The sequence below is a fragment of the Orcinus orca genome, chromosome 5, assembly GCF_937001465.1.
Source record: "Orcinus orca chromosome 5, mOrcOrc1.1, whole genome shotgun sequence".
NCBI classification, from domain to species: Eukaryota; Metazoa; Chordata; class Mammalia; order Artiodactyla; family Delphinidae; genus Orcinus; species Orcinus orca.
The window spans coordinates 109,945,199-110,089,377 of NC_064563.1; the positions used below are offsets into that span (position 1 = coordinate 109,945,199).

The following is a 144,179-nucleotide window of genomic DNA, read 5'->3' on the forward strand; positions in this document are numbered from 1 at the left end:
TTATGTTTTGAGCCTGACTTCCTGGTGGGCTTTTGTTTCCTGTAAGGAAGTTATTCTCTTCCTTATTCTTATTTTCCTTAGAGTAACTTTGTATGGGATTTGACACTGATATTTTCCTGTTACTCACATGCATGTGATTTTAGTTTTCCTGAATTCTAAGACAGGAGGTTGGATTAGATAGTTTTTCTAACTTCACATAAATTTTGGGTACTGTTAAAAAAAATGATACCTTATTTTATGAGATTTCCTGGCTGTGTTCCCAAGCCCACTTCCAAATAGATCTTCTCTCATTCCTTCATATCTGTTATTCCTATCCTGCTCCAGTTATTACTGCTCTAAGCAGTTTCTGCTTAGAGTGTGGCCCTCTCTTAGAAGAGAGTCTTGACTGGTCAGTTTTAAGAGTTCACAGGGTATAGAATATCTAGGCAGCTTCAGCACTTTCCACTAACTGCATATATACACACATTAATGGAGTGAGCAAAACTCCTCCCAGTTTCAGCGGCCAGCTTCTAACTGGTTTTCCATGCCTTCCATGCATACATGTTGTTATTCTGTGGGTCCCTGTTCTCACTTCCATCAGTCACCCCACTGCTTCTCTCTCACCAGAGGAATATAACACACAGTTGCTGTGTATTGCCGGTTTAATTCTATCTACTTACAATTAGAGTTTGGGGAAATACCTTGTCATCTAGGTTTGCTGTAAATTTTGAACATGTGTGCTTAATCTTGTTATCTAGTCACTGTTAATATTTGGAGATTTGGCAAGACCCCAAAAATATGCTTTCACCATTTACTATTTTCCAAAAAATTCTGAAGACAATTTCAAAGAGTTTTCTGAATACCATTTGAGAAAGGGTAACATAATAATGGCCATCTTTGAAAGGAGATCACTAACATATGTCTGGTATATTAAAACCAAGCTTAATATTTTATAGCTATGTCTCACATTATATATATTTCTAATGAAAAATGATGAAAAGTAGTGTGGAGCTCAATGTCATTTTAAATTGTAGCTTTTGGAAAAAAAACTGCTTTCCCTTTATATAATCCTATTTTTATCAGAAAAACTCAATAAGATGAATAACTTAATTTGCAGTGTTCCCTTTTAATGTCAGCTTTATATTGAATGTAATGCAAAAAGCACACATATATCTGTAGACTAGACAAATATATAACAGCTTCTTATGCACAGGAAATAATATACTTTGAGAAGGACTAAGGCCATTAGAATATAAAATTGAATGAGTTTCTATGTTATCTTAAGGAATAAGGTGAATTTTTTCTCACTGAATAATTCTCTAGCAAAACTAGGAAATTGCTCTGTAACCAAGATATGTCCTTTGATCCACGAGGCTCCACAGATATAATTTCCTCCATGTTTCTAGATTCACTTTGATAAATTTTTCTGAAACCCCAGATTATTCTGGAAGAGGTAGTGTAATTATATTATTAGTTATCAATTCATTACCAGTCAAACTCCAGAACAAATACTGTTTTCCTCTTTATATGTTAGGGTAATGGCTGCTGGTCAAATTTCCTCTACATTTCTAGCAGTTACTAAAAATCTATGCATGGATATTTACTTTTTGTGATAACATTGAGTAAAGACAAAAACTAGTTAGTGCTTTCTAGGAATATAACTTAATGTGTCTTTAGAGAAGATCCCATTTCTTATAATGAAGCATAATTTGTCATAGATTTTATAGATATAAGATATCAGTTAGAGTTGTTGTAACATCCACCTCTCATCGCTCAAAAGGTAAGGCATGATATTACCTACTCTGAATTGAATATTGAAGTTCCATTTATACTGGACCAAATTAGAGCAATGTAGACAACCTGAACTTTTATTTCTTAGAGTTCTAGCTCTAAATCATATGCACAAAAAAAAGTTCTCTTGTGTTTATATACAGAAACATATATACATGTACATATATATACATATATATGCTAGTATGTATTAGTATGTACATATGAATTATTATGCATTATATATAATTAATTATTATTATGTATTAGTATGTGTGTGTATATATGTGAGAGCTGCCATATATATACACATATATATATACATATATATATATATATATATATATATATGCAAGAGCTGCCATACCAACACAAAATACCACAAACTGGGAAGCTTAAACAACAGAATTAATTTTCTCACAGCTCTGGAGGCTATCAAGGTGCCATTGGGATTAGTTTGCGGGGAGGCATATCTTCCTGGCTTATAGATGGCTGTCTCTTGCTGTCTCCTCAAATGGCCTTTATTCAGTACACACATGGAGAGAGAGAGATTTTTGATGTCTCTTCCTCTTTTTATAAGGACATCAGCCCTATCAGATTAGGGCCACAACTTTATGACCTCATTTAACTCAGTTACTTCCCTAAAGACTCTATCTCCAAATATGTCATATTGAGGGTTAGGGGAGACATGATTCAGTCCATTATATATATAAATACTCAAATATACATATAAGCATGTGAACAAATCATACAGACACAGACAGTCAGGAGCACACTATATATAGATGAGCATTGTTAAAAGTTTAGTTGTAGATAACTTTTTGGAAATGTGGTAGTTAAATTCCCTGTCCTCTTAAATTCCCTGTCCTCTTTTCTTAAATCTAAAGTCTATTTAAACCATAGTTTAGCTATATTTTATATTTACAACAAGAACTATGGGTTGCTATTGCAACACTAGAAATTAACTAATACTAATGTAAAACCCTAAACTGAATTCTTAATGGTGGTTTAATACTTTTTTTTTTTCTTTGCAATTGTGAATTTTGATGCTGGAAACATAGGTAAAAGGGGATAAACAAAGAATTTTACAGAATCTTAGGATAGAGGTGGTGAACACATTTTCCATTATATTAGCAAATGCTAATATAATTTTCTGGGTTGTCTGACAATACTTTAAAAGACATAGTTTCTTTATTTGGATAGAGGTTGCTCCTGAGCGCCTCATGCTTAGATTTGAGTTTGATAGTGTTCCTAGGTCACAAGCATAAGGGGGCAGGGAGGGGGAGAAAGAGGAAGAGAGAGAGATTGAGATTGATTTGGGGGTGATTTTTGTATATTTCTATTCCCCTACCAGCTCCAGCAGGAGCAGTCACAGTGGCACTGCCCTCAGAATTCCTGAGGTGGAATCTCTTAAAGCTCTGAGTCATCCCGATAAGACTCTCCAAAAATATTCACAGTCACATCCACAGAATCTGCCTAATTGGTTATCAGGATTAATGCCATCAAGCCCTTTATCTCTTTGGTTTGGTCACCACAGGAAACTTGATATTCCCGATATCCCATATTTAACACACACAATGATGCTGACTAGCGTTATTTTAAATTCAAAACCTCCTCTCAATTCCTTATTCTCAACTAATGTGCTTTCTGTTTTACATCACTGATGAAAAGAAGCAATAGCACAAGTTTGCTTTTTTATATCTCTGATAAAACAGCAATTGGAAGAGAAATTCTACGTGTGCTCCACCAAGCTACTAACCTACACACTCTGCCTTCCCTCCTTGTATAATAAGGTCTGTTCTCCCATCTAAGGCAACTTCTTCACTTGCAGGGGATCACGTTCACTCTTCACTCAAGGAAATCAGTTCTGAAGTTGTTTCTTCCCAAATAGCATCAATTGTTTCTTCTATTGTCTCAGTCCCATCAACAGACAAACATGCTGTAGTCCAGTTTTTTAAAAAAGTTGCTCTGACTTCTCACTTAAGCAATCATCTCCATCTCATTTCTCAGCTCTACTTATATAGCAAAATTCCACAACAATGTTTTCTATACTCATTGTTTCCAGTTCCTGACTTCCCATTCTCTCAGGAATCCATTTAGTTCACCATTATTCTACTGCAATGGCTCTCTCATGAATGATATTAGGAAAATTATTTAACCTCTCTGAGCTTCAGTTTCTTCATCTGTAAATTTGAAATTTTATTTTCTGTTTAGAAGGGTTGTGGGAGGATTCAATAAGAATGTCATATTTGCATTCTACTGTCTGAGAACATAGCCAGTGAAAAGTCCATTTATAAACCCAAGAAGAAGGCCACCTTACAAAGACTGAGGCAGAACTGGGACATTGTCTCTTAGAAACCACTGAGACTGCGGATGGGGCTGTGGAGAGAACACAGGTACTGATTAGCTACAGTCTGGTCATTTTACTGAGAACTTTCAGGTGGAAGAAGACTCCCTTATACATTTGCTTACTAAACTCAGGAAGTAATGACAGCGTATTTGATCTTCATGGCACTTGTTACAATTTCAAAATCCTATGCAATAAAGATGTCTTCTCCCACATCTAATAGGTTAAAATATATGCTGGAGCTTGTACTACTGGCTCATGAGCTGTTAAATATTCCAAAATTTTGTAAGCCAGTTGTTACTCTGCTGGTAGCGTGAAAATGACCATGGAGGAAGTATTTATAACACAGAAACTGGCAAACACTATGAATCAGGGCATTAATTAGTAACTGATTTACCAACCAACACTGCATATTATAATATGATAGTCATATGATTCCCTGTGTTACTTAATTATATTCAATTTGACTTTTAATTTTTATTTATTTATGGCTGTGTTGGGTCTTCGTTTCTGTGCGAGGGCTTTCTCTAGTTGTGGCAAGCAGGGGCCACTCTTCATCGGGGTGTGCGGGCCTCTCACTATTGCGGTCCCTCTTGTTGCGGGGCACAGGCTCCAGACGCACAGGTTCAGTAGTTGTGGCTCACGGGTCTAGTTTCTCCGTGGCATGTGGGATCTTCCCAGATCAGGGCTCGAACCCGTGTCCCCTGCATTAGCAGGCAGATTCTCAACCACTGCGCCACCAGGGAAGCCCTTCAATTTGACTTTTATTCTATCTCATAAATTTTTCACATTTAAACAATTTCAACAATTGTGAAGAGATTTACAAATCAAATAGGAACTACTTGAGGAGAATCTAAAACCTAGGGTACACTGAAAGCCTTAGAATTACTCTAGTTTCCATCTCACTAAACTAAATAATAGTACAGTCCAGCTGAATTTCTTACTTCCCCTTCATGTGAGAAGGTCTCATTTTAAGATCATAATATCCCTAAAAGAGCTCTTAAGCTTCTCAGACTGAGTTTGATGGTCTCAAAAAAAGATTGTTGAGCATGCATATGAAAATGAGTCCTATTATTAGATGAAACAAAATATAGCTATGTGACAAATACAATTTCCTATAACATTTCTTCAAAGGAAGCTACTTATGTCATTATGAAACACTCTTCCCCAATAATTTATTCTAGTTTATTCTCTATAAATATTATGGTTTCCAGTTACAAATGTAGTTAAAATATCCAGAGCATCCTGCTATCTGATTTCCATCACACTAAAGCTATGTTTGACTAATGACTACTTGTATAACTTCTTGTTTTACAATATTCTTCCTAATCCTAAATCACTCTCAAAGCCAGTAATAGGTTCTGATGTGTCATGTCACTCAGAATAAAGCTCCTCATGTATTTTTGATACCACTCAGACTAGGGCAAGGTAACTCTCAACATAAAATTTTTGCTGTGAACTTTCCAGGGGAAGAACTTTTGTAAGGATGTTTTTAAAAATCTTTTTTAACCCATGCTGAATTTTGCTGAGTAACAACTCCCTAAGCCCCGACAGCATCACCCTTCTAAAATGGTTGCCTGATACAATCTCACATAAACCATCTCTTAGTTCTTTGAATTCTGAGCCTTTGTTAGTTTTCAACTCTTTTAATTTGAGGTGATATTTACATTTAATCAGAATATCTGTCTCTATTTTCCACGTATTTACATTGAGATTGTGCAATGTACCAATAAACATTGATGCTGTGCCTTAACACTAAGTTTAAAAACTCCTGAAGGGACCATATATTTTTAGTATTTTAATTTTTTTATTTGCTCAGTGTCTAATATGATCAGCACCCCCAGAAGGCATGCAGTGTGTGTTGAAAGATCCTTACTTGTTTGTCAGATTTGCATAACAGGTATAATAAATCTAGAAGATATTATATGTAACTAGAAGAATCATCAATTTAGTTATAAAATGGAATATTGCAATATGGCTTTTTATATTTAAGGACCATAATGCTTTCAAAGGAGTCAATGATTTTATGATGATGAGACATTTTAAATATTTTGGATAAAACTGACATTTCCAGACCCACCACACTGGTCAAATTGCTCAAATTATCTTGTTATTCTGGTCTTATAATTACAGCTTTATTTGGTGAGAAGAATTGTAGTGGTGTACTGAGTTTCAAGAACTTGGACCAGGGTTCAGTAACAGACAATATGAGGAATTTCAGAAAGTCTGAACAGTGAAATTAAGTTTATCAATACATAAGACTAAGGTCCAGACTTATAGGAAGGTTGAATTAGGGAGATCTGACAACAGGTGCTGGAGTTTGGTAAAACGTTTCTAATTTCTTGAAAGATAGAATTATGTGCCAAATGGGCTATCAGTCCAGAAGAAATCACACTCAAAAAGAGAATCAAACCAGGGTTTATTCAGCAGAGACAATACCAGATTTAGGCACTGAGAACCAGGCTACACAATTAATGAAAAGGCTGACATGACTAGCTTTCTTCCTAGAATGCTCGTAGAGTCTAGGGCTGAGGAGCAGTCTACAGATTGGTATTAAATAATATCATGTGGAAAAGAGGAGACAAAATCCAGAAAGAACATTGGGGTTTTATTACATGATTGGCAAATATGATTATCCTACAGAAAAAGTTGTTTGTAAGGCAGAATATAAACAGATTTCTGGGATCTGTATACAATATGTTCCTCAAACTTGTGTCAAAACTTGTCTTTTTCTATCTCCGTTTTATCCATCCCTAAATCCCACAATTCATTTAGAAGACAGAGACAGAATCACTGAATAAAACAATATCAGCAAGCTGGTCATAAATGCGTTTTAGTCCAGAAAGCATTTGAAATGTTTAGCATACCTATGTACATAACTATTAAAATAGCGTTTCTGATCAAAACATTTGCTTTCAGATATGTACAGATTTAGTAAACTTGCTTTAGGCTTCTTGAGAAACTGCAAAATTTATAGGTAACTCTAAATGTTAAGCAGTGCACTAGAAAGTTATTTGCATTAATATACTGAAGCATAAATGTTTCTCTAGTTAAACATTCATAAGGAAGTGTTGGTAAAGCCTCAACTGACTGACTTCTATATATTTTCTTAAAATATACACTTCATTTGCTCAACTAAAATTTAACTAGAAGATTCTACACAGAAGTGAAGAAATAGGTCTTATTCAGAAATTGTGAAGGGCAAGTGTTTATAATCATTAGATTTTGTTGAGCAGAAATAACTGATATAGGAAAAGGAGGGACTTCCCTGGCCGTCTAGCGGTCGGGGAACTAGGATCCTGCATGCTGCGCAGCATGGCCACAAAAAAAAAAAAAAAAAAAAAAAAAAAAAAAGGAAAAGGAACCTAAATGTGCCCCTTTTAATTCATTCACTTTAGAAAACATAAAACATATGTACTAAAGTGTGTAAATTAGTTACATTGCACATCAACATAAGGATGATCTGTGAAATTATAGAATTAATTAGAATAATGTTAATTCCATGTATAAGCATAAGAGTTTTACTTAAAAAGACATATTTTAAAAAGATCATATAGTTCACCAAAGTAACATATCAGTGTATTTTTCTTTATTTCATATAAAAAAATATTTTCCAGAACAGAAAAAATAGGTTTAATATTATTTTCATATGGAACATTTTACTAATCTTTCATCAAACTTCAATATATGTTTATACAATATATAAAACCTTCCACTAATTTTAGTCAATTTAAATTTCAAAACAAATATAAAAATCAACCAGGTAGTGCTGATGGTACACCCCGGTGGTGCAGTGGTTAAGAATCCGCCTGCCAGTGCAGGGAACAGAGGTTCAAGCCCTGGTCTGGGAAGATCCCACATGCCGCGGAGCAGCTAAGTCCATGCGCCAAAACTACAGAGCCTGTGCTCTAGAGCCCACAAGCCACAACTACTGAGCCCATGTGCCACACCTACTGAAGCCCGTGCACCTACAGCTTGTGCTCTGCAACAAGAGAAGCCACCACAATAAGAAGCCCGCACACCGCAATGAAGAGTAGCCCCCACTCGCCGCAACTAGAGAAAGCCCGCATGCAGCAACGAAGACCCAACGCAGCCAAAAATAAAAATTAATTAATTAATTAAAAAAAATCAACCAGGTAAAGTATAAAATGGGGCTAATTATCCAAATAACACTTATCCATTTCCAACAGATTCTCTTTCACGTGGTTATTATTTTCTGAAATGTGTTCTGTAATTTCCATTGAATCATCCTCCTTAGATTTTCTTAGGTTAGACACTGCCTGAATTATGCAAACAAATGAAACTATGATTTTATTTCTATTATTTACTCAGTAATTTAAAAAAAGAAACTTCCTGAAAATTTTTGAAGGAATAATTTCAAATTTTTTATAATTTTTATTGGTGTATGGTTGATTTACAATGTTGTGTTAGTTTCAGTTGTACAGCAAAGTGAATCAATTCTACATATACATATATCCATTCTCTTTTATATTATTTTCCTATGTACATCATTATAGAATATTGAGTAGTGCTATACAGTACCACTGTGCTATTACAGTAGGTCCTTATTAGTTATCTGTTTTATGTATGGGAGTGTGTATATATCAATCCCAACCTCCAGATTTATTCCCTGCCTTTCCTCCCTGGTAACCATAAGTTTGTTTTCTACATCTGTGACTTGAGCTGGAAGAAAGAGTGGTGGAAATCACTGCCATAAAACAGAATAAAGAAATAAGAATGGGGGCTTCCCTGGTGGCACAGTGGTTGAGAATCCGCCTGCCAATGCAGGGGACACGGGTTCGAGCCCTGGTCTGGGAGGATCCCACATGCCGCGGAGCAACTGGGCCCGTGAGCCATAACTACTGAGCCTGCGCGTCTGGAGCCTGTGCTCCACAGCAAGAGAGGCCACGACAGTGAGAGGCCCACGCACCGCGATGAAGAGTGGCCCCCGCTTGCCACAACTAGAGAAAGCCCGCACACAGAAACGAAGAGCCAACACAGCCAAAAATAAATAAATAAATTTATGAAGAAAAAAGAAATAAGAATGAAAAGAAATGAGTACAGTCTCAGAGACCTCTGGGACAACATTAAACACACCAACTTTCACATTATAGGGGTCCCAGAAAAAGAAGAGAAAAGAAAAGGGCCTGAGAAAATATCTGAAGAGATTATAGCTGTAAACTTCCTTAAAATGGAGAAGGAAACAGTCACCCAAGTCCAGGAAGCACAGAAAGTCCCATACAGTATAAACTCAAGGAGGAACATGCTGAGACACATATTAATCAAACTGACAGAAATTAAATACAAAGAAAAAACATTAAAAGCAACAAGGGAAAAGCAACAAATAACGTGCAAGGGAATCTCCATAAGATTATCAATTTTTAAAACTGAAAATAATAACAACAACATACACAAACAGGACAATTACAAATGTTCATCTAACAATCTTACAAACATCTTTATTTTAAAAATGAAAGAACAATGCCATACTGTTACAAAAATTGAGTGTAATGCATCCAAGGACATGATGTTTAGAATAATAACTGCCAACCTAACTACCATATATGGTGAAGAAAATAATCAAAATTCAATAGTTAACATATTAAAAATAAATATTTAAATTTATGGATTAGGATTATTAAATACATAGTTAATTATCAATAATATAAACTAATTGATATTAACTAGTTGAATATAAACTAATCGAAAACAATATGGAGAAATGACCAATAGGGAAAGGTTTGCACATATAATCAGGAATTAAAATATTTTTATATTAAAGATATTAATTAGTGTGCATAGCTGCCACACTTTAATATGATTTACATGTAGTCATTTGAATCAAGCATTTACCAGCAAGATTTTTACCAAATTCTGAGCCTGGATACATCTCTATCCTTTTGAAATCAGGGCAATGCTTAGGGGACCTTATTAAAGAGAATAAAATTGCAAAAATAATTAGCATGCCTGTGTTCATTTTATAAACCGAAATGCCAGGAAGTGTCCTTTAGCTACAGGCTCCAAAACTTTAAATGCAAAGTAAAATATTTCTAGGTGCAGAGGAAGGATTTTGTAGTAAGTGTGGATTGAGGAAAGGACAAAACTGATAGCTGTTGAAAAGAAATAGGAGAAACTCAATAAACATTTTATGCAGAAATGAGATGAGCTGCTCATGAGATGTGATTACTCTTGACATTCATATCCTTCTTGTCCTGCTTCAGCATGGTTTATAATATACAGTAACCTACACACATGTCAGAGCTTTCCTGGACTGTTCTACAGCATGGTCCTAAGACTATTTTTCCAGCAGTACCCCAAGTATTACCGTACTTCAATGACCAAGACCAATACTGACCATGAAAATTAGCAAGTAAGATGTGATGCACCATTACCACTGTTATTGACAGGGAATTAATAACACTAGTGCCACTGAAAAGGGTTGAGGAGTTTGTCCTTATACCCAGCCAATTCCAAGGGTTAGGTAAGGACAACACAAATGAACTCATTATGAAATGGAAAGTACTTACAAAGGCTACTTAAGCTTTCTAAGTGTCATTCATGTTGTGTATATTTTTACAGTGTCTGTTTCTTTTCTCTCAGTCATTTCCCTGCCTTTAAGAAGACTTGTTTTATTTTCATTATGTGTATGAAATCTTTCTTTGTTATCTTTCATCCCAGACTACCTCTGTTTGCAATTCGGAAACTCAGTTTGTGATGTTTTCCTTCTTCATAAGAGAAATTTAATATCAAACATGAGCTACTGTACATCAACTTAAATTTCAGACTGATTATTTTAGTTGGGCAGTTGACCTGACATATTTTGCAATGACATGTTATGATTTATTTAATTGTTAATGATATTAAGAACAAGAGATATCTGTCAATTAATGTTTTTAAAGCTAAACAAGGCAAAGAGGAAGATGCTAGTATTGTCATGGAAACTAGTAAAGTATAGCAAGGGAAGTGTTTCAAATTCTGTGAAACCAAAACTAAGATATACCATAATTAGAGGGAATAATCAAACTACTTTTAGGAATAAAGCACAAAAACTATTGATAGGAAAAAAGTAAAATTTAAGGGGTAAAAATACAAGGAACCAAACTATTAGATATGAGGCTAAAAAATAAGTTGAACACAAACTATTAATGAAATTTTGATCTATAGAAAAGTCCAATTTATACTGAAAAAGGAAACATGTATAGATTGCCAAGAATAAAATATTTTGAAAATTAAATGATTCCACATCTTTGAATATTAAATACTGTAATAATGTTACCATATGAGGATGCAATTTACTTCTCTTGATAATCAGTGGCAAAGCTTTTTAAGGGATCTGAGGCATGAAAATTGAAATTGAAATTTTAAACATAACCCTAAATAAATTGGGTAGTTTGTATTAATGACATTTAGAAAATAATGTTATTTGTCTAAATATTTCCACTCATTTTGAAAAATATTACAAGTGTATGGACAAATTATCTAAATTACTATCTAAAATACAATATAGAAAAATTATAAAGTGTTCTTTTTATTTGTTTGTTTTCCTCCTTATTCAAGCTAATGTTCCCAGGAAACCTTAAAATCTACTTATCTAGATGTTTAAAACCATCTTCTTACCTTGTTTTACATATTTAACATTCCATTTTTATACAATGCAATAATTTAATTATCTTACTATGTAATATACACTTCGAATATTTCCTTTAGTCTATGGAGAAAACTATAGAGTTGGAATAAATAGGATAGACTACTATGTTGTTCCAAAGAATTCAAAACGAGATGTTTTGAATAATCTGTTAACTTTCCACACTAAAGCCGTAAGAATAATCCTAAAGAAAAGCTACAGCTACAAAACAAAGATAAATCAAAAACAAGAACCTAAAGTGTTCAATTCTCTCATCCATTTTACATTCATTCTGATTGTGTAAAATTAAAATTCAATTTGTAAGAGATAAACTTTGATCAATTAAGGGAAAATTTTCAACCAAATTATTTAACAAGTACTTATTCAGGCAGTCAGTATCTAATAATGATTTGTTGGCTAATCCTCCCTGTTATTCATACTTTCTAAGCCATGATGAAATCAAATCTCTTCTCTCTCTCCCTCTCCCCCCCCACCTCCCTCTCTCTTTTCTTGCTAGAAAGACACTATAAAGATCATATATGCTACCTAATTTAGTGTTCATTTAGAGAAACTAAAGATCCAAGATGTTAAATAGCCTCCCCAAAAGTCATACAACTCACTCTCGGATGAATTACATCTAGAACTCAGGGATCTAGACTCCTCTCTGGTGCTAAGTTGCCCTTAATTCCTAAGTATACAGCAATTTCCCAGTAATTTTTAAGTTATGAGCAGATGTCAGATGAGCAATGAACTCTGAAAGCTGTATAAACGTGAATAAAGTTTAGAGTGATAATCAAACAAAACTTACAACAAAGTGTATTTAGCACATGCTTAATGGATACACAATCCGTATCCTGCCACAAGGTAATTGGGGTATAAATAGTAAGCAAAGATCATAAATGAGCACAATTAGTCTTTTAAATGGGCAATTGTATTGTTTTATCTCTTTAATTTTTTATGTTCTAGGTCATTAGTTATCCCTGATTCTAGTTTACCATTAGCTGTGTTTGGTCAAACTCTGCCTGGAAACATTTCATGAAGCACAAAGGCACACACCTTCAAAATAGCACTTTGAAGGTGTCCTATAGATAAGTCACCCTGGGGGTGGGAAAGGCCTCTGGAAATCCAGGATTGTAAACCAAGTCTTATGAGGGAATTAGAGCAGTTTCCAGCAGTAAAATATTTTCATCAAAAAAGTAGTACAAAAAGTTCCAAACTTGAAAAGTTGCTTGTTGCTTCAAATAACAGAGCTATACCAACTGGGACTGCTGAGCTCAAGGTTAAAGTGAAAGTACAATGATAAGCAGGGCAGGAACAAGGAATTGAACTTGAAAAATGCTGGAGCACAAAGAGGCAGCTAAGGGAGAGGGAGGTTGAACCAGTGTGAATCACACTTGCCTGGCTCGCTGGGTCTTTAGGGGTTGGAGATCAGTGCCGAAATGCGTACTCTGCCTGTCTCACTCTTTGATAGCCTTAAGGTTAAAACTTCAGGAAAACAGCAGTTGACAAGTTAGAGGAAGACCACTGCCTAAAACTTGCTTCCCATTACGCTTGCTAATTTTTACATGAGGCAAGGCAATGTTACTATATTAGAAGAAACATCATTTCTTGCAGTTTGTTTACTGCCACTGAACTAACTTGCCTGCTTTTTAGCAAGTGTCCCTGGTTTAAGGAAAAGTTCATCTTAAATAAACAGGGAGCAGCAAAATAAACTATCATAGTACAATTGATGCATAACCCTTAGGGCTTTCATTGAGAGGAAAGATTATTTTAGGCGATTTTGACTTTGATAATCAGAAATGTCAGAAAAAGGTGAAGAAAGATATTGAAGATTAAAGATGAGCGTTTTAGCAAGATTATTTTAATTTATCAAAATCTTTATGACAATGCTTTTGTAATTGTAACCAATAAATGAGTTATAAAATCATTTTGAGGATACACAACCAGCATTTAAATAATAACTAGAAGAGAACAAAAATATAATAGAAACTATAATAGTGCATGATTTATTGTAAGCATAAGTATCATTTGATGAAATTTTTGTCTCTGTATTGTTTTATGTGTGTGTGTGTGTGCATGTGTGTGTGTTCTGGCTCTCTATGCTACCGATGTGTTTATTATTTGAGTCAAAGAAAACCCAGCAAAACTCTACCCCCCTCAAAAACAAAACAAAACATTGAAAATCACTACCCCTTCTCCAAGGTGCAAACTGAAAAGGATGAATGCCCTTGACTGTACAAATAATCCTATAGGAGGTAAAGTCACAGTAACCCACCAAATCTTTACTTCTCAAAACCACCTTATTTTCCCTATGTAAAAGTCCTCCTCTCTGAACCTAATTTTATTTTCTCTCACATACACAAACATCACATACAGAGTCACAGCTCACACAAAGAATATCCTACAGAATATTACACTGACAAATGCTAATTAGCTTAAAATTTTTAACAGTTTGCTTTCTTTTTTCTCAAAATTATTTAAAATTGGTACATCTTTTCTTCACAGTTTTTCAGAAGGAACCTGTAAAATGATACAAACTGCCTTCCGCTCACTTTTTCTATTTTGAATTACTACAGCTACATCAAACTCACACACACTTATACACTTACCAACAACAGAAATAACAGGAAATCTTCAGAAAATCATTATTATCAACAGGCTCCAGACCATCCCCCTACCTATTTTCTATTCATAGATAAATGGGCAGAATAACAGCATTCCATCTGGTTTATCCCACTGGGTTTCAAATATGCCATCTGGCCCATTCTCCATAATTATATTCATCTCTTCCAACTACCTAACAAGAATGCAAAAGAAATCCTGAATTTATCTGATTTCATGAGAAGTATTTATTGAACAATTATTCATTAAGGTTAAGTTTTTATGCAATCTTTTTTCCTGACTCAGTGTTATTTTAGGATGTTCTCACCTCTGTATCAATTTATTTCATGAAATGAGAGTTACCACTGTTTAACACACATCACATGGAAGACTGGGCTGGCTCCCATCTCTGTGTGATAAACATATGACCAGTACTATGGCCATTAGAGATTGGAAAGTCCTATGTGAGTTTGAGGAGAAAGAAATGGTACAAATATTCACACATATGCAGCTATAAGTCTGTATTTTACAATACAAAATTATCCTATAATAGCATTCAAAACTAGAATTTTTCTAAGATTTCAATATAAAATTTCCAATATGCAATGAACTGTGGCTTTTACAAAGTATAAGCTATTCAGTTTTGTTACTGTTTTGGGTTTTTTTAAATTCTTTTACTGTTCCAGCTTAATGAGGAAAAGCAATGGTGAAATTTAATAGGTCTTTTGCTAGAAGAGTTTTCTATCTAAATTACTTATGGAGCAGCAAATATGCTATGCGAGGGAAGTGTACAATGTTAAAACTCAGAGAGCGTAGCTCTGAGAGGCTTAAGTGACTGTGTGACTCAAGATTGGTGTAAGTAATAATATGGGTTAAGGGTAAGGTGCAGGTAGCAAAGGGGGCAGTATGTTTGTTTTCTTTCTAGGTACTTCAGTACATTAACCTTTCTGAATGACTGATAAGAACAATAGACTAAATGTAGATATCAGATTACTCAACCATTTCATGCCATGAGCTAAGGATTCATTTATTTAATTATTTGTTTTATGGTGGCAAAATATACATAAAATGAAATTTACCATTTTAACTATTTTTAAGTGTACAGTTCTGTGGCATTAAGTACGATCACGTTGTTGAGCCACCTTCACCACCATCCATCTCCACAAAGTCACAAACTGAAACTCTGTACTCGTTAAACAATAACCTCACACTCCCTCCCAGGTCCTGGCAACCACCAACTACTTTCTGTATCCATAAATCTGAGTGCTCTAGATACCTTGTATACAAGTATAATCGTACAGTATTTGTCCTTTTGCGACTGGCTTATTTCATGTAGTATATTGTCTTTGAGGTCTACCCATGTCGTAGCATGTATCAGAATTTCCTTCCTTTTTAAGGATGAATACTATTCCATTGGGTTGCTTCCACATTTTGGCTGTTGTAAATAATGATCCTATGAATGTGGAGGTGCAAATATCTGTTTAAGTCCCTGCTTTCAATTGTTTGAGGTATATATAATATCCAGAAGTAGAATTGCTAGATCGTATGGTAATTCTATTCCTAACTGAATTAAATAACAGTGAGAAGTCTGACTCCCAACATATACATTTACTAGCTTATTTATTCAATTCTAATATCCACGTATAGTGGTTTCAGAACAGTTGACCAGTACCTTCATGGGAAACAAATTTATCAACAGAGTACAGTGCATCTATAAAGTTCCTTTTGCTTTTAATCTTGTACACTCTGTTCATTTCCAAAGATGCTGAGGTTAACATCTTTATGTTCCTTCAGAGAGGTTGTACACATCTGCAATAGACTTAGGTAGATCCTTTTATTACATTCTGGATTTTGTCCTGGGGTCTGCAGCCTTCAAAAATATTTTTGTTTTAATTCGTATACTTTAAGGTTTCACTTTTGTACTGCAAAGTTCTATATATTTGGATAAATGCATAATGTTATGTATCCAACATTACCATATTGTACAGAATGGATTCTCTGCCCTAAAATATCCCTTATACTTTATCTCCTCAACATCCCCCTCTCTCCCTGAGCTACTGGCAACCAATCATCTGTGTACCATTTCTATAGTTTTGCCGTTTTAGAATGTCGCATGAGTAGTATATACTGTATGTAGGCTGTTCAGGTTGGTAGACTAGTTTGTTTCACTTAGCAATATGCATTTAAGATTAATCTAGGTCTTGGCATGGTTTGATAGCTCATCCATTTTTATCATTAAATAAAATGATACTCACAGTTTGTTTTTCTATTTACCTGTTCAAGGGCATCTTGGTTGCTTTCAGTTTAGGGCAATTATGAATAAAGCTTCCATAACATTTGCATGAATGTTTTCATGTGAACATACGCTTTCCAATCATTTGGGTACAAATCTATGAACACAATAGCAGGATCATATGGTAAAACTATGTTTATCTTTGTAAGAAACTGCCAGACTGTCTTCCAGTGTGGCTGTACCATTTTATATTCCCACAGCAATGAATGAGAGTTCCTGTTGAGGTTTGGTTTTTAACCAGCCATTTTGCAAAGGGATAACTGGATGAACTAACAAAACTCTATCACTCATTTAAACAATCTGTTAAATATCCTCAGTGATTTCTTGTATGACACAAAGTTTAGTAATGCTGAAGTAACAAAGGCGAGAGTTTCACAGTCAGGGCGACCTTGTTAACTCACAATATTGCTTTCCACTAAAATTTAGGGCTAATCTCTCTTGACTTTCACTACTTCTCTGTATTTCACTGACTTCCTAGTACCTTCCACATGGACTTTTCTGAAATAACTTTCATACCACAGTGGCACTGATTCTCCAAGCAGTCAAAAATCCATATGTAACTTATAGTCAGCCCTCTGTATAAGCAGTTCCTCTGTATCCATGCTTCTGCATCCGTGAGTTCAACCAACTTAGAGGATGTTGTAGTACTGTAGTATTTACTATAGAAAAAAAATCCACATATAAGTGGACCCACTCAGTTCAAACCCATGTTGAAAGATCAACTGTATTTTAGTAACAAACCTAACTCTACACCGTTAATTCTTGCTAAATGCTTTGTCCTCCTACTTAGCAGAGTAGATTGAAGAAATGTAACGGTTATTTTATAAAGAAATACATATGTGTGTGTGTGTATATATATATATATATATATATATATATATATAAAATGTATTAAGTAATGCCACCAGTCTAGGCTGCATCTAATAGAAACACTTGGGATTCTTCTTCTCATGCATGTTTCTTCACAACCAGAGAGAAGCTGACCTCCAATGTACCCAGAAACTGCATGACACTTACCACCTCTCTATTTACTAACTGACTAAGACACTGTCCCTACTGTACCTACACATACATTCACAAACTTACACTCTCATATTTTCCTTGAAATCATTCTTGGTGTTTCTGAGTAGTTTGGGATTGGCACAAATGAATTAAGAACAATCCATGATTGTTCAGAATCATTTCTTCTGTTTCTCCTCCATTCCTAATAGAGGCTTGAGAAGCCAGGATAGGGATGAAAAAGGAGCCTAGATCTCCTATCCCCCAGCTTCCCTACCCTTCCCCTCCACTCTCTGAGAGCCATGCCTCTACAATATTTTCAACTATTTTTCCTTCCTTCCCTGTACTCCCATTCCTGGCAAAGCTATCTCCAGAATTTAAAGTCTCTACCAAAAATTGTGAGCTAGTTATAACTGACTTGGGATTAATACATTTGTAAAAAAAAGTACTCATTTATGTCTTATCTAATGAAATTTATTGAGCACTTAAGATGTGCCAGAAAAAATATGGTAGCACATTTTACCTCAAAATAACTTCAATATCATCATCATCATCATTATTATCATCATTATCATCTCATCATCACTCCACAAACATTTATTAAAATCCAACTATTGTAGGAATTAGAATACAATGCTAAGAAAAGCACCTCTGGTCCCACACTTGCAATCTGGTGGAATAATAGTAAAGATTTGCACAGTAGATTACAATTTAAAAATACATTCAGTTATACCATGTATTTAGCTTTCTTTTGACTTCCTATCTCATAATTTATCTGGTTTTGTTAACTTAGCTGCTTGAACAATAGTATATATCATTTAACCAGGTGTGAACATAGATGTACCACTTTCAGGGAGGGGATGGATAGGGAGGTTATTTCAGTTTTAAGCATGCTACATTTGCTATGGAGCATTTAGTTATAAATATCCAGTGTGTAGACAGTTTACCTTAGTAGACTGGAACTCAGGAATGAGAGGTGGGCTAAAGATTGGGGATTCACGAGATATACTATTGGCAGATGAGGCCATGGATGAAACCACCCAGGAAGAAAGGTAAATGCGATGAGAACAGGAGAAAGGATTCTAATGTCTTACATCTAAGGTTAGGTTGGTCAGAGAAGCTTGCCTGGGAGACTTATAGGGCCAGTGGAAGATGGGTGAGAAACTAGGAGATTCTGCATAGTAAGAGAGCTTCCAAAAAGAGAGCGTAGTCAAACATGATTAAGATACAAGACTGAAATTTTCAAAGCAGATTCTGCAAATAGGATATGAATGATGAGGAAACCTACATTTGACAAGTAGGTTTAGAGAGCTGAAATGGATATTTTGTGTTTCAAGAGTGAATGTGGTTAAGGAAGTGAAGACAGCCAGGGTAGATGGAGACTGTATGATTAAGGATATTAAGAGCTTTTATTGTTGTTTTATTTTTTGTATTCACACTTCTAAAATCAAATCTTCTCTGTGTTCTCTTGTTTTATCTAATCTCCTCCCCTCCCCTCCTTTCTCCTTCCCGTTATACCAACTCTCCCCACCCTGCCAGTCTCTCTTAACCTCTTTCAAATTCTGTCTTTGGTGCCCTGAGACTACTCACCTACTTTTTCTGACATTGGAATAAGAACTTGGCTGAGAGGAAAAAAGGTTGAAATCATAAAATCCCTTATACAAGTTAGATTTTACTTCTGTAGTGCTGGCTTCAACATGCAGAGGGTGTTAAGGGGGGTTTGCTTCGCCTTGCTGAGCCTCCAATTGTCAGCTGACACTGCAGTTTGGTAAATGTCACTGCTCTCTGGGGTCTTGAATGCCAGGATGCAGATGGTCCATTGGACTCTCTCTAAAGCGATTAAAGAAAGAAAAATCTGATTCTTCATGAGGCACTTTTCTAAAGACATTGACCAAGTGGAAAATTCTTCACCAAAGTATTTATAGAATAAACTTCCCAGTGCTGAATTTTGACATATTGGAACAACTTAGAGAAAATTTTACTTTTATTTTTACCCTAGGGAAACACCATTCCAAAACTCTTTCCTCTTTCTTTACAACACTACTTGGAATGTATTCTGGAACATGAGTAAAGTGACTATTTCACCCTTCTCTGCATATTTGTTGTAGTTGCCTGAATCTCTCCTTACTTAATGATTTCTCCATATATGAAACTAAACTCACACAACAGTGCCTAACACAGAAGATGCACTCATTAAGTATTAGGTACTTTTGGTGAGAGGCAGAGCTTCTCTTTTACTTGAAACTGAAAATGCCCTGTGATTACATTTTAATCTCCCTTTGCATTTAGTATAAGACACATACCTCGATTTCTTACATCAGAAACACCCTCTGTCATTTCTGAATTGAAATATACAGAGAGAAGAATGTTAAAGAAACAGGAACAGCAGAGAATGAATTCTGATGGTCCATGGTGGCTGTGGAGCAGACACATACTGATTTCTGGGGGGACAGTAGCCATGTTTCCAGGAGAAGCCTGTAACCATGGAAGCCTCTTCTTGTAGTATGTAGTGCTAGAGGCTTGTTCCCATTCTGTGGCATGATTTTGGGTAAGGTCCTGACTGCAGCCCAGCATCCTTTTTCACACTCTTTTTCTGTACCTGCTTCTCAAGACTCCTGGTATTCTGTGATCTACTCATTCTAGTTTTAAAAATTTATTTTTTGCTTAAATAATAATCAAAGTCAGATTTTGTCGCCTAAAACTAAGAAGCCTGATAGATACGATTGCCATATACATCAGAAGCAGCCACCAAGGATCTTACATTTAACTCTGACTATATATTATTAATGCCTCAAAAATCTCAAGTATGGCAAATCTATGTGAAAATATTTATTCTTCAGATCTGGTAATGAAGTGAGATACTAAGGGTTCGTTACTTAAGGCATGAATCTGGTGAGTGAGGTCATGGCAGGTCAGATTCTGATTGCTGTCTATGGAGACTACTTTCCTAGTTTGACATATAAAAGCCTAAGCTCCACAAGCTATTTTTCTGACTGATTTCTAACAATATTCCCTCAAAAAACAGAATCGATTTTTTAAAATCTACTCAATGATGTCCCAAATAATGGTTTCTGTCACCAAACTCTTCAAGACCTTTTTGTATGGTGACCTTCTAACTTCACCAGTTTAGTGACTTTTGTGACTCAGATTCCTCTCAGGATCCTCAGATCCTCAGGATCCTCTCAGATCCTCAGATGGATCATGGTTCCACCTCAGTCCCTTTGCCCTCCAAGTAGAACTTTTCTAGCTAATTTGGGTGCTCCCCTGAAAATGTCTGCCAGTTTCCTCTTGTTTAGGCCACAAATCTGAGCTGCTTCATAATTCTTTAAGAGGAAAGGTTTGTTTCAGGGTTTGGCTCAAAATAAATCTTTGTGTTGAGATGATTATATAGAACATATGTCTCAATATACCAACATACACTCAGGATCAGAAGAATTTTCTCTTGATGGATTTATAATATGGGATAAAATACAAAAGTGTTCTGGAATCCTGTAATTTAAAAGTTTGTCTTGATACTTTGCTAGTATCTTTGAATACATAAAGTGCATATACCTCTGCATGGTGGACAGAAAGTTCCTCTGCACTTTATATGCAAATAAAATGTACTTATTTCCTTGAACTGGAAGTAATCTTAGCAGATAAATGACCCCGATATATGCTTGTTACCATAGAGAGTAATTATTTGAGCTAGGTTAATAGATAAACAGTTTCTTCAGATAATTGACTTGTTTAATAACATGTAGATACATTTGAAAAATGTATCTTTTAGTGTCCAGCTGAAATAACAAAGGATATCACACCGTACCGATGTTGTTTAATTGGCAAGATGGACATTGAATAAAATCCAGTATTATTTGGATAAAACCAATATAGGTATGACATATTGCCTAGAAGTTTGACCCTTAGAGTTGGCAGGTAATCAAACTTATTTTTCTTTTCAGGAAAATCTTGTCCTATTCATGGATGGTCTTTCCATTTGAGTCTTAGCAACTTTCATAAGGGGAAGTGAAGTCCATGTTTAGCTTAGCTGATTATTGAATTATATGCCTCCATTCTTTTCCAGTATAACACAGATCTGCTTTCATGTAGTGTCAAAGAGCATAAATTCAATTCACTGCTATGTAGTACTTATCAAAACTGGGCTGAAATGGATAACATCTGTGGAATATTGAATGAATGATATTTAAACACTCTGCTCATTTATCAATCAACTTACATTAGTGATTTCAGAAAAAATTAAGCTCTGGAATACTCTGTTCTAACAAGGCCTTGAGCAAACAGTCACTGTGTAATAGAGATGAAGGTGGGATGGTCTTAGTTGGAGTGTAAGTAGACAGCCTTCATCCCAGCCACCAAGAACCTGGATTTCCCTAGATCTAGAGAGCAGTGTTTGGGAAACCTCACTCTGACTGTGTTAATCTGGTTTGATGTATTAAGACATTCCCCCAAAGGATGTGCACCAAGGCCATTCTGTTCAAATCCCCACCACCGGATTTACCTCATTGAATTGAATGTGTTGTTAGGCCATGGATGTGACATAGGCTATGGATGGTGTAAGAAAGAAACGGTCCTTTGAAACTCATCATAGCATCTATTACAATTACAATGTTGACATATTTGCCATACAACTCCTCTTTACTCACAGGAAAACTTTATTTCACATATCACAGCTAGGAATAATTATACTCATGTGAAGTCAGTTTGTGTTCATCTTTGGAACACCGGGACACATGTAATGTGTTCCTAATATTCATTGGTTACTTATAAGCTGACAGACAAATTTGTGGCTAAAATCTAGCAAGTGTACAGTGACCTCTGGCCGTATTTTGTGTGTTAGTCTTTGATTTTGTGTGCTCTGGTTGTGTTTTTGTATGTTTACTTGGGGGTTGGTTTTAGACTTTGAGTTTATCTTTAACCTGTTTTGTTTCTCAACCAAAAAAAAAAAAAAAAAAGAATCTGATTACAGTATTTGTATTTTTGAGTGCTGCCTGAAATTCATGTTTGAGGGTCTTTGTTTTTGAACAAAAAGGATATAAATTTGTTAGAATAATTTAAAAATGTATTGTATCTTTTTTCTCATTCATACGAAGTCTTGGGTGTGTACATTTAATATGACACCTTCTGAAGCTTTCTTTCTCTCTTCTCAATACTTGTCTTCCGTAAATCCACTTAGTCCTAATCTGTTTTTTCACACACACTATAAATAAGGTACTAACAAGTTTTCAAATATTTTATGTGCTCATAAACAATTAATTGTGAACAGTCCTTTTACTTCAAAAATAATTTAGGTAGAAACATTTGTCTTCTACTTTTAATTCAAAGACCTCCTAGGTTCCCAGTTTGGTACAAAAACTCTAAATTCAAAATGCTTCCAAAATCTTAACAACTGGACAGAGTAATTGGATAATAGAGGCAGCCACTAGTGCCCTTGTACTTCATTAGCAGAAAACTAAATAGCAGAGCTTTTAAGAAATGTTTTTAGAAGCTAAGTGAATATACCAAAGAGAGCTATTATGTGCAGAGATTTCAGACATGTAAATTGAGTTGAACTTTGTTTGCATCCATCAACCTGTCCTCAATGAGGCTAACCAGGAATTTTGTAAAGCTTTGTTACAGTAAATGATATATCTAAAATAATGATAGTCTCCAAAGTATGGTCTATTAGAGGTAGCAACCTTAACATTGGGGAGAACAGAAATTTAACTTTGTCGTTTCCAACCATACTTCAGAGTAATAGGGGTGTTTCAGTGACATCAATTGACTGACCAAATTAATAGTTAGTCCTCAGGTGTCCTTAAATAGTTAAATAATTTTATTAAGAAAGACTCTTCTTACAGCATCTGGCTCAACATAACTACCTGACTTAAAAGAAATATTTCCCAATGTTAAAAGATTATCTACTTAATTGTCAGAGAGTCTAGCAGATCCCTAGGGATAATTAGACAGAATCACACTATGGAAACTGGGAGGCACATCAAGCATATAATTTCTAACACGTTTTAAGCAGTGGCTCTCCACTTTTGCCCTGTAATTATTTCTCACACAATATGATCCATCCCAGGGCAGAATTTCTGGATATAAACATAAATTTCAGTGGGAACGACTAATGAAGGAGCAATGATCAGTGCTATCCAGCACAAGGACATGCATAAATCATAATCTCAAAATGCAAAAAACAGAATGAACTACTCTATTAATCAACAGTTACAGTCCTCAATACATTAGTATCTTCCAAACTAATGACATCAAGTAGACTTTCATTCTAGCTAAAACTTTCTAACCCACAAAAGCAATATGAATATGTTTATTATTTCCAAATTTCCTAATACATTTTCTAATTAACTATAATTTGGGGCAACATATTAATAGCATTTCTATCAAAGCCAGTATTTTAATCAAATCAAATATTCCAAAAATGTTTTATACATTAATTTTTTTTATAAATTAGTCTAATGTTTTATATATAATAATTGTGTTCATCTCTAATTTACTTAAAATTCTGCCACAGGACAAAATCTGTAGACAGATTTTTACAAACTTGAGATCCAACATAATATTTGGAAACCAACCAGACAATGATTGATAAAAAAGAAAATTAATATTTTTTTCTGTTCCACCTAGAGCCAAGACCAAGACAGGAAATTAAACACCTTATTGCTTTCTAGTTTTTTTCTAGGTTTACTCACTGTGGAGTCAAAGAATCCTCTGTGTGTGTGTGTGTGTTGAGAGTAAGGAGAGGTTCTAACCTGACCTTTCATTCTCCCTTAGACCCAGGATTTTGTCATAGTTCCCATATATGTGCACACCCTGCTAATGCCATATTATAAAGCCCTAGGGTTTGGCAGATGCCATCTAGGTAAATGTTATTCAATATCCCTTCATCCTTCGGAACTCTATTTGTCTCCTCCATTTGTTTTCCTAACTTTCCCTCCAGCTCATTCATTTAAAACAAAAACAGGTCTTATCTTCATGTATTATTTAATATATTTGGTGTTTTGAACTGGGAGAACTGTGCTCTACATCTTACTAATGTAATTCCAAAAACTTCCTTTTAATTATATTTTCTAAACTGCAGCAATTTTTATTATGCTTTAACCTGTTCCCTCTACGGAAGCCTGGATGAGGTGAAGCAGAAGTTACATCTACTTGTCCTTACTGGTTAGACATGTCTGGAGTTATTCTATTTCTCAAAGAAGAGGTTGAGCTAAATAATGTAGGGAATTTTTAAAGTGGTCTTTTATTTTATTGCTGGGTCTAGCTCTTCCAATCAGAATGCAGAATAAACTCTAAGACTAATTACAGGCTTTGTCTGAATTGTGACGATCTGGCCCAGCTTTTGTTGATAGGTATCCAACCACCAGATCTAGTAGCTAGTAGCTTTGTGAAGGGAAACAAGGAAACACAAAACAAACTCAAATGATTAGATTTTTTGTGAAGTTTTTCCCCAAAAGATGTGGCCACTTTGACAAAACAAAGACACGTGGTGTATAGTTCATTTGGATATTTACAGCACAATAAAGGAAGAAATTTCCATATATATTATTGAAATGTAATGAACTAGTCAGAGTCAGTGAGGGAATATTATTTTGGAAATATGGCATATATAAACACACTTCAATAATATTTTACAAGTTTGTCCAAAATAATTGCAGAGCAAAATAGTGGACCAATTGAGGAATAGAAATATGAAAACAAACTCACTCTTCATGCCTTTTTGAAACTAATCTTATCACATGAAGCATGTTTTGCTAAGCCTCTCTATTTGATTTAATAATGAAAAAAAGAAGAGTAAATTATCCACTTCCATTTAATTGAATGACGAAACATTTGCAAAACTGTTGTTGGACCTGGTTGACATGAGGAAGAATTGTTTCCCTAAATATACTTGGCCTTCTCTCAGCCCTTTTAACCTCCCTGTTCCTAGATGAATATTGAATGGTTCTAGCTATAAATTTACAAAGAATAACCTGGGCAAGAATAACATGGGCAGCTTTCTCCTCTTCTTCTTGAAAGAATTCCTAGACATCACAAGTTTGGGTTCACAATTCTGCTCCATTCCTTCTCTTCAATTTTATCTTGGCACCGCTTGTTACCTTTCTGAAACCTGATAGGTTAAATTCTAGGATTTATCTAACAAGCCAACCTGTCTCTCAAATCAATTTATGTTTTTCAATCTAACTTCTATCAGAAATAAAGATTATATTTTGGCTTCCATCTTTAACTTTTGTTTTATTTCTTTAAAATTGCTATTTATAAGAGGTCACCCCAGAGATCCCAATAAAACCATATACATTTTCTATGGTTTCTTATTGAATTATATGTGCTCGATTGCTCCTTCTATATAAATTAAGACATAATTAATATCAAATCCATCTCTACCAGAGTCATAGGAGATGTAAGTGTAAAAGCAATTAGAAGACCTACTTAAGAGAAAATTGTTGGAAACTGTGAAATCTGGTATGTTTTATCAAGCCATATAAATTGATCACCAGGCTGATGCTGACTGAAAGTTTGTATTTTAAAGCATTCAAAATGTCAAATATGCCTAAATATATTCAGTTTCCCTCACGATTATTATATCACATCATTTCTGTAACAGTCTTTCTTTATTTAGAGATTACAAACCACAGGCTCAGACACAATCTTAGGGAGTACCTAATGAACTTGCCTTATGTTCCTATAGAAACCAAAGACTGGAGAAATTGAATTATTTCTTCAAAATCACACAGCTAACCAGAAACAATTCAATTCAGTTTTAGGAAAAAGATCAAACTCTTCAGATATTTAAGTACTTACCCAAAGAGGCATTTACTATTATTTAAATAATATAAAGGCTTACATTTGTTGAACAATTAATATATGCTGAACACTGTTCTTAGCATTTTACATACATTGTCTCATTTCATATCACAAATATATAGGATATACATATTATTATACTCATGTTCTAGATGATGAAAGTGAGACTTAGAAAGGTAACTTGCCCCCTCCTTGTATGGTGAGTAAATGCGGCAGCTGGGATGTGAAACCAGGCCTGACAAATATGAAGTTAACACTTTACTCTGAAGCTAACCTGTCTCTTAAAGTATAAATGATTACCAATTTTCATCTTAGTTCTACATTTTTTCAGTTTCCAACTTCTTCATCTTATCATTATGGGTAAGTTTTCATTTAAGTTTGTGTTACAAACAAAATAATGCTAAAAGTAAACAATGTTCAAACACAGATATTCAGCAGTTTTCTTTTACTTGTAATATATAAATATGTTCCCAGAATCTCACACATAGAAAGGAGAACTTAATGTCAATAACCAAATTAAAATTTTAATTATCATAGCTTGGCATCATGGCTTCTGTGCATTTTCACAAAATGCTTGACCTATTTTGGAAATCTGTGAAGACAGGTATACATTTATTTATACAAACAAAAGTACATACAAAAAATAATAATAATTAAAATAATAATAATTACTACTTAAGGTACTTGTTACTGCCTAGGCATTTAATAAATATAAACTTGTAGTATAAAGTTTACTTTATACATTTAAGTACTAAGAGATAGATAATATTATTTATTCACCTCATACCCAGTTTACAGGTAAGAAAGCTGGGGGAAGGTAAGTAAACTTTAAGTTATCCAAGTTTACCCAGGTAAATAGTGGATTTAGATCTGAGTAGCCCAGCCACAGAGTCCATGATTCTAACCATTATTTGTTACTGCCTCAGTAGTTTTGGGTCTTACTATACTTAAATTAAAACAATGGGATCTTTTGAAATGCCTAGTTCAACCAATTAAGCTCTATTGCTTAAAAGTTATAGCAGCAAAAGACAAACCCAATGCAAAGTTCATTAGTTGTTAGACCTTATTTATTATGTATAGATCACAGCTATAGAAAATACTATAAATACAGCATTGGATTTTTTCTAGAGCAGCACTGTCCAATAGAACTTTCTGCAATGATGAAAATTTTGATATCTGAGTTGTCCAATACAGTAGTCACTTGTGACTACTGAGCACTTAGGATGTGGCTAGTATGACTGGGGAACCGATTTTTTAATTTTATTTAATTTTAATAATTTAAATTTAAATAAAAGAGCCCCATGTGGCTAGTAGCTACCATATTGAACAGCTCAGCACTAGAGAATGTCCTAAAATAATGGCTTTCAGTTCTTTATGACTGTGACTAGAGTAAGAAATATATTTTACATCATAATGTCGTATACCATAATTGTGTGATTGTTTCTGTATGCCTATAGCCAAAATGAAATTTTTACAAAATAACACTTACTAACCCACTTTCAGTCTGATATTAGCTTTTCAATTCTATAGTTTAGTGAAAATCGTGACTCACAAATTGATTTTATGGTATATGAACAGTTTGAAATCCATTTCACAACACTTCAGCAAAGAATTTGTAGGTATAAAGGTGTCGTTTTCACTCTCATTTTCTAGAGAGCTGAAAGCCACTCCCAAGCGCCAACACAAGTTGCACTGAACATTTTACTCTTGTACATCTTTTACTGGGGCTAAAAGAAAATAAGAGTGCCTTGAGTCTTGAAAATAGAGAATCTCAGTGGTAGGTTTATTTTCTGTTTTCAGTGGATCTGGTACTGATGATTATAAAGGGTGTTCAGGAATGTTTGAAGATAGAGAACCTCCCCTTTTCAGGCCAAAAGTCTAAGAAGTGTGCTCAGGGATACGTGAATCTGCAAAGCAGCACAGTGGATCTCAGGAGGAAGGCTGAGGAACTGATCAAAGCTAGAAGGAAATCTAGGAAGGGAGACCGAGGCGAGGAACAAAAGCAAAGTCTTCCCTTTCCTGAGTACAAGAGTCTGCTGCATGTCTCAGAATCCACTTACACACACCCTCCTTAGTGACTGAATATTCTCATCCTCAAAATAACAAAGGGACATATTAAAACTCTCAGTCACCTTTAGCATATGGCAAATCTAATGTTTATTGATGATGTCTGTTAATAAAAGTTCTTACTTAAACAGTATATAAAAGTACTGACAAGTAGAATGTCAGGCTGTCCTGTGTTATCTCTTGTATCTGCATGAAGGCTATGGATCTCCCCTTTCAACCTATGAATTTGGTCTAGGCTTTTTAATAGTACTATTATAATAATTCAGCTTAATTGATTGAAAACAAAAACATACACAGTAAGTTATTGAAACAATTGTATAATCTTTTACCTTTGTGACAAGGAGTTTAAATTTTTGTTTTTCCTGTCCTTTGTGACAAGGAGTTTAAATTTTTGCTTTTCCTGTTCCACTTATATGTGTTAAAATTAGACTTACTATTAGATGTGTATGAAGTCTTATCAGTGTGATCTGAAGTTGGAAAACTGAAAGTCAAACCAACTTTATAATATTTTTCAAAATCAGTGTTAATGCTTTTTCCTTTTTCCTTTCTGAATTGTTCTTTAGGTTATCAAAACACTATCTCCTCTGTTTATTTATCTTCTCAACTCCACTGAAAAGTTATCTATTTTTCTAAAGCCTTATCTTAAATTTGTTCTAAATGCATTGCCTGACCCTGCATTCCAATTTCTAAGCAGTTTGTGGGAAGTTTTTGTAAATTTATTTTACAGTATTCAATATTAGAGATTAGCAAATTTATGTCAAGTGGGTGGATGTCTATACCAGAAAAATACAGATGAAAGTGTGTTGTCTCATCCTCCATTAACCTCCATTCTTTTTTTTCACAAATATATTGTAGTTTTAAAAATATTCATAGGATTTTTCTCAGATTAAAATTTACCACAGGCTTATATAAAACAATGCAAAGAGAATATAGAAGAAAAAGAGGATAAAAATGAATTTGGGTGTTATTCTGTACATTTCTCCCTGTTTTCAATTTTAGTATATGTGCTATGAAGTAAGCATCACATAATGGTTTATAAAGTTTATGATCTTCAAATCAAAGCCAAAGTACCTTTAATGTTAATTTTCTGTGGTGTCATGTGTTTGTAACAAATACACTAAAGATTATGTTTTATTTGTTCATTGTGATGGTTTCTTACAATGGTTTTCTTCTAAGAGGAGGAGAAAGTATAGGAATAATTATATTTGGTTGGATACTTTGCTATCTCTTACAAAATCTATTTTTATTTCACTTATTGTGTACAGTTCATAAAAATGTGCTCAAGTGATATAGAGTATTATATTTATGTGTGTATGTGTATGTATAGGTATATGTGTGTGTATATATATGTGTGTGTGTGATCAATGTTAAAATAGGAAACTAGGGAATATAATCTTTCCAGCAAATAAAGATATGATTCTTTCTGTGTTCTATAGAAACCCTGCCTAAAATTTCCAAAGATTCACAAGGTATGCCATTTTGCTAGGCTATAATTATTAAAAAGGTAATTTTTTATACTTAGCCAAACTTTGTTTGGCTATAACTTCCACAAGGTAATACTAATTATACTGTAACAAAATAATAGCTGGTCTTCAGAGTGATATATTTTCAACTATAGGTTCCAATCATTAAAAGAGTTTTATTGATTTTTCTGTTAAGAGCATAATAAATTTTATAAATGACATACATTATACTATAAAGTATCTTTAATAAAGTAACAATCATTCATAATCTTACAATCCAGAGGAAAAAACTATTAATATTTTTATATAGGGTATCAGCATTTTAATGAATATATACATAGCCACATCTTAGATAAAATTGTTTTGAACCTACATATAATTTTATGCCTATTTGTTCAGTTATGCAATAATATCTTATCATATATGTGTCTGTGTATATATATATAAAATCTAAGTTTTATTGGATGCATGATATTCTATCACTGGAGGATAATATAATTATTTAATCAAATTTTTACTAATGGACATACACATCATTTGCTGCATTTACTTTTCTAAATAATGCTGAAATGAAAGTTATTTTGTGTACAAATTTATGTCCTTGAGGACATCATTCTATTTGTAGTATTTAAGAATTTTATAGTCTTTTCTTAAAATTAATTTCTATAAATTAATTTGCTGGGTCAAGTTACTTTGTATATTTTTAACAACATTGATACATATTACCCTTTATATAGTGTCTGGCTCCTGAGAATGGAGAAATGGATATTTGAAACCAACACCCACTGTGACCAACCAGAAAACCTGAACAAAGGGCCTTCCCTTTGATATCACTGGAGACTAACAAAGTAGTGTTTCTCATACATTTTAAATGAAATAACACCAAATTCACAACAAATTCAAATTTTCCTTAAATCCAATCCCTAGCTCATTTTACTAAGCCAGAATTTTCTTGATACTAAAATTTGAGAATGATATCACAAGAAAAGGAATATCAAGCCAATCTCACTCTTAAAAGTAAATGCAAAACTGCAAATTATCAAATAAATTGAATTAGAAATACATTCAAAGTTAATATATCCAGAAATATAGAATTGTTTTTAATGTTTGAAAATTGTGATTATCTCCACATATGGAAAAAACATTTTTTAAACAATTCAATATCAATTTATTATCAAAAATCCTAGCACACTACAACTGAGAGATTTTATTAACCAGTTAAAGGGAATCTACAGGAGGGGACCTTCAAGATGGCGGAGGAGTAAGATGTGGACATCACCTTCCTCCCCACAAATACATCAAAAAAACTCTACATGTGGAACAACTCTTACAGAACACCTACAGAATGCTGGCAGAAGACATCAGTTTTCCCTAAAGGCAAGAAAATCCCCACGTACCTGGGTAAGACAAAAGAAAAAACAGAGACAAAAGAATAGGAACAGGACCTGCACCTCTGGGAGGGAGCTGTGAAGGAGGAAAAGTTTCCACACACTAGGAAGCCCCTTCACTGGTAGAGACAGGTGGTGGGCAGGGGGTAAACTTTGGAGCCATGGAGGAGAGCACAGCTATAGGGGTGAGGACAGAAAACTGGAGAGATTCCCACACAGAGGAATGGTGCCGACCAGCACTCAACAGCCTGAGAGGTTTGTCTGCTCATCTGCCGAGGCAGGTGGAGGCTGGGAGCTGAGGCTTGGGCTTCAGATCCCAGGGAGAGGACTGGGGTTGGCTGCATAAGCATAGCCTGAAGGGGTCTGGTGCACAACAGGTAGCTGGGAGGGAGTCCGGGAAAAAGTCTGGACCTGCCTAAGAGGCAAGAGACTATTATTTTGGGGTGCGTGAGGAGAACGGATTCCTTCCCTGTCTGCCCACAGAAGGCAGAGCACCACCTAAACGAGCTCCAGAGACAGGTGTGAGCTGCGGCTATCATTTTGGACCTCAGAGACAGGCATAAAATGCTAATGCTGCTGCTGCAGCCACCAATAGTCCTGTGTGCAGGCACAGGTCACTATCCACACCTCCCCTCCCAGGAGCCTGTGCACCCTGCCATTGACCAGGTCCCATGATCCAGGGCCAACCTCCCCAGGAGAACGCACAGCGTGCCTCAGGCTGTTGCAATGTCATGCTGGCCTCTGCCACCACAGGCTCACCCCACATCTGTACCCCTCCCTCTCCCCAGCATGAGTGAGCCAGACCACTCTAATCAGCTGCTCCTTTAACCCCATCCTGTCTGGGTGGGAACAGATGCCTGAGGGCAACCTACACACAGAGGTGGGGCTGAAACCAAAACTGAACCCCAGGAGCCATGTGAACAAAGAAGAGAAAGGGAAATATCTCCCAGCAGCCTCAGGAGCAGTGGATTAAATCCCCACAAACAACTTGATGTACCCTGGATCTGTGGAATACCTGAATAGACAATGAATCCTCCAAAAAATGAGGCAGTGGAATTGGGAGCAACTGTAGACTTGGGGTCTGCTGTCTGTGACTGATTTGTTTCTGATTTTTATGTTTTTCTTAGTACAATTTTTAGTGCTTGTTATCATTGGTGGACTTATTTATTGGTTTGGTTGCTGTTTGTTTTATTATTAATATTTTTTCAATTTTTAAAAATATTTTTTAATATTTTATTTTAATAAATTATTTTTCTTCCTTTTTTCTCCCTTTTCTTCTGAGACATGTGGCCAACAGGGTCATGGTGCTCTGGCCTGTTGTCAGACCTCAGCCTCTGAGGTGGGAGAGCCAAGTTCAGGACATTGCACCACCAGAGACCTGGCCCCATGTAATATCAATTGGGGAGAGCTCTCCCAGAGATCTCCTTCTCAGTGCTAAGGCCCAACTCCACCAAATGGCCAGCAAGTTACCGTGCTGGATGCCCTATGCCAATCAACTAGCAAGAAAAGAACACAACCACACCCATTAGCAGAGAAGCTGCTTAAAATCATACCAAGTTAAGAGACACCCCAAAACACACCACTGGATGCAGCCCTGCCCACCAGAAAGACAAGATCCAGCCCCACCCACCAGAACACAGGCACCAGTCCCCTCCACCAGGAATCATACACAAGCCACTGAACAAAACTCACCCACTGGGAGCAGACACAAAAAACAACAGGAACTATGAGCCTGCAGCCTCTGAAAAGGAGACCCCAAACACAGTAAGTTAAAAAAAAGCGAGAAGACAGAGAAATATGCAGCAGATGAAGGAGCAAGGTAAAAACCCACCAGACCAAACAAATGAAGAGGAAATAGGCAGTCTACCTGAAAAAGAATTCAGAGAAATGATAGTAAATATGATCCAAAATCTTGGACATAGAATGTAGAAAATACAAGAAACATTTAACAAGGACATAGAAGAACTAAAGAGCAAACAAACAATGATGAACAACACAATAAATGAAATTTAAAATTCTTTAGAATGAAACAATAGCAGAATAACAGAGGCAGAAAAACGGATAAGTGACCTGGAAAATAAAAGAGAGGAAATAACTATGAAAGAGGGGAATAAAGGAAAAAGAATGAAAAGAATTGAGGACAGTCTCAGAGTCCTCTGGGACAACATTAAATGCACCAACATTTGAATTATAGGAGTCCAAGAAGAAGAGAAAAAGAAAGAGACTGAATAAATATTTGAAGAGATTATAGTTGAAAACTTCCCTAATATAGGAAAGGAAATAATCAATCAAGTTGAGGAAGCACAGAGAGTCCCATACAGAATAAATCCAAGGAGAAACATGCCAAGACACATATTAATCAAACTACCAAAAAGTAAATGCAGAGAAAAAATATTAAAAGCAGAAAGAGAAAAGCAACAAATAAGATACAAGGGAATCCCTATAACGTTAACAGCTGACCTTTCAACATAAACTCTGCAAGCCAGAAGGGAATGGCAGGACATATTTAAAGTGATGAAAGGGAAAAACCTACAAACAAGATTACTCTACCCAGGAAGGATCTCATTCAGGTTCGACTGAGAAATTAAAATCTTTACAGACAAGCAAAACTTAAGAGAATTCAGCACCACCAAACCAGCTTTACAACAAATGCTAAAGGCACTTCTCTAGGCAGGAAACACAAGGGAAGGAAAAGACCTACAAAAGTAAACCCAAAACAATTAAGAAAATGGTAATAGGAACATACATATTGATAATTACCTTAAATGTGAATGGATTAAATGCTCCAACACAAAGACACAGATTGGCTGAATGGATACAAAAAGAAGACCTATATCGATGCTGTCTACAAGAGACCCACTTCAGACCTAGGGATACATACAGACTGAAAGAGAGGGGAAAGAAAATGTTATTCCATGAAAATGGAAATCAAAAGAAAGCTGGAGTAGCAATTCTCATATCAGAAAAAATAGACTATAAAATAAAGACTATTACAAGAGACAAAGAAGGACACTGCATAATGATCGAAGGATCAATTGAAGAAAAAGATATAACAACTGTAAATATTTATGCACCCAACATAGGAGCACCTCAATACGTAAGGTAAATGATAACAGCCATAAAAGGAGAAATTGACAGTAACACAATCATAGTATGGAACTTTAACACCCCACTTTCACCAATGGACAGATCAACCAAAATGAAAATAAATAAGGAAACATAAGCTTCAAATAACACTTTAAATAAGATGGACTTAACTGATATTTATAGGACATTCCACCCAAAAACAACAGAATATACTTTCTTCTTCAGTGCTCATGGAACATTCTCAAGGATAGATCATATCTTGGGTCACAAATCAAGCCTTGGTAAATTTAAGAAAATTGAAGTCATATCAAGTTTCTTTTCTGACCACAATGCAATGAGTCTAGATATAAATTACAGGGAGAAAACCTGTAAAAAAAAATACAAACACATGGAAGCTAAACAATACACTACTAATTAACAAAGAGATTACTGAAGAAATCAAAGAGGAAATCAAAAAATGCCTAGAAACAAATAACAATGAAAACACAATGGCTCAAAACCTATGGGATGCAGCAAAAGCAGTTCTAAGAGGGAAGTTTATAGCTATATAATCCTACTTCAAGAAACAAGAAACATCTCAAATAAACAACCTAATTTTACACCTACAGCAATTAGAGAAAGAAGAAAAACAACAACAAAAGAAAAACAAAGTTAGCAGAAGGAAAGAAATCATAATGATCAGATCAGAAATAAATGAAAAAGAAATGAAGGGAACAGTAGCAAAGATCAATAAAACTAAGAGCTGGTTCTTTGAGAAGATAAACAAAATTGATAAACCTTTAGCCAGGCTCATCAAGAAAAAAAGGGAGGAGACTCAAATCAACAGAATGAGAAATGAAAAATAAGTAACAACTGACCCTGCAGAAATACAAAAGATCATGAGAGATTACTACAAGCAGCTCTATACCAAAAAAAATGGACAACCTGGAAGAAATAGACAAATTCGTAGAAAAGCATAACCATCTGAGACTAACCAGGAAGAAATAGATAATATAAACAGACCACTCACAAGCACTGAAATTGAAACTGTGATTTAAAATCTTCCGAAAAACAAAAGCTCAGGATTAGATGGCTTCAGAGGCAAATTCTATAAAACTTTTAGAGAAGAGCTAACACCTATCCTTCTCAAAACCTTCCAAAATGTAGCAGAAGGAGGAACACTCCCAAACTCATTCTACAATGCTACCATCACCCTGATAGCAAAACCAGACAAAGATATCAAAAAAGAAAAAGAAAACAACAGGTCAATATCACTGATGAACATAGATGCAAAAATCCTCAACAAAATACTAGCAAAGAGAATCCAACAGCACACTAAAAGGATCACACCATGATCAAGTGAGGTTTATCCCAGGACTGCAAGGATTCCTCAAGATATGTAAATCAATCAATATGATACACCATATTAACAAATTGAATGGTGAAAACCATATGTTAATCTCAATAGATGCAAAAAAAGCTTTCAACAAAATTCAACACCCATTTATGATAAAAACTCTCCAGAAACTATGCATTGAGAGAACCTACCTCACCATAATAAAGGCTATATATGACAAACCCACAACCAACATCATTCTCAATGGTGAAAACCAGAAACTGTTTCCTCTAAGATCAGGAACAAGACAAGATTGTCCACTCTCATCACTATTATTCAACATGGTTTTGGAAGTTTTAGCCACAGATATCAGAGAAGAAAAAGAAATGAAAGGAATCCAAATCGGAAAAGAAGAAATAAAGCTGTCACTGTTTGCAGATGACCTGACACTGTACATAGAGAGTCCTAAAGATGCTACCAGAAAACTACTAGAACTAATCAATGAATTTGGTAAAGTAGCAGGATACAAAATAAATGCACAGAAATCTCTTGTATTCCTATACACTAATGATGAAAAATCTGAAAGAGAAATTAAGGAAACACTCCCATTTACCACTGCAACAAAAAGAATAAAATACCTAGGAATAAACCTACCTAAGGATACAAAAGACCTGTATGCAGAAAACTATAAGGCACTGAGGAGACAAATTAAAAATGATACAAAAAGATGGAGATATACCATGTTCTTGGATTGGAAGAATCAACATTGTGAAAATGACTATACTACCCAAAGCAATATACAGATTCAGTGCAATCCCTATCAAACTACCATTGTCATTTTTCACAGAATTAGAACAAAAAAATTCACAATTTGTATGGAAACTCAAAAGACCCCGAATAGCCAAAGCAATCTGGAGAAACAAAAATGGATCTGGAGGAATCAAGCTCCCTGGCTTCAGAGTATACTACAAAGCAGAAAAACAAAAATACAGATCAATGGAACAGGATAGAAAGCCCAGAGATAAACCCACGCACATATGGTCACCTTATCTTTGATAAAGGAGGTAAGAATATACATTGGAGAAAAGACAGCCTCTTCAATAAGTGGTGCTGGGAAAACTGAACAGCTACATGTAAAAGAATGAAATTAGAACACTCCCTAACACCATACACAAAAATAAACTCAAAATGGATTAAAGACCTAAATGTAAGGCCAGTCAGTGTAAAACTCTTAGAGGATAACATAGGCAGAACATTCTATGACATAAATCACAGCAAGATCCTTTTTGACCCATCTCCTAGAGAAATGGAAATAAAAACAAAACTAAACAAATGTGACCTAATGAAACTTAAAAACTTTTTCACAGCAAAGGAAACCATAAATAAGACAAAAAGGCAACCCTCATAATGGGAGAAAATATTTGCAAATGAAGCAACTGACAAAGGATTAATCTCCAAAATATACCAGCAGCTCATGCAGCTCAGTATCAAAAAAATCAAACAACCCAATCCAAAAATGGGCAGAAGACCTAAATAGACATTTCTCCAAAGAAGATATACAGACTGCCAACAAACACATGAAAGGATGCTCAATATCACTAATCATTAGAGAAATGCAAATCAAAATTACCATGAAGTATCACCTTACACCAGTCAGAATGGCCACCATCAAAAAATCTACAAACAAAAAATGCTGGAGAGGGTGTGGAGAAAAAGGAACCCTCTTGCACTGTTGGTGGGAATGTAAACTGATACAACCAATATGGAGAGCAATATGAGGTTCCTTAAAACACTAAAAATAGAGCTACCATATTACCCAGCAATCTCACTCCTGGGCACATACCCTGAGAAAACCATAATTCAAAAATATACATGTACCACAATATTCATTGTAGCACTATTTACAATAGCCAGGACATGGAAGCAACCTAAGTGTCCATAGACAGATGAATGGATAAAGAATGTGGCACATATATACAATGGAATATTACTCAGCCATACAAAGAAACGAAACTGAGTTATTTGTAGTGAGGTGGATGGACCTAGAGTCTGTCATACAGAGTGAAGTAAGTCAGAAAGAGAAAAACAAATACCATATGCTAACACATATATATGGAATCTAAAAAACAAAAAAAGTCATGAAGAACCTAAGGGCAAGATGGGAATAAAGACACAGACTTACTAGAGAATGGACTTGAGGATATGGGCAGGGGGAAGGGTAAGCTGGGACAAAGTGAGAGAGTGGCATGTACATATATACACTACCAAATGTAAAATAGATTGCTAGTGGGAAGCAGCTCCATAGGACAGGAAGATCAGTTTGGTGCTTTGTGACCACCTAGAGGGGTGAGATATGGAGGGTGGGTGGGAGATGCAAGAGGGAGGGGATATGGGGATATATGTATACATATAGCTAATTCACTTTGCTATACAGCAGAAACTAACACAACATTGTAAAGCAATTATACTCCAACAAAGATGTTTAAAAAAAAAGTAAAGGGAATCTACAAAACAACAAAAGCAAATATAAAATTTAAGGAAGAAATTTTAAAAGGCATTGGTCTCTAATCTAACAAGATAAATATTTAAATTACTACAACTTCTACTCAGCACTACAAAGGCAATACTTGGTAGTGAAATGTCAAGAAAAAGAAACAGACTTTCAAAAGATTGAAAAAGTAGAATTACAACTTAAAATGCTTAGAAAAATTCATTATATTTATAAAATTTCATACCCTCGGACCAGTTTTTAATTAGGTTGTTTGTTTTTTAATATTGAGTTGTGTGAGTTTTTTTTGTATATTTTTGCTATTAACTGCTTATCACGTATACCACTTGCAAATATCTTCTCCCATTCAGTAGGCAGCATTTTCGTTTTGTTCATAGTCTCTTTTTCTGTGCAAAGTTTGATGTAGTCCCATTCGCTAATTTTTGCTTTTGTTTTCATTGCCTGAGGAGACATATCCAAAAAAAATATTGCTAAATTGATGTCAGAGTGTACTGCCTATGTTTTCTTCTATGAGTTTTATAGTTTCAGGTTTTATATTAAGTCTTTAATCCATTTTGAGTTTATTTTTGTATATAGTGTGAAAGAGTAGTCCAACTTGAATCTTTTGCATGTAGCTGTCTACATTTCCCATTGCTATTTATTGAAGAGGCTGTCTTTTCCCTATTGTAATATTCTGGTCTCCTTTGTCATAGATTAATTTACCATCTAGGTATGGGTTCATTTCTGGGCTCTCTGTTCTGTTGTATTGATATGTGTCTGCTTTTCGTCCAGTACCATACTGTCTTCTACAGTACCATACTGTAGCTTTGTAGTATACTTTGAAATCAGGGAGTGTGATTCCTTCATCTTTGTTCTTTCTTAAGATCATTTTGGCTAATCAGGGTCTTTTGTGTTTTCATACATACCTTAAAATTATTTGTTCTCGTTATGTGAGTGATGACATTGGTATTTTGTCATCAGTTGCATTGAATCTGTAGTTTGCCTTAGGTAGGATGGCCATTTTAACAATATTAATTCTTGTAATCTGTGAGCACAGTATATCTTTCCATTTGTTACTCTTGTCTTCAATTCATTTCATCAGTTCTTATAGTTTTAAGAGTACAACTGTTTTACCACCTGAGATTAATTGCTAAGTATTTTATTCCTTTTGATGTGATGGTAAATAGGACTGTTTTCTTAATATCTCTTTTTGATAATTCACTGATAGTTCATTGCTCGAATATAAAAACACAACAGATTTGTGTCTATTAATTTTGTATCCTACAAATGAATAGAGTTCATCATTAGTAGGTTTTTGGTGGTATCTTTAGGATTTTCTATGTCTGCAAACAGTGACAGTTTTACTTCTTCCTTTCCAATTTGGATTCCCATTATTTATTTTTCTTGTCTGATTCCTGTGGCTAGTACTTTCAATACAATGTTGAATAAAAGTGATGAGAGTGAACTTCCTTATCTTGTTTCTGATCTTAAAGGAAGTGCTTTCATCTTTTCACCATTGAATATCATGTTAGCTGTGGGCTTGTCATATATGGCAGTTATTATGTTGTGGTATGTTTCCTCTATGCCCACTTCACTGAGAGCTTTTATCATAAATCAATGTTAAATTTTGTCATAAGATTTTTCTGCATCAATTGAAATGATTGTATGATTTTATTCTTCAAAATTTTAATGTGGTATATCACATTAATTGATTTGGGAATATTGAACCATCCTTGCATCCCTGTGATAAATTCCATTTGTTCATGATGTATGTCTTTTTAATGTATTATTGAATTTGGTTTGAAATTTTTAATCAAAATTTTATCAATATTCATCTATTAATAATAGATAATATTAATATAAATAATATTCAATTAATAATATAAATTGATAATATAGATATTATCAATATCTAAGTTCATCAGTGATATTGGTCTATAATTTTCTTTTTTCTTCTGATATCTTTGTCTGATTTTGGTATCAAGGTCATGGTGGCCTCATGGAATGAGTTTGGAAGCATCCCTTTCTCTGCAATATTTTAGAATAGTTTGTGAAGGATGGGTATTAATTCTTCTTTAAATGTTTGATAGAATTCACCTCTGAAGTGCAAAACCATCTGGCCCTGGACTTTTGTTGGGAGTTTGTTTGTTTGCTTGTTTGTTTGTTTAATTACTGATTCAATTTCATTACTGGTAAGTGGTGTGTTCATATTTTCTGTTTCTTCCAGATTCAGTGTAAAATTGGGAGATTGTACATTTCTTGGAGTTTGTTCATTTCTTCCAGGTTTCCCATTTTATTAGCATATAATTGCAGCAAATTCTTATGATCCTTTGTATTTATGTAGTGTCAGCTGTAACTTCTTTTTCATTTCTGATTTTATTTTGGCCCTCTCTCTTTTCTTCTTGATGAGTCTGGCTATAGGTTTATGGATTTTGTTTATCTATTCAAAGAACTAACTCTTAGTTTTATTGATCTTTTCTGTTGTTTTTCTGGTCTCTATTTCATTCATTTATGCTCTGGTCTTTATTATTTCTTCCCTTCTACTAACTTTATGGTTTGTTTGTTCATCCTTTTCTGGTTCCTTTAGGTGTGAAGTTAGGTTGTTTATTTGAGATTTTTGTTTGTTTTCTGAAGTAGGCTTGTTTTACTATAAACTTCCCTCTTAGAACTGCTTTTTTTTTTTTTTTGAGTCCCATAGATTTTGGATTTTTTTTTTGAATTTGTCTCCAGTAATTTTGTTTTCCTCTTTCATTTCTTCAGTGACCTTTAGTACCTCTTTTTTCTCAAATGCGTCCTGATTGGACGATAAATTGTATGGTCACTCTAATCATAGATTTTTATTTCCACTGCTTTAAATAAAAGTTAGCCTCTTGCAAGCAGACCTCCCTTTTGCAGTTTCCCCTCTGTAAATGTGAATCTTAATGTATTTGTTGATGTTACTATGACATATCACTATTAAAAAAATGTTTTCAGATATTTGTTTATATTTTCCAAGCAATACTAAAATAATAATGAATATTAGATTAGCCTGATATTTATAATAAGGAAACTGATACTCAGACTTAAAAATCTCACATGATGAGCCATGGATACACTCGGCTGCCTCAGCCATAATGCCACTGGAAAATTTATTCTATTATCATAGATTTTATATTAGTATTAATAAAGTGTACATATAAATTACTTCCTTTCAGGAGCTAGATCACACTTTTGAGAACTTTTTCATAACAATGACCCTGTCTAATTTGTAGATATTGTCGTTCTTTTTTGTATTGTTGCTCTGACTTCTTGTGGTGTCACAAGGAAATTCTGTCATTTGCCCCAAGTATTTTAAGAGCACAGGTTTAGTTGTCTTTATAGTTATTATTATTATTTTGTCAGCTCATTTCAGGCTAGAGAACTCCAAGGCTTTATTATTTTTTACAGATCTTTGTTTTTTGAAATGTATTAGCTTTGAGTTATATTTTCTCTTCCCATTTTTTCCCATTAAAAAATAATACTTTTTAATCTAAAATTGCATAATGAGTTGAAAATTAGAACTTCGTCTTGGATGTTACTTGTATGCCTACCCCAAACTATAAATTGTCACTGTGTCTGTGTGATTGACTTTCAAGCTAAATAAACTCAGTGAGATTTGTTCTGTTATCATTATTCAGTCTCTTATTGAAATTGTAGTCTATTCATTCTTGCCTAAAGTGACTTTAGATCTTGCTGATTCTTCCATAATCTTCCAAAAATACAATTAAAATTATTATTTATGAATGGTCATTATTTATTGAAAAGTCCTATGTATTTTGTAATTTCTATCTGTGAGTTTGACTGTGAAAATGTAAATAAGTGCAGCAATTCCTAATCCATTCTGCTTTGAATAAAATGCATCAATGTCAATTTTTTAGGTACAGGAACATAATAAAATGAAGTATTTTTATATGAACAAAGTCTGCATTTCTTTACCAGTGTTATAGGAGAAATTAAAGAGGTTTCAAAAGTCATTTATTATTTGACTTTCAGGTTACTGCTAGTCTTATTTTTTTCAAGTATTTATAATCCTCCTCTTCTAGTTAGTTAAATAATGCATTTTTGCTAATATATGAAAAAATAAACAATTGAAGCTTAAAATGTCTCCCACATTGCATCACTTACATTTTATTCTTCAGTATATTACAAAATATGAGCAAACCATTGTTCACTTATCAATTATGAAAGTGAAAATTTGCTTTATTATTATATGATGAAACCAAAATTTCTTCAGATGAATATTTCCTTTCTTTAAATTCTTACAAAGAATGTGAAACATAAACTAACCTGTGTCACAAAGGATTCTGCTACTTAAATATTTTATTAAAGGGATTCTTTCTACTATATAAACAACAATTTGCTTTCTTGTTTCTAATGAGTTTCACCTTGATATAAATGTGAACCCCCAAATCTATTTCCTTCCTGATTCTGCCTTCTGGAAGATCTTATTCAGGCATAAGTCTTCATAACTCTGTGCTTGGGTCATTTCTGTGGAAATATAAAGTAAAATGAGATAGTTAACCAATTTAAGGTACTCTATAACTTGTGCAATGTGTGCAATATTTACAGAGATGAAGAGAGTTAAAGAAAAGCTATTGGTTTCAAATGGTCTTCAGGGAGAAGAAATAGCAATGACATACTTGGCCTTGAGTGTGATTCTGAAAGTTTTATGATAATGTGCTGTCTACCAACTTGCCACACATGTCAGTTAATCAACTAGAAGAATAAAGGTGCCAGGGTAGACAGTTCCCATCAAGATGAATTCTTATATGCAGCGACCCACTAGCATCATATTTCATATTTTGAAGCTTCCCTTATTATCATTTCATCTTTTATTTAATATTTGAACTCTATGGTTTCTGCCATGCCCTTGTTTTTACTACACATATTAATAAAAATTCATGCAGCATCACATTTTAAAAAGTATCTTGTCATAAAGAAAATCAAGAAAATATTGTGACTTCTCTGAACTCTGGGCAAGAAAGGAATTTTAAGCATAAGTCTAAAAAGAAAAAAGGATTGAATGATAAATAAGAGAAGTCAGTTTTAGGCAAAATATTAATTTTTATTATGCAAAAAGTTATAATCAAAGCTTGAAAGTCCAACAAAAAATGCTAACACATATAAACATATAATCTGCCATAAATGACAAAAAATTAGTAATTAATAAGATGTAAAGAAAAATAATTCAAGACTGTCATTTGGCTTCTCAAATTAACAGAGATTCAAATACAGTTAGAGGTCTGGAATGAAGATGGAAGAGAGAGAGACAGAGAGATATAGATATATTCTGGGTTGGAGAGGTGCAGAGAAAAGATTCAGATTACTCGCCCACATTTAGAAATTTATCAGGAAGTATTCAGCATCAGGAAGGAAGTATTCAGTGATGTACACAGATATTAATCTTCATTATAGCCTTGCTTTTAAAAGCAAACTAAATATTAAAAAAAATAAAGGTCCAAGAAACAAATTATTTTGCATATACCTGGAGAAATATTTCATTTAACCTTTTTTTCCTGTGCCTAATATTCTAGGAATTGTGCTCATTATATATTATTAATGAAATAAAAAGCAACTTTTACTTTCTCTATCTCTGTATATGCTATATGATCCTAATGGTTAATTTGGTTAATTCCTGCAAAATAAAATTATTAATGCTTTTTACATTATTTATATATTTCTATATTTTCTAGTCTCCAGAATTTATGTATTACTTTCCTAATGAGAAAGGATTTTAAAGTAATACTATAACTTTATTGACATACCATTAACTGATTATTTTCTTTAGCTACTATGTGAATTTATCCTTTCTATAACTACGTGTACTTTTTAAGAAAGGAATTATTTGTCTCTGGAAAGGTATTTTGTGTGAAAGTCCATAAAGATTATCTCATTATTAAGTAATTTGGAAATACTCTCTTATAATTCATAAGCTAATATGCAGGAAATTTATTGAGACTTAACTGGACTGTATCAGGTTTATAAAACTGTTGGCTCATCTAGAGAATATGGAGACCAATTAAAATTTTGGATATCTGTTTTTTTAATTCAGTCAAATAAACACTTCTGTTCACCCTACCAAATAGTTAAAGGATAATTTGAATATTTATTTCATTCAAATATAATTATTTATTTATAATTTATTTCATTCAGTTTTCAGATTCATCCCTGTAAGCTATATGCAGCCCCTAAGCAAGACTAATTCTATGTAGTCAGACCCTAGCCATCCTGCCAGCTAGCTGACCAAGATGCTTGAGCAGGCCCAGCTTAAATCAACAGAGGATGTCCTGGATCAATAGAGTTGCCCAGATAACTTGTAGACTCATGAGAAATAATAAAGGATTTTTTTTGTTTTAAGCTATTAAAGTTTTAAGTGAGTTTTTATAGAGCAGTAGCTATCTGATAGCTGTATTAAATAAAGCACATGTTTCTAAATTCTTTAAATTATCATATTTAATTATCTTTCTGATTTTAATTCACTACAGTTATAAGATTTCCTACAAACTTTTGAGAATCTGTTCTCAGATCCAGCCTTTAATAAGCTATTTTAAATATCTTAGTATTAGGTTCTGAGAGTATGATTTGGACCTATATAACACAGTCATTTTTAGTTATAATAACTATATAATCACAAATATAGGAAAAGTAAAAATAAAGAATATTTGCCTTTGAGGAATGTAATAAACTATAGGCAATATTTCATTATTCAGAAAAGAGTCAAATAAGGTTTAACCCTGGATTTGTCCATCTCCCTACTAATGTCAACTGGTTATTGGCTAGGTGAGTGTAGGAAAAGCACAGACATTATCTTTCATTTCCCCTTTCCTTCCCTACCCTTAGTGCCTACTCTCACTCTTCCCAGATCAACAGGGTCTTTCAACAAACTCTGAGTCCCCAGTTAATGATTTCAATCTAGGAGATGAATATGTTCCATGTCTTAACTATGATTTTACTCATTTTTCTGACCCTGAAAAACTAGGCTGACATTATAAATATAACAAGTAGAATATTTGGAGAATAAAAGTTTTCTTTTGTTGAGAATAACAACTACAATGAAAAAGCTTAATTTTGTATCCTCAGCACTTTATCCATTGATATTTTAGAACATCCTAATACTATGTTATCTACTTAATCATTAGATAGAAGCCTATTGACTTTATTCATTAAGTGAAAGAAGATGGCCCCAAATTAACTAGTGAATAAGTTCACAAATATTAAAAATTATCAATATATCGAGAAATGCTTCTAATGAACATATGTGGGAACTTCTTATTTCCCAAGGCTGCCTTCTGAAAATGTGAATGTAGAAGCAGTAAACTTTAGAAAGGAGATGAGGTAGACTACTGCACTAGACAGCAGTGAGACCTATATTGGGTGAGGTACCTGTATTTTTCAGCATGATGATTGCCTACCATAGCATTCAACTCTTGCAGTCTGTCATGTGGCTGATATGGTGAGTATTAGAGCAGTTTATCTGGGTCAGAGTGTTTACTGAAACTCATTAAAATGTAAATATATTACTTGAGAAAGGTAACACTGTAAGTCACAGAATGTATTAATAATTTAACATGTATTATATTATTCTAAAGTTCTAATAATTGATCTGTTGACAAAGAACTTAGAAGATACATTCACTTGTATTTTTAATAATAGGCTTCTCAAACTAAAGATTATTTGAACTCAATTCTTGATCTCCACCATCTGTATAGTCCCCCCACCTGTTATTGACTGAATGTGCCCCCTATCATCATATACTGAAGACTTTATTCCCAATGTGATTGTATTAGGAAGTGAGAGCTCAGGAGGTAATTAGGTTTAGATGAGGTCATGAGGGTGGATCCCCCCACCCCACCCCCATGATGGAATTAGTGCCCTTATAAGAAGAAGAAGAAGAGACACCAAATCATCCTCTTTCTACCATGTGAGGACAGAGCCCTCACAGCTATGAGTATACAGAAGGAAGATTCTGTTGGAATTCAGGCAAAGGACACCCACTAGAACCAACCCATGCTGGTACCCTGATCTCAGACTTTCAGCCTCTAGAACCCTGAGAAAATACATTTCTGTTGTTTAAGCCATCCAATCTGTACCATTTCATTATAGCAGTCTGAGCTGATTAGACACCACCCACTCAACCAGCTTCTCAATCTGAGAACCTGAGAATCAACTTTTGTTCATTTATGGTCTCCATATCTCATATCTAAACCAGCAGCAAGTTCTTTGGACTATTTTATTATGTTTTCCTGATGAAAATCTTCCAATGGCTGGTCCTGCAATAATAATGCAATCTAAACTACTCATTTTAACCCATATTTACCTCTCCAACACTTCCCTTACCACTCTCCTCTTGATTTACACACTTCAGTCACATTAACCTTTCTGTTACATGCATCACAAAGTCCATTCCCAACTAAGACTCCGTATACCCTCTTGCTTTGCCTGGAAGCCTCTTCTTTAATACCTTCTTGTGGCTATCTCATCTTGTCATTCATTTCTCAGTGTATGGTCCTGCTGCCCAAAGAGCCCTTTTCTGACCATGCTTGCTAAAGTAGCTCCCAATACCACACTTGTCATATTCTATTTCCTTCTGGGAATTTATCACTGTTTGAGTGATTATTACTTTTTTGTTTCTTTGCATGTCTTATTTCTGTCTCACTTTATAAAGTAAATCCAATAAGATATGAATGTTATTTATCTTATGACTTGCTATATCCTCAATGTGTACAACAACACCTAAATATATCAAAAATGACTCAGGAAGGTACTTTAAGCAGCATGTTAAGGTATGTTAATACATTTAATTATATAACACAATCTAAAGAAATTTTGTTTACCAAATATATATATGATATGCAGTACAAAATCATAATTCCAGTCAAATGTTTGAATCAGAAAAGAAACTTTTAAATAAAGCATAACAAGATTGTAGCAGGATTTGCCCTTAAAATATATTTATAACTTGTTCAGTCTCTTTGGTATTTTCTGAACAGAAGCAAAGTAGTAATATTTATAAAATATACCATAAAATAATTTTTCAGTTTGCTATATTTTTCAGTAAAACATGTTTACTAATATAACTGTGACAAATTTAAAAATAGAGGAAATTATATTCATTAATAACTCCTCCTCCCACACACACAGATTAGGAAAATACAATTACCATTCAATATCAGTTAAGTTATCCAATCATGCATTCCTTTCATAAGCATATATAAGTTAATGACTATGTATGAGGGTAAGATTGGCTTTCATATTAGAAAGCAAAGATATTTGTAAATGATACAGTCCTGTCCTCAAGGAAATTCATTTAGGTAAAGAGACAGACATGAAAATAAATGGCTAAAATGTAATGGAGTTATACAGTCAAAAATAGACATGTACCTAGGATAACATGGAATCATAGTGGAGGAGTTTTGCAATAGTTGAAACACTGTGGAGAGAGGGAGGAGGTGGTTCTGAGCTGAATCTTAAAAGGTGACTAGATGTTAGGAAGACAAAGGAAGAGGGAGTGAGTCTATGTAGGGGGCTATGTGAGAGGCAAAAAATAAAAGTATAAGAGATGAAAAAAAAGCAGGTAGGACTCATTAGATAGTGCTTTGTCTTCTCACTTCTTTGTTTATCGATCTTCCATTTATTCCCTAAACAAATATTTGAGTAGCTTGTATTAGGTGCCATGCATGTACCATGCAGGACACTTCATAGTAAAGGTTTGAAATTTGTACTATAAGTGAGAACAATAGATTTTATGATGGCTTATATTTTAGGATACATTACTCTGGCATTTCAGTGGAGAGATAAGTTGAAGGGTTTAGGACTGCAGACAGGAAGGCTGTTGTAATAATCCATGCAAAAGTTGATAATAGTCTACATTAGGGCAGTGGTAATAGAGTAGAGAGAATGAGACAGATTGAAGAAATATTTAAGAGAATACATTAGCAGATTTTACAAGTGAGAGAGAGAATTGTCAGCCACATGAAGTGAGCAAGGAGAGTTGATTAACCTTTGTCTTTTATCAGTTCCTTAATAGCTTGAAAGGCAAAGGTTTTGGCATGATCTGTCTAGTCTAGGTGCTCCAGCTAAACTCTCTTAACAAGGAGAAAAGAAGTCGTACCTTTTCCTTCTTTCCATGTTGCCCTTGCACTGGTGTCAGAGCCTTACAGGCTTCTCTCCCTGAAGGAAGAAGTCTGTAAGACACTGCAGGTCAGAGGAGAGACAAGAACTCCCACTCCAATCCTGTCATTGTTCTTTAGTCTGTTCCTCTCTTAGTAGATATACCATGAAACTAAATGAGAAAAGAAGAGATATCTGAGTATTTTGCATGTGCACAGCTTGGATTTCTACATACTGCCCTTACTAAATAAGAACCAGGAAGGGGCTATTTAATTGACCCTCTGCCCTTGCGTTGAATTCCAACTAAAGATTTCAGTACAGCCTAGGCTTTTCATTTACAATCACCAAGACAGAAAACAGTATAATCATTGTTTTACAGTATGATTTTTAATTACCAGCCTATTTTTAATATTTATGTAAGCAAACTTGCTTTCTTTATAAAGATGGATACAAATTTCCAAAACACTGAACTTAAAAAAAAACTAGTTCAATTCTTAAACAGAAAATTTCAATAAAATTTTTCTAATAAAAAGTATCTCACCAGACTATTATAAAAATTGGATTAATTTCTGATTAATGAATTATTCTAATTTATCTATAAGTCCAGATAAGATTGTATTTGCAAGTTAAAAAATATCTTGTCTCCTTTATTTATAAATATACTACTACTCATATATAAAAATATATTTCAATTCTTAATGAATATTTATTTCTAACTATAATTTAAAGAAATGAACAGGTAAAAAATGTAAAATAGATAGCTAGTGGGAAGCAGCTGCATAGCACAGGGAGAGCAGCTCAGTGCTTTGTGACCACCTAGAGGGGTGGGATAGGGAGGGTGGGAGGGAGATGCAAGAGGGAGGGGATATGGGGATATATGTATACGTATAGCTGATTCACTTTGTTACACAGCAAAAACTAATACAACATTGTAAAACAATTATACTCCAATAAAGATGTTAAAAAAAGAAAAAGAAATAGACAGGTAGAAAAATGTAAGTTGTGCACAGTGGGTAAATTATGTATTTTTTCTCTTCTACTCTAATAACATTGAGTGTTACTCATTATTTCGTTTTCATTTAACAACATTCTGGAAAAACTCTTACTTAATCTAATTTAAGTATTTCCTTTCTAAAGGACATTACATTATGCAGTTAGACAATCTTGAGTGTGTCTTTAATAAAAATCTGTGGAGATCTTAAATAATTCCAAAGGTTTTCTGTTGGCTAAAATGAAACTGGAAAACTTTAATATTTGTATATTATACCAAAATCTATGTTTGATATTCCCATCAATTATAAATTAAAATATTTTATTCTTAAAGTGCATTTAATCACATGATTGAGAGTACAACTTAGGCATTGAAACAACAGAGTGATTGCAATAACTTTTGGTACTTTTTTAACTAGTATATTAAAATTAATTACATTTATTTTATCCTTAAAATGATAAGAAATTGACTAGAATAGCTAGTACAAAAGTGAACTAAAATAGTAATGGCAAAGATTGAGTGAACTCTAGGTCATAAGTGGGCTGCAGGCTCTTTCATTATACTTAAAAATTAAGCAGCATTAAGAATTTTTAGACTACAGTCCAGCAGGATTTAAAATATAGAAATATGTCATTTTACTTTAGATGCCTCCAGATAGATAGGTAGATAAGTATAGATATAAACCTTTATATCTATATATAGGTATAGATATCCTATCTGTACAGTTTGAGTTTTAATTGATATTTAGTATGCAGAAGTGGATAGGCATCTATGCTTATATGATGCCTCAATTTTTCAACAACATTCAGTCAACTTGTGTACTTTGCTTTGTGTAAAGGTCATATTTGGGTGCCTGACCTCCTCCGTAGCATGGAGTAGGAAGCTTGGGAATAACAGACCTGCCTGCTTTTACATATACCCACCACCACCAGCAGCCTGACAGAAGGTCTGAAATTCCCTGAATGTCTGAAATTATGTAGGATATTATGTGACTATATTAACTGTGATGGATAATGCAAAAAGTTAAGAGTTTTGTAAAGTATACAGAGCTATAAAATGTGTAAGCTATTATCAGCACACAAGTCATACTTTGTCATTATTGTTTTTATCGTGTCCACTAAAAAAAAGAATCTATCATTTATCTAAAAAGGCATTAAAAAAAGGTCTATTTGAACACATAAAAGCCATCTCTAATAATGAAATGTTACAAATATCAAAAAGAATCTATTTAAATATTTTGTCAATAAATATTAATCTATTTAAATATCTTATCAGTAAAGATTGTTACATATATTTTTGTTAGTTTTCCAATAGAATTTCAATATGTCATAATTTAGTAAATTTCAGTGAGTTTGGATACTAAATTATACTAAATTATATTCTTAATTTTCTCTGTGTTTTAAATGTAAATGTAATACCAGTATGCTAAAACTTATTTTACTTAGGCATATTCTTAATTATTAAAGGCATTCAACAACCATAAGCTTGAAGTATTTAACAGATTACTATTCTATGAAGAACAGTATGATCTCTTGGGCAGTCTTTCTGTGTGGAGTTTTATCGATAATACATTTCAGGACACTGTAATATAAAAATTAACAAAGAAAAAATATTTCATCATCTCTTGGGTATTGTCCAATGCAAATTTTACCAGTTCTTTTCTAAGGCAAAACACAAACCTCTCACCTATTAAACATGATAAATTAACATAAAAGATACACTGGAGTCCAAAGACAAAATGAAAGAGATAGTTTTACTCACTGGGAAGTCCAAACACAATGGAAGAACTTGAATTATTTTTACTTTGCGCAACTAAAGAGCCATGAAAGGCATTGTGAATTCACCAAGCATTGTCTTCTTATTTGTACTTTCTATCTGAGAAAAAGTATTCTTTAGTAATTAAATAACTATATTCCACCCCAAATAGTAAAATTCTATTTATTGAGCCCATTTTCTATTAACATTTAATACACATTTGAAAGTTATTTCATTCAGAAAAATGTTCCAAAATAACAAACTTGGAAATATAATATCTAAATTAAAAAAGAAGGCAAGAGTGACAATTAGAAGATAAATGGCTTTTTACAATGTCAAGGAAGGGAAAATTAGTTCGGTTTTGGTCCAAGGGGAAGAAAATTGTTTCATTAAGAAGAAATGTATTCCAATAGAGGTCTCAAATTTCTGTAATTGAAAATTTCAACTAAGTTTATGCTCTAATTCAATCATCCATCTCAAAAGATCTCTATACTTGAGACAATCATGTTTCTACTTTAAACAGACTACGCATTATGATAAAACTTTCCAATGTGGGATACAAATTCTGCTGGATAAAATTCAAAAATTTATCCCTAAAAAATGTGCTGCTAAAGAAATAAGCAAATTGTAAGAATCTCCAAAAAGACAAGAAATGCAACCCAAGAGATTAAAAAACAAAAACAATAAAAACACTAAATTGCCTTAGGAACATCTGTTGAACCTTGGTCTAAGGTAGCCTGAAGATTTTGTTTTAACTGACTGAGCACCATAAATGGGGCAAAGCCTGAATAGTAGGTTAAATCAGAAAACTCTTCATAAAGATGGAACTCTGGAAAAAGTATTATTTTCAGTGCGGTAAAACTCAAAAAATACTAAAATTCAGAAGATGTTTGGGGCACTTTTATTTTGCCTAAAGAATCCAAATCTCTCCTGAGATTTTCTAAACATAGTCTGTTGTCAAATATACTTGACATCAAAATTGACTATCATGTAGTGCTCAAACTATAAGCTGAAGATTTAAAGTTGTCCTAGGCAGGTCCTTGCCCCTACTTACCTAAGAGAAACAACACAAATAGTCCCAGAAAACAAGAACTTTAAGTAAAGACTTCAAAAAATCTCCAAGATTTATTTTTAAGAATAGAAGATTATCAAAAATGATAAGTAGATAATTGTTATCCTGAGTGAAAGTTAACTGAAACAAAAATTTTATAATCAGGATTTAAAAGTCTATAATTATTGAAATTATCAGAAACATAATATAAAAATTATATATTTAATATGCTTAGAGAAACAAAACATAGAATTCAAAATATGAGAAAACAAAGAGATTATCAAAAAGATCAAGGTAGGGTTGAAAAATAAGCTAACATATAAATAAACATGTTTATATATATATTAAATGCAATGTAAATATATACATATGAATAAAAATTCAATGCAAGATTTCTTGTGTCTGATATTTATAAGCCAAATTAGCACAACCAACTCAAAACTATGACTCATAAGTATAACATTAACAAAATATTTCTTTAAAATAATTGAAGATTTGACAAGATCACAAGATGAAGTCAAACTCAAAACCCAGAGAAATAAATATGTAAGAAAATTTCTTTCTTTAAGAATAACTGCTGAGATTGGCAAATTTGAATATGGTGTTGGGGTAATAAAATAAAACCACACTGCTTACAGAATACAGGAATTCTTTAACGATAACCATCTCCTTCATAGGGTTAGGATCAACTGAGGTTGACCAACATTAATTTGGAACTGACAGCCCAAATGTAACTCAACTGGATCTTCTGAGAAACCTCAAGCCTCAAATTTAGTTTAAGGTTGTCTTACACTAGTAGCAACCACAGTCAACTGGCAAACAAAGACATCTTTTTCTTTAGGCTTCAATTATGCTTTCATGTACTTTTTTTTTTGTACAATGGCATGCACACAGTCAAAGCAATCAAGGCACTCAAGAAAACAATTCAGTGTAAGTTTAACTACAGAAACAGACAAGGAACAGACACAAAATGATTTTGATATTAAACATTGGACTCCAAATATAAAATAACTAATATATATATATAGTGCATATACATATAAAGTTTATATATAAAACTATTTTAAAATATATAAGCCAGAGGAAGCTCTAAAAAATGATAGTGAATAAAAAAATCAAATCAAAATAAATCTAGAAGTAAAAAACACATTAACTAAAATTAAAATACTATATATAAATAGTATTTATAGTACCACAAATACTATATGGTTTTATAACTATTTAGACTAAACTAAAAACATAATTGGTAGACTGGAAGAGAGGTCAGAAAAATTACCCAGACTTGAAAACACAGATTTATATCTATGAAAAATACAATGGGAATAGAAGATGAACCCTTAAGGTCTAATATTCATTTAAATATAAACTCAGAAGAAAGGATAGGAAAGACACAAAATGTGAACAGTAATCACTAAGAATTTTTAAAACTGATTAAAATCATCAAGTTATAGAATCAAAGAGCCCAATTTATTTTAAAAAGAATAAATAAAAAGAAATTCACACACAGATACATGATAATAATACTTCAGAAAAAAAAATACAACAAATTCTTGAAAGAGCAGAGGAGGAGGGAAGACAGATCATCAGTAATGAACAGTGAGTGGACCAGCCTCAGACCAGAGAGCACATTTCGAATGGTAGTAGAACTCTATATAAAACACACCACACACACACACAGCCACACACACACACTACAATTTAATTTTCTAAAATTTTGTTTAATAAGATGTTTAGCAAGGTTTCTAGTTGTAAGGTCAATGAGCAGAGGTCAACTGCATTTTTTTAAATAAAAAGTTGAACATTTAAAATAATACATTATTTGTAATATTTAAAAAATAAACACTGTCTAGAAATAAATCTAACAAAAGTTACAGAAGAGCTATATTATAATACATTAAATATATAAACCATTGAAAAACTCAGTATTATGAAGATATCTGTATTCCACATATTGACTTGGGGATTCAGTTCAGTGTCAATGAAATCATAACCAGCTATTTTGTGGAAATTTATAGGCTGATTCTAAATTTTAATATTAGAACAAAGAGCCAAGTGTAAGCAAAATTTTCCTATAAAAGAAGTCCATGGAGGGAGAGGATGTATTATATAGTTTTATTAAATAAAGCATTATGGTATTAGTGCTCAAGTATAAATAAATGGGCCAATATATTTATGAAAATATAACAGAAATGGCATTACAGATCATAAAGAAGAAGATGGGCTATTCTAGTATTTCTTGTTCCAATATAAGATTCAGCTGTCAGACTTAGTTTTGCTTTTGTGTTCTGTGGTGGGTTTTAACATTTTCCATCCCTTTACTCTGGTTTTCAACAAAATTACTATGCTTCATCTAGGTGTGGTTTGTTTTGCATTCATCTAAATTTGAGTTCATTGTGATTGGTATCACTCAACAAAATTTTGATAATTCTCAGCCATTATTTTTTATTATTTTGAATTTTTTTCAATGCAGCACATTCTTATTAGTTATCTATTTTATATATATTGTTGTATATGTGTCAATACCAATCTCCCAAATCATCCCACCACCACCACACCCACCCCCGCCCCACTTCCCCCCTTGGTGTCCATATGTTTGTTATCTACATCTTTGTCTCTATTTCTGCCTTGCAAACCAGTTAATCTGTACCATTTTTCTAGATTCCACATATATGCATTAATATACGACATTTGTTTTTCTCTTTCTGACTTACTTCACTCTGTATGACAGTCTCTAGGTCCATCCACATCTCTACAAATAACCCAGTTTCATTCCTTTTAATGGCTGAGTAATATTCCATTGTATATATGTACCACATCTTCTTTATCCATTCATCTTTTGATGGACATTTAGGTCACTTCCATGATCTGGCTATTGTAAACAGTGCTGCAATGAACATTGGGGTGCATGGGTCTTTTTGAATTATGGTTTTCTCTGGGTATATGCCCAGTAGTGGGGTTGCTGGTCCTATGATAATTCTATTTTTAGTTTTTTAAGAAACCTCCATACTGTTCTCCATAATGACTGTATCAATTTACATTCCCACCAAGAGGGCAAGAGGGTTCCCTTTACTCCACACCCTCTCCAGCATTTGTTGTTTGTAGATTTCCTGATAATGGCCATTCTGACTGGTGTGAGGTTATGCCTCATTGTAGTTTTGATATGCATTTCTCTAGTAATTATTGATGTTGAGCAGCTTTTCACGTGCCTCTTGGCCATCTGTATGTCTTCTTTGGAGAAATGTCTGTTTAGATCTTCTGCCCATTTTTGGATTGGAATTTTTGTTTTTTTTAATATTGACCTGCATGAGGTGTTTATGTATTTTGAAAATTAATCCTTTGTCCAATGATTCATTTGCAAATATTTTCTCCCATTCTGAGGGTTGTCTTTTCATCTTCTTTATAGTTTCCTTTGTTGGGCAAAAGCTTTTAAGTTTCATTAGGTCCCATTTGTTTATTCTTGTTTTTATTTCCATTACTCTAGGAGGTGGGTCAAAAAAGATCTTGCTGTGATTTATGTCAAAGAGTGTTCTTCCTACATTTTCCTCTAAGAGTTTTATAGTGTCCAGTCTTACATTTAGGTCTTTAATCCATTTTGAGCTTATTTTTGTGTATGGTGTTAGGGAGTGTTCATTCTTTTACATGTAGCTATCCAGTTTTCCCAGCACCACTTATTGAAGAGGCTGTCTTTTCTCCATTGTACATCCTTGCCTCCTTTGCCATAGATTAGTTGACCATATGTGTGTGGGTTTATCTCTGGGCTTCCTATCCTGTTCCATTGACCTACATTTCTGTTTTTTGTACCATTACCAGACTCTCTTGATTGCTGCAGCTTTGTAGTATAGGCTGAGGTCAGGGAGTCTGATTCCTCCAGATCCGTATTATTCCCTCAAGATTGACTTGACTATTGGGGGTCTTTTTTGTCTCCATACAAATTTTAAGATTTTTTGTTCAGGTTCTGTAAAAAATGCATTGGTAATTTGATAGGGATTACATTGAATCTGTAGGTTGCTTTGGGTAGCATGGTCATTTTCACAATATTGATTCTTCCAATCAAAGAACATGGTATATCTCTCTATCTGTTTGTGTCATCTTTGACTTCTTTCATCAGTGTCTTATAGTTTTCTGATATATATATATGCACGTAGCTGCATATATTACAACATATATATTTTAATATATATTTTCTAGATTTTCTGTTTGTTCTCATTATATGGATTTGTTCATTACCTAATTCATTGTTACAGGGAAAAGAACTCTGGTAACTTTTTTTTTTTTGAACCTGAAAACTAGACACTGCTCCTAACATTTCACTACAGTTGAACTCTGTTTTACGTAACTATATTTTAAGACTATAAATGTCTGTAGGCTAAAATTTTCCATATTTTTACTCTAAGTTTATTTTTATTGTTACATGGGCATCCAAACAATATTGTCACTAATATAAATTGATGACTCAGCTGAAACAGGGACAAGTTCTATTAACTTTAACCATTAACATTGCTGCCCAGGTCTACTGAATTGTTTCAACAGAAAAATGTGTGCTCCAACATCTTCTGCTGACTTTTCCATTTTCTTAAAAACCAATTTACTTGCAGATTGGGACAGAAAAGCAGGGTATGCATACTGGTGAGAATTATGAAACAAAGATTAATGAATGGTGCTTGTCAAAGATTTGCTGAAGTTATGTATTTTGCACAGGTTTCCTGATACAGCAGTCATGCATTCATTCAGTCTATAGAGTTTAGGACATAAAAATGGAATCATGTCAGATGAGTGAGCTAAGGAAATGTGAGCACTTGAATGGTAGCAATGCATTCCACATACTTCACCTTAATAAAGCCTGGCAAGTCACCCTTCCTAGACCTCATTTTTCCCTCTGTTATCTGAATATGGGTAACAGTTCTGAGAGATAAAGGATAGGAATGGTATGCAAAATACTTCAATTCTTAATATACTCTCAAAGCTCTGTTTGACTTTTCATCATGCCTGCTATGGTACCAACAGGTAATTTAAGAGAAATTAATCTGCATTTAAAAAACTAACTATAGATACATTTTAAATGATCCTATAAGCTGTAGTTATAATTCATAGTACCAGTATAATAGACTTTTAGTGTTTGTTGATATCAGATGAATAATTTTGAAAATATTGGAAGCAAGATTTAAGTTTTCATTGTAGCACGCTGTTCTCTTTACTTACATTTAGTGAACGGTATCATAATTAGCTTCTAACTAAACTATTAGTAGCTTACTTTGGATGTCAAGCCAACTATACATCAATGACAAATTATTACTCCAATATTCAAACCTTGAAAGATTCATAATACATCCTGTAATATCATTTCCTTTCCTTGGTCAAAAGGACTAACAAGAATATTGGGCAGTGACAAAAATCTTTATAGAGCAAGACACTTGTTTATCTAGAATGGAAATCACAGTTTCAAGATAAATCCAGATCTCCATCTAAATATTACCTCTATTTTAGGGTTATTTCATTTCAAAGTATTTATTCACCATTTGGTTACAGGGGAGGGGAGTTGGAAAGTGGGTAAAATGAGTAAAGGTGGTCAAGAGGTACAAACATCCAGTTATAAAATAAATAAGTCATGGGATGTAATGTACAGCATGGTGACTATAGTCAACAATATTGTATTTCATATTTGAAAGTAGCTAAGAGAGTAAATCTTAAAAGTTCTCATCACACACACAAAAATTGTAACTTTATATGGTGATGGATGGTAACTAGACTTATTGGGGTGATCATTTCACAGGATATACAAATATAGAATTATTATAATGTATACATGAAACTACTCTAATGTTATTGTCAATTATACCTCAGTATAAGAAATAATACTAAAATAAAGAACAAGCAGCAATCTACTAACCAAAAAGAAACAAATATTTTGTATTAGTAAAAAAGTATCATGTTCTTAAATAAAACTTTATACCTCATAATTTTTATGATAAATTGACATTTTGTTTTTATCAACATCTTATTAGACAATTAAAGATTTAAATTTAAATCAAGTTAGAAGTATTTATGATAAGATGAGAATAAAATTTTAACTCTCTCTGAGACAATTTAAAACCACTATTTACATATTTTTAGAATTAAAAAAAACATTTATGTTAGAGGTTGATGAAGTGATGACAAATTCAGTGAAGTTAGAAAACAAACAATAAAATGTAAAAATAAGAAAAACACATTAGCTGTTAAAGCAATAGGGCCACTGAGCTATTTGTGAGTCATAGCTGCTGAGGGACTAGATATTTGATAGAGCCACACAGGAAGTTTTCTGACAGTTATTTTTCTACATGACAAGAAAAAACTTTTACCTTGGACTCTAAGAAATAGCTATCTCACTAATAATAATAATACAATAATTATAATTTAACTTCCCTCCCTTTTCCCAGCCACGCTTACAGCTTACTTTAGCAAGAAGAAAGTTGACCTGAAGAAGAGAATGTAGCTACCACCACACAGGGTGATAGTGACATGTTAATAGGTGAATGAGATAAAAGGGCTGATGGTTACAATCAAGCTTAAGTGTTTTTTTGTTGTTGTTTTTTAAATGTTTTTACTGTAGAACTTCTTAAAGCATGTACTGAAGACATGTGTGTAGATTATGAATCTCTGGGAGAAAATACAGGATACAAACAATATTTATTAGATTTTTATGACCACATGTGGTTAGAAGATTTCTAAAATGGCCCCCCAAGATTCCAAGGTCCCTAATAACACATGTCCCCTGTCATTAAATCAAACACTAATTTAGGTTCTGCTATGAAAGTCTTCTGAAGCTGTAATTAAGTTTCCAAATCAATTGTCTTTAAGGTAGGGAGATAATCCAAGGGGCCTGATTTGATAGGTGAGGACTTTAAAAAGAGAGAGTTTTCTTTAGTTCATTGCAGGAAAGAAAATAAGAGATTTGAAGTACAAGAAAAATATAATGTTTTCTTGCTGACTTGAAGATAGATGTGGCCACATGACAAGGAATGCATGTGACTTCTAGAAGCTGAAGTAGCCCCTGGCTGACAGCCATCAAGTAAACAGGGGTCTCTCAGTCCTTCAACCACAGGGAACTGAATTCTGGCAACAAGAATGACTTGGAAGCAAAATTTTCCCCAGAGTCTGTGGATGAGAATTCAGACTGGCCAATGACTTTATTCCTTCTTGCAGTACCATGAGCAGAGAACAAAGCCACCGTGCTGGATTTCTGACTTAGAGAACTGTGAGCTAATAAACGGGTGTTGTTTTAAGCCATTGTGGCAATGGTAGTTTATTTTGCAGCAAAAGAAAACTAACACACACAGAAATCATACCTCACTTATTTTTTTAATTTAAGGAATGTATTAACTTATGTATTTTATTTCCCCAAAGTCTAATTTATTTATTACCTATAAAGAAAATGTGGACATGCAGTATCACAGACCAATACCTAGCAGTTGACATTTTAACCCTCTAAGGTCCTTCATTTCTGGACTCATCTAATTCCTTTCCCTTTGGCCAATTCTTGCCAGAGTTCATTTCTTCTGATTGATGTATTATAAAGACAGAAAATAATCAGGAACACAACTAACACTACTGGTCTTTCCAACTGTTTCCCTTAGAGCCACAATTCAGTAGGCACACGATGTGCCTTCCAGTTTATTGCAGAAGATAATTTTATCAAATGTTTTACAAAGTAATAACAGGGTGCCATAGTCTTCCAACTTACTGTGTTTGTTTTTTCTCTGCCCATCAATTGACAGCTAATCCAGAGACAAGTTAGAGACTTTATGACAGTACTCCATTAAAGGTACCAATTACTTTAAAATGAGGCTAATTGCAAAAATAAGAAACTTCTAAAATCTCAATGGCCTAACACAGTAAAAGTTTATTTTGTGCTCATCTAATGATTCAGTGCAGGGTCAGATTAACAAAATTAAGTGTGAGGGAGGTTGTTGGAGGTATAAATATGTTCCACACAATGTTTCAGGGACCGAAGCTGCTAGACACTGTGCCATCTCCAGCAGTTATACTCCATGGTTTACTTGAGTGTCAATATCCAGCTGGTGGATGAGGGGAAGCATGTAATGGGATTATACGGGAAACATTTTATGGGGTAGGCCATATAAGTGGTGCAATTCTGTTTGCCAACATTCTTTTGCCAGACAGTGGGTTCATCAAGAAGAGGAAACAATTTGAGGAATGCGACAGACATTTCCATCTCAGTATAACTTTCCATCTGTTCAAGTTTTTATTGAGTTGTTAATTATCTTTAAGTTGTTAAATACCTTAATTCTCTTCATATCCTTAAAAATTACAGATGTATGTTACCTAAAATTTTTGTATAGAATCTATATGTAATAGCCTGATTGCTTCTAAAATGATTCCCCATGGTTATATATACATTTATGGATAATATGTTGATAATTGAACTGTGGATTTTTAACATAAATTTTTAAAGCCTCCTTAGCAGTACATAATAATTAATATCTCCACAATGACATCTTTAGTTTACTAATTCATATCTATTATCAAAATTCTATTTTATAAACTAGACCATAGATAAAAGAATATTTGAAGAATTATGAGTGATATTCCATTCTAACCATATACTTTAGTTTTTAAATTTTTTCATAGCATAAGTTTTTGCATTAATTTTTATTTTATATTGGAGTATAGTTGATTAACAATGTTGTGTTAGTTTCAGGTGTACAACAAAGTGATTCCGTTATATATATATTGAATACATGTATATATTATTTTTCAAATTATTTCCACATTTAGATTATTGTATTGAGCAGACTTCCCTGTGCTATACAGTAGGTTCTTACTGGTTATCTATTTTAAATATAGTAGTTTGTACAATCCCAAACTCCCAATCTATCCCTCCCTCCCACCTTTTCCCCTGGTAACCCTAAGTTCATTCTCTAAGTCTGTGAGTCTGTTTTGTAAATAAGTTCATTTGAATCATGTTTTTTTTAGGTTCTGCATATAAGTAATATCATATGATATTTGCCTTCCTTTGTCTGACTTACTTCACTTAGTATGATAATCTCCAGGTCCATCCATGCTGCTGCAAATGGCAGTATTTCATTCTTTTCAATGGTTGAGTAATATTCCATTGTATATATATCTTTGTACCACATCTTTTTCCTTTCATCTATTGATGGACATTTAGGCTGCTTCCATGTCTTGGCTATTGTAAACAGTGCTGCCATGAATATTGGGGTGCATATATCCTTTCGAACCATGTTTTTCTTGGATATATGCCCAGGAGTGGGATTGCTGGATCACATGGTAGCTCTATTTTAGTTTCTTAAGGAACCTTCATACTGTTCTTCATAGAGGCTGTACCAATTTACATTCCAACCAACAGTGTAGGAGGATTCCCTTTTCTCCACACCCTCTCCAGCATCTATTGTTTGTAGACTTTTTGATGATGGCTATTCGGACTGGTGTGAGGTGATATCTCATTGTAGTTTTGATTTTCATTTCTCTGATAATTAGCTATGCTGAGCATTTTTTCATGTGCCTCTTGACCATCTGTATGTCTTCTTTGGAGAAATATCTATTTAGGTCTCCTGCCCATCCATTTTCTGATTTTTTGTTTGTTTGTTTGTTTTATTGAGCCATATGAGTGAGCTGTTTGTAAATTTTTGAGATTAATCCCTTGTCGGTCACATTGTTTGCAAATATTTTCTCCCAATCGGTGGGTTGTCTTTTCATTTTGTTTATGGTTTTCTTTGCTATGCAAAAGCTTTTGAGTTTAATTAGGTTCCATTTGTTTATTTTTCTTTTGATTTTCATTATTCTAGGAGACAGACCATGAAAGATATTGCTGTGATTTATGTCAAAGTGTGTTCTGCCTATATTTTCCTCTAAGGGTTTTATAATATCTGGTCTTACATTTAGGTCCTTAATCCATTTTGAGTTTATTTTTTTGTATAGTGTTAATGAATGCCCTAATTTCATTTTTTTTTTTTCAATACAGCTGTCCAGATTTCTTAGCACCATTTATTGAAGAGACTGTCATTCCTCCATTGTATAGTCTTGCCTTCTTTGTTGTAGATTAATTGACCATAGATGCATGGGTTTATTTCTGGGTTTTCTATCCTGTACCATAGATCTATATTTCTGTATTTGTGCCAGTTCCACACTGTTTTTATGACTATAGCTTTGTAGCATAGTCTGAAGTCAGAGAGCCTGATTTCTCCAACTCCATTTTTCTTTCTCAAGATGGCTTTGACTATTCAGGGTCTTTTGAAGATGGCTTTGACTATTCAGGGTCTTTTGTGTCTCCATAGAAATTTAAATTTTTTTTGTTATAGTTCTGTGAAAAATGCCATTGGTAATTTGATACAGATTGCATTGGGTCTGTGAATTACCTTGTATAGTATAGTCATTTTGACAATTTTGATTCTTCCCATCCAAGAGCATGGTATATCTTTCTATCTGTTTTTGTTATCTTCTATTACTTTCATCAGCATCTTATAGTTTTCAGACTGCAGGTTTTTTGTTTCCTGAGGTAGGTTTATTCCTAGGTATTCTATTCTTTTTGATGTGATCATAAAAGTGATTGTTTCTTGAATTTCTCTTTCTGATATTTCATTGTTAGTGTATAGAATTGCAAAAGATTTTTGTGTATTAATGTTCTATCCTGCAAATTTACCAAGTTCATTGATGAATTCTAGCAGTTTTCTGGTAGCATCTTTAGGATTTTCTGTGTATAGTATCAAGTCATCTGCAAATAGTGACAGTTTTACTTCTTCTTTTCCAATTCGGATTCCCTTTATTTCTTTTTCTTCTCTCATTACTGTGTCTAGGACTTCCACAACTATGTTGATAAAAGTGGTGGGAGTGCACATCCTTGTCTTGTTCCTGATCTTAGAGGAAATGCTTTCATATTTTCACTGTTGAGTATGATGTTAGACGTAGGTTTGTCATATGTGGCCTTTCTTATGTTGAGGTATGTTCCCTCTATGCCCACTTTCTGGAGAGTTTTCATCATAAATGGGTGTTTAATTTTGTCAAAAGCTTTTTCTGCATCTATTGAGATGATCATATGGGTTTTATTCTTCAATTTGTTAAGGTGGTGTATATCACTGATTGATTTGTGGATATTGAAAAATCCTTGCATCTCTGGGATAAATCCCAGTTGATTATGGTGTATAATCCTTTTAAGGTATTGTTGGATTCAGTGTGTTAGTATTTTGTTGAGGATTTTTGTGTCTAGTTCATCAGTGATATTGGGCTATAATTTTCTTTTCTTGTAGTACCTTTGTCTGGTTTTGGTTTCAGGGTGATGGCCTCATAGAATGAGTTTGGAAGTGTTCCTTCCTTTATAATTTTTTTGGGAATAGTTTCAGAAGAATAGGTGTTATCTCCTCTCTAAATGTTTGTTAGAATTTACCTGTGAAGCCATCTGGTCCTGGACGTTTGTTTGTTGGGAGTTTTTTCATCACTGTTTCAATTTCAGTACTTGTGATTGGTCTGTTCATATTTTCTATTTCTTCCTGGTTCAGTCTTGGGAGATTGCACCTTTCTAAGAATTTGTCCATTTTTTCTGTTTGTCCATTTTTTTGGCATATAGTTGCTTGTAATAGTCTCTTATGATCCTTTGTACTTCTGTGGTGTCTGTTATATATTCTCCATTTTCATTTCTAATTTTATTGATTTGAGCCCTCCCCTTCTTCTTCTTGATGAGTCTAGCTAAACATTTATCAAATCTGTTTATCTTTTCAAAGAACAAACTTTTTGTTTCATTGATCTTTGCTATTGTTTTCTTCATTTCTATTTCATTTACTTCTGCTCTGATATTTATGGTTACTTTCCTTCTACTAATTTTGGATTTTGTTTGTTCTTCTTTCTCTAGTTGCTTTAGGTGTAAGTTTAGTTTGTTTATTTAAGATATTTCTTGTTTCCTGAAGTAAGATTGGATTGCTATAATCTTCCCTCTTAGAACAGCTTTTGCTGCATCCCATAGGTTTTGGATCATCATGCTTTGGTTTTCATTTGTCTCTAGGTATTTTTTGATTTCCTCTCTGATTTCTTCAGTGGTCCATTGGTTGTTCAGTAGTATAGTGTTTAGCCTCCACGTGTTTGTGTTTTTTACAGTTATTTTCTTGTAGTTGATTTCTAATCTCATAGTGTTGTGGTCAGAAAAGATGCTTGATATGATTTCAATTTTCTTAAATTTACTGAGACTCGCTTTGTGACCCAGCCTGTGATCAATCCTGGAGAATGTTCCATGTGCATTTGAGAAGAGAGTGTATTCTGCTGCTTTGGGGTGGAATGTTCTCTACATATCAATTAAGGCCATCTGGTCTAATGTGTCATTTTAGGCCTGTGTTTCCTTATTGATCTTCTATCGGGATGATCTGTCCATTGATGAGAGTGGGTTGTTAAAGTCCCCCACTAATATTGTGTTACTGTTGATTTCTCCTTCAACGGCTGTTAGTATTTGCCTTATATATTGAGGTGCTTCAATGATGGGTGCATAAATATTTACAATTGTTTTATCTTCTTCTTGGATTGATCCCTTGATCATTATGTAGTGTCATTCTTTGTCTCTTGTAATAGTCTTTATTTTAAAGTCTATTTTGTCTGATATGAGTATTGCTACTCCAGCTTTCTTTTGATTTTCATTTGCATAGAATACCTTTTCTCCATCCCCTCACTTTCAGCCTGTATGTGTCCCTAGATCTGAAGACAGCATATATATGGGTCTTGTTTTTCTATCTAGTCAGCCAGTGTATATCTTTTGGTTGGAACATTTAATCCATTTACCTTTAAGGTAATTACTGATATGTTTGTTCTTATTTCCATTTTGTTAATTGTTTTGGATTTGTTTTTGTAGGTGTTTTTTTCTTCTCTTCCTCTTTTGGTCTCTTCTCTTGTATTTGATGACTAACTTTAGTATGTGCTTGGATTCCTTTTCTTTTGTGTGTGTGTATCTATTGTAGATTTTTGGTTTTCAGTTACCATGAGTTTTGATATAGTAGTCTATATATAAACAAGATTGTTTTAAGTTGCTAGTCTTTTCATTTCAAATGCATTTCCAGTATCCTGCAATTTGTGCTCTCCTCTTCTCACAGTTGCTGGTTTTGATATCATATTTGTGTGCAGATGATTTCCTACTTTTATTTATGTTTGCCTTTACCAATGAGCGTTTCCATTCATAATTTTCTTGGTTCTTGTTGTAAACTTTTCTTTTCTGCCTAGAGAAGTTTCTTTAGCAATTGTTGTAATTCTGGTCTAGTGGTGCTGAATTCTCTTAGGTTTTACTTGTCTGTAAAGCTTTTGATTTCTCCATTGAATCTGAATGAGAGACTCTCTGGGTATAGTATTCTTGGTTGTAGGTTCTTCCCTTTCATCACTTTAAATACATTGTCCCACTCTCTTCTGGCCTGCAGAGTTTCTGCTGAGAAATCAGTTGATAATCTTATGGGAGTTCCTTTATATGTTATTTGTTGCTTTCCCTTTGTTGCTTTTAATAATTTCTCTTTGTATTTAATTTTTGTCAGTTTGATTACTGTGTGTCTCAATGTGTTCTTTCTTGGGTTTATCCTGCCTGGGACTTTCTATGATTCCTGAACTTGGGTGACTGTTTCCTTTCTCATGTTAAGGAAGTTTTCAGCTATTATCTCTTCAAATATTTTCTCAGGTCTTTTCTCTCTCTCTTCCCCTTCTGGGACCCCTATAATGTGAATGTTGGTGTTATTTAATGTTGTCCCTGAGGTCTCTTAGACTATCCTTATTTTTTTCATTCTTTTTTCTTTATTCTGTTCTGTGGCAGTAATTTACACCATTCTCTCTTCCAGCTCACTTAACCATTCTTCTGCCTCAGTTATTCTGCTATTGATTCCTTCTAGTGTATTTTTCATTTCAGTTATTGTATTGTTCATTTCCATCTGTTGGTTCTTTATTTCTTCTAGGTCTTTGTTAAACATTTCTTGTCTCTTCTTGATCTGTGCCTCCATTCTTTTTCTGAGATCCTGGATCACCTTTACTATCATTACTCTGAGTTCATTTTCAGGTAGATTGCCTATCTCCATTTCACTTAGTTGTTCTTCTCAGGTTTTATCTTCTTCCTTCATCTGGGACAAATTCCTCTGCCATCTCATTTTGTCTAAATTTCTGTGATTGCATTCCACAGGCTGCATGGTCATAGTTCTTCTTGCCTCTGCTGTCTGCTCTCTGGTTGATGAGGCTGTCTAAGAGGCTTGTGAAGGCTTCCTGATGGGAGGGACTGGTACCTGCTCACTGGTGTTTGGGGTGGGGTTTGTCCCTCTGGTGGGCAGGGTTGTGTCAGGTGGTGGGTTTTTTTTGTTTGTTTGTTTTTGTTTTTTGTGTGTGGTACACGGGCCTCTCACTGTTGTGGCCTCTCCTGTTGCAAAGCACAGGCTCCAGACGTGCAGGCTCAGCAGCCATGGCTCATGGGCCTAGCCGCTCCATGGCATGTGGGATCTTCCCAGACCGGGGCATGAACCCACGTCCCCTGCATTGGCAGGTGGACTCTCAACCACTGCACCACCAGGGAAGCCCCAGGTGGTATATTTGAGGCAGCTGTTTACTCATCAAGACTTTAAGCAGCCTGTCTGCTGATGAGTGGGTCTGTGTTCCTGCCCTTTTTGTTGTTTGGTCTGAGGCATCTCACCACTGAAGCCTACAGGTTTTGGGGAAGGACCACATCTTGATGAGAAAATGGTGGCCTCCAGGAGGGCTCATGCCAATGAGTACTTGCCAAGAGTGCCAGAGTCACCCCCCTGCCTCTGCTGGAGACCCTCCAATACTAGCATGTAAGTCTAGCACAGTCTCTTATGAGATCACCACTTTTTACCTGGGTCCTCGTGTGCACCCGCCAAGAGTGGAGTTTCTTTTTCCCCAGTCCTGTGAATTCCTGCAATTAAACCCACTGGTCTTCAAAGCCAGATTCTCTGGGGGCTTCTCCTCTCATTGCCAGACACCTAGGCTGGGTAGCCTGACGTGGAGCTCAGAACTTTCACTGCTGTGGGAAAACATCTATGGTATAATTATTTTCCAGTTTGTGGGTCACCAACCTGGCATGTTTGGGATTTGATTTTATCACTATTGTGCCCCTCCTACCATCTCCTTGTGGCTTCTTCTTTGTCTTTGGATGAAGGGTATCTTTTTCGGTAGGTTCCATTGTTTTATTGTTAGTGATTGTTCCACAGTTAGTTGTGACTTTGGTGTTTCCATAAGAAGGGGTGTGCTCATGTCCTTCTATACAACATCTTGTCTCCTCCTCCCCTCTCTAAGCATATATTTTAAACAAATAGATTTCCAAAGGTGTTATGTAAAGACTTTTTAGATAAACATTTTAAAATATTTCCTTTCGAAAATAAAGATATACAAAAGTAGAAGGAATAGTACTATGAACCACCACCTACTCATCACTTATTCAGCCATTATTAACTCATGGCCAATATAGAAGTGTATTTTTTTTTTTTTTTTTTTTTTTTTTTTTGCTGTATGCGGGCCTCTCACTGTTGTGGCCTCTGCCATTGTGGAGCACAGGCTCCAGACGCACAGGCTCAGTGGCCATGGCTCACGGGTCCAGCCACTCTGCGGCATGTGGGATCTTCCTGGACCGGGGCACGAGCCTGCGTCCCCTGCATCGGCAGGCGGACTCTCAACCACTGCGCCACCAGGGAAGCCCAGAAGTGTATTTTGAGTGAATGATAATACTCCATTTTTGTAAGGTATTGCAATTTTGGAATAATATTTTATTTAGTCAAGGGGGGATTATTTAATAATCATAAATGTGTTGTTATTGGATACGTGTTTTAAAATTTGATGCTATAATAATTCAATGTGTAAATTATGAGATAAGAGATTACCTACCAATCCAATGTGCACAAGACATAAAAGTGACTCAACCTTTTATGTAAATTTGTAAGAGATACTTTGAACTATACTATTATTTTCAGTGCTCTTTGGTTTGCCTGGGAGTTTTAGTAATTTTAAAAGCCAAAGTCCACACATCACCTCAAAGGAAGGCATTTTTCTAATATCAACAGAGAAGATACAGTTGAATGTGATGTTGTCTTAACTCTCAAGAACTGTACTAATGAGATAATATAGATATATAAAACATAACGGAAAATATTATAAATTCAGTGGGAGAGGTACCAAGCTTATGGGAATCAGAGGAGTAACAGAATATACAATGAAGTGAGGAATGGCTGTAAAAAGTACCATTTGATATGGGCTTCAAAGATTTGGTAAATATGCAACCATATGAAATTAGAAAATATTATAACAAGAAATATACATACACATAATTTCTATTGGATTGTCCCTAAGTAAGGTATTGAATGGAAAATTCTTAATAATCAGATTTTCTGGGGATGAACATTGGACTGACAAGTTATTTTAAATTTCATAAATATTTTGGAATATAGGAACCTTAAATTTACTAAATCTACTAATGACAGAGTTTGTAATTTAGTGACATGACACAGAGATGGCAGTAAACATCACTACAAAGCTATGTGATGGGACAGAAAATACTGGCAATAAAGTTCAGTATAGACAACACAGCTGATGATGGAGCCTCTATTCTAATCTGACAGGAAGCCAAGATATGTTGCCAAATATTTAATAAAACACCTAGTTAGCAATATTTTAAATAAAGAAGTGTAAATGTACAGAGCATGTTTACATTTATGTTGATTCATTCATTTAGTCAATAGTCAATTGCTAATGCCTACCATCTGAGAAAGAGCCTCATATGGATTAGAAAGAAGCAAATTTCAAATCCCAGGAATGGGATTTGAATGTATTTCAAATCCCAGGAATGAAATTAAAAGTGATTTTTTTTTTATTTCAAAGAATGTGAAAACAGGGAAGGGAATTGCTTTTATTCCTTATCTCATTTAATGGTAATACTGTTCATCAAGCCTTTCAACTATAATCTTATCAAATGTACCCTAGGTGTGTCTCTAAAAATCTGTTCTCTCCTCTTTCCTTTTGTTGTTGCTGCCTCAGTTCAGGCCCTCATATCTGCCACTTAAACTATTTTAAAACAAACTTCTAGCTGGTTTATATACAACCAGTTTATCTGGTTCCATTTGACTTGTCATGTTGCCACTCCAATTATGCTTAAAATGCAAATAAATCATCCACTGACCAGTCTTAAAATTGTGTTGGCACCCTGAGCATATAGAATAAAATGTAGGCATAAATTTTTCAGCATAAACCTGATCTACATATTTCAACTTCATTTGCTTCAAATCTCTCCAATTTTCCTACCCCATATCTTACATTGTGGTCTATGAAACTTTTTACCATACCCTAGACACATTAGGTTCTTTTATAATCTATGGCTTGGCACAATTTGCCCCTCACTGCCTACACTTATTTCCCTTTTTTTTTTTTTTTGTATTGAAGTTCTGTTGTAATTGAAGACCCAGCTCAGATATCAGTTCCTCATTATGACATTCTTTGAAATACCCAAGAAAAACTAATTGTTCTATTCTCTGTGCACCCTTCGAACTGTATAAGCATCCAAATAAAACCATTTGTTTTTACCTTGTATTATAATTTGTTGGCTTCTTGGTCTTCTATCTTACTCTAATAAGTGAAATAAGTTCAATGGCCATTTCCATCTGTTTGTTTGTTTGTTTTGTTTTCTTAAAATCTTACATAGTGCCTAGCATAAAAGAAGTAGTGGCAAATCTTAAGTAAATGAATAAATCTACTGAAAACAATGGTATAGTGAAACAGTTTTTATTTGTGAATTATAGAATTTATATTTGCTACTTTTTACTAATCAAGTTTATTTCCTTATTCTAGTGTTAAGTACAGTAGCAAGGAGAAAAAGACCAAATTTCGTGAGTAAAATTCATTGACAGTCATATATTTTCTTAACCATGGATGGAATTTTGCCTGTTGAAGTAAATACTCCCTCCTTTCCCACCAATTGTGATTTGTGCCTTCTTAGTATGCCAATATAAGGGCAAGGTTTAAAATATATGTTCTATATTTTTACCCTTGGATACAGTAATTGAAAAAACCTGAAGTGTTCTTATTGAAAAGTCTCCACAGAAGATCAAAATAAACTCAGAAATTGGTCAAGTATGGGGATATTAAATGTATTTTTTTCTAGAGTAGCTTTCAGACTTTAGAAACTTTCATAATTAGAAACTTTTTATAGCTTTTGCCATTCATTTTATACGATACATTTGAAGGCTTAGATTTCTTTGTCTTTTGGACAGTGAAAGAGAGACTTATTCCAGATGGGTGAAAAACTGCACAATTTATTATAATATTTCTGGAATTCATTCTTATTAGTATCAGCATTTCTCAGCAAAGTTCTAGAAATATAATTGGTGCCCCTCATCCCCCATCCCCAACAAAAAATTTCCTATAGTTTCTTTACTCTTCAGCTCTAAGGATTCACATAAAAAGACTGAGAGGTCATACTGTAAACATGTAATGTGGTGGTTGATGGAGTGGAGAAGGCCAAGTGTAAGTCTTCCCTACCTGCCGAACTCTTACTTCTAAACCAAATCTGCTAAATTATGGAGCTAGGAAAGAAAAGTTAGGAAACACAGAACAGTGGTAAGATGAGATAAATGGTATGAGAATTTATGTAGCCTATTCTAGAGTAGTCGTGTAACCTCAGTATTAGAATAAAAAAAATATATTTCTAAAACTATCCAGAGCCCTCTTGAAAGCCATTCCATTATGACTCAAACATCTTATTAGTTGTCTTTTGTTATTGGTTCCAGAAGTGTTTGGGATAGTCATTATAGTTTATTCAATGAATACTCAATTACATATATTATTAACCATTATAAATATCAGTTTGCAATTTTTTATCCCCTATATTTCTAAATGATAGTGCATATTTCTTTCAAATGCTGGCATAGTGTACAGAACACAAAAGTGTATCTATAAGACTAAACAGATTTTACATTATACCAATTAGTCTTTCTAAAATTAAATGTTAATGAATAAAACTCTTTAATAACCTTTAAACATTAATCAATTTTTAGAAAATATTACTGAAAAATAAAATAGCATTAGCTAAAACGTTCAAGAAAATGCTATAATTCAATTTTTTTAATGAAATAATGACTTTCAGGTATACCTACTTCTTTTCAGTTCTTACCCATATATGCATGTACATTGTCATAAGTATAACAATACTGTAAATTTTGTTTGTTTAACTTAGCATTATATAGCATGCATTTTCCATTTTGCCATGCATGATGAGTCATTTATTTGATATATTGTGATTTAAATATTCTTCTCAATGAAATTTTATTTCAATTTTCAAATATTATAGATAATTCTTCATAAATGTAGAATTTTTGCTTGGAAAAATTCACTAATCCCTAAAGTTAAGTTGGAAGAAAAAATAATAAAATACCTATGAATAGAGTATATTTCAAATATATATGTTTGGTTTCAAGAGAATTTTTAAAATATATGAACTAAAAATAAGTTATAAATAATATGCATAGCTCTTGATATATTAAATCAAGGTATATTAATTTATTTTATGTTATATTATTACAATTTGTTTATTATGTTAAGCAACCTATTATATTAGTTTTATAACTAACATCAAAAAGTATATATTTATTATTTTGAAAAAATAATTATATAAAGCCACAAATAACTTTTTCTGATATTTAGTTGAGTTATTTAGGCTCTCTGAAACTTTGTGATTTCCTTTAAACATATGAATGGCGATGTCTACTTTGCAGAGTTTTTGTTTGTTTGTTTGCTTGTTTGTTTGTTTTAAGGATTAAGTATTTTTTAAAAAGTATAGAAAGACCCTACTCTACTGCCTAGTATGTAATATAAGATCAAGACACATTAAAAATATGGGCACAATTGAGATACTTTTATATATAGAAATCAATTATACCCTACCTTTTTCCAAATTTCACTTAACTGGTAAACAATTATTACTTTTAATCTCCCTCTGCATTTCTAAAACTTATCCGTTTTTATTTGTAGAACAACCCAGTAGTTTAGCTTTTATAAATAAGATATATTGATGTTTCAGTTCAGATATGGGTTAGTTTCCACTCTTGTTGAAGTATGAACTTTAAAAATTTAAGGCAGAAACAGGATGACTTTCTCATCTCTAAAATAATGAGAGTAATTATTATCCATAACTTTTTATCTTTTAATTTTGAAATAATTACAGATTCATAATAATAGTACAGAAATGCAAAGATAGTACAGAGATATCCCATGTAGCCTTCACCTAATTTCCCTTCATTAGTTACATTTTGCATATTATAATACAAAATAAAAATGGGAAATTGACCTAATAGTAAGATGTCATTTTCTCACGTGTAAATTGGTGTAACCACCACTAGTCAAGGTGTAGAACTCTTATATCATCTCAAAGATTTCCTTGTCCTACCTTGTTATGGTCACAGCCATCATTTCCTTGCCCACTATCCATAACTCCTGGCAACCACTAATCTGCTCTACATATCCATACTTTGTCATTTCAAAAATAGTTTATTAATCAAATCATACAGATTGAAGCCTTTTAGGATTCTGGATTATTACTCAGCATAATGCCTTTGAAATCTGTCCAAGTTGTGGCATGCATCAATAATTCATTCTTTTTTATTCCTGAGTGTATTTCATTGTGTATATATACCACAGTTTATTCACCTATTAAAGGCCATCTGGGTTGTTTCCAGCTTTTGACTGTTATATAGTTGCTATGCACAATTGTGTGCATTTTTGTGTGGCCATAAGTTTATACATCTCTGGGATAAATACTCAGAAACACAATTACTGGTCATATGGTAAATGTATGCAGGTTTCCCAGAATGGATGTACCATTTTACATTCTCATCAGCAACTTATGAAAGATACAGTTTCTCCACATCCTTGAAAGAATTTATCACTGTCACTATTTTTTAGCTATTCTAAATAGGTATGTAGTTGTCCAGAATTAATATAGCAGGCCTAAGATGGCTATCATTATAAAGGCCTGCTTGTAAGGTTTGCTCTTGGCTGGCATTTTGGAGCTTGGATTTAGAAAGGGTTCCCATTATTCTCTGATAAGGATGGCTCACAGTACCTTTGTATCAACACTTTGTACAATTTGGTTTACATTGACCGCTTGCTCTCCTTTTGGGAGTTTGGAATGTTGATATACATTAGGCAAAGAGTGCCAACATGACCAGCTCCCAATTAAAACCCTGGGCACTGAGTCTTTAATGAACCTCCCTGATAACATTTCACCTGTGTTGTCACACCTCATTGCCAGAGGAAGTGTGTCCTGTGTGGCTACACTGGGGAAGGAGCATTGTAGACTTACACCCGATTTCCACTGGGATTCTCCCCGAGCACATTTTCCCTTTGCTGATTGTGCTTTGTTCAATTTCACTGTAGTAAATCACAGCTCTAAGTATGACTATATGCTGAGTCCTGTGAGTACTCCTAGCGAATCAGCAACCTGGGGTTGTCTTGTGAACGCCAACACAGTAGTATATAGCTCCTTAGTCTCAATTTGTTTCCCTACTGACTAGTGATATTGAACATCTCTCATGTGCTTATTTGCCATTTGTATATCATCTTTAGTAAAATGTCTCTTGTTTATTCTTTAACTGTACTGTATTTTCTTTTGCAATTGAGTTATGCAAGTTCTTTACATATTCTACATATGAGTCTCTTATCAGGTATATGGTTTGCAAATATTCCCTATCAATATGGAATTTTTCATTTCATCCTCTTAATGTGGCAAAAGTTTTAATTTTGATGAAACCCAATTTATTACTTTTCTGTTTTTGGATCATACCTTTGAGGTATATCTAAGAACACCTTACCAAAGCCTATGACCAAGAATGTTTTCATATGTTTTCTTCTAAAAATTTTATAGTTTACCATTTTACATTTAAATCTATGATCTTTTCAGGTAATTTTTGCATAAAATGTAAGACTTACATAAGTCTTAATGTAGGTAGAGTGATTTATCCCACTTTATTCTCCTTTTTCAAAATTATTTTAGCTATTCTAATTCCTTTGCCTTGGAACATAAATTTTAGAATTATCCTGCCAAATCTACAAAAAGTCTTGCTGAAGATTTTGATAAGAATTGTGTTCAACCTGTATAATTGGCATCTTTGCTATATATAGTTTTCCAGTATATGGACAAATATGTCTCTCCATTTATTTATACCTTCTTTGATTTATTTTATTAGGATTTTATAGTTTTCAATGTGTGAGTTCAAGGCATGTTCTTTTGGGTCTATACCTCAGTATTTCTCTCTTTTTTTGAATGATTGTAAATTGTATTATATTTTAAAATTTTGATATCTATATATTCACTGCTAGTATATAGAAATATAATTGATTTTTTATATATTTATCTTATATGCTGAAAACTTTCTGTACCCCTAATTAGTTCTAGGAATTATTTTTGTAGATTGCTTGGGATTTTCTAAAAGCCATTATGCCATCTGCAAAGAGGGACAGTTTTATTTCTTTTTTCTGATCTGGGTTTCTTATTTTCCTTTACCTCCTGCTTTCAATTTTTTTTTCTGTGTCTTTAATTTTCAGACTTCTGACTATGATGTATCTTGGCATGGATTTCTTTAGTTTTATACTGTTTGGGGTTTGCTCAACTTCTTGAATCTGTTGGTTCATATCTTTTAAAAAATTGTTTTAAATTAAGTTATACTTGAAATACAATATTACATAAGTTTCAGGTGTATAATATAGTGATTCAATATTTTTATTTTTTTTGAAATACTCACCACATTAGGTCCAATTACCATTATTGCAATACAAAGTTGTTATAAAATTATTGACTATATTTCCTGTGTGTACATTACGTTCCCATAACTTTTCTTTTATCTTTTTTTTTCTTAATGAGATCTCTTTGTTATTTTTTTTAAATTTTTATTAGGGTATAGTTGATTTACAATGCTGTGTTAGTTTCAGGTGTATGGCAAAGTGAGTCTGTTATACATATACATATATCCACTCTTCTTTAGATTCTTTTCCCATATAGGCCATTACAGATTATTGAGTAGAGTTCCCTGTGTCATACAGTAGGTCCTTATTAGTTATCTATTTTATATATAGTATTGTATATGTGTCAATCCCAATCTTTCATTTGTGCCTTTTAATCCCCTTCACCAATTTCATCTGTTGTTGGTTTATGTCTTTTGCCAAATTTGGAATATTTTCAACTACTATTTCTCTGAAAAATTTTTCAGCCTCACCCTCTCTTTCTTATGAACTATTATCACATGACTGTCATGTCTTTTTCTTTGTTCCACAAGTTCCTGAGGCCCTGTTTGTTATAATTCAAGCCGTTTTTTGTCTAAGGTTAAGATGGAGTGGTTTCTATTGTTCTAATCTTCAAGTTCACTGATTCTTTTCTCTGCCCCTTCTATTCTGTTGTTAAACCCATTATTGTTGGCTCTTTGTTTTTGCTGTTACTACATTGTCTAGTTATAGAATTTATATTTGGTTCTTCTTTATATCTTTTATTTTCTTGCTGGTATTTTCTATTTCTTTGAGGATATATTTTTTATTAGTTTTAAACATTTTTATAATTGCTAGTTGAAATATTTTTATGATGGCTTTCCAATTCTTGTCAGATGATTCCGCCCTATCTGTCATGCATGCTGTTGTTGATTTCTGTTGATTGACTTTTTTTATTCAAGTTGAAATTTTCTTTGTTCCTTGTATGACAAGTGATTATCAGTTGAAAACTGTATAGATCTACTAAATGAAATACGATCTACTAAATGAAAGTCACATTTCTTCTGTACAGCACTTGTATAGATTTAATTATTTTGAAATCTTTGGTACAAGCTCCCAATTTATATTTCTTAAGCATAATTACTAAAAAGGAATTGCATCAACTCGTCTCACTGCCCTATTGCTTTCCCATCTATCTGTTCTTGACATTTAAATGGATTTTCTGAGGATGAAAGAACATAATAAAAAAGAAAAAGAGAGAAAGTGATCAGAGAGTTAATAGAAAGAGGTCAGACTGCTGAATTCTCTCTTCCATTTAGCAGCTTGAGACCTTAGAGAGTCTACAGTTGTAGATAGTACACTTGCTAGTTAAGCTGTTCCACATTGTTTTATTCATAAATATTTATTCATAAATAAATATTATTTTATTTGTTAAAAAATTAAAAAAAAGTGGATAAAGCACAATCAATTTAACAGAGTCTTTATCCCTTTTTTTCTTTATGTGTAGACTCATGAATTATTACATGTACTATCTTTTTAGGGATTTGGCAGAAACACCCTTTACTGAGAACTTGCAAATTTTCTGTTACCTAGTTTTCTTACTGTTTCATCCCAACCCTCCTGCTTACACAGCACCTTCTCATTTTTTATGTGTGTCTTTTCACTTTTATTACATTAAATGTTACTCTTTCCAAAACCTTTTCATGGAGCTCTGTGTTCTTAGGAGGAAAAGCACAGTATAAACCTAATAAGCAAAGCCAAGTTTGAAATCCAATAAAGAAGAACCTCTAGAAATTATTAAAGACTTCACTGACAGAGAAATTACACCATGATATCCCATTTCCTCATCTTTTCACTGCAGTAGAATCAGTGAAATCAATATATCTGAAATGAACTGCATACAGTTCATTCAGAAGAATGGCTCTGGCACAAAAGTGAGCAGCTTCTAAAAATTGTTAAGACTGCTTATTCCTTGAAACAGTATGCACAGAGTTTTAGTAAGGTTGCTTTCTTTTTTAAATTTATCTAAATTGAAAAAAGTGAATGCCAGTGCTTTTGATGGGTCCACAGATAGATGCTAATGGACCCCAATATTAAAAATTGAAAATCCCATAACACAGTCACAATATTATAAAAAGGTCATGCCTGTTTCACATTTGGAACTCAGGAGCATGAGGATTAACAAGTGTTTATAAATACGGCAGGTAAACAAATAGTTTATTTGGAATTTAGTTTGGAAGCACCAGTATCTAATCTCTCAGAGAAAGAGTATAAACAACATCTAGATCAGCTGAGCACAGGAAATATAACCATCCAAGAGATAACACACAATAGTACACACAGATGGTTTAGAGACCCTTATATTTCTTCTATTCTGTCCACACTATTTGTTTAAGTTTAAGGAATAAATATATGTTAATATATACTTATTCCTAAATGTAAGTGACAAACCAAAGATAAAATCATTAAAGAATAATACACCAAACACATGCCAGGTACCACATCAGGCATTTTTTCATGCATTTCATTTACTACCCCAAATTCCCCTGCAAGTTAGGATGTAATAGCTTATTCTAAACTTGTAAGTTACAGTTCCTGATATACTCCCAAGTTCTTGAGAGATGTTCCATCTACAGGCCTCATTAAAAATATGGCCTTAGTGCAGAGCAACTAAGCCTGTGCACCAAAACTACTGAATCTGTGCTCTAGAGCCCACGAGCCACAACTACTGAGCCCGTGTGTCACAACTACTGAAGCCCATGCACCTAGAGCCCATGCTCTGCAACAAGAGAAGCCACCGCAATGAGAAACCCACACACCACAGAGAAGAGTAGCTCCCACTTGCTGCAACTAGAGAAAGCCCACCCACAACAATGAAGACCCGATACAGCCAAAAATAAATAAATAAAATAAATAAATAAATAAATAATATATGGCCTTAGGTGGTCATGAGTTGTACTGGGTGATTTTCACTGTATTACACTCATTTATATGAGTTTTGTTCAGGTGTAGGCCCCTCATCCAAGATCAGTCAAAATGTGGGCTGCCAGCAGAAAAATATATTCTAGGCCAAAAAAAATTTCTTCTTATGGGAATTTCAGTGTACAAACAGAAACAATCTATCAGTGGGTAGCTGTATCAGTCAAGGTCCAGTCAGAAGAGATAACCACACCAGATATTTGAATAGAGGAAATTTAAATAGAGATTTTGTACATAGGTAACTTAAAAGGCAGGAAGAAACGTTGTTTATCACCCCTAAAGTGAAACACCTACCTCCCCTAAGACTGGAGAATAAAAGGAAGAGGTTTGAATTATTAAGACAGAAGCTTAGACAAGAGACCCCACAGAGCTGAAACTCTGGCTTCTGAGGAGGAGGTGTTGGCCAATGTTACTGAAGTTCCTGAAACATAATTGTCTGATACCCAGGGCAGACTTTTAAGAAGGGGGCGCTGGCCTCTGGTATTGGTGTCTCAAAGTGGGGCACGGTCAAGCTGAGCCTGCACATGTGGAGAAAACTGCAAACTTGATTCATCTCCCATAGAAAGGAACTGTGTCTTTTGAGTTAAGAGTAGCTAGGGTAATGCTCACAGAAACAAGTAGACAGAAAGCAACCAAGAAGGAGCAATTCTTTTCTTCCTCCTCTAGCCTTCCACTCTTCCAACACTCCCTATTGACAGAGGACAACAAAGAGCCAGCAAAACAGATACATGGTTTGCAGAATCCCAGCACCAGCATCACAAAGAAAATCATAAGAGGATGGGTTTGAATCTGAGAAAGAAAACCTTAATAACTATTATATTCTGTTCCTTTGGCCACTCAGCTTTCACACATGCTTTTTTTATACATATTTTAACTTCCATAAGACAACAAAGCAATTTATGTTTTCACTGAATAAGTTGCAACTATCTTTTATTTAAGTGAAGACATTCTTACACTCTGCTGAGATAAAAAGGTATAAAATTCCAACAGTTATAGTAACTGAGTCTGGGAGACTGTCACATTACCTATCTTTGATCTATGTTAATTTATCCTCAAACTCAATTACAGTCACATCTGCATATTTTGTTCCCTGAATTATAAATCCCCTTACCTGAGTGGCCAATTCTGATACTGAGTTATAAATTTAACCTTCTACAAAGTTTGGATAAAGTAGTGATGGGAAGAAAGAGAGAAGAAATTATACACATACACATGCACACACACATACGTTCAACAAACAAGGAATAAAATATATAAATATAAATACCAATATAAATATATAAAGCAAGGAATTCCTCACTTCTGTAACTGATCTTGAGGGCATAATTGATATCTATAACTTCAGTCTTACATTATTTATTCCATTTTTCTTTTGTCTTTAAGCATAGGCTTTAGGCCACAATTGATATTTATAACTTCCTTTTTCCAGAACTTCTGTTTTCTTTGTCTTAAGCTAATCTGGTCATGTTTCTTTTCTAATGGTGGTTCTTCTAACTTTCATTCTTGAAGGCTCTAAAACCTTAGTGGTTTTTATTTTTTTCATTGCTGTATTTTTCCATTAACTTACATTATCAGACATTAAAGTATTATGAGACGGCCCAAGGCATTCTCTAAGTTCCAAATATAAACTTTCCTGCCCCCATTTTGTAGCAGCAACCAACTTCTCCCTTGGTAATCTGTGTCAGTCACCCCAGTGAGTAGAGTAACCACCTGGTTTTCCTGTTGGTTCAGTGGCATGGAAAGCAGAAAAGGGCCAGGTGAACTCTCAAGTTGCAATTGAATAGAACCAAGGCTGTACCTTTGGTGGAAACCTTCCTTCCTTGGAGGTACCTCCAACAGAGCAGAGATCAAAGTTGAGAGTGTGAAAAATAAAAACTCTGTGATTTAAGCTATTTTAGTAGCAAGAGTCGTTCCCACTTCCTCTCTTTGATTCCCAGGCCTGTGTACTCTGGATATAGGAGAGAGCAAATATGTTGGTCAGTGATTAAAACATATGCTGTGCCCTAAAATATAAAACCCCACTCTTTCAAATGTTTGTGATTTTCCCCCTAAATTGGCAGGCCTTTCCATCAGTGGATTAGGACAGCTGCTGCTAAGACCAATGAATTCCATGAGCAAAAGCCCTTTACTGCTCTTATTTTGCTATGAAATAAGTTTCTTGACCAGTATCAGTGTTGTACAAAATGTCATAATGATGTATAGGCTATAATATAAATCTTTGGATGGTGATGTTGGCAGAAGCACTAAGGGCAGAGAAGGCAAATCCATATCCAGAATACATGTCTATTCTAGTGAGGACAAATCTCTGTCCCCTCCTTGATGTAAGTGGTCCAATGTGATAAACCTGCCATCAAGTGGTTGTTTGGTCACCCCAGAGAATGGTTCCATTCCAGAGTTCATTGTTGGTCTCTGCTGTGGCCAGGTAAGGAACTCAGCAGTAGCTGGGTAGTTTAACATTGGAGAAGGACATACATGTGGATAAGTCCTATAAATAGTCTCCATCCCTGCCATTGTGGCTACCATGGATGCATTGGGCAAGAATTTCATGGCTGAAAAAGAGGCTGACTAAAGTCCATAGAATGTATCATTTTGTCAACCTAAGAAGCTCTTCTGCAGTGGATGAATTTTGGGGAACATTCAAATAGGATATAATTATTTTCAGACTCTGTACCCACTCTGACAGATCCATCCATACATCTCTTACCCAGGCTTCACAGTCGCCAGTTTTTCAATCCTGTTCTTTTTGAGTTCCTATCTATCCAGGAGAATCATTAGCATCTACCTGTGAATTAATGTCGACTTGGTCTTTTGGCCATCATTTGGCCTAGACAAAGTAAACAGCCAAATATTACACATGAAGTTCTGAACACTAGAATATTTTCCTTCCAGCTTTTCTTTATGGCCACCTCTGAGTAAAGTTATAATGACTGGTCGGTTAATTAGGCCTGGATGTTTTATTCTTTAGACAATTGTTCATAGGGAATTTCCAAAAGAGCCATAGGTACAAACTGAGAAAAAGAGGCACTATAAAAGAAATTATCATCAAAGAAGTTTGAGCCATATACTCATTCAATTTATGTGTGCTTCCCAGAACTTCTCAAGCTCTAGTTTTTATACATCCTCTTGCTGATTGATTGCTGCTGCAAGTGCCCAAACTTATTGGTCACTCAGATAACATCATTTTGTAATAAGAAGCATAGGTAAATAGTCATTTCTCCCATAGTTAAGTGTTCAGTGTCTTTTAGGGCTCAGTAGCAAGCAAGGAAGTGTGTCTCAAAGGGGTAAATAGCTGTTTGCAAAGGAGAGCAAGGATTTCTCAAAAACACCACAGAACTTCACTGTGATTCTTCTATTAGTCTTGCTAGGTGTCTCATAAAACATCCCTAGTTGCCACAGACAATTTGAAAAATATTGGATCTTTTATTCATAAGGCAAAGTGGAAGAGTAGCTGGGACTTCAACTTAGAATTTCTGCTAAGACATTTCTTGCTCTGGTTCTCACTAAAAGCTGGCAGACTTATAGGTTACCTTAGGTATATGATGCTCCCAAACCCAAAAGGCCCATCAAGTATTGAGGTTTTTTCTGATGGTTCTTTTCCTGAAGTTTGCCTTTCAATGTGAAGGAAATATTACATGTTCCAGATCTTTGTATTCTTAGAAACTTCCTTGAGTTAGCAGGCCCCTGAGTATTCTTGGGGTTTCTATACCATCATCTGTGTCACATAGATCTTTCTAAGGAATCTAAAGTTCTTGTTACTTCCTGTTCACAAAGTCCAATAAGTCATAATATTAGTGGAACGATGTGATGTGACATGGAGTATCCAACTTATTAAGATCTTTTGTGGGCTATGTTATTGCAGTGAACAAAAGAGTTGATATAGTCCTGAGGCAAAATATCCAACACTACACTGTCGGCCCCACTGGCTAAGTGTAACAGTTTTTGATTGCCTTTTCCAGTTGATATGTAGCAAACTGCATTATTCAAGTCAATAGCTGCATATAAAGTGCCCAGAAATGTGTCAGTTTGCTCCATAAAATAAACTATGCCTGGAACAGTGGAAGCAACTGTAGTCTCTGCCTGATTCAGATACAATAATTCATATTCTCCAAAATTCACCCACCCTCTGCACAGCTAAAAGAGGCAAGTAAAATAGTGCTACTATAGGAATGATCACACATCTTTCTAGATTTTGACGTTTACCCTAATAGCTACAGTACTCCAAGAATGAGATGCTGTTTCTAGTCTACTATGTTGGAAGAAAAGGAAGTTCTAGGGTCTTCCACTTCATCTTTCCTACTATAATAGCTCTATATCATTGGTTAGATGTCAAATGTGGGGTTTCCACCAGTTGCCAATTATAACTATTTCTATTATATATTGAGGAACTGAAGAAATAGGAAGAGACCTCAAACATATTGGACTCAATGTGATATAAACTTAGGTTAAAATCTTATTTATCATCTGAATTAAATAAAATATTATTTTGGCTGGTTGACCATGAACAATTAGAGGATTTTGTACTCTCATGATTTGCTACAATTCAGAGAAAGCATTCAGTAATTTCCCAAAGGTCTAGATATTTATGTTTTCACAGTGTGCAATCGCTCTATTAAATGCAATCCTCTTTGAGGGTATGCTTGAAAGAAGGATATACTTTGAGTAAATACTTGTGGCAGTGTTGCTGGGTCCTTCCTCAAGGGAATCGAGGTTTGCCTTCAATCCACATAATTCAGGCCTATGAACGAGCTTAGTCCTAGAAACTGGATGAACAAAAATGATTTATTATTGTGGTGAATCAATTTAGGTTTCTGGCCACCAGATTTGGAGTCTTGTTGTTGTTGTTATATAGATCAAGTAAATTTTTAGTAACCAGAGTATATATTTATTGATAGAGATACCATGATCAATTAACCACCAACAACATCCCTGTGAATCAAAACTTTCTAAATGCCACTTTATCCTTTATCCCTGCTGTCATTTTCAGTGAAAACAGGTTAAGCACTGCCACCTAGCATCTGTATTTCTGGTATTCAGTTATCTCTATTAAAATAGAAGTTTCATTTCTATTGCATCATCTCTATCATCATACCTGTTCTACAAAGAATAACTAACACAGCGTATTTCAAGGATACTGATGTTTCACCTACTAATATATTTCTTGATATCTTAATGGAGAATTCTCTGGGTCCTATGAGGGTATGTACTGAGAGAGTAGAAATGTATATTGCATATGAAAACTCCACAACAATATTCCTTACTCTTTAATTATTTGGATTTCTTTCCCTTAATTATTTCAGGGAAGTTTCAGTGAGTTAGCATCTCAACCTCATTTAAATACAGATCATGGTTAAGTTCACACTTTAGTCAATCAACTAAGTAAACTATCACAGCCATTTCCAGGTGTACAAGTTAATGCATTAATCCAGAATCTCTGGTAAGCTAATTCATATCAATAAATTCAATTTGATTCAGTGTTTTATCCCACCCTAATTCATCTAACATTCTTAGAATATATTTCCACACATATTTCACTTGTTTCTTTGGATATGAATTAACAAAATCTTGAAATTATTTTGCCACATAAATTATTTCCTCCTGGTATAATGTGCAGTAGCTATCTGGTCTGCTGAGACACTTTCTTCAGTAAGCATTTCAAGGCAGACATGTAATAATGAGCTTAACTGATGATAATGCATGTCAGAGGTTGCTAGCATTCTGTTTTCCATTGCCAAAATACATGTCACTGCATTAAAGACCAATAATGTGACCAATACAATTCCCAAATAATATCTGATGGTTTCTTTGCTGTAACAAATTTATTAGTCCGGGTCTAGTCAGGAGACAGAAACCACACCAGTTATTTGAATAGAAGTTAATCTAAGAAAATTTTAACTAGGTATAAATTTTGATTAGTTAACTAAAAAAAAAAAAAAATACTAAGTTTTCACAGAGGTTACAATTGTAGGAAGTAACTGCTATCTAAGACTGCAAGAATATAAGGAAGAGGCTGTAATTATTAAAGTTAGAAGCTTAGAGGAGAGGCCTCATGGATCTGAGACCCATGTCCCTAAGAAGGTAATGCCAACTTCTTGGATACTGTTGTCTTTGGTGGGGGAGCAATTAAACTGGTTATGCAAGTATTGGAAAATCTGCACACTGGATTCATTGCTGCTAAAGGAAAGAACTGTAGGTCTGGTGAATAAGAATAGATCAGCTGACACTAACAGGAGCAGAAAGTAGACAGGGAGAATGCAGGAAATAAAAAGGAAGGAGCAAGTCTCTTCCTCCTTGTCCAGCCTTGTTATCTCATTCTAATGTCTTCTACTGACACAGCTTCTCAGGAACTAAGTGGCAAAGAATAAATGTGGTTTACAGAATTTAAGTCTGAGTATCACAAAATAGATAAGTAAGTGGATATTTGGAGTTGAGTTACAATAAATTTAAAAGTTGCACAATAACTAAAGAGAAAATCCATTGGGAGAACAGCCAGATTAATGGTATAACATTACAGGGTAGATGTTGGACTCTTTCTACAGTTGATCATTTCCCTGGGTCAAATTGTACATATTTTGTTAATGTTATAAGTGTGTGCATCCTTATACCAATTCCTGTTCCCATATTTAAGATATTTGAGTGAGTCCATTCCTTCTAACCAAATAAAATATACCTAAACAACCCTTCAATTTAAAGACGACAAGACAAAAAAGACTAAGCTCACAGCTAATTCAGCAAAATTAACAGTTTAATCCAGTCTAGATATGTAATTCTAGAAAATGGACATCCACTTATAATTATTATTTTTAAAATTTTGTCAACTACTACACATAGATTTTCTTTGGTAGTTCTGAAAGTTTGTATGCAATGAATTCAAATGTGGTCAGAATCCACTTTCTGATCAAATTATTCATACATATAGCAATTTCACTGCTTTTTTGTTTTTCAGTTTTATTTCTAATGTATGGAATGGAGATTTTGAGACCAAAGCCTCCTAACTAATCCAAAATAATTGTATTGGATAATTCCTTTTGGGAATTTGGAGAATTACATTTTACCTGAGGCAGGTATAACTGTCATTAGAAATTAATTGACTTTAGCTACAAAACTTTTATTGTGAATTTGGTTTCTTTAAGTATGTCTGCTAAGAACTGATTATCTTAGGATTTGTTGGCAACTAAGCTTTCTGAATCATAGGATAAGAACCCAAATCTTTGAAAAGAAGTGATCAACCTGAGGCGGAATGTCATTCTGAAAAACGCATCACTATTCCTGACAAGCAGCTATAGCTTCATTCTATTTACAGCAAAGTATTAGTGTGGTAATAAGGCAGAATTTCAGATGCTTTAGTTTTTAATGTTTAACTATATGTTTTGTTTACTACAGTGAAATTATTATAGATTCTATATACACCATTATGCCTTTAAATTTTTAAAAGCAAGAATTGCATTTAATTGCATGGTGGCATTGCACAATATATTCAATGTTAATATTGCTAGATAAATGATTTTACAAAAACTTATAAAATAATTGTATAGTTTCTCTAGTAATCATCTATAACACTTTATGCTAGTGTCATTATTTTATCCCCAAAAGCAACTCTTCCATCATCATTATAATAAAAATTATATCTAAGCAGTGCATTTGCTTTACTTACCTGTCACACATTCTTGATTTATCTAAACTATACCAAGAAATTTTTTAATAAATTAATGTACCATAAACTCTATTACTGCCTAGAGGGATCAAACCTTCTTAAAAGATATGGGAATATTATAATGCAGTTATTTCTCCACAATTTCTTAATTTTTAGGCTGACCTACCTAAAAGTAGCATTCTATACAACTGTGAATATTATATATGCATGCATATATATATGTGAAGTTACATGCAATATATCTGTAGCAAAGAGCTAAAAATTATAAAATAATAGTCATTTATATCAACCTCTATATAGAATTTATTAAAAAATAAACAGTATAAAGAAAAGATTTGTAATATAGGTCTAAGGCCACTCTATGTTCTATATAAATAGGGATAATTTTGACTGCTACTGGTTATCTAATTCACTAACTATGTTTATTCTTACAACGAAATAAAATCCTGTAATCTTAAATTTGTCACACTAATATGTGTACATTTATAGTGCCAATCCTATATCTGAATATATCAGATGGGAAATATTTTCATTCTTCCAGGAAGTTATTCCTTACCTTACCACATTCTGAGAAAATTACTCTAAAGTTTCCATAAGAGTGACAAGCTAAACCATAGAGCAGCTAGAATTTTAACAGAGAAGTAGGGAAAGAAAATTAATTCTACTGAGGTTGGAACAAGTCTCAAAGTCTGGCCTCAAAGACTATTCTTGCAAAGAGAGTAAGATTTAATTGGATCAAACTGTGGGACAATTCATGTCTCAGAGCCCCATGGAAAATAAGAGATAAATTAGCTGGCAATTAGTAGAGGCTAACAAGCTGTGATGCAAGTGGATGCAAATGATTTAAGAGAGATCAAGGAAACAATCAAAGAGAACCCTGCAAAAACCATTGTCTCCCAGGGCGATTATGAACATGGTCAAGGCTGTGCCCTATAAAGGGTGACATCAGACGCTGCACACTATGGGGGAAATAAACTTTACTGAAATAGTTCAGCCAGTTCACTAAACAAATAGTCAAGCTAACAGTAACAACAATAAATCCTGGAGAGGGAGGCTCTATCAGTATCCAGAATTACCACAATATATTATCTAAAATATCCAGCTTTCAATAACAATAACAAAAAAATATGATACATGCAAAGAAATAGAAAAGTGTAACCCATACACTGGAGGAAAAATCAGGCAACAGAAACTGCTTTCTGAGAGGGACTGAATGTCAGACTTAGCAGACTAAAACTTCAAAGCAACTATTATAAATAAGCTCAGAAAACTAAAGTAAAGTCATACTTAAAAAATAAAGAGTTAGATGACAAGTTCTCATCAAATTGAGAATATCTGTAAAGAGACAGAAAGTATTAAAATGAGTCAAATGGAAATTCTGGAGGTGAAAAGTACTATAACCAAAGTGAAAAATTCACTAAAGGATCTCAATAGTAGTTTTAAGCTGGGAGGATCAAAAATAAACTAGCTTGGGCTTCCCTGGTGGTGCAGTGGTTGAGAGTCTGCCTGCTGATACAGGGGACACGGGTTCGTGCCCCGGTCCGGGAAGATCCCACATGCTGCGGAGCGGCTGGGCCCGTGAGCCATGGTTGCTGAGCCTGTGCGTCCAGAGCCTGTGTTCCCCAATGGGAGAGGTCACAACAGTGAGAGGCCCGCGTACCGCAAAAAAATAAGTAAATAAATTAATAAACTACCTTGAAAATAGATTGATATATATATATTATGGAACATGAAGAATAATATGAAAGAAAAACATATGAAGAAAAGTGAACAGGATCTTAGAGATCTGTGGGATACCATCAAGAATAGCAAAATATACATAATGAGAGCACCAGAAGAAGAGGAATGAGAGAAAGCAGAAAAAAAAAGAAGAAGAAGAAAGTAATGACTGAAAAAAATCTTCTCTTTGGCAAATGGTGCCTGGACAACTGATATCCACATGCAAAAGAAAGAAATTGAATCCCTTCTTCATACAAAAAATTAACTCCAAGTGCATCATAGAACATAGAAAACATAACAGTAAATCTTTGTGACTGTGAGTTAGGAAAAGCTTCTTAGGTATAGCACTGAAAGCACAAGTGACAAAAGGCAGAAAAAATTGTACCTCATCAAAATTAAAAACACATGTGCTTCAAAGGATACCATCTAGAAAGTGAAGAGATATTTGACAGAACTGGAGAAAATATTTGCACAGCATGTATCTGACAAGGGACTTGGATCCAGAATATATAAAGAATTCTTAACCACTCAGTAATAAAAGGCCAGGTAGGGCAATTAAAAAATGGGCAAAAAATCTGAATAAACATTTTTTTCCCAAAGATATACAAATAATATATAAGCACGTGATTAGGTGCTATTTTCTAATGACATCATTAGTCATTAGAAAAATACAACCAATACCACAATAAGATATCACTTCACACCCACTAGGGAAACTGTAATACAAAAGACAGATAATACCAAGTGTTGACAAGGATATAGAGAAATTGAAATCCTTATACATTGTTGGTTGGACTAAAAAAAAGCTGTAGCTACTTTGGGGATTTTAGCAGTTCCTCAAAATCTGAAACATATGAGTTACCATATGACTCAGTAATTTCACTACTAGGTAGGTGTATATCTCACAGAAATGAAAACATACATCCAGGGCTTCCCTGGTGGCGCAGTGGTTGAGAGTCCACCTGCCGATGCAGGGGACATGGGTTCGTGCCCCGGTCCAGGAAGATCCCACATGCCCCGGAGCGGCTGGGCCCGTGAGCCATGGCCGATGGGCCTGCGCGTCCGGAGCCTGTGCTCCGCAATGGGAGAGGCCGCGACAGTGAGAGGCCCGCGTACCACAAAAAAACAAAACTAAACTAAACAAAACAAAAAACATACATCCACACAAAAACATGTACACAAATGTTCATAGCAACATAATTCATAATAGTAAAAGAATAGAAACAATCCAAATGTCCATCAACTGATGAATAGATAAACAAAATGTGGTATATCATTCAATGGAGTATTATTTGGCAATGAAAATAAATACAGGAGCATCCTACAACATGAATGAATCTTGAAATTATAGTATGTGAAAGAGACCAGAGGTAAAAGTCCACGTATTATGATTTCATATATGTAAAATTTTCAGAATAGACAAATAAAGACTGAAATTAGACTAGTGTTTGCCTAGGACTGGAGAAATTGGTGGAAATGGGGAGAGACTGGTAATGTGTTCAGAGTTTCTTTTCTTGGTGATGGTTGTCCAACTCTGTATTTATAAAAAACACTAAATCATATACATTAAGTAGGTGAAATGTATGGCATATGGATTATATCTTAATTAAGCTGTTAAAAATTATATCTACCCTAATTACAGAATGATAAAAATATCACTTCAGTTCTCCAAATAACATAAGTGTACAAACTTTTTAGACTATGAGATTAATAAATAAAAAGTAACTAGTATTGTATGGTTTCAGTTTTAAGTTTTAAGTATTACATTTCTAGGATAGCTGGACTATCTTTCTGCCTAAAACCAGAAATAAAGAGATTCTCTTGTGACCCCTTCAGGCATTAGATTAATTTGCTCTACTCTTAAATATAGTTATATTAAGAAGATATTGATATTTTGATTCAGTAGCCTTGAATTTCTAATATTTTGAAGTATATTATAATTAAAGTTTAAAGTTTTACAGAGGGTGTTTCAAAACTTAAATTAGCATCTTGTCTAAATATTACTAATATTAGAAACAGTTTATTATTAATGTTCTAGATCTGTAAAAATTTAAACTATGACTCGCATTGAATCCACTTCAGAAGTCAACATAGTTATATATTAAAATGTTTAAAATTGTATAATGATATTTTGCTTTGAAAGGCATACTTGCAATTTTAAATATCTTCTAATAGTACCATTGATACTGCAAATCTTTTGTAACATCTGGAAGGCAAAATAGATGCTAATGATTAGATGTTTGAAACTATTAAATTAAGAAAATTAATTTTGTCTTAAAAAGAAGAGTGCTTATGATTCTTCCATTCAGCTTAAAAACATAATATTCAGATCTTTTACAAATAGCCAAAATTCATTCACATGGAAAATGCCAAATGATAAGACGATGTTTCTGAAATATAACTTTGTTTCTTATTAAAAAGAAAAATTCATAATATACTGGTTTACAGGTAACTATGAGTCAATAAGGATAATTATCATCTTCCTTTGAATGCTACATTTAAAATTAAAGTTCATTTAATATTCAAAGTCATTAAAGGAGATAGAGTAAATATAATTTTATTCTGCAAAAAGGCGATGTTCAGAAATAGAACTCTATAAATCAATTGCCTAACTAGAATTAATTATTTTGAATTATTTCAATTATCCTAAAATGGAATAGGATTTAAATAAAACCAATATATTTTCTGCAACCACCAAAAATTTATCTAGTAACAGTGACAGTTTTAGGATTCAATGTAAATTTGGATTAAGTTTTTAAAAGAGGGGGGTCTTCCAAATTTGTTTAAATAATCAAACTTTAGAGAATAATTAATTCATTGTTAAAAGTACTGTGTCCTGAAAATTATAAGGGATATACAGTTTATAAAATTTATATAAATTGTCCAAACTGAAAACCACCTTTAAAATGTCTCACTAAAGTCAAAATTATTCAAAGGCTAAATTTTTGAGTAACTAGAAAGCAATATTCATCACTGAATAATTAATAGAAATGATAATAAATTTAAGTATATGCAAAATATGATACTTATATATATGAAATATAAAATGTACATATTAAAATGTATTGACATAATGTTGGACAGGATTGTTTAAATCTTAACTTTGACTTTCAAATGTTTTACATTAGAATAACATCTGGTTTATATATTATATATGCACATTCACCTTTTTAAATGTAAATATGTGTGTATGTATATATATATATATATACACATATATGTATATATATACATATATGTGTGTATATATATATATGGGACAGATACCCTCAAGCCTGTGAAACAAAAAGAAATACTATGGGAAATAGAGGTGATTTCCTTAAAAACACAATGTAAGGTTTCTTCCATTTTAGCCATGTCAGAGCAATGGATACTACACTCACCTTCTCACTGTGAGCAACTATAACCTGAATAAAATATAGAAAGCATTTCCTTTTATATGCTGGGTGACACAGATCCAGGACTATGATCCTTGAGGCAAGGATATCACAGAATGAGTTCTAAGATCATGCTAGCTTTATTCTATGGGTCATTTTTTTTTTTAATTAGTAAAATGATTTTTATTTTTCAATGAAGATTATTTCATGACATCTAAACATGCCTTTGATAATATTTAACAGATGGTTTTACAATGTAAAAATTTTTGTCCAGTGTTATTAAGGAATAAATGATAAATATAATTGTATTAAATATATACATATGATGATTTTATATACATTGCGAATGATGATCAAGATCAAGATAATTAACACAGCCATGAACTCACATAGTTAGCTCATTTTTGTGTGTGGTGAGAATGTTTTAGATTTACTCTTAGTATATTTCAAGTATACAATATGGTATTATTAACGTAGTCATCATGCTACACATTAGATTCTCAGAACTTATTCATATTATAACTGAATGTACCCTTTGACCTACATCTCCCCATTTTCCCCTCTCCACTCCAGGTCCTGGCAACTGCCATTCTAGTCTGTTTCTATGAGATCAGCATTTTTCTTTTTTTTTTTTTTTTCAGATTTCACATATAAGAGATATCATATAGTATTAGTCTTTCCATAGCGATTATTTTGCTCAGCATAATGCCCTTAAGTTTCATACATGTTGCAACAAATGACCTGCAGAACAAGGGGGTGGAGCTGGGAGAGCTGGGAGCCAAACCATAATTTTGGTTGTCACACGTTACTGGATGATGTTCCAAACAATAGATTGGAGAGACTGCACTGAGCACATGAGACGTTCAATTAAGATGCCAGAAAGGCTGTATTTTAGCAATAGCACCCTGACATCAGGGCTACCATAGACCTACTCTGAAAAAACATTGAAAGAATAAAACAACAAAGCCACCAAAGGACCCAGATGACCCACCTGCTTACTAAAACAAAAGCCATATTCTTTAGAGGAAGACATCAATATAGAGACTCTTAACAATTAAACATCCACAATAGCCAGCATAAAGTTATTACACATGTGAAGAAGGAAGAGAATATTACCTAGGGGACAGGTAGTTAGCAACAGTTCTAGAGATGACAAAAATATTGAAATGAACAAACAAGAAGCTTTTATATTTGGGGACAGAAAATAATTGTAGTTGATTTTTTTTCAAAATAAAAGTCTATCCCTCAGTTGCAAAAACTCCAAAAACTTTAAGAAAGATAAACAAACACAAAGAATCTACACATAAGAACACCACAGTTAAGTTCCTTAAAAGAGCAAATAATGTGTGAGAGGGAAGAGAAACAGAGAGAGAGAGAGAGAGAGAGAGAGAGAGACTTCAAAGGATCCATAAAAAAGAAATATATTACATAAAGGGAAATAAACACTATTGAATTCTGATCGAAAAAAATGCAATTGGGAAATCAATGCAAAACTATTTTTTAAATGCTGAAAAAAAGAAAAAACTGTCAAACTTGAATTCTATGTTCAGCAAAAGTATACTTTAAAATTAAGGCAAAATAAAAATGATTTATATAAGCAAAGGCTAAGATATCTACCACCAGTAGATGTGTTCTGAGAAATTGTGGAAGTTCTTTGGGCTGAAGGAACATGACTGTAGATAAAACTTGTGATGGCTAATTTTATTAGCAAATTGACTAGGTTATGATGCCCAGCTGGTTATTCACATACTAGTCTGGATGTTACTATGAGTGTATTTTTATATTTTATTAGCAATTATAATCAGTTGACTTTAAGTAGAGTTCATTAACCTCCATAACGTGGGTAATCCTCATCGAATCACTTGAAAGTCTTAAGAGAAAAAAATGAGGTTTTCCAAAGAATAAAGTTATCTGTGTCAAGACTGTGACATAGAAATCCTGCCTCAGTTTCCAGCCTGCTGGCCTATCCTACAGATTTTAAACTTTGCCAGCCCCATAATCACAGGAGCCAATTCTTTAAAATCTCTGTGTCTCTGTCTTTCTCTCTCTTTATATATATATCTATGTACCTCAATAGATAGCTATATCATTGATTCTGTTTCTCTGGAGAACCTCAACTGATACAAAGCTCTTACATATATGAAAAAAATGAATGCCACAAATGGTAAATACTTGGATAAGTGTAAAATGTTTCTCCTCTCTTTTTATATTTAAAATATGTGCACTGTTGGCTAGTTCTATTTCAGTTTTAGCTGAGTAAGTCTCTCGAAGACTGATGCTCATCAGATAATAACTCTAACCAAATAACAAACAGACATAAAAAAAAAGGAAACTTCTTAAAACCTTCAAAAAAGATAAAGAAAGCAGACAGATTATAGAGAGATGACAAAATCTGGAAATAGAAGTTATCCTATAGGGTGAGTTCCCTGTTTTTAACACTTTTAGCTGAAGGGTCAAACCTGGGTTTTAAAATCTGTAGTGTTTGTGGTCTGAAAAATCTACAGAGTTCTAGGCAAATACAGCAATTATAGAATGTGGGATAATCATAATAAGATATCACCTCACACATGTAGGGGTGGTTATTCTCAAAAAAACCAATGTCATATTAATTATGTTAATGACTTTGTAATCAATGGATTCTACTCTTTTAAAAAGATACTAATAGGTCATATTATAGTTTCTAAAATGACTCAATTGAAAGTGGAGGAATTTCTTTGATAATTAGGTCTGGCACTGATGATATAGTTTCTCTGCTGCTGGAAGATTGTTGTAGAATCATGCGCAAACTGTTTATGATATATAAACAGACACCAAACACTTCATTAATTTATTAAACAGATATTTATTAAATAGCCATTAAAAGCTTGACAAAAACCTACGGATCAGAATACAGAGATCCACAAAGCATTGCCCTCTAAGAATTGCTGCCATCAGTGTTAAATAAAATAGGGCACACAAACTCTCCTTATTATTGCATTTAACATCCTATATGTACTTGATTTAATTACATGTAAAACAAAAGGTTTTTACTTCTTTTGCTCATTTTAAGAATTTGATAAACACTATAGAAACATATTCAGGAAAAATAGGCATACAATATTTTCCATACAATTTTAGGGAATTTACAGTCTTCTAAAATTGTTTGACAAGGCCAAGACCTGGTCTTAGATGATTCTGATTATGTGGGAGACATGTGAACAAGCAATGTATGTATATGAACTTTCTAAACAATGGTGTATTGGGCCATTTTAAGGAAGCAGCTGATTAAGAGAAATATTTTCAGAAAGTGAAAGGTCCCTGCTACATGGATTAGATGGTCAAAATCAGCTTCAACTTACTTATTGCTAAATCTGGATTGATTGGTATAAGAAGTATTTTGTTTGAATAAATATATGGAAGTTTTTGTTGTTGCCGTTTTTTTGAGAAGTAGCATAACATATTGGATTCTGAAGTTAGACTCTTTTGGTTTTAAATCCTGGTTTTTAATAATTACTAGCTCTAAGTCCTGAGTTTTATGTTGTTTTGTTTGTGTAAAATGGGGCTAATAATAGCACCTACCTCTTGGTGATTTTTGAGGTTTAAGTTAGCTAGTGTTTGTAAAGAGTTAAGAATGACATATGGAAATACTAAAGAGTATATAAATGAATGTTAAATAGCATTTCACTGACTTTTGAACTATATAAAGAAGTCCTGAGATGTAAGGATATCATTAAAAGAGTGAAAGGAATTGGGTAAAATTATTGAGAAAGGCAAGAGAGTACATGACAAATTAATTTCCAGATACTATTTTTAGAGCCACAAAAAATTATTTTAACAAACTATCAAAAGTAAAAGGATAATCTTAGAAAATCTTTTTGTATTCAAATCCCTATACTTTTACTTCCACAACTAATATGTGTACTACTAAAAAACACACATATTTTTAGAGTAGCTTTCTAGATGCATTTTATAATGCCTAAGTTATGAAAGATACACAAGTGTAGGGAGAAATTATATGAGTTCATTGTTAGACTATGGTAAGGCTATAAGAGGACAACAGAATGGAGACTGCAAAAAGAAATAGGAAAAAAAAAAGAAAAAAATAAAGCAAGTAAACAAAAAACAATAAAAGAAAAAGCCTGGAAGGCAATATTAATATGGTGGAGTAGGAGGACCCTGAACTCATCTCCCTTCAGGAACACATCAAAACAACAACTACGTATAGAGCAACTTTTGCTGAAATCGACCTGAAGACTAGCAGAATGACTCTTCTATAACCAACACTGTAAAGAAAGATCCACATAGAGTTTGGTAGGAAGAGAGGAGAAGCAAGTTAGTCAGGACCTGCGCCCCCTAGCGGGTGACCCAGAAGAGGAGGGAGATATCACAAGTTTGGGGATCCTCCATGGGATCTGAAACTTGGAATATGAGACTCTGAAGCTGGCTTAAAACCAGTAGGGCTTACTGAAGGGCTGTAAGGAACCGAAACTTCACCCTGAAGAGCACAAGCACAGACTTCCTTTCTCCCAATCACAGCACAGCGGCAGCAGATTGAAAACTGCCTGGTGCTCTGGCTGGCTTTCCAGGATCGCCTTAGTGTTCAGCCTTCACTGGGCTCTTGCTCTCACCCCTCTTTCTCTTGTACTGGTCCCACTAAGGTGGAGACTTCCATTGCCAATGACAATGTGCACACTAAGAAGGAGCAGAGCCAGCTCTGACCCCAGCCCTACTTCTGACTAGGCAGAGGCAGCCATTGGCAGCATGTTCCTCTATGCACATGCTTGGGAGGGAGTAATAACAGCTCCAGGATGGAAACCACCATTTCAGACATGCACGTCCACATGCAGACTTGGGAAGGAGCAGAACCAGCTCAGTAGCGCAGCTCCAACACCTTCTGCACAGACCCAGCCTCTAACTAAGGCACACACACCAGTGAAAAGGTGTAACCAGCACAGAAGTGCAACACCAAACCCTTAGGCCCTAGCCATGCCCCAACCCAAGGCTGAAATAGCCAACACACCTGGGAGAAATGCAACTCCCGAAGGGCTTCTGCTCTAGTTACTTGAGCTCCAGTCCCACCCCTCCCCCCATAGGGCAGTGACTGCCATTGAGCATAGGAGAAGCCCAGCTCACACCTACCTGGATCTGGCTTTAGCCCCTTCAGTTCCAGCCATACCTCCCAACAAAGCACTGGCTGCCAGTGCACCCTAGGGGACGATGCAGCCCATGATCTCTTCAGATCCAGCTCTCCAACCAAAGCCAATGGGCATATGCAGACTGCATAGGGACACTCCTGCATAAGTACACACCTTCAAGACTGGATACATTATGGTTTCATCTAATTTCATAGAGGCAGAGAAAGTTAAACAAAATGAGGAGACAGGTGAATATGTTTCAAATAAAAGAACAAGAAAGAAAATCTGAAAAAAATTCTAATGAAATAGAGATAATTTATTTGATAAAAAGTTCAAAGCAATAGTAATAAGAATGCTAACTGAACTTAGGCAAAGAATAGACAAACACAGTGAGAATTTTCACAAAGAATTAGAAAATATAAAAAAGAACCAGTCAGAGTTGAAGAATAAAATAGCTGAAATGAAAAATTATCTAGAAGGAATTAACAGCAGATTAGGTGATAGAGAACACATAAGGACAACATCTATAGGACAACACCAAGCACATTAACATTTGCATTAAAGGAGTCCCAGAAGAGAAAGAGAGAATTGTTGAAAATGTATTCAATGAAATTATAGCTGAAACTTCCTGAACCTGAAGGAAGCAGATGTCCAGGTACAGAGAGTCTCTAGATGAACCCGAAGAGACCCACACCAAGACATGTCATAATTAAAATGGCAAAAGTTAAAGATAAAGAGAGAATTTTAAAGGCAGCAAGAGAAAAACAGAGAGTCACATACAAGGGAACCCCCATAATACTATAAGCTGATTTTTCAGCAGAAACTTTGAAGACCAGGAGGGAGAGACTTGATATATTTAAAGTGCTGAAAAAAAAAAAAAAAAAAGCCTACAACAAAGATATTCTACCTGGCAAAGTTAGAAGGAGAGATAAAGAGTTTCCCAGACTAGCAGAAATTAAGAGTTCATCACCACTAAACTGGCCTTACAAGAAATGTTAAAGGGTCTTCTGTAATCAAAAAGAAAAAGGTCATAATAAGAAATAAAAAATATATGAAGAAAAAATCCTATTTAGTAAAGGAAAATATATGGTAAAATAAGTGTATCGGCAACCTAAAAAGCTAGTAAGAAGCTTAAAAGACAAATGTTGAAAACTGCTCTAACTATAATAAAGAGTTAAGGGATACACGTGAAGATGTAAAATATTACATCAAAAACACAAAATGTGTGTGGGGGAGATAAAAAATGTAGATCTTGGGGCTTCCCTGGTGGTGCAGTGGTTGAGAGTCCGTCTGCTGATGCAGGCGACATGGGTTCATGCCCCGGTCCGGGAAGATCCCACATGCCACAGAGCGGCTAGGCCTGTGAGCAATGGCCGTTGAGCCTGCGCGTCCAGAGCCTGTGCTCCGCAACGGGAGAGGCCACAACAGTGAGAGGCCTGCGTACCACAAAAAAAAAAAAAAATGTAGCTCTTTTAGAACATTTTGAATATAAATGACTGTCAGTTTAAAACAGGTAGTTATACATATTGGTGAACATATATAAACTCCTTGGTCACCACAAATCAAAAATGTACCATAGATACACAAAAATTAGAGGGAAAGGAATACAAGCATAACATGAAAGAAAATCATCAAGCCACAAGGGAAGAGATTAAAAGAAGAAAAAAACAGAGAACTAGAAAAACAACCAGAAAACAAGTAACAAAATGGTGGTAAGTACATACCTATCAATAATCACTTTGAATGTCAATGGATTAAATGTTCTAATCAAAAGACAGGGTGGTTGGTTGGATAAAAAACAAGACCCATCTATATACTTCCTACAAGAGAATCACTTAGAGCTAAAGATACACACAGACTGAAAGGCAGGGAATGAATAAAGATATTATATGTAAATGGAAACAAAAAGAAAGCTGGGGTAGCAATACTTATGTCAGACAAAATAGACTTAAAAATAAAGTCTGTAATAAAAGACAAAGAAGGGCATTATATAATGATAAAGGAATCAATACATGAAGAGGATATAGCATTTGTAAACATATATATACCTAATATAGGTGCACCTAAATATATAAGGAAAATATTAACAGACATAAAAGGAAAAAATGACAGTAATATAATAGGAGGAGATTTAACACCCCACTTACACAAATGGACAGATAATCCAGACAGGAAATCAATAAGGAAACAATGACCTTAAATGACACATTAGACCAGTTACACTTAATAGATATCTATAGGACATTCCATGCAAAACCAGCAGAATATACATTCGTTTCAAGTGCACATGGAATGTTCTCCAGGATAGATTGCGTGCTAGGCCACAAAACAAGTCTCAACAAATTTAAGAAGATAGAAATTATATCAAGCTTCTTTTTCAACCATAGCAGCATGAAACTAGAAATCAGTTACAGGAAGAAAAGTGAAAAAAACCCCACAAATACGTGAAGACTAAACAACATGCTACTAAAATCCAATGGATCAATGAAGAAATCAAAGAGGAATTAGAAATACCTTTAGACAAATGAAAATAAAAATGAAACTTTCCAAAATATATGGGATGAAGCAAAGAAAAGAAAAATCTCATTAAAACAACCTAAACTACCATCTCAGGAAATTATAGAAGGAAAAACAAATTCCAAAGTCAGCAGAAGGAAAGAAATGATAAAGATCAAAACAGAAATAAAAAAAATAGAGAACTCCCAAAATAGAAAAGACCAATGAAGCTATTATTTTAAAGATAAACACAACTGATAAGCCTTTAGCCAGGCATATTAAGAATAAAAGAGAGAGGATCTAAATAAACAAAATTAGAAATGAAAGAGGAGAAATCACATCAGATATCACAGAAATACAATCACAAGAGAATACCACAGTTATATGCCAACAAATTGAACAACGAAGAATAAATGAATAAACTCCTAGAAACATATAATCTTCCAACACTGAATCAAGGAGAAATAGAAAATATAAACAGACCAACTACTAATGCTACTGGCAAAAATTTGAATTTCTCAACCATTAGCACTGTGATTAAATGTCTCTATATGCAGTCATTTTCTACATCGTAGTAATTTCCTTTCTCTCTCTCTTTAGTTCAGCAAATATTTATTCAGTACTTTATATATACTAGGAGCTGAGAAAGCAGTAAGTACATAAAGATGCCTTGCACTCTGTCCCTGACCAGGGGATGCCGGTAGACTAAAGGCAGAGAGGCTTATAAAAGTATATAAGTTGCAAAGCATAAGTGCTACAGCAAAAGATATGAACAAATTGCCCAGGAGGAGAGAAGGAACAAGTAAGTGATACTCAAAAGCAGAATCAGAAATAGGTTGCTGCCATTTATCATTCTTTGTTGAATTTTTTTCTAGCTATGCAGAGTCTGCACTTGCATTTTTTATTTCAATGATTTTTCCCTTTATAAAGATATTTCTTATATTTTTATCATCTTCAGGATGTTATTCCAGAAACTTTTTTCATTATCCTCTTTAAAATTACTTATTTGCTAAATGTATCTTTCATTTTTAAATTATAACATGTGAATATTTGATAGCTAAGGATTTTTCCTGAGTTTTACATTAAATTTTTTTCAGCACTGGAAAAGAAAGTGATTTGAAATATTAAAAGAAGCCACTGATCTACCTCCAAATAAAACATTGAATAGGAACACTACAAATCTTAAAGTCACCTGAAGTAAAACAAAATTTTATAAGGTGAGGCTCTAAATAGACCAGATGTCTCAAATGGGCTTTTTTAGATTAACACATTTGAATGCATTCCTCTATGCATGAAAAAATTTACAGTTTCATTCTTCACTATTGAAACAGCGTCGGATACAAAAAAGATAAGTTCAGGTACTTACTAGCCCATAACAAAGGAAAAGATAATCATCTTTTTACATCTGAATTCTCCTGCTCTATGAAGCTATAAATTATTCTATGCACACACATACACACACACACACACACACACACACACAGACAAAAAAATTTGAAAACTTAAATAGAATAAAGCACAATCAACTTGTCTCTGTTCAGGTACGTTGTCTCTGTGAAGTCATTTTTTAATAGAAAAGACAACTTTCTACAACATGGAGTAACTTATCCATGTTAGCTATTTCTTACTTTGCCCATTTCAAAGTATGGATAAGAATTCTTAACTATTTCTTACATATCATGAGGATTAATGATTCTAAGAAGCTTTCAAGATGGAATTTCTTTCAAGTATAAAGCATCATCAATAATAAAGAAAAAGGAAATTAAACCATAATATCCTTGACCATGATGACAAATTGATGTCCTGATGGGCATAATTGGCATTTCATATACCTGGCTGTAAGGCAGATTTTGTAGTGCACCATTATTATTCTACCCAGGTACACAGATGATACTCATAATGAAACTTACACACCCCACACCTAAACGTATGTGTATAGAACACACACACACACACACACACACACTCAAATCTTACATGTTCTCTACAAGTTTACCCAAGAGAGAATTTAATCTCATGAGTGGATTAGAATTAATGTAAAAATGCTTCCACATCTTCAAAATTCAAAAGCAAGGTAAGTTGAGCCCAAATAATATACTTGCATTTTGAAGGCTATATCTCATATTTTATTTTATTTTATTTATTTATTTTTGATGTGGACCATTTTTAAAGTCTTTGTTGAATTTATTACAATATTGCTTCTGTTTTATGTTTTGGTTTTTTGGCTGTGAGGCATGTGGAATCCTAGCTCCCTGACCAGGGATTGAACCTGTACCCCCTGCACTGGAAGGCGAAGTCCCAACCACTGGACTGCCAGGGATGTCCCTATATCTCATATTTTAATGTTTTAGAAATCTTTGAGAGCTAACCTATAGTAAATAACTGTTGTATAAAACCATGAAATGTCATATTTTAAAATTGTGGGATATTAATTAAAATATGAATTAAAACTCAATATCCTCAGAAAAATATGCATAACACTTTTGCTGATAAGAGGAACACCTATATCTTTCAAGTCAGGCCCGATTCCATGATCAGTTAAGTAGGCAATTTAAGTGTCTTGCCAGCATATAAGTGACTATCTAATATGAAAAGACACACAGGCATTTGTAGGAGAAGCACAGTTAATTTTGATATGTTTAAATAAGATGGTACTTCAATCAAACTATATATTCCAAACAATTCTCTGTGATGCTTTTGATTCAGAAGTTTAGAGATGATAACACTGATGAGAATGTGGATAGTAAAATATCAAAACTGGCAGCACACAACTGCAATTTATAAAAGAAATTAGATTTCCCTGCAAAATAGATTAGGAGAGGAAGTGGAGACAAAGTGTCGTAGAACACAAAAACAACTCAAGCAACACTTTAGAAACTGGCAGAAGTAATTGCACCTCTGCTTAATGAAGTGAATGATTTAGGGACAAACTCTTCGGGTTTTAAATAGGGCTGGAGGGGAGGAATGTAAACTAGTTACCGAGCAAACTGCTTGGGGACTTTAAAATCTTCATGCTCAGCATCTCATACTTCCCTTGCATTTCTGTAGTTCTAATACTTCTAATATTTGATTACCTCAAAATGGAAAATATTTTAATTAAAAATGTTTAAAGATATAGTTAACAGATAGCTATTCAGGTGCATAAAAGGTGCAAACAACATGACAGTGGTAACTTAAATTGACCAGTAGAGGCAAAGTTGAACTCACTCTCACATTTATAATCATCTAAAATATTCATCGAATTTCTATTAGCTGCCAAACCTCTTTCTAAGCTGTGGGGATAACCTTCACAGGTCTGGCATTCTAGTGGAAGTAGATAGAAAACAGAGAAAAAAGAAACAGCAAGAAAGTTACAGGGAATATTAGAGGGTGCTACATATCATGGAAAGAATGAAAGAGGGGAGGGAGCTAGGAAGTGCCTGGGTTGGAGATGAGAGTTGAAATACAAAGAGATGGTAAGAGGAGGGTTTACTGAAAAAGTGACCTTAATGAAGGGGACTGGAAGGAGACAAGCGTTCAAACCTCTTAGGTATCTGGAGAAATACTTTCCAGTTGGAGCTTGCTGAGCTGAGCCTGCGCGTCTGGAGCCTGTGCTCTGCAACGGGAGAGGCCACAACAGTGAGAGGCCCACGTACCACACACAAAAAATAATAAATTAAAATAAATAAATAAATAAATAAGGCCCCAAATGTAAATCTTTGAAAATCACAGTCACCAAGTTTCACAATTTCCTTTCTTAAGAAGTGGGGAAGGAGGTTTACCTAAAATAGCCTTTCTATTTGTTTTTAAGGCCACAATACCAAGACATAACTGCTTCTCTGTCAGATTTAACCCAATTTGTACTTTATATCCAAGTTCCCAAACAGCTCTTGTTTGCCCTTGTTACCAGCACCAGCATAATGCCGAGCACATAATAGCTGCTCAGTAAGTTTTCATTGAGTATATACTTGAAATTATAGAGAAATCAAAATCTTTAAGACCTCGAGGACTTAAATAGTCTTTAGCTCCAGTCTTTGTTTTCAGACCATTAAATAAAGCTTCTCCAAAGTCAAACCTAGTACAATTTAGAAGCAGCTACTTCTGGAAAGTATTAGTATAAAGAGCCTTTTCCTGATATAAACTTCACAAATGAGTAAGTACAAAGAGAAAAAAAAAACAAACAAAAAAACAATGTTATTATATCTTTATCCGGGGATTACTTCTAGTATACTATGCTAAGGCTTCTACTGAAACACAGAAAAAGACTTGGAAAAATAAATAAGCAAAAAGCTTTTCTTAATGCTGCTAGAATTTAAGTGTTACTTAATGTGCCAAGGCAACGTTACTGCCAGAATATGGCCAACCTGGTGGAAAAGAACCTAGAGGACTCAGTTTGAATATGTACTTTCCTTTGAGCAAAGTTAGAGGAAGAATGTTTTGGTACCTTGGAGAATATGGTGTCAGTTTATATAAACAGTCCATTTAGACCAAGTCTGTATTCTTTGGAGGTAAAATTAAAGGAAACCTTTTTACAAAGAACAGAGAAACACAAGATACAAGCAATGCTACATCTGGGTTTAAAGGTGTTATGCTGTCCTTTTCATTTGTTGTTATCTCTGTACAGTGGAATTATGGGCAGTTTTCCTCTTTTTTTGAACTTCTCTGTACCTTCCAACTTTTCCATAAGGAGCATACTTTTTTAATAATCAAAAGCAAACAAATACCAAGTGAGAAAGCAAGCTTGCAGAAACCTAAAACTTTCAACTAGATAGGTAATGTTATCTGAAATTGACATAAATGAGATGATAACTTTCTAAATATTTTAAAAATAAGTAATTAGCTGGAGAAAGAAACAGATTGAGTGAGTTAGTAAAATACTGTGCTGATATTGTGGATATTGCAGAAGGAGTAAAAAAGCAGAAGATACATGGGATAGAGCCAAGACTTAATAGTGAAGGCTCATCTTCACTGCAAAAAAGTAAAGAAGAAACACTTGAGCCTGTGAAATAGATTAGGGGGTTTCAAATTATGGATTTTTAAATTGTGGAATTTCAAATTGCAGATTAAAGGGATCCCGAAAGACCAAAAGTAACAAGGTATGAACAAGTAGTTTGACTTTGGGCCAGCTACCTAATATCAGTTATCTCATCTTTTTTTTTTTTTGCGGTACGCGGGTCTCTCACTGCTGTGGCCTCTCCCGTTGCGGAGCACAGGCTCCGGACGCGCAGGCTCAGCGGCCATGGCTCACGGGTTCAGCCGCTCCGCGGCATGTGGGATCTTCCCGAACCGGGGCACGAACCCGTGTCCCGTGCATCGGCAGGCCGACTCTCAACCACTGTGCCACCAGGGAAGCCCAGTTATCTCACCTTTAAAGGGAAATACCATCTACCTCTAAGAATGTTTATGATGATTTAAATAGGTAATATGTGGCAAACAGTCCTCATCAAATTTTTTCCTGAATCTGGTGGTATAGGCAGGGAAGAAGAATAACACAAACAAGTTTTCATCTATCTTAAAGAAAGGAATTCAGAATTATTTGGTTAGCATGAAAAATTAATAGAAGAAATTAAAGTTAGATATTAAAAGCTGCTTGATGTTTTGTTTCAAAAATAAGTATATTATGAATATCTTCTAACTAATTACTAAGTTCTAATAAGCTATATACTATATAAATAAAATGTAAAAGAATAACAATAAAAATAATCTTATAGTGATGTACACCATATTACAATTCAGCTACTATAGCACTAAATATAAACCTGCTAATTTCCTTTAGCATAGATGACAACAAGAATAAAACTGAAGAATATATAAAATGTCATAGGAATGTTAAACTATAAAATCAACGCTATGGATTCTGAGATAGCCAACATCTCCTTGACAAGATAGAATGAACATGAACAAAAAGAAATGCAAATTTCCAGGAGCCAACCCTAACCAGGCCACTCAGTGTGCCAAATGGGATGTTGGTGTTCTTTGAGAGAAAACATGTATCCAATTTCATGACAATCTGTCAACATATGTGGACATGGGAGTCTGGGGCGAGGAAATCTTTGAATTACTAGGAGGAGAAGAATTGCTATGATCTCAGGCTCAGCCAGCAAGCTACCTTCAGTCAACTTGCTTCCCATGAAGGTTGCCTACAGGGAGAGAATGTGCTGGTATGCAAGCTGCAACTATTTCTTTCACTTAGCTCTTAGATTTATCATTTAAATTCATAAATTAGCATTCTGCTTTTTACCTGTCATCCTTGCCTCATTGGCATTTGTTATTCTAATAAACTGTCACAAAGACAAGGTTAGGTTTAATATCCAGAAGATTGAGGGCTGAGTCCTTTATCACACCAGCCTAACTTCCCCAAGATTCTCCCTCAACCACCCACATTTATTTTTAAAACAAACATAAATATATATAATATGTATATTATATACATAACAAATCTCAATTATTGTACTTTTCAATGTTAATCATCTATTGTTGATATATCTTTATAATCAAAAGACCAACTACTTGGTTCAAGTCAACTTTGATAGCAAATACAAGAAATAAAAAAGATTATTATTTTGGTGAAGTGATTAAAATAGGTAAACCATGTTATGCTATAATAGTAACAGATATGGTAAATCAGAAAACATAAACATGATATAGTTCATATTTAGAAAATTAGCTGATGTAATATATTGGAGAAGAGGAAGATCATTGAAAGGAGACCAATCAGGAGATGGTTAAGAGTAATAAGGACGTAATCGTTAGTAGAGATGCATGGAGAGAAGAATTGTATTTAGGAAACTCTTAGTATGTGTTTTAGATTGCAAGTACAAAAGCATCCTGGTAGATTAAGCAGAAAAGGAGTTTACTGAAAGGATATTGGGTAGCTCAAAAAACTGAGAAAGCTAGATAACTTTTATCAGGTTCCCAGCTGAGCTTTCAGTAACAAGGATACAATCCTAGCTACCAAAGTGACCTGATGAGAAAACATTCCTTTTCCACCAAAACCACTGATGGTGATGATATGCAGCTAGCATCATTGCCATGAACTAGAGTTTAATGCCACTATTACTTCTTTTCCAGGATCTTAATCTTACACGATCATTGTCAGGCACCTCTGGCATCACCCCTAGCCAACACAGTGGATTCTGTATTGAAACTCCTTCCTTAGTTTGCTTATTTTTGAATTAGACCTTCAAGTCTATTTGCTACAGATCAGATCCTAGACACCAGCATATGGTAATAGGTTTATCAATATTGGGGTTTTTTTCAAGGCAACCACAAATATAGTTTTCTTCCTATAAACCTGTAAGGAAAACACACAATATTGATAATAAAAAATATAAGCTAAGAAAACATAATTTCTTACATAAGAATTAAGTATAGTGTATATAAACTGAATCTAAATGCTTCTGATTGAATAATATTTTTCATACCTAGGAATGCCTAATCCTGAACAAAACAAGGAAAACACTAATATAATATTCAGCAACATCCAGTTATCAAAGTAATATATTCCATAATTATTATTTCATAATGCTTATTTTTAATTCATCTATTAGTTATAAAACAAAACAAAACCCAACAAAATCACCTTAACTTTCTAAATTTATGAAATCTCTCTTTTTCAATCTCAGAAGTTGTACTTTAAAAAAAATAATTCTTACTCTTTAGTGGAAGTCAGTTCAAGGGTTCAGAAAGTGTCCTGTGGAATTCTTCAGTCTTGTTGCTGCATTTCCCATTGCAGTGCTTTTTGAACATGTTAAAGTGATGTAATAATCTCTCTGCTTCACATCCCTGACCCTCTACTTTGGCTGGACCCTTCACCTTGGTGATAATGTGCCCATCTCCCCAGACACCTAGCTGACCTCACAGCAGTTTAAAGTTCGTCATAATGCAAGGTCTCTGGTATCTGCCAGAACTTTTCCATAATCATCAAAAATACTTGTGTCGGGCTTCCCTGGTGGTGCAGTGGTTGAGAGTCTGCCTGCCGATGCAGGGGACACGGGTTCATGCCCCGGTCCGGGAAGATCCCACATGCCATGGAGCGGCTAGGCCTGTGAGCCATGGCCGCTGAGCCTGCGCGTCTGAAGCCAGTGCTCCACCGCGGGAGAGGCCACAGCGGTGAGAGGCCCGCGTACTACAAAAAAAACAAAACGAAACAAAACAAAACTTATGTAAATTAACCCAGATCTGGACCTTATATTACAAATAAATGAATTAAAAAGCACTCTGCCAAGTAAATTATTTTATGTTATAATTCAAGTATAAGAACTAGTCCTTGAAAAACTTGAAATTTCAATGCTTGGGAATCAGCTCTGTCAGTTTTACAGGTTAAAAACGGGCAACCTATATTTCAGTACTGGGACTAATATGCCTTTGTTAGGGCCTGGCATCACCATATGCTGGTGATGTTAGAGATTGAAAAAAGTATCTGCAAAAGATAATGGGAGGAGAAACCCACATGACTGATAGGTGACAATTTTAAAAAAGATATCTTGAAAAATTCTTGCATCTTAAATGATAAATTTCTCATGGTGTTAAAGGGAAAAAGAAGTATATCAAGTATATTAAATTTAACTTAAAATGATTAAATAATCAAGTTTTTGTAATATTTTGTAACCTGAGATGTTTGCAGCAGCTGTTAGAAAGCAATGAGGTCATTTTTTAAAGTTCAGTCTAAAAGAAACAAAGGAAAAAAAATAAAAACACACAAAATAGAACAGATGTAGACATATTGAAATAGATATGCTAAGAAGTAGAATGCTCAAAAAACCAAATGCTATCTTTTCCACTAGAAGTGAAGTCTAATTTCTTAGATTACTTTTTAGTATTTCTTTTTATTTAACTTTCAAAATTTCACACACTTAGTATTTAAAAATCAGTCAGTACTATAAGGATAACCCCATTGTTATCTTCAGAGAGTAGGTTGAATTTAACTGCTGAGTTCACTACACTATCCACAAAATAGAGTGCTTTTTCTTCCCATAGATAGCTCACCTAGATAGGTTCCTTATTCACTTCAAAATGGTTAGCTTCAAAAGGATTGCCTTGAGTTAACCTGCAAATGTGAGTGATAGTTTCAAGGTGCAATTCAAGATTTAATACAATTAATTAATCATTGAAATAATGGAGGTGTCCATAGAATATCAATTAATCACTTTTAAGAAATGTTCTGTCTCTCACTCAAAATACCAATTTTAATGGGTGTATTTAAGTTACATTTAACACACAATTTAAAGTGATTATTAAATCAAAGAATAAGGTATATGAGTTCCCTCAGAGAGTGAGGGGAAAATAAGTTGATTTATCAAATAAAGTGCTAGAATTTCTCCCTGAGTTTTGCTCCAGGAAGCAAATGAATTCTCTTAATTTAGTTATTGTTATCAACTTATTAGGAAGCTGACAATCAGATTGAATCACTCTAAGAAGTGAATGGGTGAGATCTCTACCCACTGCCCCAAGGATTTTTGCATTTTCAGTGGATAATTTTTTAAATGGTGAAATGAAAGCAGAAATCAAATCATGACAAGGAGGCATTTTTGAACTAGGATAGATTTTTTTAGACTGTTAAATCTTACTTAACAATCTCAAATTCTAATTAGTCTGTTTGGGCTGCTATGACAGAATACTGTAGACTGGGTGGCTTATGAAATAGAAATTTATTTTCCACAGTTCTGGAGGCTGGGAAGTCCAAGATCAAAGGACCAGTAGATTCTGTGCCTGGGGAAAGCCCACTTCCTGTTTCATCTAAGGCAGTCTTCTTGCTATAACCTCACATGGCAGAAGGTTCAAGGGAGATTGCTAGGGTCTCCTTTAGAAGGACACCGACCTCATTTATGAGAGCTCAGTCTTCATGACTGAATCACCTTTCAAAGCCCTCACATCCTAATACTATCACATTGGGAAAAGGTTTCAACATATGAAGTTGAGGGGTACACAAGTTTCCAATCTGTAGCAATTCTATTTTCAGATTACTCCTGCTCTTGGTAGGACTTCTTTGTTCACATGTTCTTTTTATATGTATATATAGGAAAACTTGGCTTTAGGAAAATTTTCTGAAGCCATAGAGAATTTGGGAGAATGAGGAAAGTCCTTCTATTATAAACAAGTCATAGATTATTATCTGGGTCAATTTCTGCTTTTTAAATAAAAAGAAAAACACAATTTTGTTAAAGGTTTGCATTTTAACCTGTACATTTGGAAATAAATAGTTCATATCTTATTTAATTTGACACTTACCCTGATGACTAGGTAAATGGAAATATTTCTTCTCTTTGTCCTACACTCTTTCATTTCATTACATGATACTGATGACAAGCTTTTCACCTAGATTGCAGCTAGCAGGCTTGAGCATCGCCTGCCAGAAGTGATTAATACCAATCAAACAGAGTTCGTTCCATGGAAAGACTGGCAGTAAACTTTTGTCATCTTCTTAAGGCATTAAAGTTCCAGATTGGCTCTGTGCTTGAGATAAACAGGATATAAATGCATTTGCTCCAATGTTCCCCTTGTTATCGCATTTATTGAGCCTATTTTCCCAAGCAATGAAAGTAACTGTGCCCACTCTTTCCAATGGTCTTCAAGCTTAAATGGCATACCTTTAAAATCTTTCAGTAATAATTATAATGTCCAAATCTTAAATTAGGGAGAAACTAGTTAACACCCAATAAGACAAAATGTCTCCCTCAAACTCTTTCTGAGATCTCTTCTTAGATAATGAAATATAAATCAGATGTTACCAACCTCACATGTTGAGGCATTTGTTTATGTTTCCCTGCTGTTGCCTTTTAGCATAAAACAAGTGCACTGTACTATTTTGTATCTCTCTGGTGGGGCAGGGGGAGGGGAGATGCAAGAAGGGTACAGGCCAATACTACCAATCCTTTCTGTTTCAAGGGGTGAAAACAAGTAGCTGAGATAGACCCAGAGGGGACAGAATGATAGCAATGAGCAAAGCAAGAATGTAACATTTGCTAATCTCTTACTGCTGCCCCGTCTCACCTACACACCTGCCCTGCGCCACTAGCACTGACCTGTCCCAGCTCTAAATTCCTTAAAGTTCACACCCCTTCTCCCCTGATGTGCACCTTCCAAACCCAACCCTGTTTACTTCTATGTGATCATCCCTGGGTCTGGACATAATGTAGTTTATCTCTTCCTCTAATCTCTTTCCAGTCTATTGTTTTGTGTAAACTCTGTCAGGCTTTCTTCAAAACATTTCTCTTTTATTTTTAAGTGTCTCTGTTGCAGTTAAAAATAAACATTAAAATAAGACTTTCTGATATATTAACTTAAAATATCCTCAAGACAATGTGTTCCAGGCTTCTCACTGACTAGGGAAAGAGCATAGACAAGAAAAGAAAAGCACACATGGAGAACACACAACCATTACCTCATTGTTTGTCCTTTTCTTCACTTAGTAAACATTTATCCAGCATTTGCCTCAAGTGGCCAAGCCCTCAAGGGGCTCACTGACAAATGGACTAGACAGAACAAATAAATCAATCCTCACAATACCTTACATCAAAATAAGTGTATGTACACAGTGTATATCTAAGAGGCCCACAGAATGTGTTTAGAAGGACACCCAACTGTTAGAGAAGAACAAGAGTCAAGGAAGTTCCATCCAGCCCAGTGGAACTGAACAGTAGGTGCCAAGACAGAGGCATGAAGGAGCAGGATAAACATAGGGAATGAAAATTGGTTCAGTTTTCCCACTGATGACAGATGGTGAGTTGGGAACAGAGAGAAGAGTTTTGATCAGGAAGTGTCTTATTTGTCATGGTAAGACATTTGAACATTATCCAGAGTCAGTGAAATTATTTGTCATGATAAGACATTTGAACATTATCCAGAGTCAGTGAAACTATGATCAAATCTCAGAAAGATTTTAAGCAGGGAGTAATATAATTAGATTTACAAACCACAAGGTTAATCACTGTAACTTTAAAGGATGATTGGAGAGAAAAAAGAAAACAAAACAGGAGACAGGTAACTGTCTAAACTGTCTTATCTAAGAGAGAAATTATGAGAGCTTTAAGACAATGGAAGCAGACATTTTCAATTCAGGTTTTCAATACAGAAACCCAATCAACCCATATTTATATGTAATACTGTTGCTTTTCTGATTAGCTACTGCACAGATTTATGCAAGGTAGTCATCAGCAAATGTTATTTCTCTTTTGAAATTCCTACTCTGAAACACACAGTGGTTGTGGTGGTTGCAATTTGGGGAGAATATCCTCTTTCCCATGGCAGAGGTCATGTATTGACTAGTGCCACAGGAGCAAACCTGTCAATTAGTTAATAAATTCAATCTAAATCTTGTTTTATCCTTTGATGACCTTAAAATATGAAAATGCCTAAAAATTAGTTTTACCTAAAAATTCTGCTTTTGACTTGATAAATATAGCTTTAAGAAAACCATACTAAAAGGTAGCCAGAAAGTGCTATGTAACACAGTCCTTCAACCTAGACACATAAAATAATCTTAAAATCCAGTTATCCTCTTCAAATGGGCTTGGGATTCCTACTTGCTACAGAAGCCATAAACAGTTTCTTGCTAATCAGATTTTAGAAGAAGTCACAAGTAGAAAACTGTGAAGGTGGAAGGTCAGAGTTAGTACTTCAAGTACTTACTAAAAAGCATGTGTTGCCTGAAACTGTTTACTCAAGTCAGAACCTTTATTAACTGCATTCTTTTCTTCTGGAAGATAGGATTCAACTATAAATTATTTGGATAGGCTACCATCTCCACATTAATTTACCAAGGCTTTCATCCTCCCACACAGAAGTGTATTTCTTAATACAACTCAAAAGACATCAAGTATCTCATCCAACCTATTCGTCAACTCTAAATGGGATTTGACGTTAAGAGGTCAGCATTGCTTTTCCTCATAGATGACTAACAAATTTACAGAGACATAAGTTCACCGTTCTCACATGGATCACTGTGCAACAGACCGGTGTTTTTTGATTGTAGCAGTTAGGTTTCAGTTATTAAATGAAAGTGGAAACTCAGGCTGTGACAAATTGCTTGATGCCTAAACAATGATCCAGAGAGATACCCAGAAGGAAAGCCAACATATTTCCAGGTTTCAAGAGGAAAACTTGGCCAATAATAATAAAGTCACATAATTTTGGGAAATTTTATGAAATTCAAATATTAGAATAAATTAAACTGTGATTTAGTCTTAGCATTTCATTGATTTACATGAAATTCTTCTTTGAAATTATAATGCATTTCAATTTTTCTTAAAATGTTCACAAAGCTAACATTCATAGCATAAAAGTAAATATTTATACAATTATAGTTTATTTTGTCATTCTCTAACCTCTTAATTAAATTCAACAACTTAGGAGCATGGGAAATTAATTTCCTTTTTACTGGAGAAGCTAAGCAAATGAAGAGAAAAATCCATGTTCATTTCCAGTGAAAAGTTGATTCATAGTTTTATGGCTATATCTGTATTAAGTCATGCTTTCAAATGAAGAAATTACTCATGTATTCCAATGTGCCCAAATTCAGGCAAGTTTTGATTTAAGAAGAATGATTTAGAAATGGCTTGTTCATAGGAAAAATCAATAGTGGCATATTTTGTCACAAGTCAAAATTTCAGCTTTTGCTTCCTAATTCTGAGCAACTAACAAGTGACTGGTCTGGACAGGTGCCTTGTCTTATTTATGCATCCACCATGGTAATTGCACACCCTTTCTTCACTTAGACAGGTTTTCCATGCTTAAATATAGTAACTTCACCCCTCACTTCCACTTTATTGCTCTGACTTCATCTCCACAGTTGGAAAATGTGTTTTCATTATCTTTGGTCATACACCTAAAAGCATTTTCACTATTGAAAGCATAGATACTCATAGAATCAATGTTATAATGCTTGTTGAGTAGAGGTGAAAAAGCACTAAAGAATTCCCTTCCCCAATGCATAATTCATATAACAATTTAACAAAAGTGTATTAAGAACATAGTATATGCCAGATACTAGGGATAAGAATAGCAAGAAACAAAACAAAACTTCTAGAAATGTCCGTTCTATTAGGGGACAAAGACAACTAAATAATTACAATACAGCTGGTAGATACTATAGGTTACTTACTCAACATCCATTCTTCCCTTCCTGTTCTAAATAGAACTGTAATTTTCTTAAATTATCCATAAATCCTCCATGAAGTCAGGGATGCAGACTACGTATTCATTAGTCTAAGCCAGTGGTCCTCAATTGGTAGTGGATTTGCCCTCTAAGAGACACTCAGCAATGTCGTAGACACTGTTTGTTATTACAACCTGGGGGATGGCATCTGATGTACAGAGTCTAAGGATGTTACTAATACCTTACAATGCACAGAGCATAGAATTATCTAGTCTAAAATAACAGTACTGCCACCATTGAGAAACACTCGTCTAAACTGAGGTTAGTAACACTCTCCCTTCCTCATTTAGGAATACGGGCATGAGATAATAGTTTTCTTCTAGCAACTGCCATATGCCCAGTTGGTCTAATCAGAATAATAGGGAAAGGCTTTCTCTTTCATCCTTTAGACTTAAATATGGAGACATTTTGCTCTGTTATTTCTTGCAATTACCTTGGATTCCTTGAACAGTCAGAGAGAATGAAGCCAACACAAGGAAGCATGCAAAAACCTATTCTTTTGCTGAGAGAACTGGAACTTTGATAATAGCATACTTTGTGGGGTTTAATGTGAAATAATACACGTCCTCATTATTTGTTAGTGTGTGTCAGGTTTTCTGTTACCTGAATGAAAAGTTTCCTAAGCAAAGGTAATATTAATAAACATATGTATTTGTACCTAGAGGAGTACCAAGGAGAGACAGCTAGTAGAGCCTAGAAAAGCCTGAAATGGGCTCTCCAAAGAGGAGGTGTCTAACTTACTCCCAATCAGCCAGATAAGCATGTAGTACAGGAAAGATATTACAGAGAAAGTGAGCAGCCTGTACAAAAGTCTGAAAATAAGAGAGGACATGGCACACTAAGGGAACTAGAACCATGGATGGATGGAATGGAGAATTCATGGGTTATGGGTGAGGGAGTGACAAGAGGATGACCCTCAAGAGTTGGCTGGAGACGATTCTGTAGAATTGTGTGCCAAGCCAAAGAGCTCAAACATATTATTGAGGCCATAGGGAGCCATGGAAAGATTCTAAGCCTTAGAGAGTTATAGGGTCACATACGCCTTGTTGAGAAATTGCTATAACCATGCAGAGAAGACTAGAATGGAGAGAGAAAAATAAAGGAACCAGCCTTATTAGGAAATGTTACAGTAACCTAATAACAGGTGTTAGAAGCTGAACCTAAAATGATGACGGGGTAGACATAGGGGAAAAAGAATATTAAACTATTAAACAATTGATTAGACAAGATTCACTGATTCAATTGATTAGACAAGATTCATTTCTAGGAGGTAGAAATGAGGGAAAGGAAAAGATTAACAATGATAATGAGAATCATGATCCACGACACTTAATAGAAGTGGTACACTCACTCACTGTGGAGTGCAAGAGTGCCAAGAGGCGAGGAAGGTGATGGCTTAAGCGGTTCATCTATTGAGGCTGAGGCAGAGTTAAACAGCTCTGTGTCAGGACCCTAGAGATTCATAGTGACATTCCTGCAGGAGCTAGAGGATGAGTGATAACCACTGTCATGTCTTATGGTCAGAAAAATGTTGTGGTAGAGAGAATAATGCTCCCCCATAAAAATGTCCATATCCTAACCCCTGGGATCTGTGAATGTTAGAGTTCTCGAGAGAAACAGAACCAATAGAATGTGTGTGTGTGTGTGTGTGTGTGTGTGTGTGTGTGTGTGTGTAGACAGAGGGTGAGAGAGAGATTGATTACAAGGAATAGGCTCATGCAATAATGGAGACGGACAAGTCCCAAGATCTGCGGAGTAAGTTGGCAAGCTGGAAACCAGCAGAGCCAATGGTTTACTTCCAGTTTGAGCTGAAGGCCTGAGAGTCAGAAGAAGCGATGGTGTAGTTCCAGGTTCCACTTCAGAGGGTGGCTGACTCAAGAACCAGGAAGAGCTGATGTTTCAGTTTAACCAAACATTTGGGCACCCGGTGGCCCAGTCAAGTTGATGCATACAATTAACCATCCCAGTAACCTTACATAGCAAAAGAGGTTTTCAGATATAATTAAGTTAGAACCTTGAGATAGCAAGATTATCCTGGATCATGTAGTGAACCCAATATAACTGCAAGAGTTCTTGTAAGAGGGAGGCAAAAGGGTCAAAGTTAGAGAAGAGATGTGACAACAGAAGCAGAGTTTGGAATGATGTGCTTTGAAGGTAGAGGAGGAGGTCAGGAGCCAAGCAAAGCAGACAGGTTGTAGCAGTTGAAAAAGGCAAGGAAACTGATTATCCCCTAGAACCTACAGAAGAAAATGGAAGAAAGAACCCTACTGATCCTTAATTTTAGGACTTCTGACCTCTAAAACTGTAAGAAAATGAATTTGTGTTGTTTTCAGTCACTAAGTTTGTTGTAGTTTGTTACATCAGCCATATGAAACTAATGTATGTATTGAGCATTTGGATGGAATAGTCAACAGGAAAAATATGCAACATACATATTTCTACAACTAAAGCTAACTTAATCACATTTGCAAGTACGTTTGCTGAATTTGAGGGAAAGGGAATTTATAAACAACTTGCCTGTATTCTCTCACTTAATACAACAATCTCTTGAGTTAGGACTGTAATTTTCTCTATTCCATAGATGTTAAACTGAAACAGAGAAGTTAAGGAGTTGACACAAAGTCACATGGTTACCAGAAATGGAATCTTCAGGAAGAATGGAAAACTATTTTTCTTATGGTTTTTAGAGTATTGAGGCGAGGATACGTTCACATATTCCTTTTAGTTTATGATCTTGGTCTCCTGCTAACATACTGTATTACAACTGTGTGATGAAGGAGAAAGCAGTACCCAAGGGATTTCCAATGCACAGTCTAGGGTTGGCAAGGCTTAAGGTCAAGACATATAGTATTAGACAAGTTGCATTCTTCCAAAGTTGCTGCCTTTCTGCTGTTGTAAGATTTGATTCAAATGTTCTGTCTTTTTTTGAATTTTCTCCTACTCCTACACATTTTATTGTGAATATAGTGTTAATATGTGACTTTAATTTGCAAATTATAGATAATTAAATTTTAATACCTTTGTGTTGCTTGATTTTTAAGTGAAATGTCAGTTACTCCTGCATTTATTTACTATATTTAATTACTGATTTCTAAAATAAACAACTTTGCATGAGATCTGAGTGTAATCAGATTACGACTGCATTCAGATTACTTATATTTGTTTGTGTTGTAATACATACAACCATCAGTCACTGATGCATATCCATAAGATTTCTGATTATGAAAGAGCTCTAACCATAAAATAGCATATGAGTTTTTGTTTTATGTAATCTACAGAATGCTTACTTTTTTCCATCTTGTTCAATAAATTCTACAAAAGAGATGCCTCCCCCGCCTTTAAAATGTAAAGAATTTTTATACTGTATGCTGCATATTTTTTGAAACCAAATTTGTTTAAATAGTGTAATTTGTATGATTATGTTCAAATGTGACAATCAATGATCCAACAGGGCTGAAAGACTTTTTTTTAAAGTCCAAATAGCAAATGTTTTTGGTTTTGTGGTCCTTCTGATCTCGATCACAGCTATTCAATTCTGCATGAAAGCAGCCATTGACAGATAATACATAAACCAAATGGGCACGGTTGTGTTCTAATAAAACTTTATTTCCAAAAATGGATTACAGGACATATTTGTTCTGTTGGCCATAGCCAGCCTATCTCTGTGTTGCAGAACCTCAGATAAAATTGACAGGGCAGATATTGTGGTTGGTTGTGTGTTGGGGGGAGCGGAGCTGGGTAGGGAGCTGGGGGCAAGGGTGGGGGAGGGGGTTAGGTAAGGTTGAGTGGTGGGACTTTTTCACCCTGTTTGTTGTCTAGTTGTCTCCTGAAAGACATTTTTGTTTCTGAGTGTTCCATGTTGTTTCTCTCCCTGATCCAGTAAGGGCAATGAAAATCAATCAATCAAAATCATAAAAAATGAATATAATTAAGAATCCTCAATAATTAGGAGACTGCTAAGATTTTAGAAACTCAAAATTTGGAATAAAGAGCCCTCTTTTTCCCCTCCATTTTCATGCAATCTTGCCTAAATCGTTCTGCCCTACATTCCAAATTGCAAATTATATTTTTTATTGCAGTAACTAGGACTTCCAAATGAATTTATGTTTACCTTTCCTCGTAGGGAAAATGACTGACTACAACTGCATAGGCATTGTACACCGACTCTTAAGGAAGAAAGAATGAGAGAACCACATTCCATTTTATGCTAAGGACTAAAGCCCTAACTGTCCTGTTACACAGTCACTCTACAATTGAGCTCTCAACTGGACAGAATTGAGAGAATGCTATTGGGGCTCTCTAGTAAACAATAGAAAGGGTGGAATGTAAAGCAGCAACAAGACCATCTTTGCAGTATATCATTCCTTCAGTCCTCCCAGGCTATCATCTTAATTATGAGGCCCATAGAAACAGTCACTACAAGAAGATGCAACAATATTTAGCCTCAGCACCACCACTTGCAAACGATTTCAGAAAACAGTTTTGTGCTCCATTTGTACATTTCTTTGACTAGAAAGTTGCTGTCTTAGCAATCTTTCTAGCTCTGATAGAAAAATATCATATCAATTATAAGTATAAACATAATTGAGACATATTATTACAAAATAAAACTGTAAAACTTCTAAAAGTAAATCCAGTATAGAATGGACCTACTGTTTAAAAAGAAAGAAGGGGAAAAAGAAAGATTAATGGATATGGGCTCCCATGGAATGAGGGCTCTCAAGCATTTAGCGTGAAATTGGTATTCTGCCATTAAAAAAGAGAGACATTTTAGAGACCTTTTCAGTTATAAGCGGAGGTACTGAAAAAAATTTTTTGAGGGAAGTGGAGGAGAGGGTAACTATAACAAAGAGTTATTGGATATCTTGTTATTCTCACCTGATTTAAAAAACACATTAATTTCTGTCAATGAGTGTGTTATAGAAATTTTAACAGAGGCACCTGTCATATACTTACTATTATTACCTCAGAGGACTATCTCCCTACTACTTGCACAACTTGTTACGAATTTTCCATTAAATAAAATATTGGGAGAAAACTTCATTAAATCACATTAAAATTAAAAGCTGCAAAAATATATACCTTTATCTGGTAGAAAATGTTTAATGTGTTGCCTAGTACATGGTAGATACTCCAAAAAACTGAGCTTCTAGTAGAGAGACAGACTATTTATGTGAACATTTGTTTGGGCTGGGAGTCAGGGCACATTCAATCTCTGCCATGGTTGGGACTTCTAAAATCTCTGTGTCTAAGATTTTTATTTTCTCTTCAAAGAATATGGTTTTCATTAGATGATCTTGTTACTAGATATTGTTGCATTGCTTTCTATTTCTCCTGTCATACTGGAACTTCTCTACATTTTGAGGATGCTATGGACTGAATTGTGTCAACCCAAAATTCATATGTTGAATCCCTAACCCCAATGTGATGCTATTTGGAGATGTAAGTTTCAGGAGGTAATTAGGTTTAGATGAAATCCTGAGAGTGGGGTGCTCATGATGAGATTAGTGCCCTTATAAGCAGAGACCAAGGAGCTTGCTCTCTCTCTCTCTCTTCCCCTGCCTTCTGAAGAAGAAGACAGCCTTCTGCAAGCCAATAAGAGGACCCTCACTCGGAACCTAACCAGCTGTAACCATGATCTTGGACTTCTCAGACTCCAGAACTGTGAGAAATAAATGTCTGTTGCTTAAGCCACCCATTTGTGGTATTTTGTTAAAGCAGCATGAGCTAAGATAGGGGAACCCACTTCTGCCCCACGTTCAGGACAGATTATAAATGTGAGTTTCAGCTTCATCCCTTGTGGTGGGCATAAGACTCAGTCCTAAGCCTGTCAGTAAATATATTCCTCCAGTGTAATCAGAGCTTCTCTCAGGTATTCTCATGCAAATTCAATGACATTTCTTATGCTTTTTAACCTGAAAGAATGTAGTTTCAAGAGCTGAAAAAGCTATCTTGAAACCATGATGAGAAAGCTGGATTAAAAATAGAGTCAACGCTACAGAAGACTTTCAGGAACAGGGGGAGGGGGGAGAGAGAGAAGGGAGAAAGTGTCTTGATGATATTGTTACTTTAGGGTAATTCACCCATTGCCAAGAAATTAATAGGTAGTATATGAAATAGCAGAAAATAGGGAGATAAGTTAGAAAATTACTCAGAATCTGTTAAGATTTTAATCTTATAGCTTTGGTTTTGTGACTTCAGTGTCTGGCATATAGTTAGTATTCAATTCATGTTTCTGGTTTGCAAAAACTAATTATTGAATTATTAATTACTGGGATCCTCAGCTCAGGGAACCAAGAATGATGCTGTATATCCCTAATGAAAGATCTCATTTATCAATTATTGTTTATAAACCAATAATTTAAACCCCAAGATTTAAAACAACCAACATTTTACTGGTTTATTATTCTGTATGTCAGCAATTTGTACTATATTCAGGTAGATATTTTTTTCTGCAATCATTTGGAGTTTGACTTGGAGGCTCTTTGTTCTAAGGGGCCCTTGCTGGAACGGTTCATCTACTCCAGGTGATCATAACTTCCAGCAGGCTAGTTGCATTAGTTTGCTAGGGCTGCCATAACAAAGGACCACAGACTGGGAAGCTTAAACATCAGAACTTCATTTTCTCACAGTTCTGGAGACTAGAAACCCAAGATCAAGGTGTTAGCAGGTTTGGTTTCTCCTGAGGTCTCTCTCATTGGCTTACAGATAGCCGTCTTCTCCCTGTCACCTTACCTGGCCTTTCCTCTGTGCAAGTGCATCCCTGGTGTCTATTTTTATGTGTCCAAATTTCTTCTTCTCATAAAGATACCAGTCAGATTGGATGAAGGCCCACCCACAGGATGTCATTTCACCCTAATTACCTCTCTAAAAACCTTATCTCCAATTGCAGTCACAATCTGAGGTACTGGGAGTTAGGACTTTAACATATGAATTGGAGATGTGAGGAGAGACAAAATTCAGCACACTGCACCAGCCAGAGCTCCTTCAGTGATGATACCACTTCCTAAGAGAGCAAGATGTACTGCTTCTTTAGGCTTTGGTTTAGAATCCATGTACTTCCGCTGCACTCTGTTGTTCAGAGCAAAACACACGACACTTCTAGAATCAAGGGTGGAGAAATGTAAGTAACGGCAAAAGGATGTATGTTGGAAAGGCTTGTTCTAGCCATCTTTGAAAATGATCGCTAATGAAAATACTAATAAAAATACCAATTTTTAAGGAATTCTGAAGGAACTTTGGTGTAACACAGCCATGAAGAAAAATAAATTTTAGTAGATATAACAGTTAAAACTGAGTAATAACAAGGAAAATACTTTCTCAGGAGATCCAAACTTCATATTCCACCTCAGTTAAGTCGTTAATTTGTACCCCTGTAGATAATGCTCAAAACCATGTTTGGAGAAATGTACTATTATTAATTTTATTTTGGAAATAGAGAAATTCAGCTTTGTTGTGATTAAATAACTTGTTAATCATAGTTTTAGGATTGTTAATTTATAAACTGAACTATTAGGTAATTGATTAAGATCACTATATTTATGAGCTATTTAGCCTTAATTTCAGGGGTTCCAATAATAAGGAACTTTATTTTTTTGATATCTGTAAAGTTCATCTAAGACAGATCAATACAGATTATACTATGATTAATAACACCTTACTTGTTCTACCTTGCATTTATCATCTATCTCATTTTAAGGAGAGGATTTATCTTCACGTATCTAGGGATTTTTTTTTTAAGAGACAGTCAAATGTTAGGCTCAATTTCCATGGAGTTTGCAATATCATAGATTGTAGCACAAGTGACCTTGAAATGTAACATTCTGAGCCACTCAGTGATTATTTGTGCAAGAGCAAACTTTTTAAGCATACTTTAAAATTTTTGAACATAGAACTCTTGCTAAAGGAATTGCTTTGAAGAAATAATATTGCTATAAAAATTTTATTAGATTAAATTAATATAATTCAAAATTGAAAATTAAGTTATTTAAGGAAATGTGCATAAAGGCCATGAAACTGCAGGATGATATAACTTAGAACAATTTTAAAAGAAAATCACAATTAATTTAACAATGATTTAGTATTTTTCATGTATCAAACCAGCAAAATATTTTAAAAGAATATCACTAAATGCTGATAAGTATGATATTATATTATAAATGCAAATCAACAAGCTGTTTTAGAAAGCAGTTTGACAGTATATACCAGAAAGTATGTGACCCAGTAATGACACAACTATCAAAGGTCCCTAAGGAGATAAAAGTAACCAAAACAAACAACAAACACAGAAACTCAAACACACACACATGCTCACATGCACACACACACCTTTTTCACAAGGATGTCTATCAATTTATAATTCTTAATAGTAAAACAAAAAAACTTAAAATTTTCAATAATAAGGTATTAAGTGAATTATGTTATATATATATGTATATATATATACATATATACACACAATGATCAAGGTTAAGGAAAGAAAAAGAAAATATTATCCATGGAAAACAAAGCTGGAAGAAAATCTAGAAAAGTTATGCTAGTGAATGGACTTCAGGTAATGAGTGTATCATCTATCTACCTTGCTGTATTTTCTATAATAAAATATATTTCTTTCATAATGGGAAAATATATAATAAGCTGTGTACATTATTGGATTTTAAAAAAGAGCATTTAACCTCCTTTTTTGTTATTACTTCTCCATTGTGAGTTATCAATTCACTACTAAATGCACTATGCTTCTTAAGAAAAAAATGTATATATTTTTTAAAAGTTGAGGAAAACATCAGTGATTATAAATATTTGTATTATTACTAATACATTAAAACCTGGAATGTCATTAATTTTTCTCTGACTGTATTTTTCCAGGACAAATGTCAAATTGATTAATGTAGTGAACATCTACTGTAATTTATTGCGCAGCTCTGAAGAGCAGACCCAAGTAAGCTGACAAATTAGGAATAAAGTTTCACAAGAAGACCAATGGTATAAATTATGCTATTACCACTCACTGGACATCAATGCTTTAAGAAAAAAAGTTATACTTTTTGGGGTAAAGTCTAAAAAACTGTTTTATATAGTGATGGGTTGAAGACTATTCCTCCTTTGGAACAGAAATAATATAAAATAGCTAACTGGTGTCATCAAAGAACTTACTCCTATAACACAAACTAAATTGAATATTTTACTCATATAGATCCAGCCAAGATTTGCACCTGATTTCTAAATCCTTAGCCAGGAACTTGCACATACTGGTATAGTTCTTCAGAATTATGCTAACTTTATGAGTTTGCCTAAAATATGAAATCTTATATATGAATACAAAAAGGGAGAAAATTACAAATTTCACCCTGAGAAACTATTCAGGTTCTTTTGAGGATTTATAGATTTATAGAATTTTCATTTGGGAAGGGAGATTGGAGGTAATGCAATTCACTGGATTATCAGGGGTTTTTTTCCCCTGCAGTTTCTTTGTTCAAATGAAACTACAACAAGAAGCCTAAATTTAAGAAACTAAATAAAATTATTATGATAGAAGTAGAGTGGGAAAACTTGTCCTCCCTCCTTCTCTGTCTCTCTCTGTCTCTTTCTGTTTCTCTCAGCATGGTTTTTAAAATACAGAAGTTCTAGTTTAACAGAAAAGAGACTTGGTAATGGGGAAATCAACTCCTTATACTTGTTCAATGACTTAAAATTTTCAAATAATTGTATCATATTCAAAACAACTCAGAGTTTCTTCTCTCGCCTTTTTTTTAAAAAAATCATATACCCATATCTCAAGGATGTTAACTTTGGATTCCAAATAGGGTATCCTCATTATGCCAAGTTAAGTCTGGCCTTGGCACTGTGTTAGATTTTATCAGATTTTTATGACCTTATTGTTAGAGATTCTATGTCTTATGTCAGTGTGGAGAATATTGCTGTTTGCGTGCCCATATACATTCTCTCTTCCTTTCTGCTCACAGAAGCCCATTATTATTATTATTTCTATCCTCTGCAAGGCCATGAGCTCAAGAATGGTGACCCTATTTCCAGCCTCAGGAATGAACCATAATTGGTTCAATCTGATCAGCTTGGTCTTGTTCCTTTTGGCAGTGGATATTTTATATATTGTCGTGTGACCAAGTCCTGATCAATGTAACCTAAGGAAAACTCCACTGGTAAACTTCTGTGGGAGATTTTTCTCACTATAAGAGTGATGCACAGAAATGTATTCTCTCTTCTTCCCTGAATAATATTATGTCTGCATATGATACTGGTTCCACTGCAGCCATTTTGTCACCATGAAGAGAGACATACTGTAAAAGAGAGAAACATTGTCTTTATTTCATGTCATTGTAAACGACAGAAACAGAGGCTTAACCATATTTAAACTTTTACTTTTCCCACTCAACAAAAAATCTGAAAGGTATTGTTCATTGGCCTTGAGACAATAGCTCTAAGTATATCAAGAGCAAGATTTCTTAAATTCCCGTGGCTTTTCTCTATAAGTATAAGATGGCTGTTACAGTCCCAGCCAACAAATCTATGTCAAAAAAACAAATCTATGTCTCGTTCCAATCAGAAGAGGAAGGAGGAATGAAGAGGAGATGAAGTGACTGCATAAGACAATACACTTTCCTATAGGGGCAGTCTTCATGGGAAAAGATCTGGGAAAGTGAATTTTTTTTCTTCTCAGACTCTGTAGTAGAAGAAAGGAAGGAACTGGTGCTTGGCTGCTGAGTGAACTTATCTGTACCTTCCCTATGGAAGACAAAGGGAAAGATAGAAAAACCTAGATTCTTGATGACATTGTTGATCCATTGAATAAAATAATACAGGACAGGGGCTTCCCTGGTGACACAGTGGTTGAGAGTCCGCCTTCCGAAGCAAGGGACATGGGTTCATGCCCCGTTCCGGGAAGATCCCACATGCTGCGGAGCGGCTGGGCCCGTGATCCATGGCCGCTGAGCCTGTGTGTCCGGAGCCTGTGCTCCGCAACGGGAAAGGCCACAACAGTGAGAGGCCCACATACCACAAAACAAAAAACAACAACAAAAAAAAGCACAGGACAGCAGTTTCCAGACTTTGTGTTATATGAGAAAATGAAGGTCTCTACTATTTAAGATACTTGTAGTTTGGGGTTTTGTTGCTTTCACTTGAAAATATCTTAATTAATAGAGCCACATAAACATCGTACAAAATGAATTCTAAAGTCACATGTCAATAAAGGTCAAACTGATACTGTTTTTTTGAAGTCAGAAGAAATAAATATACCTAAAAGTTTTATGTTTCAATTTATATATATTCTTTCTTATTCTTAACTTTTAGAGAAACAGATTAGTCATCACTGCATAGACATCCCTTACTGACTTTTTATTTACTCTTTGTCTTCTACCATTAGAATATAATCCAAGAGCAGATACTGTTTCTGCTTTGTTCATTACTATGTGCACAATGTATTTCATACAGTACATAATAAACAGCCCCAAAAAAGAATACATTTATCCATTTAGTAGGATGTTTGGAAAATGTGCTTAAAACACAATTCAAGACTCCTTGTAATTAGTACAGCCTTTAACAATGTGATTTCTAGTACTTCTGAGGTCAACGATGTGGAAAAAAGGAAAAAAAAACCACCTTATTTGCAGATGTTGAGTAGTTGAGATGTTTGGGGAAATTAATTTTGTTTAAATAAATATGCTCCAAATAATAATTTAATCTTTGTATGAAGGAAAATGAGTCATTCTCTTTCTTTTAAATTAGCCATTGATTATGAGTTAATGAGAGCTTCAGATCAATATTCTCTGTACTCATAAAAGGAGGTCATAGAATCTTAGTATATAGGTCATCTAATCCAATTTCTTTCCCTTAATCAAGTTCTTATTAACACAGGGAAACTGAATATACAAACAAACAATGGCCAGATCATATATAACAATATAACTTTGACCCACAACCTGCAGCAACCTGCCCAGGAAACTTACTCCTTATATATAATCTAAAACACAGGAAGCCAGGCTGCTTGGATTGCTGTCTCTAGTGACAATCCAAGAAGCTAAACAATAACTTCTGTAACAATTGGTCCAGAATAGGCAGGAGTTGATTAATAACTAACAGCTTCCCCAGTTTTTATCCCTGCTTCCAATTTAGGACCAACCAGAGAAAGCCAAATATGCAGCCCAAACCAGTCATATAGGATGCCTACTTCTAGTTAGTCCACCTACAGCTTTCCCAGAGAAACAGCCTGCAGTCAGGGCATACCTTCAGTCTTCCTTTTTCTCACTGTAAAACTTTCCCACTCCTGTCTGCCTTTGAGTACCTGCCAAATGCAAGTAATGGTGGCTGACTGCTTTGCCATAGCAAGCTCAGAATAAACAGGCTTTGCTTTTCTCATTTGGTTGGTTTTTGTTTATGTCCACAGCATATATTGTCAAATATACTTCAACAGCTATACTACAAAACCAAATTTGTATTAAAATACTTAGAGTCTGTGTTGGATTTCCTTAAAAGAAATTCATAAAATAATTCAATAAAGATGATCATTAGAAAGTGATGCCTTGACCAGATGGACTACAGGAGTGTCAGTTTAATTAAAAAGTAAAAGTAATCTTTGTAAGATCTCCTGACCTATTTTAAGCATATTTATCAGTTAGAAAATAGAGCACTTTAATGTTTTCCTGAAATAATTCATTAAATATAGATGCAACCAAAATAGATTCAAGGTTAATACCAATTAATTAATCTGAAGCAGTCTGAATCACATTTCAAAATTTATTTACCTCACATTTAAACATACGAAGAAATTTATGAAACATTTTTTGATGAATTTGCTTTCCAAGCACAATGGAAGAAATATAGCTGTTACTCTAGATTTTTTAACTGACCTTATTAGATTTGTTGGAATTAAAGTTTTCTAACAAGAAAATATGGACATTCATGTGTCAACTTTGTAAAAATCTCAGATATAATTTCCTTCTAATTGTTTTTCACATGTTTGAATATAAATACATAGAAAATCACAAAATTAAAGTATCATGAAATAGTAAACATACTTTCTAAGCGAAGATTCCTAGATGAACTAAAATTGTTTATTCTTACTGATCTTTCAGTTGTTTTCTTTTTTTTTTTTTTGCAGTACGCAGGCCTCTCACTGTTGTGGCCTCTCCCATTGCGGAGCACAGGCTCTGGACGCACAGGCTCAGCGGCCATGGCTCACGGGCCCAGCCGCTCTATGGCATGTGGGATCTTCCCGGACCAGGGCACGAACCCATGTCCCCTGCATCGGCAGGCGGACTCTCAAACACTGCGCCACCAGGGAAGCCCTCAGTTGTTTTCTTTTAACATGTAAATTCGTATAAAAATGTGATATTTATTAAGGCAGCACTGATTTCATTTTTAATCTCAATAGGAACCATAATTATAAATGATAATAATAATTAATTTATCTTGATAATTTTGGAGAGAATATATTATTTTCAAAAACTGAATACAATAGTGGGGACTTCGTTTCTCCAAAGATATTCTGATTGATTTTTCCTTCTCCTTCAGATTTGTCTTAGATTGCAAACATTTCTTGTTGCCATCAGAAGAGCTTGGAGACAAACGTGTTGCTAATCCTTGATCCATGAAATAAGAATCCAAGACATAAAAATCAAAGGAGGCTTTTTAAGGGAGGATAATAAATCCAGCGGCCCTCAAGGGGAGAATGCACAGATGAACACCTTGCCCCAACTGGGATTGCATAAAATTGCACTACTTGAAATACTCTCTTCTGACCATGAGGACATTTTAGTCAGATTCCTGAATATCCCAAAGTTAGTTAAGCAATCCTACATTAAAGTGATAGTATTTTTATAGCCCTAAATAATGAGGAGTTTCTGTTCAACATGTATAAAATTTCAGTTATGCAAGATGCATAAGTTTTAGGAATCTGCTGTACAATATTATGTTTATAGTTAGCAAGATTGCACTGTACATTGAAAAAATTGTTAAGATTGTAGATCTCATGTTATCTCTTCTTACCACAATAAAAACAATTGAAATGTTAATAAGAAGATGCAGTCTACAGCAGTCTTTCTGATGCTCTGACTTTCACCATCCCAGCACACATGATATATAAAACCACATAATATTGAGCAGCACAATAACAAAGAAATTTGCAAGGTACTGATTATCAAAACAGGAGTTTTGTTTGTCTCAGTTTCCACACATGGTTCCCAAAGTATACTTTCAACAACTTTGAAAATACCTGGAATAAAATGTTAGGCATTGAGCAGAGGGAGAATGAGTAAAGCTAGGGAAAAAAAAAAAATGAGGGCTTCCCTGGTGGCGCAGTGGTTGAGAGTCCGCCTGCCGATGCAGGGGACACGAGTTCGTGCCCCGGTCCGGGAAGATCCCACATGCCGCCAAGCGGCTAGGCCCGTGAGCCATGGCTGCTGAGCCTGCACATCCGGAGCCTGTGCTCCACAACGGGAGAGGCCACAACAGTGAGAGGCCCATGTACCGCAAAAAAAAAAAAAAAAAAGAGAGAACCATTTGACTCTTACACAATTTGGCTGGAGTTAGCTTTCACTTTTCCTGTGACACCTTTACATCCATAAGATATGTAACATATAACAGGACATTATCAGTTTCATGCCTTAGAAATATAGCATTGTTCTATAGGAAAGATCACATTGCAGTGAATAATAAATATCCAGTATCTCTTTAAAACTTACACAAAAATTCAGTGGAAAAGTTCAGATCAATGAAATAAACATGCACTTAAATAATACAACAGACAGTAGTTAGAATATCATTTTTTACCCAGATCCTAGATGTTCTGATCCAGTGGTATCTTCAAAACAAAGAAAATTCAAATATAAAATTGGAAATAAATTGCTGCTATTTTTAAAGTGTAAATTAATGGGACTGTCTATAGATGAAATTTAGATTAGAAATATATATCTGGAAGTACTAAAAATAAGATCGTGTTAAATATATTGTCAGACACTGGCATTTTATCATAAAACTACACTCATGCTATTTGTCTTTTTGGAAATGCTCATATTCAAATCTTTTTATTTAAATGCCTAGTTCAGGGCTTCCTTGGTGGCACAGTGGTTAAGAATCTACCTGCCAATGCAGGGGACACAGATTTGAGCCCTGGTCCGGGAGCATCCCACATGCCATGGAGCAACAAAGCCCATGCGCCACAACTACTGAGCCTGTGCTCTAGAGCCCGTGAGCCACAACTGCTGAGCCCACATGCTGCAACTACTGAAGCCCATGTGCCTGGAGCCTGTGCTCTGCAACAAGAGAAGCCACCACAATGAGAGTAGCCCCTGTTCGCCACAACTAGAGAAGGCCCGCGCACAGCAACAAAAACCCAACACAGCAAAAATAAATAGATTAATTAATTAATTAATTAAAAAAATAAATGCCTAGTTCATTCCTCTGTAGAAACTCAGAGGATTATCACTTACATAAATTGTTTTAATTACAAATAATAACAAACCCACATACATGATTATAATCCTTCAATTTTATTTCAATAAATAAATGTAATCAATTGATTCCTCTGCAAAAGCAAACTTTCCTTCTTGCTATATATACTGTTCCTTTTCCATCTAAAATATTAATATATTATCATACACGGTATAAATATAGGCATTTAGGTAGAAAATTTCCAAAAAGCATAAGTTTTCATTCAGTAATCTAGTATAGGTTAGTAAAATTAGGAGTGCCAGAGACACAGAGAGTGAGAGAGTGAGAGAGAGAGAGAGACAAAGAGGGAGGAGGAAAGGAAGGGAGGGAAGGAGGAAAGAAAGAAGGAAGAAAAAGAGGGAGGGAGGGAAGAAGGGAGGGAGGGAGGAAAGAAAGGAAGAGAGGGAGAGAGTGAACAAGGGAGCTGAGGTATTTCTCCAGAGGTGCTGGAGGAGATGCCTAAGGAATTGGAAATGGTGTTGGTAATATAATGGTCTGTGCAACCTCATGAGCTGTCAAATCCTAGACTGCACAAGACTAATAGCTCTTTTATTTAGCACTGCTCCCCAAACTCAAAGGCACAGAACACTGGCTATTTAAGGGCAAAGTGATAAAGACTCACTTACTTAGGTTGATAAGTTTTCTCAGGAGTAGCATTTTGATTCTGAAACAAGTCACAGAACTCATTAGCAGAACCAATGCAATGATAATAGACTATGACTAACTTTAATTGTCCTTCTGTTGTGTTATGCATTTAAAGGCTGCATTTAAAATGAAAGCTTTGTTGGTGATTTATTGTTGGTGATTTAATGTTGGTGATTTGGGTTTTAAAATAAGATAATCTCACTCCTATAACAAGATCAGTTCTGCATTAGACACATGTCCTGGATCACCTTCAGAAATCTTTGTTGATGACATAAAATGCAAGTGTTTTAAGCTACTGATTTTGCAAAATAATAGTTAAGTTCTACCTATCATTTAATATTCAAAGATATTAACTTTATGTTTCATGAAATGTGAAACAAAATGCTAGCTACAAACCTGGCACATACTTCAAATGGCATTCTAGAGTTTAAAGCATCAAAATGTTTTAAACAGGCAGTACCATTGTACACAGAAGAGATTTATTAGGCTGTCAGTATGATAGAGAGAAATACTGCAGCATCCTTGGAAGGGTGTATAAAGTTTAAATAAGCATATTCAATATGACAATATAATTTTATATTTAGAAATGTTTTTTAAAGTTACTATTGTTTTTTAATACGAATTCAAGAAAGTAAGTTCATAAAGAAAGCTCTACTACTTTGAGCATTATTGATTCTCAAGGCAGGAAAGGTTATCTTGGACACGGGATATGCCTGAGATGTTTGCTTGTAATGGAACAGAGTTTACATGTTATAAGTGTGAGAACTTCCAGTAGAATGAAAACATGCAGTAGAGACTAAACTGGGGCCCAGAGACCTGGATTCTAGCTAGGGTCATGTATATGGCCCCAGGGGGCTTTAGACTGCTCAAATTAAATTTGCATAGCTTAGCAGCCCTGTGAGTCTATCCCTTACTTGCAGAATACTATAGATCATATTATAGATCCCGTTTTGGTTTTAGTGTCTTCTATTGTCAACTAAGGGGTTTAGATTAATTACCAAATTATTTCAGATATGCACTTATCTAAAATATTTTTTGAGAATGTAGTGAATTAAATGTTCCTAAATTTTATCTGTGTAGGTATTCTTAACACTAACTTATGCATAATAGAATACTAAAATAACTAGAAAAATCAATGAAAAGGTATTTATGGTTCATCAAGTCAATGTAAAGCAATGTGATTCAGGACACTTACAATCCAGCCTTCTGTTATTCTTTCCCCTATGTTCTTATATACCAAAAGGAGAAATCAAATAAACCAGAATAAAACTTGGTTATAGGAAATTAGATAAAGGGTCAGGCCATTAGGATGTTTGTTGCTTTTATTTTCTATCATTGCTTTTTTCCAACCAACTGATTGACATACAAAAAGCTGCACATGTGTTAATATATACAACTTGATGAATCTGGAGATAAGTACATTTGTGAAACCATCACCATAATCTATGTCATAAACATATTCATCACCTTCAAATATTACATGATATAAAGAGGAATCTAAAATTGTCCTTTTGAAATTTTTAACAGCACTTCCATACTTTTCCCTTGAAGAATTTTAATGAAGTAGTTTTTCTTTGCATTTTTCATTTGGAATGATCTCTCTAGTGTCAAATAGGAGACTAACTTGGACTGCTGCAATATGCTTAGAGAGGAATAATGAAGGCTTGGACCCAGGTAAAGACAGTGACCAGTTATTGTAAAAAAGACTTGAGTAGGTTCAAAAGATATTAATCAGTTTAATAAGAGGATTGATTAGAAGTAGGATGCAAAAATAGGAAAAGTTAGTTACTCTCAGATTTCTTCTTGGAGCAGCTAGAAAAATGGTGATTCTATGAAGATAATATATTGCGTTCAGCTCACCATGTTCTTTTTTGGGCACATAAATACATTTCCCAGCCTCCCTTTCAGTTAGGTAGTATGACTTCTAGCTGATCATATAGGTGGTAGTAATAACAGCTGTTTTCATCCCTAGCCCTACAAAACTTTCTACACAATCCACAAGCCATTCTATCTCTCCCATGGCAAGGTTGGAATCCATCTATTCAAACTTTTTCAGCCACAAGATTGGTAACAATCTGGTTCCCTTAGTCCCTATGACAAAACACCTGAGGAAACATGCCTGATCCTCATTATATGGTGAGAAGAGTGAACAATGAAACTTTTTGTATTAATTCACTGGAATATCAATGATTATTTCTTATAATAGCATATCTAATCCTAACCTGATTAAGCAAGAAATCATTGAATTAATAAAAAACATTAGAAAAAAGCAGACTTGAAAAAGAGGAATAGATGGGGAAAACAGAGTTCAGTTTCAACATGCTGAATTTGTTGTCCTCCTTTTTTTTTTTTTTTTTTCTTTTTACAGTACGTGGGCCTTTCACTGTTGTGGCCTCTCCCGTTGCGGAGCACAGGCTCTGGACGCGCAGGCTCAGCGGCCATGGCTCACGGGCTCAGCCGCTCTGCGGCATGTGGGATCTTCCCGGACCGGGGCACGAACCCGTGTCCCCTGCATCGGCAGGCGGACTCTCAACCACTGTGCCACCAGGGAAGCCCTGTTGTCCTCTTTAACATCCAAGTGAAGATGACAGGAAACATTTGGGGATACAAATCTGGACCCAAGGAGAGAGAACCAGGCAGGAAATGCAGATTTAAAAGTCTTTAAGTTATAAATTGTAATTGATGTCACAAAAATGGGTAATATGAATCTATTCCATCATCTCATCCTCTGCATACAATGTTCATATGAGGAATAATTTTTTAAATGTCTCTGTATCATCTCTAAATATTTAAGGCCATTTCAGGTTAAACAAATTCTGTATAATTTTTCAATGTGTCTTATACCTTAATTAACTGAGATAAAACAGAGTAGCTGGTAATCTCTATTTTAGTAAATTAGGTGATGAAATTTAAATTCATATTTTAAGGTATGGCAAGAAAAATTTAAACATAAAATATTTTCTCTGCCCTTTGGCCTCCTCCCTTGCCTCTAGTGTGCATTGTGCATCTGCATTATGTGTTAACCAGACCTCACTAATGTCAGAAATACCTGCTCAACCATAAAGGTCAATTTTTCTTCTTCTGGTGCCAGCTATGTATGTAACTACTTAGAAGATAGCATTCTTTTTTCAATCCTGGAAGGGGTCAAGTTGACTCACCACTCTCCTTGTATGTGCAGACATCTCAGGTGAACTTTATGTACAATGCAAATATATCATTTCCCTTAAAGAGAGTGATTGATGCAGAACAGATTTGTCAGGCGACCTGGGGAGTTACTGGACCACACCTAACAGAATTTCTTAGCTTAAATACTTACTTATAACCTTATTAATGTTACTAGTTATATTACTTGTATTCTTCCCATTTTACAAGATTACTGTTTATCGCATCACCAAATGCACACTGAGCCTCTGATAAAAATAATGATGACTAGGTGACTTGAAACGATTAACCAAATATAAGATCAATGATTCTATAAGATCAATGATTGTAAAACTGTAACTCTAAATATGGGAAGAAATAACAAGTGGGAACCACTTCCTGGACCTTAATAGACTAGTAAGACAGGTGGTCTGGAGACATTTTGCTCCCATTAACAGGTCCTAGTTCAGTAATAGCACATTGTGTGACCTACGAATGAAAACCTCACTTGACCTGGGAGTGAGCATTCCTACCACCGTGGAACAAACTGGTCATGAAATGCCTCCCCAATTTAGTCAATGTTAATTAAGACCGAAAGGGAAGGGCTTGTACAAAAAGAATGTTGCCCACCATCCAGTTCTACAAGAATCAAGTCATTAGCCACTGTAGTTGCTGACCTACAGTATACCTTGAAAGGAATTCAGGGCAAGGATCAGGATGAAGCACTTTGTGCTCTGGAAAAACTGACAGAACTAGACTTCAGATACATATTTTAAGGAGAAAATTTTAGTAACCCATGTCCTTGCATCTTTCCATACTTAGAAAACACTAACACCATTAACTAAGATATCTGTTCCTTGCAAATATCAGTAACTTTCTAGCAATGATGCGTGTACCCCTGGATTGCATGTGCCCCTTCACCAAAATCACATATATACTGGCCTCAGAACAGCCCTCAGGGCTTTCTGAAAGACTGTCTTCCAAGTTATAATCCTCAGATTTGCTGAAATAAAATTTTACATTTCTTTCTTAGATTGACTATTGATTAATTTTTTTCATCCACATAGGAAAATATATTAAGCTCAAACATTTTTTCTAAAGTTAACTTCTGTCATAGACACTGTTTTTTTTTGATCATCAGGATTAATTTATCCAACGTCTGGTACCAATTGCTGTCATATTTGTCTTTGGTTGCAAATAATCTCTGTAGATGGTAAATGAATGTTTCCTGCTCTTTCTTAACCAGAGAGTGGGCTCATGATCTATGATAAGCCAATTCCACTTTTCTAGATCAAGATAGATGAGTGGAATGATGCAGTGGTAGAAGAATGTTTAAAGCTCATTCATTTCAGTAGTGCTTTCTGATGCAGAGCTCCAGTGGCTAATGATGTCCAGACACCTGGAGATTCCTTAGTTTCTGTTTCTTTTTATCGCAGTTTTTTCATCTTCCAGATGATTCTCTGAGCTAATCATTAGCATTTCAGTAAATCCCCATTAGGTACCAAAGAGCTTCCTACAACCAAAGAACACTTAGCCGCTGAACATACCAATCGAATAAACAAATGGAACTAAAAGTAAAAATAATCCTCATAATTTAGTAGAGGGTCATTTGTCAAAACAAAAATCCTGGCTGTAAAGTGAAATATGAATATGCTAGGTATTCAGTTAAGTTTTTATAGTAAATGTAATTAATTGCTTCAACTTTTTCTAAGTTTAGAAATAACAGAAAAAATTAAATAAACAAATTCTTCTAAAAGAAAACATGATAGCAAGATATCATACAGAATTTATCTGGAAAAATCCTTTGGCATTTTGTTACCTATTTCAGACCTTTACCACATAATTTAACGGCAAAATTTGTCTTTTAATGAATCATCAAATATGGAGAAACTAAACAAAATGAGTGATGTAGAACACAACAGTAAAGTGGTCCTTAAATGAAGCTTAAACACAAAATAAAAATTGCTGGTTCCAGATAGTAAAGCTGTCTTTGAGAGAGTAAAGAAGCAAAATTTGAACAAAGTAACCACGTGAAATGGAAAATTTTACATGAAAGAGATGGACACAAAGACATCTTCTCTGAAGGCACCACCACCACCAGACCAACAAAATTCAGAGTTAGATGAGTACTATAGTTTAAGTGTAAATAAGATACATCTAAAAAGAAAGATGTTGTGATTTTAAATGAAAATAAAAGTTATCAATTAAGAAGAAATATACTATCCTACTAGACTTGAAGCTCCATGAGAGCCAGGGCTATACTCTCATTAAGTCAGTTAATAGATCCTGAGTAGGCAGCAGGTAGCACTGTGCTACACACTTTGAAGCTTTGGGGAAGTCAGAGTAACAGGTACAAAATAAAGAAGAACTAGTCATAGAACAACTTATCACACTAAATATGATCAGACGAAAGAGAACAGCCCTCGGCATGGATAGTAAAGGGAGACTTTATGGAGTAGATACCTTTTAAGGTATGACTTCAGAATTTATAGAATATGTGTGTTTTTCTGTGTGTTTGGTAGGAGAGTAAGATGAGTGGCAAAAACTGAGCATCAGTAAAATGGAGTAAGTGGAGTAGATGGAGGTAGAAGTGGAAAATTTGGGGAACAGTTTGTAGATCTTTCATAATGTGCTAAGTAATCTGAATTATTATTGACAACATGAAGTTACTAAAGATCTTTAAGCAAGAGAGTGACATGATTGACTGTGTTTAAATGATAATGCAGAAGACAATTTGTGGGAAGAGAAGCCAAGGGACTTACCAGGAGGCTAGTGTAACAGGCTTGAAAAGAAATAATACGAGTAATACAGTGTTTATAGAGAGGAAGAGATATAATTTTTAAAATGCAGTAATCAACTATATTTGAAGATTAAGGGATTTGAAAATGACTCCAAGTTTTCTAGCAATAGTAACCCTTTATATGGGTAAACAATTGAGAACCGAAGGAAAAAGAAAACTTGAAGAAAAGACAAGTCATATTTGTGTATGTTGGCATTAAATTTCATGGTGGATATACTAGTGGAGATATCTGGCCAATAGATAAAATGTTAAAAGATAAATCCATATGTATTTGATACTATTTATATAAATCTTATAGCTACTAGTGTATAGGAGATAATCAAAATTATTGAAGTAGATTTGTGCTCCGGGAGGTTGTGTTCAGAATGAGATAAGAGGTATACTAAGGACAGAATATGTGATCTAAAGGCCAGGCAACAGAAGAACAGGCAGATTACGTGGATGAAAAAAGAGTGGAATCTCAAAGTCTAAGGGAGAAGAAAGCATTAATGGCAAGAAGATGGCGGGTAGTAGACAAATATTATGTTTTATTTTCTCTTCATATTCCATTTTATACATTTAACTAATACCTAGTTGACTTATATTTCATATAACCAAATTATTGTTGTTTTTTTCTCCATCTGAGTACAGTTGCCTTAATGAGAATATAAAAATTATCTTATTTGATTTAACATTTTGAAAATAAGAATCTTTTGTTATTATATGTTTATCTTCCTTTTTCTTTTTAAGTCTGAGTTTCATAAGTAAGGCCAATAGCACTTTAACTGATTTAGGGATGATCTAATTTGTTGAGAATAAAATTCCATTTTTTATACATTTTTGAGTGTACCAAATGAAACAATTTAATGAATAGATTATCCTCAAATTTTATTTTAAAGTTAAGAACTGACCAAGATGGCCTTAGCAGTTCTCTCTCTTGACCAAACTTTAGACAGGCTTTTTAGTGTCCCTCAGGACGTGGGAGCCATCCCTTTGAAATATGATCAAGGAAGATAGTGCCCTATCACCCAGTCTGTGTGAGAGGGTAGTAGCCAAACTTTGTGGGCACTTTGCTCCAAGCTGTAAAACTACCTTCCTTCAAGAAGATTGAGAAAGTTAGCTTTTTCTTTGGCTAAGGCCAGTGAGCAAACACAGATGATCTACAATCCCCCTACCTCCAACCCAGCTCTTAAAAGCTCTCTAGCCTGCTGTTCAATAGAGGAGTTGAGCTCAGACTGATTTCTGGCTTCTGTCCCCTATTGAAACAGACTTGAATAAATTCTTCCTTCTCTGTTTAACCTTGTCTGGTGCAATGTTTGCTTTGACAATACTTAATATATAAAATCTCCAACAGTGAATAGTCTAATACATGGGATTACAGTTTCAATGGATTTTTCTTTACATTTCCTCTTGCTCAATGCTGAAGTGTATGTTTTGAAGAACCAAGTTAGAATTATGTCCTTGGCATTTCCAGTATGTGAAAAAAAAAAAAATCAGAGTTTTAAGTACTGCTAGTTGTTCTTCAGCTCTTGTACAAATGTGTGTTATATGCAAAATATCTGTTTGATCTGCTCTTCCATTGGCCAGGTGAAAATTAAACAAAAATTTCAGTAATTTCTTGTCTATTATTCATTAAAAGCATTCACTGATGATATCAGTGAAGTGTACTGAAACACAATGAAATACACCTCCCACAGGTTTAATTTGAACACAATATAAATCAAACAAAATAAAATTGTAGTTGAGGAAGATTTTAGTATGAGTTCCAGATAATTTCTGTCATTTCAGTGAGCTAGATTGATTTAGAAAGGCAAATTTAATATCACATGTTAAAATCCATGAATCTACAAATTTGCTTTCAAACATTTAAGGAAGAAAATTTTCCCCACACCTGGAGGGTATACATATAGTTATATGTAGTATAACAAAAGACTCGTTTTTAGAGTGGTGAGAACAGTAATGCTGAAAACTAGCAAGAGTCTAGAAGTTTAGAGTTTGTGTGAAAGTGCTACTAGTTTTCTCTGATGATCTCTTATATTCAGTATCATTCCCAAAACTGCATTTACTAAATTATGACCACTACTTGAGGAAAAATTAGGAGGGCCACATAATCACTGGGCTATACGCATTCTTGTTATGTGATTTAATAAAACACTTTATTTATAGAAATGGCTGTTAGGGCTAAGCCATCTCAGATAAATGCTTATGACATGTCTGAATGTCTTCAAAAAATGGTCCTAAATAAGCTGCATATTAAGATGAAGACAAAGTTTTAATATCTTTCAAATCAAAACATTCCAAATACTTATAACTCAAGTGTGGCAAAGGTCCTTCCACAGCCTCTGGTTTCACCCTAAGTACATTTTGAAGTCAAGGTCAGAACATTTAACCATCCCCCAATAGACTGAACCCCCAATTTATTGATAGCATTTTCATTATGTGGTTAGATTTATTAACTTCCTGTTCAGCATCAACCCCCATCTGCTTTCTAAGCTTAAGAGAAAAACAGTTTTGATGGGAGGCACAATCACGTAACCTCTTGGCACTCTACACTACATATTTAGGTTGCTTCCTGTAAGCACCTCAGACTGTCTGTGGGCCTTTACCTGTCCTGGGGAGCACATTAGATTCCACAATGAAGGGGAGATGCAGGGGGCATATCCACTTACTCCCCTCCCTTCTCCACCTCTATCAAGCACTTCTTGCTTTACATGTAGCTATGCTTAAAGCGGCAGCCATCATCTTATAATCAAACATGAGTATAATATGACACATACCTAGAATGGTGAAGGGGACAGAGGGAATAATCTGGGATTTTGAGTAGCTGACTAAAGTCAGTTGAACATTTTGTTTGGCGAGAAAAAATATATATATACCATACTTATTTAAGATCAAATATATTGATTATTTAGCAACTGTATGTACTAAGACATACATATTTTTATAGAAATTTTTACAGCAAAAAGGAGAAGGCTCACATTATACAATATGCAGAAAAACATCATAGAAATCTTCATTGCATCATTTTTTAGTCTCTAATATTATTCTCCTTAGTTGTTTCACAACCTTCTCTTCCTTCACATAATATTTTTAAATATTTTATATTACTGTGAGGATTTCAGTTTCTATACTAGGCTTGCATACTTGACACAAAAACAAAAACAGGTAATTAGCCCTAACCAAATCTCTTATTTTTTAAGTGTACCCCAAATGGGGCCTCTTGTTTCATTTTCCATGGAAGCACACAGTCCTAGAAAAATAAATTAAAAGGTTTACCTAGCTTAATTCAGAAATTCAAACCAAAACAACAATAGGCAAATTGTTTTTCTGGCTTAAAAATTAAAAGTCTCACCTTAACACATTTAGTAACTCACATATATAAAGAAAGCAACAAAAAAAGATTACTGTACCTGAAAGTATGGGGGAAAATTGAATAAGTAAGAGAAAAACAATTGGTCATAGAATATCTAGCAATGTCTTAGAGATAGAAGAGCCTGGATGTGAGCAACACAGAAAGCCAGTCCAAATAATCACATGTGTAAGTGCATTGTGTGCATTATTTACTTTGATCTTCATTGCAATACTGTGTGCAAAGTACAATTAATATATCTATTTTATACATGAAGCAAAGGGAAAGAAAAGTCGAGGAAAAAGAAAAAAACTCTCTCCAGATTCCTGCAAGTACCTAGTTTCCAATGTGAGCCAGTACTGTCTGGTTCCAGAGCTAGTATTCTTGACCACCATGTGAGTCTGCCTCTTGTCTAACTGATATTCCCTTTCACTAAAAGCGGAGATCTCTATTGAGAGAATGAAATAGTTCATGGCCTTCCCTAGGACTTAAGTATCTCCTCAAAGTCATCCAATTACTTTTGAATTAATCAAAACTCAACTAATTACATTCTAAATATTTAATTTCCCAGGTATTTTGTCAAAGGGAAGAGGGCTTGCCATAAAAAGCAAAATCTTATATCCTCCAGTATAAAGTAAGTAAGCATGTGGCGTTCGTTCAGCTTATTGATCTCCAATAGAATAATCAACTTCAGGACACTAGAGAAAACAATTTCTGAATATATAAAGCTAAAGACTGGAAACACTGGACAATGTTAACCCTGAAGGTCACACATAAACTACTAGGTGACATGCTCACACAACCACCTCTTTCTTGGGCTCTTAATGATGCCACGTGGAAAGATTATTTTGTTTTCAACGAACGACACTACAAAAAAAAAAAAAAAACAAACCCATATTTGAGTGAGATGAACATGCAGTTTGCAATCTGCAGAATCCAGCTCTACAACCCCACTACTCACCTGGGTAATGACAATTAACTTGAGATTAAAATTTACGTCTGTAAAATAATATCTAAATATTTAAAAATAGTATTTAAACACGTGTGATTTTGAGGATTCAAAACAATGCATGTTGTCTCTTTTAGAAATATATGGTGCTGAACCAAAGAGTCAATTCTCAGTCTTCAGTTTACCAACATTATTATAGCTAATCACTTTACTCTGGATTCACTTTTTTATTTGGCTTACAGGATACTACATTAAAAATAAAATCTAACTGGTGGCTACACTATTTTAGTGGCTCCTCATTTCTGGCCTATCTCTTAGCTTTGATATTTCTCAGGTTTAAGTTCCTGGTCCTCTTCTAAATTTGCATTCACACCCTTGGTGACCTTATTCAGTCTCTGGACATTAAATACTATTTATATATTGATGACTCGTAGATTCGAATCTACATCCCAGACAACTTTCACAAACTACTGTATACCTAGCTACCTACTCTTAAGTTCAATGTTTATTAGAAATCCAAAACTGACATATTCAACATGTAATATGTGATCTGCCCCCCAAATCCTGATCCTGCCTACAGGCTTTTCCATATAAATTGATAGAAATTTTGTCCTTCCCGTTACTCAGATCTCAACCCCTCTAATTTTCTCACACCACATATCCAATCTTTCAAGAAATTCTGTAGCCCTAGAATCTGACCACAGCTGCAATCACCCTGGTCCTACTAAACATGCACTTAAATAGCACTCTGATTTAGTCTCTTAATAGGTCTCATTGTTTTCACTGTTGCCCGCCCCAGGGTGTTCTCTGCAAGAAAGGGTGTTATCACTAGCAATCCGTTTGTGTTACCATCTGCTTAAAACCCTGCAATAACATCCAGTTTCCCTCAAAGTCAAAGAAAAGACCTCACAATGGCTACAAGACCGCACATCATGTGGCTCCCTCACATTTTTGATGTATTCTTCTACTCCCCCCATTTTTCATTCCATTTCAGCGGCACTGGCCTTCTCGCTCTTCCTTTAACGTGAGATGCATATTCCTGCTATAGGGCCTTTTCATAAGGCATTTTTTCTGCCTGAGATTCTCTTCCCCAAGATAAGTTCATGACTAATTCCAGTACCTTCAAATTTTTTGCTTAAATGTTATCTTTTCATTGATCCCTACCATCACCACCTATTTAAAATTACAATCTGCCTTACTCATTTCTACTCAGTCTTATCTTTAATTTTTTTTCAATTACAATCACCTTTTAATGGATTATATGATTTACTTTTTTTGTATTACATCATATGTTTATTAACTAATGGTTGCACAGTAATTGAACCCCAGGCAGGCAAGGATCTATTAGGTTCATTGATACAATACAAATGTCTAGAACAATGCCTGACATATAGTAGATATTCAATAGATTACTCTGCTTGGCCATGAGCAGTAGTTATTATCATCTATCCAATCCACAGTGTATCATCAATTATTGGATATTGCCCAAAGGCCAGCATATTCCTATTCATCATATTTAATTCAATACGTAATGAAATTTCACACAATCCTTGAATAAAATGTAGCATAAAATTTTAATACTATATCAAATAGAAACTCAGAAGTGTTACTGGAAAAGGAAGCTTAGGACTAGATATTGGTCAATTATGAAGCTACAGGTATTCATGAGTAGGAGAGAAAAATTAATGATAGTGAAGGCTGTGGTGAAGCAACCAGATCCTCTCTTTAGACCTGGGCATTTATTCTCCAGGCTGCAACAAATGTTGACCACTGATAACTCACAGCTGTGTTCTCCAGGCCTTTGTCCTCAGCTGGAGAACAATATTCTGCTCAAGGAGATGCCGTCTTCCTAGGGCAGCTGAAGTCCATTGACTGATCAATGCAAGGTATAAAAACCCAGCCCCCTTGTTTGGTTTGGAGTTGTTGTTGAGAGACATCTTAGCTCCGGAGAGTACAGACAAATATGGGATTTTGTATTGCATTACCTCCTGCACAGCCAAAAATGAACACCATGTCACTGGAGGTAAGTAGAGTACTGATGCCTGGCATGCTGTCTCAGTGAAATTTTAAAATTTTCACTAGTGTTAAACTGGGATGGAATCATGTTAAAAGGGAATGCACTGGTGGTTGTATTATCTCCGGCATCCTGAGAGCCCAAAGAAAGTAGTATTATAAGGACTCTGAAATTAGTTTTTGTTGCATACTACTGATGCATTGGGGAAGAAAAAAATGAAAAAGAAAACGAAGGCATGATTAATCATCAATTTAGGTGAAATGTGAAAGCCAGATGACCTCCTAACTAGCATGAAGTTATTTTCATTTCTCAAGGGCAAAAACAACTATGCGTGAGGTCATAATTTAATTACAAAAATAGAGGAGTTACAGAAAAATTCAACTTCTTAACTCTGCACGTGTGTTTGTCTTGAGATTAAGACCCTAGTTGGAAAAGCATGGAACCCTATGAAGGTAACAACTGGATTGATGTCCTTAAAAATCTTGAATTTCCAGATCCCTTAAACACAGTGGGCCTTTAGAAGTGGCCCACTGCTCTCTTAAAAGGCTAAAGTTCCATCCTTATGTGAAGTTGATGCAGAAATTCTTTGCAGCTATCCCCACTTCCACCCTGGGTCACCAAACCAGTAACCTGGGTCAAGTCACATTGTAACCCAACTGGAGCAGTGCTGCTGAGCCTATAAAGGGACAAAAAAAATATGCACCTAAAAAAGCTATAGGGGAGTAGCCAGAAGTTGCTTGTAGGAGTCGGAAGGGTATATATGGATACTGAGGGGGCTGGGTTAAGAAGGGTCGAAGGGAGAGGTTCTGTTTGTTTTAATATATGTTAGCAGTTGTGTTAGGCAGAAGAGCACCTCCACCCCACCTCAACAGATGTCTGCTTCCTAATCTCTGGAAGCATCTTGAACCAGCAGGGTGAAAACTATGTATATGTGTGTGTGTGTGTGTGTGTGTGTGTGTGTGTGTATATAATACATATACATAATACACATAATATGTATAATATATATCATAGGAAATTATTACCTTACATGGCAAAGAAGAATTAAAAGTAGACAGTAGAGTTAAAGTTGCTAATAAGCTCACCTTAAACGAGAGAGGGTATTCTGGAATAGCCAGGTTGTTCCAATATAATTACAAGAGTTCTTAACATTGGAAGAGGGAAGTAGAAAATGAGAGTCCGAAAAAGGAGATGTGACTATGAAATCAGTCAGGGTGGAGCCAGGTGAGCAGGACTGAACTTGCCATATGCTCATTTCACAGATGGGAGAAAGAGGCCAATATAAAAATAGGTTTTACTCTGGAGATTCCAGAAGTAATTTAGCTCTGGTGAGACCTTGATTTTTAGCCCAATGACACCAATTTCAGGCTTCTGCTCTTCATAACTATAAGATAGCAAATTCATACTCTTTAAACCACTTAGGTTTTGGAAATTTGTTATTGCAGCAAAAAAGAATTAATGCAGTGCTCCTTCATGATATAAAATTTAACACCTTGGCAAGGACCCCAAGAGATGCTAACATGGTCCTAGAGGCATAAATAAAATTATGTTAAGTTCATAATTTAACATAAATATTTATGTGTGCATTACTGTTGCTTTCAGCACCTGGAAAAATGAGTGCCTCAGCCTTGAAAGAAGGAAGTGGGCAGTCACTCCAGTATCTGCTACAGTCTAACCATGCCTTTCAGGTAAACTTATTTCATGTAACATGTTTGCTCCATCTGGAAACAGTTCCAGCAGGATGCTGAGAATGTTAGCTGCTGATGGCACATTGTTAATTTCTGTTCCAGAATTACCCTTAATGCTGTTTTCCCTAAGTTACCATCTTACTCAGGGGAAGTCCAAAAGCAAGGCTGCTTGATGAGGGGGTGCAGAGATCTAGACTCTGCCCCTCAACTTGAGACAGTTAGGAAGAATCATCCCAGCTCCAGAGCTCCCTGTGGAGATCAGCTGAGATGTCTGAAACTATATCACATTTCAACCTCTCCCTCTGCCTGATAGTTTCTCTTACTGTTCTCCACGTTTTATTCTCTAAAGCACTCCCCAATAAACTTTCTGCCTGCAACTCTCCATCTTGGAGTCTGTTTCCCAGAGAATTCATCTAACACAATAACTTTTTAAGGAAAGACATTAACTTTTCTCCCCTTATTGATATAAGCAGTGATTTTTAAGTGATGGGCTAAGGGAAAATTATGCATTTACTACAATAGGGCTTCAGATTTCTAGAAGGTCAAAGGTGAAGTTTTCAAGGTATAGAGCTTTTTATAGTGACATACAAAAGAGCAGCTTTACTGTGATGGATTGGGGAAGAATTCGTAATCCACCTTTACTATTTGATGTGATCCAGATGTGATGACTTATTTGAGAAATGAAGTAATGTACTCATTTCAAAACGTGGCCAGCATGAGTTTGGAGATGGACGGATAGGGATGCAATCAATTCTGGAAAGGCTGAGAGGGCCTGGGAACCATGCAGAGGAGGCAATCACTTCATTAATTCATTCATATATTGATTCATTTATTAAACAAGTGTTTGTCAAGAACTTTCTAAATGTTTGCCACTGTGCTAGCATAACTGAGAAGAAAATATGCTGTCCTTGTCTTCTCAGATGGGGTCCAGACTTGTAAACAGGAACTTTTAATATTAAATGACAAATGTTGTCATATAGAAATAGAACCTAGGTAAGGATAGAGGTGAAATAATACAGGTGAAACTGATATCCAGGGCAAAGGCCCGAACTTCAGAAAGAGGATAACATGGTATTGCTCAGTGACTTAAAACCACCACTCTAGGATAGAGTGAAGAAGAAGAAGATAAGAGAAGGGGTGAGCAGGCACCAAACTGTGAAATGTCTTATGGGTAGGTCATGTTTAAGAGTTTAGATGCGATCTTGAAGGCTATAAGGGAGAATTGGAAGATTTTAAGTAGAGAGTGGTATCATCTGATTTGCCTTTCAGAAATAACAGTGTGAAACTCCTACAGAGCATAGCTCAGAGGGCACAATCTGTGACACTTTCTGTTGCTTTGTAAACTTGATAACATCAATGTTCCGTAAACGTTGATCTCTCAGTGCCGTGTAGAGATTTAGGATACAGTCTGGCTCTGACATCTCTTACTTATAGGATGCAAATAGATAAAAAACATCAAGAAACTACAACCAAGAAAACACATAGAACACCATGGAAATTATTAAGGAGGTCACCAAAGTTTATAAATATACCAATGAAAGAATTTGTGGCATGATTAAATATGACATCTCAAATCATGGAACTATACTTTGACTACTTTCAAAAGGCAGTTCTGCTCAGGGTATGGGCTATAAACTAGTGACCAATGAATCTTACCCTCATTTCCATCGGTATGTTCAAATAATTTTGTCCTAAGACTCCAAAGATGAATAAACTTGAGTAATATTAACACAACATAGTAAAGGTGTTTTTTAAAAATGTTTTAGAAGATGCCATTTCCCTTAGACATCAGAGGAAAAACCTATATATTTGTCTGGAGTTTCATTTCCATAAGTTTCAGTAAAA

The 144,179-nt window shown here is 34.6% G+C and overlaps 1 long non-coding RNA gene across 2 annotated transcripts; it reads right to left on the reverse strand.

Moving 5' to 3' along the window:
- Positions 1 to 26,600: 26,600 nt before the first annotated feature.
- Positions 26,601 to 105,874, reverse strand: LOC125964462 (uncharacterized). 2 transcript variants are annotated; one of them, XR_007477507.1, is made up of 3 exons: positions 105,826 to 105,874; positions 101,714 to 101,786; positions 26,601 to 26,647 (listed from the first exon to the last, which is right to left on the reverse strand). It is a non-coding gene; the product is annotated as an uncharacterized LOC125964462 (long non-coding RNA). The 2 variants fall into 2 exon arrangements; XR_007477508.1 differs by lacking the exon at positions 26,601 to 26,647 and adding an exon at positions 42,550 to 42,726 and having other exon boundaries at positions 105,826 to 105,863.
- Between the last annotated feature and the right edge of the window lie 38,305 nt (positions 105,875 to 144,179).